Below are 134604 nucleotides of genomic sequence, written 5' to 3' on the forward strand. Positions count from 1 at the left end.
GACAGTAGAAGAGGCTGGTGCTGGTGTATGACTTCTTTTGTTTCATCTCCTCAGAGCCCCTAATCCTGATGCTAACCTTAACCATAACCCTCATCAAATATAGCCTTTGCCATGCCTTCTGAGCTCGCCTGAAACCATGTAAGGCATGATAAGCAATGTATGTTCTGCTGAAAGCTTCCCACTGCTAACAACAGCCCCTCTCTTCTCACCGTGATCCTACAGGACCAACAGAGTTGTCTCTATGGTAACAAGTGCCACCCTGCAGTGGTGGAGAGTTAATGCTAGCCGAGATAACCAGAGTGCACTGGGAGATGAACCATGGTGGGAAAGAGCCTTGGCCTCCTCATCTTCTAGGACTGGAGGAGCAGAGGCACCAATTAGCGTCTCAGAGGGTCCCTGTGCTGCAGGACTGAGCAGCAAGCTCATTAATGCACCTTTACCTCAGTTTAACTACTCCCTCTCTGTGCTTCTTGCCACACAAACAACTCCAGTCTGCTACTGGGAAAACCCAGGAAGTCAGAGCAAGTGTATTCACATACAGGGTTCTCTCACTGGCCCTACCAGCACCTGCAGTAACATACATGTTTAAGAAAGGCTCAGGTAGAAAAACCATAAATCAAAGATTGTAGCCATGAGTAAGACTGAACAAACACAAAAACAACACTAAAGAACTCCTCAAAACCCAAGTAAGTTGTATTATAAAAATAATAACAATATAATAATACTTGATGAAAAGCGAGCAAAAAAATTCAAAACTGTCAAAGACTATTCAGAATAGGCATCTGCATTATTATTATAAGGATCGATCTCATACTATCTGAATGTTGTACCTGTAAAAACCAATTAAGACTATCTTGACACTATCATTATTGACATGATGGTTATGTATTTTCGTGGTACTTTACTAACATACTTAATATTTTATTATAGAGTACATACAGATTAACACATGCATCTGTCAATGATTTATCAATCTGTCATGTAAAGGTTTCCTTAGTAGTAAGACTTTAAAATCTTTATGGCAGAGGCTGAAGAGATGGCTCAGAGGTTAAGAGCACGGGATGATCTTCCATAGGTCCTGAGTTCAATTCCCAGCAACCACATGGTGGCTTATAGCCATCTGTAATGAGATCTGGTGCCCTCTTTGGGCCTACAGGCATACCCACAGGCAGAAAACTGTAAATAAATAAATATTTTAAAACTCTTACAGACAGTCCGGAGGATACTTCAATGAGTAACATGCCTACTGAATAAACACAGGACCTGAGTTTTGATCCTTGGAACCCACATAAGAATTATGTGTAGCAGTACTCATTCAAAACTCTAGTGCTGAGGATGGAGACAGCATTTCTCAGGGGCTTGTTAGTCAGCCTCTTGAAACAAAATGATGAGCTCCAGGTTCAGTAAGAAATCCTTTCTCAAAAAAGTGAGATGGAGAATTGTTTTTAAAATGAGATTCTAGCATCAACCTCTGGCTTCCACATGCACCCACATGGACAGGCATGCCTGAACACACATGTGCATACACAGGCATATAATGTGTGCTCACATGTACAGACACACACAGACACATGTGTTTGTGCACACAAAACACATGCGCGCACACACACACACACACACACACACACACACCTTTCAGATACTTCGGAAAGAGAGTAGGCTTTGTAAGTTAATGACTATATATTTTGAAATCTATAATTTTATACAGGAGAAAACTGAACTCCAGACAGGTTGAATTACTTTTCCAGGATCACACTTCTGACTGATGTTAGAACCAACTTATAACACAGGTGTTATTTTGACACCCACTTCAAAAACCTTTCCACTCTACCATGGAGTGGAAGACGTTTGATTGACATTGCAGTGACTTGGAACAGTTTGTCTCTGCCGTTTTGTCTCTGATTCTGTCCACTCTCATGACACATTTCAACATTCTACTTCTTAACAGTTTAAATTTCTTTATATTCCCTACTTCAATGTGTTCCTCAGTGACCTATCTTTTGACCTTCAGTCATTGGTCCAGACCATCCACTCACCTTACTGTCTGCTCCAGGTTGTATCTGATTTTGCCTTTCAGCCTTTCCCTTCATTCAAATGCTGCTTATGACCCAAAGTGACAGAGCTGACACTCACAGTGGTTGCAGACCCTGATTTGAGATCTGATTTAGCTTTGAGCTACTAGAGCCCTGCTGTTCGTCTCTCAAGTGTGTCCAGTGGACACAATTTCCCTTCAATTTTTTTTGCCTAGTTTTGGTTTTAAAACTTTGTAGATTTAGAAGAAAGGTTGGATAAAGCTGAGAATGTGAGTTTAGTCTCAGATGCACATTTCTAACTTCATAAACTTAGTTACTATTAAGTCAGTGTTATAATGAACAAAATAATTAAACTGAGCATAATTCATAAAGGCAGAGGTCACAACAGCAGAAGGAAGAGTCATGTTAAGACTGTGGACTTAAAGGAAAGGTTCTGAAATGTAATTCTTAATCTATCATTTATTAGCTGTATAACCTCACGGAAGGCAGTCTACTTCTCCACGTCAGTGTCTCCAAATATTCATAGCTGCTTCAAAAAAAAAAAAAAGATTGAGGAGTAAGTACTGTATAATGTCTAATTCATTGAGAATCACCTCCAGTCAACAGGAAGCACAATGTAAACCTTAGAAAATGAATAGTCATTACGGAATGTGCCTAGTGGACAGGTGTTCTTCTGCTCGTTTAATAAATGTCTGATGGTTTCTTTCTTTTTCTGTCTAAATATATTGTAACTGTTATTTGGCAACCATGAGTGATAATGGATTTGGGGTCCTGCTGCAACAAAGACACTGTGTACTAATCAAATCCAACCTCCCTTTACCAGTGCCCCTCCTTCTCATCCTTCCCAGCCTCTCTCTGGTCATTGCCTTTTGACAATCAGGTCAAACGTTTCTAGCTCCCAACTAGGAAAAAGAAGACATTACCACTCTGTGTATTGGATTTATTTCACTTAACACAAGATCTTCCAGTTGCTGCAAAACAAGATTTTATTCTTTTTATAGATAAATCATGGTTGTTGTGTATGTTACCACAGTTTGCTTATTCTTTCTCTGCTGGTCCATTTGTGCATACATGAAGCACAATATATAATATTAGACATCAAAAGGAAGAGATGGGACTCAGGACTAGGATAAAGAAATGCAAAAATGTTAGAAGTGAACTGAATATGTCTACAAACACAAAAACTAGAATACACAGTCTACAGTAAATTTCTACATTCATATAGAAATGAAAGAAAGGGAGACAGAAAAATAGGACCATTTTTTTGGTCCTTTCTGTTCATAGAAAATGGATTTTTAATGAGAAAGGAAACAGAGGTAGAAGAATAGCCTTTGAATGAAAGAACATGGTGCAGATTCGGAAGTGTCTCATTTGTGGTGTCTGTATGTAGAGAAGAACCTAGGGCTCAAGACAAAGGGGATGCTCTGGTTACAGAGTTTGACTAGGAAGGACATGCATTTAGAAGGAAAAAAAATCCCAAATTACATCCTGACTTTTGACAGAATTTAAAAGGATAAATCAGTAAGGCCAAAGAGAATATTTACAGTGCAGAAGCAGTAGAGTATTGCCATGAAAATGAAGGCTGGAAAAGATACCACATGCTTCACAGTGGCAGCTGATGTTGGGCGGTTTAATAAAATAAAGACAAACAAACCTTGCATATTATGGTAATATAACAACTGGTTATGGGGAGCTGGCAGAGAGAGTGTGAAGTATGGGTGATAGTAACAACTTAGATACCCCCTGTAGGGTAAAAATGAAGCCTTTCCTGACTTGCCATGTACTCTAACTCCTGGGAAACATACTGATACTCTCTACACCCCACTGTTTGATGCTGTCTTTCTACACAGGGGTCCTAATTCAACCTGCCTCATTAGACTACATGGAGTATTGATTAGAAACACTGAACTGACCAACTTTTGTAGCCAGGCAAGGCTTCCAGTGGTGGGACTAGGTTGCATTTGATCGAGTTGTTGGCTTAGGAGATCCCATGGAGATCCCTAAACAACCCAGGCTGATGTTAAGACAGAGAGGGTCACTCTCTGAAAACTGGCAGTGGGGCCCCATTACCAAGGACAACATCCACACAGCTTACTGAATGTAAAGAGGTAGAGCTGGTTCCTGCATGGAACTTACGTTCTAGACCCTTTGGTACAGGAAGGTACTCTGCAGGCTACAGGAAGAGAAACATGAACGCTAATCCAACCACAAATCCCTTGCTCTACAATCTCTCTCCGGCAAGAAGTGCTGGATCAGTGATGGTATAGAACTTGTAAGAGTGAAAAACCAATATCTGGTTTAACTTGGGGCCATGTCTTAAGATGGAGTCCATGCCCTGTACTGACTGGATAGTCAGTCACTGGATAGCCCAGAGACCTAGGGTAGAACCAAACAGGACTGTCCTCCCAAAGCCAATGAAATGATTTCTGAGGATATTCTGCTATCCTTATAGATTGGTGCCTTGTTCAGTCATCATCAGAGAGGCTTCCTCTGGTGGCAGGTGGGAGCAGATGCTGAGAAACCCATAGCTAAACATTATGCAGAGAGTCTAAACTGGAGGTATCTTCAGAGCCCTCCCCTTGGAGATGAGAAGAAGGGGAGGAAAAAAAACTGGAATCCAAAGGAGATGGAAGACATGAGGTGGATCTGGTCCACTAAATCAACTAAGCAGGGCTCATATGGGCTCGCAGATACTGAAGCAGCAAGCATGGGGCCTGCAAGGATTTATACCAGTTCCTCTGAGTGTATGTTATGGCTGTTATGGCTATGAGTGTATGTTATGGTTGGTATTTTTGTGGGACTTCTAATAGCTGGACTCTTACCTGTTCTTGGGACTCTTTTCCTTCTATCAGGTTGCTTGGTCCAGCCTCAAAATGAGGGCTTTTACCTTGTCTTACTGTATCCTATTTTGCCATGTTTGGTTGCTGTCTCTTGGATGCCTACCCTTCTGAAGGAAAATGGAAGGGGAGTGGATCTGGGAGAGAGGGGGTGGGGGAAACTGGCAGGAGTGGGGGGAGGAGAAATGTATTCTATGAGAGAAGACTGTACTTTCAAGAAAGAAAGAGAGAGAGGGAGGAAGGAAGGAAGGAAGGAAGGAAGGAAGGAAGGAAGGAAGGAAGGAAAGAAGGAAAGAAGGGAGGAAGGAAGGAAGGAAGGAAGGAAGGAAGGAAGGAAGGAAGGAAGGAAAGAAAGAAAAGATTCAGGGTACCCTGAACAAATTATTCACTCAACAAATACGTTGCCAGGAGAAAGAAAATTGTCACAGGAAATTGAAGATAAATTGGTAGGTTAGGAGAGATAAACATCTCTTGGGAAGATGACTCAGTCAGTAAAATATAAAAATCTGAGCTCAGTCCACTGCATCTACAGAAAAGCCAGGTGTAGTAGCTTATGCCTACAGTCTGAATGCTGGGAGGATGTCTTAAGTTTATCTGATCCTACTCCACAAGCTCAGTGTCCCAGTGAAAAACAATGTCTCACAAAACTGGAAGTGTGCCCAGTGTGGTGGCACATGCCTTTCTTCTCAGCACATATGTACTGGCTGGCTTTGTGTGTCAACTTGACACAAGCTGGAGTTATCACAGAGAAAGGAGCCTCCCTTGAGGAAACGCCTCCATGAGATATAGCTGTAAGGCATTTTCTCAATTAGTGATCAAGGGTGGGAGGCCCCGTTGTGGGTGGTGCCATCCCTGGGATAGGTTCTATAAGGAAGAAAGCTGGTTCCATAAGAAAGCAAACTGAGCAAGCCAGAGGAAGCAAACCAGTAAAGAAACATCGTTCCATGGCCTCTGCATCAGCTCCCACTCCCTGATCTGCTTGAGTTCCCGTCCTGACTTCCTTTGGTGATGAACAGCAATGTGGAAGTGTAAGCCAAATAATTCCTTTCCACCCCAACTTGCTTCTTGGTCATGATGTTAGTACAGGAATAGTAACTCTGACTAAGACAACATAAGGCAGATAAATTTCTATGAGTTTGAGGCCAGCCTGGTCTACATTCAAGTTCCAGGCCAGACAAGGCTACATAGTAATATACTGTCTAAAAGGAAACCAGCAAACAAACAAAGCAATACACACACACACACACACACACACACACACACACACACCAATCTTAAAGGAATGGAAGGAAAGACATAAAGAATTTGCTTTGTGGGAAACATAAGAGAATTTCTTTCTTCTTTCCCAACCCCCCCCCCCCCCCCCAGAACAGAGAAAGACTTCCATATGTTTTTAGGCAGAAGCAAAGGACCCGGTAATTGAATAAAAATAATACTATTATATGAAGTGGAAACTTCTTTATTTAGAGAAGATTTTTCTCATAAAGGATAAATTTCACAGAGAGATAATATGACAAGTTCAATAAATCAATAACAGAAAGTAATATGTGGATCGAAACATCTCTAGGTGAATCTAATTTATGAAACCACATACAATTTGTTGGAAAGTGAGTGTTTCCTCCATGGGGTACTTTCAATTCACAGTTCTTCCCTCCTTCTAAAATGAATGAGAATTCTTGAAAGGAATGAGCAGGAGCCTAGGCAGGTTAAGGAGAGACAGACAGATCAAGAGACAGAGAGAAACCCAGGGAGAGACTATAAGTTCAGTCTCTAGATGCTCTCAGGCAACAGTGCAGTACCATGGAAAAGCCAGATTACCTGTGAGTATAAATTTAAAAAGCCTCTTCTAAAATGGATGGAGTTTAGTGGCCACCCAGGAGACAAAAAATGGGAAGCCAGGGAGTAGAGGATGTTTTATCTTCGTAATTTATTCAGAGCACAGCCACTCCCAGTCCTAACAGAGATTTAAAGGAGTAGTTAGGAGATTCTGATGTCAGATATGAGCTTGGCCAATCCTTCTTCTACTTCTAAGCTGGAAGCTTGGAAAAATTTAAAGCTACCTTCTTGTGATTTGGACCACAGCTCACTCTGCAGACAGGTGAAGGCTGGCTGTTTAGCTGGTTCTCTGGTGTCTCCAGTGCTCCTTGCTTTCTCAGAGGAACTGTGGACCTCAGGTTTTGGAAAGGAAGAAACAGCTGAGGGAAATATGGACAGTGTTGGGGCAGAGCACAGTTATACATCAGGGAAAACCTCTCTGTTGAAGTCTCACTTTCTTCCTTGGTCTACTACTGTCATCAGGAAAGAATCCTATAGCTCAGTTTCCACTGTTTGACTTATGACTGGTAACTTGTGATGACTGGTAACTTTGACTGATGACTGGTTCTTGTGATATCCCTTCAGGCTATTTACATTAGAGGCAGAGAACTCACTAAAGCATGAATTCTGAAACTAAGGATTCTAAGTACCTTGGAATTTTCTAGAAATGTGCAAAACCTCAGAACTCCTAACACCTAACCAGTTATATCATATAAACAGCAGCCTACACTAGTGTTGACAATCCTTGGCAGGCTCCACAGCTGAGGACACTAAGAATAATAATCATGTGATCAAAGTCTCAATCCTAAACTCTGCATCATGGGAAAGTCTTCATGACCTTGGGAAAGCAGATGATATTGGCTCCTTCCTTTGGGTGGCCCCTGTCATGAATTATCTTTGACAATTAAATGTATCATGTATGGATCTCCTTTGACACCCATGAGCTAAACTATACCTCCCCATGAAGTGTTTTTGACAAGAGAAAGCAAGAAAGAGATTGGGTATACTTTGTACTCTTGGAAGGTAAATCCTCAGGCTGCCTTCAGGAAATAAAGGAATTAGTGAGAAATTTAGCATGTAAGAGCACTAAACAAATATGTGTTTGCCAGTTGCTACTCTCACTATTCTCACTACTGTGTGATAAGACCAGAGATAATAGCCATTACCAATGAAAGCACACAGGAGATGCATTGTTGTGTGTGTCAGAAGTAAGATGTGGACTTGGCAGTCATACCTTGCTTTAAGGCAAAGGCAGTAGCAAGCTCTCCCCCCCTCCCCCCCCTGTCTTTGGATAGCACAAATGCCTTCATCAACATGGCAAGGTTTTGTTGTTTTTCATTTGCTTCATGCAGTCACTTCATGGTGTTAAGAATTTCAGGGTAGCAGAGCTTCAGAGGAAAGAGACTCAAAGGTTATGTAGCAGATGGACGGTTAGGATGAGGGAGGGAGAAGAGCCCGGACATCATCCCTGTTGGCAGCACAATTGGCTTAAGCACATTCCATGACACCCTCTGTTTGTCGATACTCAGGTTATCCAAGTCACAGGAACTTCTTACTTTCTTTGTGTGAAAAGCATCTTCAACTTAAGTGCTTACCACACTTAACTATCTCACACATGTGAAAATGACACATGGGTGTTATTAATTTCTACATTATTCTTAGTGACAAAGGATCAAAAACAAATGTCCTCCAGAGAAGACTGAGTAAGTGGTTTGTGCCCCAGCTATACAAAAGAGTACCCTGCAGAGGATAGGGGAAGTTCTTGTCTGCTGATGTGGGCAGATCTGTGTATACATGTCCTAAGACTCTGGAAACAAAGAATCACAAACTCTGTACCTGAGAATAAAATGCATTCATCATCAGTTTTAAAAGGCTAGCAGTCAAAAATCAAGATGTTGGCAGGGCTATGCTCCCACCAAAACCTGGAGCAAAGAATCCGTTTTAGTCCCTTCCTTGCTTCTGGCAGTTTGTCAGCAAGCCTCAACATTTGTGTGCCTCTGTCACGTCAGCTGTTTCCAGGTGCCATTCTCTCTGTGCATCTCTGTATCCTTTGCTTACAAGGACACCACTAACATCGGACAGAAAAGCCCATTGTTCAGTATAAATTAATGTTAACTAATTGTATTTACAGTTGACAGATTTCCACATGATGCCACTTTCTGAAGTCCTAGCAGTCAGGACTTAAATGTGCCTTTAAGGAGATACAATTCGGCCTATACCAAGCTAAAGTAGATGAAGTTTCAAACCCACAAGACAGAAAATGTAACACACACACACACACACACACACACACACACACACATATATATATACGTATATATGTGTGTGTGTGTGTGTGTGTATGAAGAAATACATACAGTCAGATAACACACATGTAGAAGCCCATTAGAGTGTATCTACTGACGAATTATCGGAATGTTAGTGGCTTCCAAGCAAGGAAACTTCACAGTTGCTAGAGACTATACGGAAGAATCAGGCTTTTTCAATTACTGCTCTTCCGTGCTATTTGAATTCTGTGTGTAAATTTATTTTTTTCAAGATGCTCTTTGTATAGCTATTCTTTAGTTAAATCTATTTAGCATGCATTTCTATCAAATATTGGGAGAAGACTTTCAGCCATCTTTTTTCTTCTGAGCTGTTCTGACAAGATGAATAGGAGAATTTACTCAGTTGAATGGTATACCAAAATAGCAAGCAGAGAGAATCCAGAATGAGGATGAGGCTGGACTCAGGTATTGCATGCTCAGCACCTGAAACTAAGCACAGGGAGGAGACAAAACGGAGTTAGGATTTTCCTGTAGAACCAACGTCAGGCCAAGTAGAGGTCAGGGTCAGGAGTGAGCATCAAGCCTGTAGCTGTGACTTATACACTGCATTTTCTAAACTGGTCAGTCCTGAGAATCAACCATCTTTTCAGCAACAGGTGCCTAGGCCCTGGGGATTCAGGCTCAGTAAGCATCATGCTTTTGGGTGAGGTCTGCTTCTTTAATACATGTAAATAAATTTTGGTAAACATAAAAGATTAGAAAAAGAACATCAGGAAAGGAGAGGACACTTAATATTTGCCTTTGGAACTGTCACTTTTCCTATGGGAGTCTGTCTTACAGCTATCCCTCATCCTAAGGTGTGGGCAGCTAAGAATGCTGGGATGGCCCCAAGGCCAGGGTGTCCCATAGGAATTCTGTCCACATTCCTGCTTCTCTTCCTGATACAAAAACTATTCTGATACAGGTTTACTTTTCGCCCTGAATCATTTAGATCATGTTGGGAGATGGTTAATTTGATATTCTGAGGGGTTTTAAAAAGTAATCATCAAATACCAGGTCTAGGATGAAGTTGGCAATGGAAAAGAACTCTGCAGAATTAGGAAGCATGCTGCTGATAAGAAAAATCCCAAGCTATATTTTAATGTATTTTGTTTTATGATTCCTTGTTAATATGCTATCTAAATAGAATTGGTAATGAAAATGAATGTATAAAATACTAATAATTATTTTCTTCTTAAGAATTTAAAGTTTGTCATAGCTAAGTCTCTAAGAACTTTTATCATTTTCAAATAGAATTTAGTTTTTCAACATAATAATTGTATTGCTTCTTTTGGAAATTTCACATTATACAACCTGATCAAATTCATTTCCGCTTACTTCTATGTCTACCCCCAACCAAGAACTCTTGATATGGAGAGATTTACTCAATTCATACAGTCCACAGTTCATAAAATACTTTACTTCATTTATCTTTCTTATATTTTAATTATTGAAGTATTCTTACATTGCCAGGGTTCCAAGGAACTTTGGTCTGTCTTCCTCACGAGAAAAAGGCATTTCTGGATTCATTTATTTATTTAACAAACATTTTTTGAGCACTCAGTGTAAGACCATACTTGACATTTTTTTCCACAATACATAACATTAAGGAAATTCATTTAGTCATAAAGATTTTACAAACATAGTATCAAAAGCTATAAGGGAAGAAATTATTAAGAAATAGTACAGGCAGGTTTTTCATCTGTGAAAATCCAAGCTTCTAAGTTGAAATACCCACTACAATGAGTAATTAGTAACCTGTAATGATATTATTATATATAATAATAGTAATTAGTAATATATTTATAGTAACAGTAGCTCATATTAATGGAGGGTTTGCTTTGTGTCAGGCACTAGCTGCCACACCTGATTACCTGTGTTTTATCCCTAGTTCCCAAAAGCTGAAGAAGAGAACTGACTTCCACCAATTTTCTTCTAACCTTTATAATATGTGCCATAGCATATAAGTTCCTATACATATACATACACCTGCACATATAAATAAATGTAATATAATGTTTATCAGTTAATGAGGTCACATGCATACATATAAAATGCTCAATAAATATTTATTAGGTTGACTTGACTATTCACAATTGTACATGTGTATGGTAATTTAATTACTTACTTTCAAGAGAAAAGTTTCTTTTCCCAGAATAAGACATTAAATTCAATCAATTGTTCTCAACTGTGGCAGCACATTAGAAATATGGGGGATTTTTAAAAATTCTGATGTCAGATACAATAAAGTATTTAAGAGCACAGGCTAAATTTTAAAAAATCTGTCTTGATTTCAACATGTACAAAAGAATAGGAACCATTACTTTAGAATGTGGATAGCTTTACTTCCTAAGGCTGAGACTAGAAGTAGCTTGGGATCTCCCTAAAACTGTATCCCTTCCAAACCCAAGTTCAGTGATGTCTGCATGGTACTTACACCACTACTGCTGATTGGTTTCATGCAATGGATTAAACTTAACAAGTTCATATCTTGTAGTGGGCGATCCTGCTGGATGTAGTCTTATATTTAAATGGAACTGATATGCCACCCTTCCACTCTGTTCCTGTTCCTTTCCCTGCAACGTCTCTTTCCTCCTGCCATGAACCATAATTCCTTCCTGGAATGAAGATTTGAAAGTTTTAACAAGATGATGCCAATCACCTGGGACCTGGGGATTCGAACTGATAAACCCTCCTGAGACGCCCGAGGGAAAGCTATAGTTGCCAACGCTTGTGTTGCTCTCTAACCACAAATAGTTAATATTAAAAGGTAGCTTGAACCAGTACTTTAAACACTGTTTTCACCACAAATAAACATATCAGTTACTAAATAGAATTATAAGCTCACAAAAGCTTTGCTGGCAGTGTTTCAGATTGGGATATAATTCCAATTTCACACATCAGCAGATAGAAGTTAAAACTTGTTCAGAGCAGTCAACAAAAGCCTCTGTCACCTGATTTCCATACCTGTGCTTTTCAAACTCAAATGTGTACAATTTTTTATGAAAAAAACTTTCTTCTTTTTTCACAACAATAAAAATAAATCTTTATTAAAAAGTCATATTTAGATATAGTTACTAATTAATTTTAACTTTTCCAGAATGTTTTAGCTAGGATTTGCATTGCTGTGAAGAGACACTATGACCAAGGCAACTCTTATAAGGACAGCATTTAATTGGGGTGGCTTACAGGTTCAGAGGTTAGGTCCATTAATCATTAAGGTGGGAGCATGGCAGCATCCAGGCAGGCATGGTGCAAGAGTAACTGAGAGTTCTATATCTTTATCTGAAGGCTGCTAGGAGAAGACTGACCTCTAGGCAACTAGGATGAGGGTCTTAAAGCCCATGCCTACAATTACACACTTTGTCCAACAAGGCCACACCTACTCCAACAAGGCCACACCTCCTAATAGTGCCACTCCCTGGGCCAAGCATATTCAAACCACCACAGAGAACTGTTTAAAAGCAAAATTTAGAAATTTTTGAAAATTGTGAAAGAAGTTGACATCTGTGTTTAAAGCATTTTGTGTCATGACTTCTGCAAAAGAAAAAATAAGAAAAATATGTAATAAATAAATAAATCTCCTATTCTAATGGTTCTGCTTCATTTTGAAGAAAATATCAGACTTCACAGTCTAAATGTGCAATTTATTTTCCAATGACTATTTCTCTTGCAGAACAAGAACATCTGGAGTAGTGGTTATTCTAAGAAATCAGGCCAGTATAATTTGTGTAATAATTCTATGTGTTACTCTTGTTTGTAATTTTTCCACATAGAAATAATTGGCCGTGTTTAAAAATCTATAAATTCCCCAAAAATCTGCCATCAGTTCAACTTTGTAACAGTTACTTCCTAATCTTATAAAAATGCAGAGGAATTGTGCAGAAGAAGCAGCTAGAGGCCATGTTTCCACTGTAGGTATTTATCATATACGTCTTAAATCAACGAATTCAGTGTTGGCATTCATGGTACACAGCCCTTGCTCATCACAATGACATAATAAGATCCAACAGAACCTTGCTGAGCAGAAAGGAACATTTTATGCAGATTATCAAAAGACCAGGATGGCTCTATGAAGGTCTAATTGCAGGTAGTTAAAAGCATAAAAAAAGATCATTGTTTAGACAAATGAATCTCAAACTGTGGGTCATGACTTCTGGGTGGGAGGTGTCAAGTGACCCTTTCACAGGGGTTGTATATCTGATATTTACATTAAAACTCATAACAGTAGCAAAATTTCCATTATGAAGTAACAATGAAAATGATTTTATGGATGGGGCTCACCATGCGTGAGGCACTGTATTAAAGAGTCACAGCGTTAGGAAGATTGAGAACCACTGGTCTTAGATTCTGCCAAAAAGAAACCTTACCTTTCTCCAGCTCTTCCCTTTTCATTTTCTTCTTGGTACTATGGATTTGAAATGTAATTTGAACACTTTAAGTGGGGCTTAATGAGCCATTCTAGTAGGACATGAAAGAAAGCGGTGCTGAGGGTGATTCGAACTGTGGGAACCTGATACAAGAGGTTTCAGAAGAGAAGCATGTTAGTATGTAGCCCTTGTTGGAAAAGGCTTGAAAACAATTGAGAATATGAAAATAAGTCTTTGAAAAGGAAAGGAGATAAAGAGAATGGAATAGTTGAATAATTTTGTTTTCTTCTCTGTTGCTGTGATAAAATCCTCTGAACAAAAGCAACTATGGGGATGAAAGACTTATTTCCTGGTCACAGTCCATCACTGAAGGAAAGGCAGGGCAAGACCTCACAAAGGGACCAGCAGGCACACCCGCTTGCCATTCCATATAACATGTCCTCTTACCAAGAAACTCATAGCCAAGGAAGTACAACGGAAACCATTGAGAAACACTGCTTACTGGTTCACTCACAGACACCTGCTTGACTAGCTTTGACCACCTACCTGGAAATAGTGCTGCCCACCGAAGTCAGAACCCTCCCCTTTCCATCAGCAATCAAAATAAATCCATGCAGTTGTGCGTATGAATCTCCTTTCTCAGGGACTCTAAGCTGTGTTGTTGACAAGTAACCAGAACTTCACGCTCTTGTATCAAATGAAGAAGCAAGTGGCTGGAAACTTAAGTCAGAAAGGAAAAAGTTCTGGCGAATGTCCTTCATCACCAGCATCGCCCAGCTAGGCTGCACAGTGCTTACAGACTCCACACTCTATGGTCTCTATGGCAACGAGGACTGCTTATGCTAACATCCCTTGCAGTCGCTGCATCGCCAGATACGCTGTTTTTCTAGCTTGGGTTTTCTGTGATGTTCAATATCAGAAAAGAAGTTGAGGTTATGTCTCATGAATGGGAAAACAGTATTCCTAGAGAGGCAGAGGAAAAAACTGAAGAACATGAGGTAAATTTAGGATTTCTGAAGATTTTTCAGAAGCATAGACATAAACCTGTTGGTGAATTCAAATAAGTTCCTGCTATGGTTGGTGTTTTGCTCAAATTTGCTTTGTTTTGCTTTGCATGCATCTACTCTTCTGGAATGTTTAGGCTAGATCACTTCCTGAAAAAACACGCATTTTTTTGGTCACCATGACTGTATGGGCATTTTATGTTTCTATAATGATGATCTTGGAAACTTCATGCAGCATCATTGTGCTTTCTACACAAACACACATACAAGATAGAAAAGGGTAAAATTCCTTATCATTTGGTATCTTAGCTTGTAACAGTTTTGTGATCAGCCATTAGGTCTACATTTTCAAAGGATTTTGAAAGCAACAACTACAAAAAGTGTTGGCACTTACATGATCAAATATGTAATTCTGTATAAGGTTTTAGAATGGAACCAGGCACAAAATAATTATGTACACATAGTGTTTTACTGTCCAAACAGAAACCTCCATTAATAACTCAGTTCTCAGAATGGGGAGATGGCTCAGTGAGCATACCCCTTTTGTGACCTGAGTTCCAATCGTCAGTGTACACATAAGAAGTCAGACATGCTGGTTCTGATTAACCCCAGCACTTGGGAGAGGGAGACAGGCAGATGCTAAGGGCTCACAGCCATCAGCCTGCCCAAACTGCTGAGCTCTAGTTTCAGTGAGACCTTCATTCTCAAAAAATTGGAGAATGGTGGTGGAGAATATTGGGTATTGATTCTGCCCCCTTCTTCATACATAAAGATGAGTGAACCCCCACAAATACACAGACATGTGTACAACATGTATACATATACACACTACACACACAAATACACACACACACACACACACACATCTATGCACACATTAACTTCTTAATAGATAAAATTATGCAATTTTGGTAGGATGGATGGATAGATAGATCTTTCCAGATTGTTTGACGTGGTCTTGGTGGTAGGTCATGGTGAAACTTAAGTTGAGGTTTTAATATAAACCATAACATTAGTTTTTAAAACCATACTTCATTTTGGGTTTACAATGCAATGCAGTTTACATATCAAATAACACTATAAAAAATGATTTGATAGAGGCTTTTGAAGAAAGAAGAGGAAAATTGCAAGTAAAAACAAAAACAAAACTTGTCTCTCCCAGGAAGAATCAGTTTTGTTTAGGAACAAGGCTCCTGCTGGATTATCCAGTCTCAAACCTTCCTCCAAACAGAGGCACTCACAAGCAATACCATCATTTTTATTTGCCTCGTGTCCTCCAGGCCTGTGGTCCTTATAATTAAATTTAGGTTATTGTAGACTCTTTTCCTTTTATCACATCACTTTTTAACAATCAGATTTAGAATAAAATAAAGGAGTATTTTTTTTATTTGTCCTATAAGACAGGTCAATGGCGAAAGGCTGTTGCTGCTGGCTGGCAAGCCTGATGACCTGAGTTCAGTCCTCATGGTAGAGAATTGACCCTTGGAAGTTGTCTGCTGTTCTCCTATAGGCACCATGACATGTGTCCACCTTCTCAGAATAAATGATAAATCAATGTAACATATAACATATATGCATACACACACACATATATATGTGATTCTGTCCCCTTCCTCATACACATAGGTGAGTAAACCCCCCAAAATACACATACATGTGTACAAATCTATGCATATGCACACTACATACGCATATACAAATACCACATACATATCCATGCACACACTAACTTTTTAATAGATAAAGTCATGCAATTTGGTATGATTTATATGTAGGCATGATATGTTTTTATGTATGTATGTGTGTATGTATGTATGTATGTATGCATGCATGCATGTACATATATATGTATGTATAACATCATTGAATATACCTGCTTTCCAATTCTTTGTTTCACATTCTTGGTGTCCAGGGACACCTGTAGAAGAAATATTAAAAGGATTTATGAACCATATTTATCTAGATCCTAAATATCCATTAAGGACTAAGCTAAATGCCTTATATGACTCATCTCAAAACAAATCTAAAGATGTAAACTACAGTAACCCCATTTTACAGTGAAGATGTGTCTGGAGAACAGTGCAGCTTGGAATGACACAGCCTGTACTTGGCAGAGTTAATAGTACAAGTCAGTCTAGTCTGACGCCAAAGCCTGTGCTCCTAACAACCACCTTAGCCTGAGAAAGTATGAGGAGGTGTCAGAATAAGGGCAGAGATATGGGAGATCCTGAAATGTGTTCCCACCATTAGGAATTCACATATGACAAAGGATTTAACTAGGCAGGAATGTTAAATTGTAACAAAAACTGAAATTAAACTGGATTAAGCCATGCAGGAAAATATAATAATTTATTGGCTTATTTACTATAAAAGTTGGTGTTTTATTTATGTAGGCTGGCTGTGTCCATAATGAAGATGATAATTCCTGACCTCTTACAATTAATATTATGGTCTTTGTAGTTTAGGACTCCAGCTAGGTAACCTTCTTCACACAGATTCTTTTTGATTTTTGTGTGTTTGTTTGTTCTTTTGGTTTAGTGTTGGCTATTCTGAAACTCACTTTGAAGATGAGGCTGGCCTTGAACTCAGAGAGATCCACCTGCCTTTGCCTCCTCAGTGCTGGGATTAAAGTGCACTACCACTGCCTGACATCACACCAGTTCTTAAAAGAGAGTTTGGTTATCTTGGATCACATCCTCGTTTTTTGAATTAGTTACTGTTGAGGGAAAGTACAGTCCTTTTGTTGGCTAGCCCAAGAAAAGCATAATGTTATTAAAATCAACCCTGTCAAGAGGGTCACACTACTTGGACAAAGAAACAGTTAGTTTATTTTTTTCTTTTTTTATTGGATGTTTTATTTACATTTCATATATTGTCCCCTTACCCCATCCCACACCCACCCAGGAACCCCCTATCCCCTCACCCCTCCTCCTTCTTTACAGATATAATCCCTACCTATCCCCTACTCCCACCTCCTCACCCTCAAATTCCCACCCCCTGGGGTGTCCAGCCTTTATGAGGTCAAGGATCTCTCCTTCCACCTATGCCCAGCAGGGCCCTCCACTCTTACTTATTCAGCTGAAGCCCTGGATCCCTCCCTAAGTGCTCCCAGGCTGGTGGTTTAGACCCTGGGAGCTGTGGTTGGTTGGTATTGTTGCTCTCTTCATGGGGCCACAAACCCAGCACTACAAGGAGAATTGATGGAAAAGGCCAACACAAGGAGGGAAACTACAACCTAGAAAAAGCAAGGAAGTAATCTTCCAAGAACCCCAAAAGAAGATAACTATACAAACAGAATTCTACCTCTAATAACAAAAATAACAAGAAGCCACAATCATTTTTCCTTAGTATCTCTTAACATCAATGGTCTCAATTCCCCAATAAAAAGACACAGACTATCAGACTGGATACACAAACAAGACCCAGAATTTTGCTGCATACAAGAAACACACCTCAGTGACAAAGACAGACACTACCTCAGAATAAAAGGGTGGAAAACAATTTTCCAAGCCAGTGGTCCCAAGAAACAAGCTGGAGTAGCCATTCTAATATCAAATAAAATCAACTTTCATCCAAAATTAATCAAAAAAGATAAGGAAGGACACTTCATACTCATCAAAGGAAAAATCTACCAAGGTGAACTCTCAGTTCTGAACATCTATGCCCCAAATGCAAGGGCACCTACATACATAAAAGAAACTTTACTAAAGCTCAAAACACACATTACACCTCACACAATAATAGTGGGGGATTTCAACACCCCACTCTCAGCATTGGACAGATCATGGAAACAGAAACTAAACCGAGACACTTTGACATTAACAGAAGTTATGAACCAAATGGACTTAACAGTTAGTTTATTCTTAAACTGTAGATCAATACTACTGAAATAATAACCTCTTTCTCTAAAGCTTTTTTTTCCTCTTCTTTTTAGCAAGGAAAGCATGAATGTACAGAACCATTGCTTCACTCTGAAAATAAAAATGACCTTAAGCATAAGAGCCATTCTTATAGCGGGAAATGGAGAAGAACTATTCTTATCTGAAATAGGGCTGATGGATTGAAAGCTATCTTTAACTTGGAATCTCTCCTGACAAACTATCTACTGACATGCCTACCAAGAGGATCACCTTTGTTCTCCTCATCCAGAGTCTTTGTCTCTTATCTGCAGCCTCCTCCCTCTAACTAGTGATGAGCAGGTGACTTGTACTAAGAACTTGAAGTTAAGGCTATTGACGAACTAGTGGGGGGGGGGGGCTTTTCCTTTTCCATTCTCCTTTCCTTCTTCCTCTAATCACCTAGAAAACCAAGCTTTTCATTCTCCCCAGACTTCTTTGTACTTTTTTCCTAGTGGAGAACTTTTCTTACATTGTTTCTAATGTATTGAGTGTGTTTCCTCATTTCTTTCTGTCCTTCTATCAGGAGCAATGTGCTTAAGTTTCCATTTACTGTATTAGTGTCTTAATGGGAGCTATTATCTGTTTAACTTATATTGGCAGTCAATAAATATTGATTGAGTGAATGAAAATTATTATTATTATTATTATTATATTTGTAAGATGCTAATTCTGTGATTTGGTAAGAGTCAAGACAATGAAATCCAGAAAATCATTTGTAAAAGTCAAAGCACCATGCACACACCAAAGTTAATATCTCAATGTATAATCATATACTCAAATGATTCTCTTATTCATTTATTTATTTATTTATTTATTTATTTATTTATTTAGTGTATATGAGCATACTGTAGCTGTCTTCAGACACACCAGAAGAGGGCATCGTATCCCATTACAGATGGTTGTGAGCCACCATGTGGTTGCTGGGAATTGAACTCAGGAACCTCTGGAAGAGCAGTCAGTGCTCTTAACCACTGAGCTATCTTTCCAGCCCGCTCAAATGATTCTTATACTAGATTTTGTTATGACATAATGGAATCAAATGTCTAAGGGGGCATAAAATGCATGAGTTTTGAAGTCCAGCAGAACTAGTTTCTACAGCTAGCAATTCTAGTTGTTCTTACTACACAGTGAATGCCTGTAACACTTGGTGGTGTGACACAGCAACCAAGTAGCACTCACTGAAATCCTTCATGCACTTTTTGTGTGCAGAAATCAAACTGGAACTGGACTGGAAGCTTCCTCCGATGCTAGTTTTCACAGTGCTGGAAAGTGCTGAAGTAACTGCTGATGGAGAAAACTCACCCATAATAGCAACCTAACAGAACAGATTTGCCTACTAGTGCAACAATGACAACTTATGTGGAGGGAACAGCCACTTTCTGATTAGATTTGAGGCCCACTATGCAGAAGGAATGAATACCTGGTACTGTAAACCTAGTCAAAGACCATGGCTTTGAATGCCATAGGCCCTCAGGGGCAACTTACTACTATTGTTTTGTTAATTGGAATGGTGTCAGATTTTCCTCTAAGTATTTATATTTATAAACATAAATTAGTGCTATTCTCCGCCCTGATCAGGGAAACTTCTGTTTCCCATAGGCAATAGGTGGTGCATAGACCCAATAACTGATCAAAGTGCTAAGAATAAGTGACCTTTAATTACTTGTCCCTTAATAGGTCTCTGAAAGCCCCTCCCTCACCAACAAGGCTCAGGAAAGATCACAAAAGGGAGAGCACGAAGAGTGTAAGATTTGAAGGATGGGAACATTGGATCTGAACACTGACCAGCAGGCTGTTCCAAGACACAGTGAACCCTGAAGTTCTGTAGCTCCTGCTGCCCCTACAACCCTGGCAGCCCTGCTGAACAGCTGGATGAAAGGGGACTACTGAGTCAGTCCCCTTGCAGGCTAGACTGTGGGCCAAATCTCCCGGGGTTCTAGCAGGGCGACCTTTGATGCCGTCTTCACTCAACTCAATTGCCTAGTGTCCTGGTGCCTCCCTGAGGGAGATACCTGTGGTCAAGGTAGCAGAGGTCAAGGGACCTGCCCACCACCTGCTGGGGGAACGGGTGGCCCTTAACACCCTGGCCCGCTGCAGTGGGATTGCCAGCGCAGCAGCTTGACAGTTGTGGAAGTATCCAGGAGCACCTGTTGAACTGGGTGCGTGGCAGGCACGAGGAAGACCATGCCAGGGTTCTGACTTGTAGAGAAGTATGGGCTCCTAGCAGGTGGGGCTGCATGCCACCAGTAAGACCAGGAAATGTTGGTGATGGTCAAAGACAACCACCGCGTACATGGTGGAGCTGGCAGCATTAAAAAAGGCCATGCTGAAGGCCCCGCAGGCAGTTATCTCCCTGAAGGTAGAGGTGGAATGTAGCAGCCTTTCAGGCAGCAGAGGCTGCAGCTGACCTGGTAGTGCTGGACAACTTCAAGCCTGAGGAGCTGCACCCCATAGTAGCTGTACTTAAAGCCAATTTCTCCAGGGTGACTATGGAAGCCAGTAGGGGCGTCACACTGGGAAACCTCTACCAGTTCGGATGCACATTGGCATCATCTCATTAGGGATGCTGACCCAAGCTGCTCCAGGCATGGATTGTCCCCTCAAATTGTTTTCTAAAGAAGACATTCCAGTGCCTCATGCCCACCGGCCCTAAGGCTGAAGAAGTTTCTACCAGAATAGATTACTGTGGCTTATCGGGCCCCTCGAGATCACACATCTTTAGGTTCAGAGGCCAACAGGACAAACCTGGCATTAACCTAGGCTTACCACTTGCTCTGCCATCTCCAGTTTCTGTGACATGCCATGGCTGAGTTTGATTTTGCTTGCCTCAGTTTTCTCATCTGTTAAATAGGTATAATAAATGTTTAGCCTTACTGGCCTATTGATGAATGATAGCAACAACAAAAACAGCAGCAACAACAACAACAAAAAAGATTTGGAAGATGTAAAAGAATGCCATAAAACTCTCTTAACATGCAGGGCAGCAGAGTCTACCTGGACAAGGCTAGTTCTATCAACATTTCATCATGGATAGGGGAGGGGCTTATTAGGCCCCACCCTCCCTGAGGAGCTATAGGCACCTAACGGTGGTTGAAAGAGGGGAAGCCATATTCCTCATTAGTGTAGCTGCTGGTACATTGCCTTTCTTTATGTAAATAATCCCTGACTCATGCTTAAATACTGTGGGCTATACATACACACACAAAATAGATATGAAAATAAGACGTGGATTGGGAAAGAAGAAGGGATTTGGTGGTAGGAAGAAAGAAATGAGAGCTTTGAGTAAAGAACATTGTGTGTGTGTGTGTGTGTGTGTGTGTGTGTGTGTGTGTGTGTGTGTGTGGTGTTTACCAGGAAAGAATAACTTTTTGCAAAAAAAAAAAATCAAAAACAAAAGAAAGAACAGACCCTGATGGCGCCGTAGTGTTAGTCATGTAACTGCCTCACTCCCGTGACTGATCACTGATGCTAACTCTTGACCAGTGCGCCTACATGCGGCTTCCCTTGAATAAAAGTCTAAAGTAGATACGGTTTATCACCCGCCCATTGGTTTCTACTAGAAAAAGCACCACAAAGAGCAAGGTGGAAACTGCGTGACCGTCTCTGACCAGGTCTCGGGAGTTACGCCCAGTGCGTTCTGTTAGCTATAGGTGAGTCTCTCCGGTCAGCTCACTTCCAAGAGAAAGGAGCGTGCTTTAAATTCACCACACAGGCTCTACCACCTAGCATTTTAGTAGGCAGAGGAAAAATTATTCTTCTGACTTTTTCTATCTATAAAATGTGATCCTTTGAGGATTAAAAGAGATGATGAATGCATTTATCTCAGTAAGCTTTCAAATATTCTTCTGCTACTTAGAAAAGATACATGGGGGAAATTCTTACAACTGGAAAAAAAAAAGGCATCCATGAATTCTATCACCCTGACTATCAGAGAAGAACATTACGCTCTTGTATTTTCCTCCAATTATTCCATGCTAACCTCCTGTGTTTTGCAGGAATATATTTGTAAAATAACAAATTCTAAAATATTTTTAGACATATTCATTCTGAGTTCCGAGTAGTTAACTCAAATATGAGTTTGTTGAGCTCAGTTCATGTGTTTATCGCCATTAGGCTCTCTCCTGTATCTCTCTGAATAGCGCTATTTACTTATTATTACATAGTTATTTGCCACTTTGTAATTCTCTCAGGAATAAAAGAAAATACCTTACCAGAAAAAATGTCTGTTATTTATTGCAGAAAATGTTTTATGAGGGCTAAAAGAGACCAGGGGAGACTGAGAGCTGGTCTTCATTTAACATAAAAGTGAAACCTCTAGAGATGATCAGATCCTGGGCTAAAATGCCACACTGAGTCAATAACTAGACACATAATTAGTGAAGAACAGGAAGAACGTCAGGAACCTGGGTGGGAACAATCATCCTCATTGTCAATCTTTGATCAATTCCTTGCTGGCAATTAATTTCATCCAGCAGTAGTCAGAGCTGCACCCTTGTTCTTTTCCTCTCACAGACCAAGACAGATTTGATCTTAGCACAGGAACTTTTCTCATGGAAATATATTATATGTCATGTATAACTATAGCAATAGGAAACTCTGTATAGTGTATCTGTCCAATACAGAAATGATCTGCATGGAGATCTCAGAACCCCTAGAAGCCTCTGCCCTGGGAAACCCATTGCTGCAACCATTCTCTGACATATGTTCTCTCTTCCTGAGATGCTGGGACAGACCTGGGTTTGCCATAATGTTTATATTCATCATCTGTTGTTCTCTAGAACTTTTCTTTTATGTATGGATCTTGAAATTGATCAAAAAATTCCTATTAGCTCTGGAGGCCTTTGCTTTGTTTCTTGTAGCTCTGACTTACCCTCCAGAAGGCTTCTGCACAAGAGAAACAGGTTTCTGTGGAATGCAAGCATTAGGACTGATTCTCTCTCTCTCTCTCTCTCTCTCTCCCCTCCCCTTCCCCCTCCTTCTCCCCCTCCTTCTCCCCCTCCCTCTCCCTCTTCCTCTCTCTCTCCTACTGTTGCTAAGAAGGGAAGTTAGTCAATTCAGCAGTGATCACCATTATGTCTATATGACAATATTCTTATCTTGGGCACTGGGTCTTCCAGTGTCCTTTCTTCACTTTTCATCTTCCCAGTGGTTCATAATCACTGTTGGTTGGGGAGACTCTCCTAATCCACAAAACTTCCTTTTTGTTGCTTTCTCTTGACCCTGAGTCTTCCTTTGAAGGTAGATGATGAATAAAGACTTATGTTCAGAAAAGTAGGAAAGAAGGTTAAAAACTCGCTGTGGTTTCACAAAGTTGCTGTCCTGTATATATGCCATGAGCCCCAAACAGGCTGATTGAAAGCATGGGAGACTGTATCCCTTTTTTGTGATCTATTGTAAAGTGTCTGAGGTCAGGAGCGGACTTGAGGAGGGTTCTGGGAAAGAGGAGCTGTTTGCTACAATTTAGTTAGAGGTTGACAGGCAGCTCCCACAAAAATCTCCCTGGTTCTAAGAAAGGTGGTCTCTCTAGCCAATTTTCTCTTGGAAATTAAAAACAAATCAGTGTATTAATTATACCAGCAGCAGAATAAACCATCAACCAAAAAAAGTAAATAGAAAGGTACATAGGAAAGGTTTGAGTTAGCCTGTTTCATCCACTGTAGCTCAGTATCTCTGGAGCTAGCCAGGTCTCTGTACATTTAGTCCTTTTATAATTAATGATCTCTGTAGAACTTTGAATTATCTTACTTTTTCATATTAAATGGCTTCTGGGGAACCACAAGTATAAATATATATGAGTTTTTCTAATATTAATGAAGATTAAACATATATGCCCAAAATATCAGTGCCCAACTAATCTCAGTAGTTAATAAAAATCAGTCGCATTATAGTTTAACTAAATTGATAGCCATGTTTACTTCACAGTAATTCATTTCAGAATAGACAAAATATAAAAGTAGATATTAAGCATTGCTATACTGATTAGCTGTATATCACTATGCAATCATCAAATGTGCAAGGCTATTTTTTTTTTAATCCCTGAAGCGGTGATTTCATTGTCAGAGACGCTTTTGTTGAAAGTGTTAAAGGCAACAACTCTACATGTAATTGAGCATTGTTTGTTGAAACATGTAAAACTTTCAAAATTATTCTAAAGTCTATCAAAGTAAGCTGTCTTTTTCATCTTTCAAAGTTTTTCTATAGAAATGAAACCCATGCATTCTATGGTAGTGAATCACAGTCTATGGACTAATTACAGGCTCTCATTCTTTTTCTACTTTTCAAAAAAATCACTAGATAAGTCATGTTATTTCAAATAAAATTATGTGTATGTGTGTGTGTGTGCACATTATGAATGTATGTTTATATGTATGACATTATAACCCATATTGGGGTTTTCCTCTCTTTCCTAAATACAATTCTCAGGTAGACATTGACCAAGAAATATATAACAACCACATGGAAAGGACACACACACATTTTATTCATATGTATATATATATACATATATATATGTATGTATAATATATATGTATATATGTGTTTATATAATACACGCATACACACACATAATATAATAATAAACAGAAAATTAAGGCTGTGTAGTACTGTGTCCTTTCTATGCATCTCAAACCTAGTATGTCTGAGAAAGTGAGCGTTTGGGGAAATCATTCTGCTGAGTTTAGTAATAAGCAGTCCTTGGTCACTGCCTTGCCATCTCAATACAGACTTACAGATAGGTCTCTAAGCCACTGTTTTCCCCCCTTGAAGGGTTCCCACTGTCCAAGTTATAAAATCCAGAGATTTGGCTGCACCAAAGGAAAGAGGATGTTCGAAAGAACTAGTCAACATCACATTCGAAAAATGTGACCTTGAGCAATATCTCATATTTCTGACCTTTAATTTTTTGATTCATGAAATGGAGATAATCAAAACTTGAAGAAGATTGCTGGGAGGATTAAGTAAAATACTGAAGCTAGGGTGGTGACTCAGTGCCTCAGAGGTGCTGTAATAAGCAAGAACTTCTTAGATCCAACCCCTCACAGGTCTGCATGTGGCTTGTGGGACGCTTGGGAGTACATTTCAACAGGTTCTTTTATTCCCTTATTAATCACCTGCAATAGACTGACAAGAAATGAATTCATCCAGAAATGAATGAAATAGGAAGTGCTCAAACTGCCCTTGGAGCAACTGAGAAAGCAAAGTAAGAGTAAATGAAAGAAGCCGTCTAAAAAAAGAAAAGAAGGAAGGAAGGAAGGGAGGGAGGGAGGGAGGGAGGGAGGGAGAAAAAAGACTTGTATTATAGAAAATAATACTAGCCACCAGGAACACAGAGAAACAAGACATTCTATAGCAGTGGTTCTCAACCTTCTTAATGCTACAGCCCTTTAACACAGTTTCTCATGTTGTGACCCCCAACCATAAAATTATTTCATTGCTACTTCATCATTATAATTTTGCCACATGAATCATAATGTAAAGGTCTGGTATGCAGGATATCTGATATGTGATCCCCAAGGGGGTCATGACCCACAGGTTGAGAACCACTGCGCCACTGAGCGAGATAAAGAAGAAAATTGAAGAGCACATTGCGCCTAGGAGAACTCTGACAGCGGTGTATGCATGGAGAGTGGGAGAGAAAGGTTGGATTGACCAATGAACTTAGTTTACATGCTGCGTGGTTCTGGATATTCTTCCTTGGAACTTGTCATTTCTATAAAAACAGGACAATTGATCACCCTAGCTCTGGGACACAGAGTGGGGTAGCTAATGCAACCTGGGATGGCATAAACTTAATGAGATCCTAGGTGAAGGAAGACATTGGCAACACTCGTTAAGTGGGGCCTTGGTTTCACAGAAAGATTAGGAAGCTCCGTGGTGCATATAAAACATGGCTCCTAGGGCTGTATCGAGGTGAAATGCTGCATCTATCTGAGCATTTGTTGTATGGAGAGAGAAGGGTGACAAGGTTACTCCCTAGGAGGATCTTCCATTTCAATTAGAATTATGGCTGAATATACAAATCTCTGTAAAGTAAACCATAGAACAACCTGAGAGCAGTCAGGTAATGGAGAGGGGATGCAGAGGAGGATGTTATGGGGCTGGCCTGAAGGAAGGTGTTCTTGAGGACATTGGGATGATTTTATGGGGTAAATAACCTGGGAGAAAAAGTGAAGGAGAATCTCAGGAGGTTGCAGAGAGAGATTCTGTTAGAATGCCAACCCTGCTCTGCAGGAGGCAAGCAGAAAATACACCTGGCACCTCACGCTCTGGCAGAAGAGTTGAAGCTATGATGCAGAGTGAATCATTCCTCCAGTTTGACTCTTTCTCCCTCAAAATTTCACTTTCACCAAATATTTTCCTGGAATTCTATACAAACTTCTCCTCAGCTGGAGTCAGCTCAACTGTGGCTCTGCTCCTCTTCCTTTGTAATTAGAACTGAGTAGCTCTTTCTTTAGTTGCCCTGGGTCTTTACAGTGCTAGCACTAGCTGAGCTGTTCATAACCATGTTAGTAACCATCTTCAGAGGGTTCACTCTCCATCCACAACATTGGTTTTTCAGGCATAAGTGTGGTGGTCTGAATGAGAATGGCCCCCATAAGCTCATATGCTTGAAAATTGGCCCCCAGTTGGTGGAACTGTTTGGGAAAGATAGGAGGTATAGCATTGTTAGAGAAGGATATTGTACTGGCTGGTTTTGTGTGTCAACTTGACACAAGCTGAAGTTATCACAGAGAAAGGAGCCTCCCTTGAGGAAACCCATGAGGTCCAGCTGTAAGGCATTTTCTCAATTAGTGATCAAGGGTGGGAGGCTCCATTGTGGGTGGTGCCATCCCTGGGCTGGTAGTCTTGGGTTCTATAAGAAAGCAAGCTGAGCGAGCCAGGGGAAGCAAGCCAGTAAGTAACATCCCTCCATGGTCTCTGCATCAGTTCTTGCCCTGTATGAGTTCCTGTCCTCACTTCCTTTGGTGATGAACAGCAATGTGGAAGTGTAAGCTGAATAAACCCTTTCCTCCCCAACTTGCTTCTTGGTGATGCTGTTTTGTGCAGGAATAGAAATCCTGACTAAGACAGATGTCTCACTGAAGGAGGGCGTTGACATTTCCAAAGATTCTCATTGTCCCCAGCATTCCCCCCTCTGCCTCCTGCTTACTGTCCAGTGTGAGCCCAGGTTATTCCTGTGGCAATGCCTTGGCTCTACTCATCATGGACTGTGGCCCACTGAAACCATAAGCCCAATCAAACACTTTCCTTTGCAAGTTGCCCTGATCCTGGTATTTTGTCTCAGCAATGAAGGGTGGGTAGGATAATGAACTGAAGGGGAAATCGGTAGCAGAGTTGAAATTGTGTGTGTTTCTACTGATCCACCCCCTGTGTGTCACTCAGAACTCCCATAAATTGAGTCACACCGCTCAGCCACGTTCTCTCCCCCACACCCAGCTCACCCTACCATAAAACACATTATTCACGTCTCATTTCTCAGCGAAATTATGAGACATGTTGAGTGCATTTTCACACTAATAATATTTTAGCTAACAACACTTTCAAGAATCTACAGACCATTTCCCAAGGAAACTAAATTATTTTAAATACTTGTGTCAAAATTAATGAGCCAAAGCCCTTCTAAAGTAGTAATCTAACACTGTGGGTAAAAATACAATTCCCCAATCTCTGGAATTCAGCTTTCCTTATTAGAGTCCTTCTTAATTAGTGAGAGAAAAAACAAACATCATGCTCTGTATTTTTCCATAGTTTTAATGGCTGCCATGTTTTCTCTAAAGTAATTCAAATGACTATGAAGCCCTTTTCTAATGTAAATGTATCTTCCAAACCGCACTGAATTGTTTCAAATGGGAAGTAAAATTTATGTTCTTGTCATCAAAAATAAATGTGGAGGTTAATCCATCTTTTGTTTTTGGTTTTCTTTCTGCATCTCTTAATAGGTATTCTTGGTACCCAAGGTGTTCCCAGCTGCTAAGAGGCACACATTCTGTCTGAATAGTGGGATGACTTTTTCAGAAAGGAGGCAGTGTTGTAGGCTAAAACACAAAGGAAGAGGAAAGAGTTTACTGGGTGACTGTGTGCAGGAGAAAAGCTCATTAAACCAGCAGCCCTGAGTGTTCTTCACATTTCTCCATTCCTCCCTGGCATTACTAGACTGGTCGTACTGGCTGCTGCAGGAATGGAGATGTTCTTCTCCACTTCTTTGACATCCTAAAATTGTGTGTGTGTGTGTTTGCTCACTTTCTGGGGAAGTGGTGCAAAGAGGAAGCAGTAGGTGGCACACCAGCTATGTGGTTACAGCCCCAGTGCTCCTGGGAAATGGAATGCACACAGTCAGCCTTTTTCAGGAAGGCAGGTGGCCTGGATTAACCCTTCCCACCACCAAGTCTCAACCATACTATTATTCTATGTGACTATAACCAGATGTTCTCAATTTCCCAGGCTCCAAATACACTTGACCTTTCTTTCTAAACTGTTCTAAATTCCTTACTTTTCTCTTAACTTAAAAAGGAAACGATGCAGACTCTGTAGTTATCCATAGTCTGACTTTTCCTCACAGCTTTGCATGCCTCTTTCAAATACCTTTCTCTGTGCTTTTTAATCTTATAATGTTGCTTTTTAATAGCAACCCACCAAAGCTTTCTGTGTGTGACTTAAAAGAAATATTACAAGACGAACCCCGTCTCCTTTAGTCCAAGAGCTATGGGATTATTTGCATATGCAATTCCTTCCTGCGTTTTCTGCCAGCCTAGCCTTTTCATCTCCAATCCCCCTGATGTAACAAAAGAATGAGTTATGCTATTACTGATCGAACACTAAGCCCACGATCTTCTGAGGCTCCAGAAGCTCTAATGAGAACCAAAGAAAATTCAAATTATACATTCTCTCATGAATCTGTTTCTCTTTCCTGTCTCCCCTCTCCTATATTATCAGCTTTCTTACCTTTTAAAAATTGAGTTTCCTGTCTGTCACATAGCAACTCTAAAGCTGCGTTTGAACCATTCTCAAAACCAGTCAGCATTCATTGATAGAGACGTAAAGTATTGATGTGTTGCTTTGTAAGATAGTTAGGTTTATCGTTAAAGATTTATTTATATTAATAAACCACTAATTTCAAGGAGATGAAATGGAGTGCTTTAACTAGTGATTTGTGTTTATACAGCGCCATCTAGTGACAGATGCTTAAAAAACATGTCACTGGATCTGGTTTAGAGTCTCCAGATGTTAATTCCAAGTCATTGGAATTCCAGGGATTTTGTTTATGTGGCTGGTTTGGTTTGGTTTGGTTTGGTTTGGTTTGGTTTGGTTTGGTTTGGTTTGGTTTGCTTTGGTTTGGTTTGGTTTGGTTTGGTTTGGTTTGGTTTGGTTTGTCCATTTGTTTTGGTGGAGATTGATTCTCACTTTTCTTTCCCATCCTGGGGTCTCTTGTTGTCAGGAGTTTGAAAATCTAATTTGCTTTGTGGAGCACAGAAAAAGCTACAGTCTATTTTAATATTTAGAGGGATTATTGCATTTTTAACTTTGGACTTTTCTATACTCTTTTTACCCCTGTCTGTAACAAGAAAATAAAAGACATACTTCTCTGAGATTAGGTTCTGTGCCAGAAAACGTTCGTGAACTCCAAAAGACCACCATGGAGCTGTTTCTGATGTAATAGCATTGGGGTCTCTTTATTACAAGTTCTGGCTCTCCCCCAACCCAACCCTGATGCAGCAGGACGGGAAGGGAAGGTGAAGCAGCCTCAAACCCTCAGTAAGACAAGGTTTTATCGGAAATGGAAGTGTGTGTGTGTGTGGGGGGGGTGTCGTCTATCCTGGTAAGTGTCTAACTGAATGCCTATTGTAAGCTAATAGGTGAGTGTTCTGAAGCAAGACCACATACAATCACAAACGGTCTGAAAGTACATCTGAAACAATCGGACTAATCTTTGATTAACTATTGCTAGGAACTAGCTAGGAAGTAACTCTGGCTAAGGATAAGCGGTAGGGTCCTTCCTGGTACGTGGGTGCAGCTTGGGTTTAGCTGCGGGCCAAGTTCTCAGGCTTTTTTTTTTTTTTTTTTCCTTTTAAGATGGAGGCTGGTCCCAAGATGGAGTAGGTTTGGCCTCTCATAGGGAAGTGTTAGTAATCCAACAAAACAAACACCGTAGGAACTCTGCTCTCCTTTTTAAACCCTCTGACTTAAATCTGTCTTTAATTTTTGCATGCATGGGAGTCTTTTAAAAGTGTCTCAATTATACTCATTAAAGAGATATATCTATGAGACTGATAACCAGGTTTTAGGTGCTAGCTCGCTTTTAGGAAGATTGAAAAATAGTAACAACCTTCCTTCTGTCCACACCGAAAGAAAACTTCAAAGATACTACTCAAATTAGAAACTTCTAATTTATATGATTTGCGCTTCTCAGAATCCATTTGCTCTTTCAGAGACATCTGGCTTGTCCTTGGAAGTGGCTTTGCTTCCAAATATGATGTATTTCTAGGATGGGGTCTCTCTCTCCTGTTCCCACCTCCCAGCTGAGGGGTTTCCAATGCCCTTCCACATTTCCCAGGGCTTTTATTCACTGGGTTCTCACCAGCCCTCCAAATCTGCAAGTGTCTATCACCACCTCCAGCTCCTCTGCTGATGGGGCCCCTTTGCCTCTGGAGGGCCAGACTTTCTCGGGATCACTTTCATCCTGTCTTCTTACACTGTGTGGCCATCTTGAGGATAAGCAGATAGACATGAAAGCAAATTAAAGCATAAAACATGCTGCGAAAGGTCTCAAATGTTTTGACTGATTGGAGAAAATTAAAGATATGACTTTTAGACTTCGCATGATATCTGCTGAATTTCCTAGTATAATCCATCAGCTGCATTCCTCCTCAATCGGTTTAATAGTCTTCTCAGGGTTTCTTGACACTCAGAAAAAGGATTCTTAGTCTTTTCATCACTAAGATACAAACATGATTATTCTCTTTCATACGTTTAAATGGGTTCATTGTGTTGAGTAAACCGGTGGATGAGGTCCAGAGATGTTTCTGTTTTAAAGGACTCCCACACCTTGTTCTTCATTTCAACTAAACCACTACAGCATTCTCCTTTCAGAAGTGGCATGGTGAGCTCTTGATCTCTTCCACCACCACCCCCAGACTCTTAACTCAAAGGCTCTTGTTCTGTATATGGTATTAGCGGTGATTTCGTAATTAGTGGTTAGAACTGACAAGCAGCACAGTTTAAGTGGTTGTTGGAATTCTTGTTGATTAAAGATTTTTAAATTAAACACCAGTTCAGTACTCAATGTTATTTGAAAGGACCAATCTTTCACAGCAGGAAGTTTGGTGGAAGAATGCCAGGCGGTGTTCACTTCCAACCTTCTCTGGTGATGCCAAGTTTATTTTATGTTAGAAATGGAACAGCATTAAGCAGCAGATTTCTAGAATGTAATCATTTAATTTTCACATCAAGTTCTGAAGGCAGTTTAATTATTTTTAATTGCATAACCAGATCCTTCCTGTTATGATACAAGATCATGATGAATACATTCTCTTACAACCTTAACTATGGCAAGAGCTCGTTCTTCTCCTTCTCTCCCTCTCTCCCTCTCCCTCTCATACTCACACACGTGTATACACACACACACTTTACATAAAGAAATTTATTTATTTAAGTAATATATAATCTATAATTCTTTGTTGGTATCTCTCCTGTTTGAGTGGTCATTCAGTTAAATTTTTCCTAGGGATATATTTTTTTAAGAGAAAGGGACTTTCTCCTATGTTGTTTCAGGTTGTCTAGTTCGGAGCCTTTACAGGACCTGTAAAATATTGTGCTGGTTAGTTTTTGTCAATTCTATACAAGCCAGAAATATTTGGGAAAATCACATATTCACTCCCCATTCCCACTCCCAGCTCCTCTCAAACCTCTCCCAAAATGTCCCACTCTCAACTGTCTGCTTCTTGCCATGAAGATCATGGATTAACCCTCCAGAACTGTAAGCAAGCCCACAATTAATGTCTTTTATGAGAGTTGTCTTGGTCATGATGTCTCTTAGCACAATATAACAGTGACTAAGACAGAAACCTAACTCCCAATACAACAGTATCCAGAGCATTGAGAGGTAAAACCTCAAGGATGGTCAGGTTACTAGGCTTCTGCCATTATTGACAGATTTATGTCATTATTTCACGATTGCGTTATCAGGAGACTAGATTAGTGGATTTGTTATCAAGGCAAATTTCTGTCTCTCCCCCCTCTCTCTCCATCTCCCCTCTCCTCTCCTTCTCCCTCTTTCCTTATCAGATGACACAATACAACCCCTTACCCCATGAAGATTCCCTTGACTCAGGGCTTGTCAGCTTCTAGACTTATAAGAAATACATTCATTTTATTTTAGTATAGTTTTGGCTGTCCTGGAACTAGCTCTACTGAGCAGACTGGCCTTAGACTCACAGAGATCCACCTGCCTCTGCCTCCCATGTGTTGGGGTTAAAGACATGAAGTATCTCCCCCTGGCCACAAGAAATTAATTCTTTTTTTTTGGGGGGGGGGTTGAGACAGGGTTTCTCTGTGTAGCCCTGGCTGTCCTGGAACTCACTCTGTAGACCAGGCTGGCCTCGAACTCAGAAATCTGCCTGCCTCTGCCTCCCAAGTGCTGGGACTAAAGGCGTGTGCCACCACCACCTGGCTAAGAAATTAATTCTTAACTTTTATAAGTTAGTTACTATCAGGTATTCTGCTATGACAGAATCACAAAACAGACTATGATATTAGGTTAGGAAAGATAGGTAGAGAAACTTATCTTCCAGCTGAAATGTGAAAACTTCCGCATCCATCAGCTAGAGTTGCTAACCATCAGAACTACTCAGTCATCTGCAGCATCTGCAATTTGTAGGGCTGTAAAGTAGCTTCAAGATAATGAAAGACCAGTGACCTCAAAGAATCAGGCAAACCACCTGGTTTTCCTCTGTAGCTATTTAGTCATCATTTTGGTCCAGTTCAAGGTTGAATTATTAAAAATGTAAGTCTTTTAAATCTTTTTCTCTGTGTTGAAGATATTAAAATTACAGATTGGTTTCAGATGCTCAAAAAATCCTTTCAAGCCCCAGTTATTCACAAATGACCCCAATTAGAAACTTTTCCCAAACCCCCTCAGCTGACTATGACAACTCCATTGTCATCTATGGAAATGTTTTACTTTGCTTTCAGTGATATATTTATGCATCAGTCTTATTCTATATTTAGAAAATAAAGTGGCTTTGTGGTGCTTTTCACTGGTTGTCAGAGTTCCTATGTATGTGCTCAATAGATACGTTTCATTAAATTTATTGTCAGCCATATTAATTCAGTTAGTTAGCTTGAGTTTTGTTCGAAGGTAAAACTTCCCACCAAGGAGATCTTGGAATCCCTTCCTCCACATTCATATAAATTTCAACAATGTGCAATATTTGTTTGAGATCTAGTGTGTTCTCTAAGCATTCTACACTTCTCCTTTTCCCCCCCGAATCTCCACACACTGGAACAATTCTACCCCCAAATTACAAGTCAGTTTTGAGAATCAAAACATCATTAGAAAGGGGCTAGATGAAAGCATTAGTTAACCATTAGCCACTGTTAATTTCAGCATTCAGAAATGGAGCAGCTTGATAGGTCCAAGAGAATGATAGTGAAGGAAAATAAGGAGAATCCTCTTTCAAAGAGGGAACAAAGAAGCAGAACACTTTGGACTTGAGTGTGTGCTGTATCAGTAGCAAGCAAGATGAACAGGACTCCTTGTGGTCCTTGGTAAGCTAGATGTCTTTTAGTACTAGTCGCTCCATGGAGTTAAGTTTAGAATAAAATAATCATTGTTAACCATATATTAAATTTCTTAAAGAGAGAACATATAGTGTTTGTTATTCTGTGTCTGGGTTACCTAACCTAATATCCATCCATTTACCTACACGTTTCATGATTTCATTTTTCTTTATAACTGACTAGTATTCCATTATCAATTTGTACTACACTTTCATTATTCATTCATCTGTTGAAAGACATTGAGGTTGTTTTCATTTCCAAGCTATTGTGAATGGAACACCAATGGAACATGGCTGAGCAAATATTGGGGAGTGGGATATTGAATCTTTTGGGCATATACCAAGGAGAGATATAGCTGGGGCATGTGGGAGATGAATTTTTAGTTGTCTGAGAATTCTCCATGGTGATTTTCCAAAGTGGCTACACTCTCTTTGTTCTCTTTTATCTCCTGTTTATAGCTCCACATACCCAGATATGAGGACACAACATGGAGTAACCACAAAAACCAGTACATTATAGAGGGGAGAGGTAAAGGGCAATCATAGGATACTGGTGACATGAAGCTGGAAATGGAAATAGGGGGAGGAGGAATCCAATTGGGGAATAGGAGGAGACATCAATATTGAAGGGAAAAGAGGGGGAGGGGCAAATAACACCTAGGCTGTTTGATGAAGACTCGAAGAATCTTATTACCTAAAAATATTTAGGTAATTATATTTACCTAAAAATCATCTGAATTCATGTAAGTGTATGAATATATATGTACATATGCATACAAATGCATATACATATAGCGTAAAAGGGTTTGTTCCACTAGGGCTAACAATTCTCCAAGAAGTGTAGACTAACAAAAAATACTCTAGTACTAGGTATAAGAAATCTCCTTGCTGGGCAGTGGTGGTGCTCGCCTTTAGTCCCAGCACTTGGGAGGCAGAGGCAGGCGGATTTTTGAGTTCGAGGCCAGCCTGGTCTACAGAGTGAGTTCTAGGACAGCCAGGGCTACAAAGAGAAACCCTGTCTCAAAAAACCAAAAAAATAAATCTCCTTTATGAAAATTGGTTTGAGTAGTTCAGGTGACTCACTATGGTTGCTGCCTTTGGTTGCCTCTTAGTGACTGAAGACACTGCCAGAATACCAGGAAGTCTGCTGTGAAACATTTTCTCACAGAAAGAGCTACACAATGAGATCTAAACAATGGCAATATCACTAGACATGATGACTTGGCAGGAGTAATAACCTCACAGGGTCACACCTCAGGACAAGGAAACATAGGCAACTGCTGACTGTTGAGAGAGGGAAGAAGTCCCCTAGTTGGTTATCCAATAAATTGTGGTCAGTCCTGAAACCATATACACACAAAACCAAAACAAAGTTACATATATATATACATATATATATATATATATATGTATATATATGTATATATATATATGTGTGTGTGTGTGTGTGTGTGTGTGTGTCATGATAACTGGGAAAGAAGAGGCTACGAAATTGACAGTGATGGAGATCATGTAAAAAGATGGAGGTAGGGTACTTGGGAGGAGAAGGAGAAAAATGATGTAATTATATTTTGAGTATACATACATATATATGTGTATATATATGTATATATATTTAAAAACCAGTAAAAATAAATTTATCTTTGTTTTTATTATTTATTTTTATTTACGTGTGTGTGTGAGCGTGAGCACATGCCTATGTGTTTTCTGAGGCCAGGGGAGAATGCTGAGTGTCCTCTTCTATTGCTTTCCATCTTACTCCCTTGAGACAAGGTCTCCTACTGAACCCGAAGCTTGCTGTTTTGGCTTGACCCACTGGCCAGTAACCTTCTTCTCTTTAATAGGGGTTAATGTTGCCATTTAGTCTAGGTTCCACCCCACAGTTACTTGATAACAACCAGGTGTGCCTGAGTCACCATAAAAGGTTCTGTTTGCACCCTCCTCTCTCTCTTGCTCTTTCTTTCTTGCTCATGCTCCTCTACTCTCTCCCCGCTCCCCTCCCCCTTCATGTGGTCATGGCCAGCCTCTCCTTCTCCTCGTCTCCTCCTCTTCTCTTCTCTTCTCTTCTCTTCTCTTCTCTTCTCTTCTCTTCTCTTCTCTTCTCTTCTCTTCTCTCTCTCTCTCTCTCTCTCTCTCTTTCTCTCTCTCTTCCTCTTTCTCATTCTCTGTCTCTACTACCCTCTCAACTCCTCTCCCCATGCCCTGAATAAACTCTATTCTATACTATATTGTCCTGTGGCTGGTACCTGGTGGGGGGTAAGAGATGCCTTAGCATGGGCCCACAGAAGTACCCCTTCTCCCACACCTTACTGCGCCTCCAACAAACACATTCCTTTTTTTCCATCTTTTTAAAACCACAACAATTACAGGCCAGAGATTTTACACGGGTGCTGGGGATCGAACTCGGGTCTTTAGACTTGAAAAGCAAGCGCTGTTACCCACTGAGCCACCTCCCTACTCTTACACTGATGTTTTCTTGATATCATTAGCAACAAAAATAGACAGGAGAAATTTATTTTCTTGAAAACTAGAAATAAGCGCATAGGAACTCAGAATTACTTGGCACCTGTTCATAAAAGATTTGTGATGTCAATTATTTGTGCAGTAAATGGATCTAGAATCCCAGATTAAATTATTCACAGTTTGAGCCAATTAGCTTTTGATTCAATGGCTGGATCTTTAATGACAAAGTTATTCCAGGAAAAGTTGAACACCGGAAAAGTTTTTTCTATCTCCGATTTCCCTGAAGGGTAGATCTTCAGTGAGTCACTCTGTACTTACATCACCAATAAAACCACGATGCGGATCTGCTTCCTGCAGATTTTAATTTGCAACAACAATAAACTGCAAGTAATGGGCCTTAGGTTAAATGGTGGAACATAAAGATCAAGTCAGAACTGGGATAAAAGGTGCCTCGACAAAAGGTGAGGTAAATGTCACAGGCCACGTGGTGTGAGATGCCTTGTAGAAAGCCTTCTCCCATCAGGCAGCCTGATTAACAGCCCCCACCCCTGATGGCATCATGTATATTTGGACTGGAGTTCTTACAACTAAGATTTGGTGCTCACAGCAGCTCAGAGAGAGGACAGAAAGAGACATTTTGGCAATAACATGGCCTTCCCATTGATTGCTTCCCTTTAAGTTACACTTTGATTCTCCAAGTACAGTTGTACTGACTGGTTCTGTATGTCAACTTGATACAAGCTGGAGTGATCACAGAGAAAAGAGCCTCCCTTGAGAAAATGCCTCCATAAGGCATTTTCTCAATTCGTGATCAAGGGGTAGGGCCCAGCCCATTGAGGGTGTTGCCATCCCTGGGCTTGTGATCCTGGGTTCTATATGAAAGCAAGCTGAGTAACCCAGGGGAAGCAATTCAGTAAGCAGCACCCCTCCATGGCCTTTGCATCAGCTCCTGCCTCCAAGTTCCTCCCTGTGTGTGATCGTGTCCTGACTTCCTTTGATGATGAACAGCAATGTGGAAGTGTAAGCTGAATAAACCCTCTCCTCCCCAACTTGCTTCTTGGCCATGATGTTTTGTGCAGGAATAGAACCCCTAAGACAACAGTGTTTGGATGGACTGATTTCCCCCATTTACCTAGTCACAATTTTTAATGTTTTTCTTTGTTATACTTACTAATTTTTAGAATTTTATTCATTCTGAAACAAGCAACTATTGAGAACCCACTGGTTTTTGAATGGGTGTGATGCTGGTATTTTGTATATGAGAATCCTTGGTATTAGACAGTATGCTTCATTTCAAGATGATACACAATACAGGAGGAAGGTGAATCGAGGCTCTGTCTTGGGCTGTCTTCTTTCCTGGCCCCAGTTGAGACCGTGATCATCAACATGTCAGCTTCTGAGACAAAGCGCAGGATCATTGGCTAGTGATACACTGTAGATAGAAAATTTAAAAGTTTAAAAAGCAATCTGAGTTCAAATACTATAAAGGATGCTCTCCAAGCTGCTGGTAACTCCTCTCCATGCTCTGGCCTTCATCGCTGAGGAGAGCAGCCCTGGCTGTTTAGTGAGTGATGAAAATCCACAAGCTGCAAATAAGAAGCGGCAGCATGGAAAGGAAACAGGACCTTAAACCAAAGATAACATAACTAGAAGATAGGCTGGCAACAATGAACATAGAACTCGTTAGTTATTATCCTTGAATTATAGGAAGTACCTTCTAGCTAACAGTAAGACGAAACAATACTATGGTAAATCACGTCCCCCTTCATTGATCCAAAGGAATGGGGTGCTGCTCAAATGCCAGAAGAAGGGAAAAACAGTGCTCCTTCAATATGGACTACAAAGAACAATGTCCCTGGGTGTTCTTTGTTTTTCTTTCCCTCAGCTTGTTTCCACTTTTATCTGGTGCTTTCTGTGTCAGTTTCCCATCTCCTTCCTCCTAGAACCTGCAGGTCTCTCCAGCTTGTTTTGTATGCCTTGCTGGTTTTTTTCTCTCTAATAAATAGCTTTTGCGTTTCCTTCTTTGTCTCTTCTTATGCTCTTTTGTCATGGAGATAAAGACATGAAAGGGGACTCTGTGCCCCACTACCATGATTCAGACATGGATTATTCATGGGCTCCTCCACAAAATAATAATCAGTTCCCAAACAACCTGACCCCTTTGCCCTACTTTCTTCTCCAGAACTTGCAAAACAATTCACTCCACAATTTGCATTTCCCAGCATTGCAGAAGAGCACTGGGTAAGGTCCACTGTTATGGAATGAGGAAAACAAGATTCTGAACCTTGCAGGAACCTCACAGAAAAAGCAGGAAAGAACACTTTGCAGGGTGATGTAAGACAGTCCGCAGGAAAAACCACTGACTCACAAAGGTTTCAAAATGGCTTCTCAGAAGAAGAAATACTCGAGCAAGAAACTGAGTCAAGTCTTGAAGAACAATTAAAAGTTATCTAGTCAAAGATTTCCAGACTCAGAAAAGGCCAAAGAATAAACAGAGGTTCAGATAAATGGTTTGGAAGAGTACCAGGCAAACTCCTCAAAGTTAATCAGTGAAGCTGGAGTTAGGGAGTTGAGACCTCATGAACAGCTGGGGAACAAACCAGAAAATCTCACAAGCAAGAACATATTCCGAAGCAGTTAGGGCATGAGATGATGCCATCAGATCTGAGACCCAGAAATATAGTTCTGGCAAGGATTCTAAGACATGGCCTGGAGGAAATAAATCCGGGTAAAAGGAAAACCATTTTATAAATATTTGAGTAATTCAGAAAAGGAATGGAGAACACAGCTACAGATTTCAGAGAGTACATAGATACAGTAAGGACTAAGGTAACACTTTCTGCCCCCCCTCCAAAAAAATCCAAAAAACAAAAACCAAAGACAACACAAAAACCACAGCAAGAATATACCTTTAGTTGAACAAGTTGCTTTCATTGCTCATTGCAGCAGGGAGGCTTCTCATCATGAGGGGCTAGGGAGTTTTAAGGCGAGTTTTAAGGGAGTTTTAGCATAAGGAACCTCCTGTCAGAGATCATGGCTTCATAGGAGCACTCCACATACTGTTTGATGTCTTCCTTTAGTATGTACTGGCTAAGATACAAGGAAGCCAAGGGAATGTGCTACTTATCTATAGCATCATTTCTATCTGTCCAGTGGCTACTAATCTCCATTTGATTCCCAGGAATTCATTCCTTTTTAGTTCCTATGCTAACATAAGACTGAGCTCAGTTTACTTTCATGACCAGAAGAAAATACTTCAGTGGTGAACACATGACCTATGATCTTGACTTTGACTATTAGAACATACTGTTTGCATTTTTCTCTTCAGTGTGAATAAAGAATGATTTGCTAAGGGCATCTTGATACCATCAGGGGCTGATATGAAAGCAAGCCAACCCCAAGAGAGAAAGTCAAGTGGAAACTGTCTTGTTCACATTATTTGATCTGGAAGATTAAGACTCACTTGAAGCCAATTTTAACTTTGGGGTTTTTACTATGATTACATTTTACTAATTGAGAAGTCTAAGTTCACTATTCCACGGTTGTCTCTAAAGTAATCACTATATGGAGTGGGTAGAGGTGTCTGTGGCCAAGCCTGGTAACTTGAGTTCAATCCCTGGGACCTACTTGATGGAAGAAGAGGACAGTTGAAAGGTCACCTCTGGCCTCCATATGCATATGCTCATGCACACATGCGTGCATGCACCCTCGAAGACAAGATGAAATAAATGAAGTATAATAACAAGAATGGTTTAGATGATGGGTTCAGACTTAACAGACAGTAGATGTGGATTATGTCATTAAAGACAGAATCAAGCAAGGTGTCCATCAGCAGGGGACAGAGAAGATGTCTTGAATCTTCTGAGAGCCAAAGTCTTACTTACTTTGCTATCATATAACTTACTCAACTTAAAATTAAAAACACCAATCCATTCCAAAATACACTGTGCCAAATTTTATGAGACTGTATCTAGACTTTTACTTATGTAACTAGAAATTCAGTCTCTCTCTCTCTCTCCCTCCTTCCCTCTCTCCTTTCCTCTCTCCCTCCCTCCAGTCCCTCTCTGCCTCCTCTGTACTGTTTAAGAAAAGCCCAAGTGAACTTGTCAGATGGCAAATGCAATGGGGTTTGTGAGGTAGAAGGCAATTTGCCAGTCAGTTAATATGGATCAATTGTAGAAAATCCCCCAGGGCTCTTTCTTTTTCTCTGCTAATCTATTGTCATTAGAGAGGGCAATGGGCTTGCTCTGCTTCTCATGGGGGAGATAGGAGTATTTCTATCTCTGTGACCTATGAGCAAGTCATTTAACTTCTTGAAACTTCATCTTTCTCACTTAGTCTAAGATTTAAGTGATGCACAGTAATGTACCTTCACCATAATATAGTAAGTTATTGTTAGCTCGAGTCACTTCACTCTGCATTTGAACTTACTCTCTGTGTTTTGGTGTCTTTGATACAACCTTCCACTGTCCCCTTCCTTTCTCTATTTACTAGTGTCTAGAGATGTCTCTTCCATGAAATAGACTTTTTCTAGATTGCAGAGGGGAGGAAGAAGATGCAGTGTTTCTATTTGGACCCTGCTTTATTTCACTTACCACCATGGTCAGTTCTTCAGTCCATGTTGCTGCAAATTATTGAATTAGTCTTTCATGGCTAAATAAGATATATCAGTTTCTATCACCTTGGTTAGTTGTACTATTGTGAATAGGACTTCAATAAACATTAGATGAAGGTATCTTTGATTCAGTGATTTCTGTGCCTTCAGATGATTGTATAGCATTTCCGTTTTCAGTTGGAGCATCTGTATACTTACATATTGCCTGAATGTATTTATACTCCTACCAATGATCTATGAGAGTCTCCCTTTATCCACATTCCCACTAATGCCTATTGTTTTGTGTCTTTTTAAAAAATAGGTTATTAATTGGGGTGCTATCTCCTTAAAAGTTTGATTTGCCTTTTCCTAGAAATTACTAATGCTGAGAATGTTTTGCATATACCTGTTAGCTGCTTGTGTCTTCCTTGGGGGGGATGTCTATTTCAGTAATTTACTCAGTTTTAGTTAAGTTACTCTTTCCTGATGCTCAGTATTTTTTAATTCCTTATATATTCAGTAACAATTGATAACATGAATAGTTTGCAAATGCTTTCTCACATTCTGTAGATTGTCTTTTCACTCTGTGTTCTTTCATTTGTCATGCATGATATTGTTTAATGTAATTTGCCTGTTTGCCCTCCCTCCCCCCTCCCTCCTTCCCTTCCTTCTCCATTTTCTACTTTTTCCTCTTGAGTAATAACATTCCACTATATGGCCCAGGCAGGAACTCAGAATCCTGCTTTGGCCTCTTGAGAACATGATGATGATGATGATGATGATGATGGTAGTGGTGGTGGCGGTGGTGGTGGTGACAATTTTGCCTTTGTGATCTTATAAAATAAGGTTTACTTATAGTTATAATTGAAGTATTGTCTATGTTTTATCATAGTGGTTTCATAGTCTTATGTCTTACCCATAGTGCTTCAATCCAATTTGAGTTGTTTCTTTATGTGGTGAGAAATAGGAGTCTGGTTTTATATCCATTTCTCCTAATACTGTTTATTGACAACCCCATCCTTCTTCAATGCATGTTTTGTTGTTGTTGTTGTTGCTATTTTTGTGTGTGAAACTGTCACAGGTCAAGGAACTATAGCTGTTTGGGCTTATTTCCAGGTTCTCTATTCTATCCAGTTGATCCATATATTGATTTTTATTCCAGATGCATGCTTTTTTACTTATATGGCATTATAGTATGTTTTGAAAATGTCAATTCTACATAAAATGATTTATAGGTTCAATGCAATTCCCATCAAAAGACTAACAATTTTCTTCAATGAAAATTTTTAAAAATCATGTTTCATTAAAAAAAATCATGAATGCTGAATAGTCAAAGCAATTTCAGTGAAAAGAACAAAGCTGGAGTTTCAATGATGACTGACTGACATCGTTTAAATTCTTTTAAAAATATTTTAAAGTCAAATTTCTTTCTCATAGTTGTTATAGAAAACTATACCCATAAACAAGAAACATGAATTCAAGCAGCTCATAACTGGAAAGTACTCAAGAGAAACCTAGAATCATAGCAAATATTGGCCTTTGGCTGACATGGAGCTGCTTCAAATTCTCTGTCTTCTTCTCAAAAAAAATCTAAATACCCCCATGGTAGAAACTTTGAAAAGATAGAGACAAAATCAGTGTATTCACCCCTGACCTGATAGCCCCTTCCCCAATTTTGGGGCATCCCTGTTGAGGTTTGGTCTATTGTTCCGTGTTGTAATGCTAAATTTTATACCTAAAGGTTAGACCTACAAGTGACTTCTCATGTTTACAAGCTTTTCTTGTGCAAACCTTGTTTCTAGATTTAAAACTCTTGGTTAAATAAAATTGGCTACAATTAAAGGGATTAAAGGTAGGTGGGTTAGGGATGACTTGGTTGGAGGAAGAGAGATGGGGGAGGAGGAACAAGAGGAGGAAGAAGAGGACAAGGAGGGCTCTATGAGGGGAGGGAGCAATGAACACATAGCCAGGAGAAACAGCAAGTATCTGGGGAACACCACTGGGAAGGTAGCCAGGCCAGCAGTTAGAGGAGTAGATTAAGGGTGACCCCCAGTAATTGTCAAAGCCAAATAAAATAACTATAATCTGAGTCTAATTTGTTTGTAAACTAGTTGAGTTATCCCAACTTAAGTTGTTCTTACTACACAGCCCCTTTGAAGCAATTATCTATGGCTTTGGGAAGAGCATATCTAGACATGTTTTACAAACAAACACAAAACTAGGACCAAAAAAAGGGAAAATAAGATGGACCACTTTTATATGTATCAACATTAAGTTTTCTATTCAAGCTCTATGTGTCTTTTTATTTTTATAAAGTTTATTAATTTCTTCATAATTGTAATCTAAGTACATATGGTATAAAGTACCAACACCAACACAGATTCTGTGCTGGATAGTTTTAATTTTTACAGCTTGACACGCTGTAGAAAGACTTGGAAAGAGATTCTTAGTGAGGCATTATCTAGATCAGGTCGGTCTGTAAGCAAGTCTGAGGGGAACTGTCTTGATTGTTAGTGGATGAAGGAATTGATTCAGCCCATTGTGAGTGGCATCATGCTCTACACAGGGCATCTTGAATATGAGAGGGGAAAACTAGCTGAGAGTAAGTAAGCAAGCATGTGTTTCTTCTCATTCTGTTGTTGACTGTGGATGTGATTTGACTCAATGCTTGCAATAACCTCTCCAAAATGATAGTCTTACTTAAAATTGTAAGCTAAGTAAACACTGTCTTCCCAATGTTTCTTGTGTCTAGAGTATTTTGTCATAACAACAGAACTGTATCTAGGACAGAGTCCTACCTCCATAAACATTTAGTACAAAGTAGTAATAAAGGAAATCAGTAAAATCTAGATTGGGAGCCCTCTAAGATACTGCTCTGACTTTCTTTTTTAACTTACTCCAAAATATTTCTTATAAATCCTATTCCCTTTCTGAATTAAGTGTTTGATCTTTTTCTATTGCTTTCTCTCCCAGTACTTTGCCTGTTCTGAGGATCACTTTTCACCACCATACTGCCAAGGGCAAGTGTAATGCTGTGCTCAGAATTTCCCTGTCCATAGAGTCTTCATCTATTACCAAATGTGAGAATGAGGTTAGGACACTGTTGTTTATCATCACATTAGTGAAAATAAAAAGACAAAAAATTACTGACCTGGGCACAGATATACACATAAACATTCCAATTTCCTAAGGATTTCAGAATAACACAAAAGACTGACAGAATAAGGACCATTAATAACCAGAAGACAATATTGACTCCTGTCCATTTGGCTGCTAGTGTTAACAATTCTGCTATAATTAGGCTCATAGAAAAGATGTTCCCGAGCCATATTAACTATCCATTAATTAATTACTTCCTTGTATCAACTTCATCAGTGGCTTTAGTGTATGAAGATAAATTAGTTTTACTTATCACTGTCCCAAATCTCTTAGGAGATAACAACAGCTAATTGAATCGATCAGAATAAAAATTAGTCAGCATCCAAATCAGCAGACAAGACACATCATTGTTTAGCTTACTCGGATAAGTAACTAATTAAGATGTGAGACACTTATCAAATTTCCAAGAGAGCCTCTCAGAGGGTAGAAGGCCTATAAAAATGGCTAGAGGGCTTGGGGTGGAACTCTCCACCCGTGCTTTAGAGAGGGAAAGGGAGGATTTCACCCTCACACTTGCAACACAACCCTGGGTTCATGCAGTTAAATTCAGAAGCCTTTAAAAAAAATCACATGCATGGCTTTACTGTGTAGTTTGAAATTAATGCAGAGTCCCAGGAAGTTGCAAAAATAGCTCAGAGACATCCCTTCAACCTGTCCACTAGTGGTTCCATCTTACACAAACATGGTACAGATATAAAAGAAGAAAAGTTGTGTTGGTATGTATATGTGTGTAGAGTTCTGTGTAATTGCATAGGTTCAAAAAGCCAGAACACAATCAGGATCCCACAGTGCTCCATTACTGTAATGATCCCCTCTATCCTCCTCCTTTATAGACATGCCTTCCTTCTTCCCTCCCTCCCTACTAGCAAGCATTAATCCTGCATCATTTTACTCTGTGTTCAAGGCCACATAGGTGGAATCGTGTGATCATTGGGCGCTGGACTTTGGACTTGGCTTGTTACCCATGGAACCCTTTCAGTGACCCAGTGTATCAACAGAGTTTCTTTCTATGGCTGAATAGCATCTCATGGAACTGATGACACATGTGTATTCATTTATCCATGTTTTCATGTGTATGTGGTTTTTTATCCATCAAGTGACAGGATGTTGTTTCAAATTTTGGACTATTACAAGTAAAATGTTGGGAATATATCTGGGCAGATTCTCTGCCCAGCTTTTAATGTTGTTCCAGTCTGGGAGATTTTCTTCTCTTAAGAGACAATGATGCCTTACATGGCCTCAGCTGGCTTTGAATTCTCTATGTAGGTCAGACTGGCTTTGGTCTCCTGATGCTCCTGCCTCAGTCTCCTGAGTGCTGGAATTATAGAAAGGTTGTAACACAGCCTTGTAGAGGTTTTAAAAATCAGTGTCTTCCTTGACTGAGTTGCTCAGCAGAGCCCAGACAGCAATGGCTTGTGCTAATGAATCTTTTGTCATCTTTGGTGCCTAAGTCATTTTGAGTAGCTCTTCTCATACATAAAGAGTGGACAGACGTACATAATGAGTCCCCATGTCTAACACTGAGCTTGGTGAGTCTCACTATCTGTGGCTGTTTTTCTATATACCTCCACCCACTTTTCCTAACAACTCTTGTATTTTGAGGCAAATAGCCAGATCGTACAATTTTATTTGTAAACATTTCAGTGTATAACTCCAAAAACTAAAGTCTTAAAAAAATAACTAAATATATATCAACACCTCACTTTGTCTTCCTTTAGACATGGAAAGGAGGCAAAAGCTTGAATGCCAACAGTCATAAGAAAGAAGTCAACATCCTTAGTCATCAGGGAAATGGAAATCTAAAGGACCCTGAGATTCCACCTCATACCAGCCAGAATCAAAAGATCAGAAACCAAGGAGATCAAAAACTCAGGTGACAGTAGATGTTGGAGAGGAATCCATTGCTAGTGGAATAGTAAGCTGGTAGAACCACTCTGGAAATCAATCTGGCAGTTCCTTTGAAAACTGGAAGTATTTCTACCTGAAGACCCAGCTATATACTACTACTGGGGATATATCCAAAAGATGCTCCAACATATAACATGGTCTCATGTTCTACTATGTTCATAACAGCCTTATTTATAATAGCCAGAAGCTGGAAAGAACCCAGATGTCCTTCAACAGAGGATTGGATACAGAAAATTTACACAGTGGAGTACTGCTCAGCTATTAAAAACAATGACTTCATGAAATTCTTAGCTAAATGGATAGAACTAGGAAATATCATCCTGAGTGAGGTAACCCAGTCACAAAAGAACACACATGGTATGTATTCATTGATAAGTAGTTATTAGCTCAAAAGCTCAGAATACTCACAATGCAACTCACAGACCATATGAAGCTCAAGAAGAAGGAAGACCAAAGTGTGGATGCTTCAGTCCTACTTAGAAGGGGGAACAAAATAATCTTGGGAGGTAGAGGGAAGAAGGGGGAGGGGAAAGGGGAACAGGATCAGGTATGGGAGGAGACTGGGGAGAAGTACAGAGAGTTAGGAAATTGAAAAGTGTGTTGCAGTGGAGGATGGGGAACTGGGGGTAGCCACTAGAAAGTTTCAGATGCTAGAGAAGCAAGAGGTTCCCAGGACCCAACAGAGATGACAGTAGCCAAAATACCTAACAAAGGGGAGACAGAACCTTTAGAGACCATATCCAGTGGATAGGCATGGCCCTGTGTTGAGGGATGGGGCCACCCATCTCTAAAATTTTAACCCAGAATTGTTCCTGTCTAAAGGAAATCCAGAGACAAAGAGTGAAGCAGAGACTGAGAGAAGGGCCATCCTCAGACTTTCTCAACTAGGGACCTATCCTATCAGCAGACACACCAAACCCAGATACTATTTCTGATGCCAAGAAGCGCTTGCTGACAGGAGCCTGGTGTAGCAGTCCCCTGAGAGGCTCTGCCAGGGCCTGACCAATAGATATGGAGGCTCACAGCCAACCGTCAGACTGAACACCGGGACCCCACTGGAAGAGTTGGGGTAAGCACTGAAGAGCTGAAGGGTATTGCAACTCCATAGGAAGAACAACAATAGCAACCAAACAGACCCCCCCAGAGCTCCCAGGGACTAAACCACCAACCAGAGAGTCCACATGGAGGGACCCATGACCCCAGCTGCATATGTAGCAGAGGATTGCCTTATCTGGCATCAATGGGAGGGGAGGCCCTTGGTCCTGTGGAGGCTTGATGCCCCAACATAGAGGGATGCTGGAGCAGTGGGGTGAGAGTGGGTGGGTGGGTGAATAGGGGAGCACCCTCATAGAGTCAGGGGGAGGGGGATGGAATAGGGGGTTCTCGGAGAAAAAACTGGGAAGGGGACATTTGAAATGTAAATAAATAAAGAAACCCACCAAAAAAGAAAGAAGGAAGGAACAAAGAAAGGAGGGAAAGGAAGGAAGGAAGAAAGTAAGAAATGAGTCAAAACAGTTATGGACAACGGGGGAGTAAGGCTTGAATGGAAAGGTCTAGGTCCTGGCGAACTCGTGGGCCCAGAGAATGCCTTTTGGGAAGGAAATGGATCTGGAGGTGACTGAGCTCAGAGTAGCCCATTCTCAAGTGTATGGTGAAGGCAGCAGTGCCTGGGGATTGACAGCATCTCCCATACAGGCTGAAAAGTAATGAGCTGGCAATCATGCTCACAGAATCCCATAAATTATAAAGAATTTACACTTGATGTGTCCAAATCAATTCAAAGGATATCCATACATTAAAAATTACTTCCATTTTTATTCTATGTTAAAATTTTGAAACACAGAGGAAATTTAGAATGCTACTATATACAACTGGTTACCCATCAAGATTACACCAACAGCATTAAAACCGACTTTGTCACTTATCCATTTACTTATTCTCTTATCCCTCTTGCTTTTCTAGCTGCATATCATAGAAAGAAAGTTGTAGGTATCCCCTTGTCCTTTAGCACGGTTGCCTTAAATAGATGCCATAAAATTTTGTACTCAATTCATACTGTTTACCAATTGAAAAAAATCATCCTTTAGTAGTTCAGTTTTAATTTTTAAAGTTAGTAATGTACATGAATATGCAAGTACCTCTGGAGTGTGTTGAATTAGAATCATTTGGGTACATATCCAAGAACTGTATAGGATAGAAGACTTATATGATAGTTCTGGTTTTAGTTTTTTGAGAAACTTCCCGAGAGCATGTGAGGTATCCATCTTCAGCTGTGTTTACTTTATTTTTGTAGAGTTGTTGTTGTTTTTTTTTTTTTTTCCTTTTCAAGACAGGGTTTCTCTGTATAGCCCTAGCTGTCCTGGAACTCACTCTGTAGACTAGGCTGGCCTCAAACTCAGGAATCCACCAGCCTCTGCTTCCCAAGTGCTGGGACTAAAGGTGTGTGCCACCACTGCCTGGCTTCTGTAGAGTTTTTTTAAACAAAGACTTATTTTATGTGTCAGAACAGTTTGCTTGAATATATGTATGTGTAACACATACATGCCTGATGCCCTCGGAAGCCAGATGGTTTTCAGTCACCATGTAGGCACTTGTCTTAGTCATTGTCCTATTCCTGTGAAGAGGCATCACGACCAAGGCAACTCTTATGGAAGAAAGTATTTAATTGGGACCTTGCTTATAGTTCTAGAAGTTTAATCCATTATAACCATGGAGGGGAGAACGGCAGCATGCAGGCAAGTCCTGAAGCAGTAAGAGAGAGCATGCGTCCTGATCCAGAAACAGAGAGAAACAACAGGCCTGTTGTGGGATTTTCAAACATCAAAGCCCACCCCCATGAAATGCTTCCTCCAACCAGGTCACACTTCCTAGTCCTCCTCAAATAGTGCCACCCTCTGCTGACTAACTAAGCATTCAAATATGTAAACCTATGGGGGCCATCCTTATTTAACCAACATAGTATTCAAAACCAACCAAGGGTCTTCTGCAAGAGCAGCAGGTGCTTTTAACCACTGGGGCATCTCTCTTCAGCTCCTCTTCAAAGTCTCAAAGTGACAAGTGTATAGATTTTTTTCCTCCTTGGCTAAGTTTATAGCAACATTAAAAAAAAAAAGCAAAACCTACTCACTGGTGTAACTTTTATTTTATATTAATGTTTGTAATATTTTGAAAGTATTGTAAATATGATGTTTCTTGATTTCTTTCTCTTGAAGTTGGTTATTGACATACAGAATATCTATTGATTTTTAAATGCTGATTTTATATCCTGCTACTTTGCTGAAAGTGTTTATTAGTTCTAAGAGTCTTCTAATGGAATCTTCTGGTCTTTTAAGCATAGGAGCGAATCACAGGGATGATTTGACTCCTTCCTCTCCTATGGGAATGCCTTCCATTTCTTCCTGTTTTATTTTTATTTTAGTTAATGCTTTGAGCAGTGTGTTGAATAAGAGCAAAGAGTGGGTGCCTCTTCTACTTTTATTTCTATTGCTGTGATAATGGATCTGGACAGAAAGGAATTCAGGGTAGAAAGGGTTTTGGTTTGGTTTAGTTTGGTTTGGCCTTACAGTCCATTTGTTTCAAGGTAGTCAAGTCTGAGGCTCCAAACTGCTAGTCCTGTCACAGTCAAAAGCAGAGCAGGCCAGATGCATACACAATCAGAGCCTTTCTCTACTTTTCTACAGTAAAGGGCCAAGTCCAGGAACAATGCTCGGCCCCCACCCAGACTTTTCTTCAGGGTTTTCTTATAGCTGCCAAGACATTCACCAGAATCCCTACACATATCTAAAAGCCAATCTGATTTACATAATTCCTCACTGAGATTCTCTTCCCAGGTGATTCTACACAGTGTGAAATTAAAAACAAAATGTAACTAGCCCAGCACCCCTGCCTCATTTCTGATTCTAAAGGAAATGCTCAAGTTTCTTCTCACCCAGTGTAAAGTTGGCCACACATTTGTCTAGTAGTCTTCATTACATAAGATGTTTCCTTTATTCTTAGTTTCTTAGAGATTTTATCATTAAAAGATGTTGAATTTTGTTAAGTCTTTTCTGCATCAGTTGAGATGCTCGTGTGATATTTGTGTTGTTAGTGCCTAAATTACATCGATTTTGCTGCTATGTTAAATTATCCTTGCATCTCTGGTATGAAAGCAACTTGATCATGGCATTGGGCCTTCTTATGTTCTTGAATTCAGTTTATAAGAATCTTCTTGGAATCTATGGTTTCTTTTCCTGGGTTTTAGGGCTGCTCATCAGATAGCAGATGGGATTCTCATGTGCTTGCTCTTGCAGGTGATTTAGAGTGTAGCTCTTAACTGCTGTTAATACTGTTCCTTTTATTTTTTTTGTATGTTTTCAATATAAATGACTATAACATGTCACTTATGCAGAAGTTCTACTCTGGTCACATCCATTCATGGTTGTACCTAATTCTTGTACTTGAGAGTCCTTTACTTTCTCTAGAATTGGGAGAATCTCTGGTGTAATTCAGTGAATAAATTTTCTAGATTTTTAGATTTTCTATCAGTTCCTTCTGTCAATAGAGTCTTAGAATTGGTTTCTTGATTTTATTTCAGAGACCTTGAATGTTGTGGTCATGCTTATTTATTTTTGTTTTATTGATGTTTGAATGTAGTATATCCTCTACCTTGTCCTCCATCTCTGATTTCTTTCTTCTTCTTGGTTTAGTCTATTGGTGAGAATTATTCTTCAACATTTCTTTTTTTTTTTCCAATCAAAGGTTTCTTTCTCATCCTTTTTCCTGACATTTCTCCCTCTTTGTGTTCCGTACTTTCCTCTTTATGCCCTAGGTTAAATTCATCTGCTTATTTGCATCCTCTTTAGGTTCACTGATAGGTTTTACTAGTAAACTTTAAAAACCTTCAGCTGACATTGTACCTATTTCAGTATCTTTGGATTCAATAGTTAAGGAATTGTAGTTTCACAGGAGGGTTCTTAAGAGATTTATGTTGCTATGCTTGAAAAATCAAGCATGTTTCTTTTCATGTTTCTTATTTTTTTGTGTTAAAGTTTTACATCTCTTCAGTGGGCTATCTCTCAAAGCATTTAGCTGTATTTGAGTATTTTCACATTGAGAATCATTTCCCAGTACCCAGAACCGCTCAGAGAGGAAAAGATGAACTATTTTAACAGCAACAACATCAAACTGTACAATATAAAAATACACCAAAGCCAATTAAGTCTCAGTGGTATATCACCAATGACGCAAAACAGAAAATGGCAAAGCTAATCTGGAGTCTGGTATGAAATAAACAGTCACTTATGGTTAATATTGTAATATATAAAGGAGTCAAGGTCTTAGAAAACTGGAGCAGAAGCAAGGTTAAGTCAAGAAAGGAAAAAGAAGAGGAGTGGAGAAGACTGTTATGGAAGGAAAGAAAAATGAATAAGCAGTTAGTAAGAAAGGGGAAAGAATTCCTCAATAATGAGAAAGCTCAAAAATAAAATTAGATGAATAGAAGGGAAGTAAAAACAGAAGACATAAGCTTTTTTACAATTAATAAGATAAAATCCAAAATATTACTAAAAGTGTACTAGGACGGAACACAGAAACAAGAAGAAAAAGTAAAAGATTGTCCAGAAATGAAACAAAATGCATACAAGTTTTAGACAAAGGTGTGAAGAGGAAAAAAAAACACTTAAAAATATAACAACTCACCAATATTCCTAAACCTGTAGTAAAAGGGGAGAGCAGAAGCAATGAGAGAAGAAAAGAGAAAAAGACTAGGAGGCAGAGCAAGTCTTTCTGTCTTATCCAAAGATAACCCAGAATTTTTACCTTCTGATATAACATCCTTAATTTTCACCTTGGGGTAAAAGCTGGGCAGTTTGCTTTCAGTCTACAGTAAAAGATTAAGTTTTTATCAGCTTGGAATTGTTTACCTGATGTGGCCACCTCAACTACTGCATCATTCATGATACCAATTAGTGCCACCAACTAGATTCTTTTTAAGCCCAACAGTACATAAAAATATAAAACGCATGCTGTTTGTGCCGTGGACAATAACACTATATCAAGAGTTTCTCTCACTTTGGTCAGCACCATGGCAACCGTGGCTGATAGTTTTACTTTGTAAGTGGCTTTCTAATAGTCTCTCCTCTGATACTTGCTGAAGCAGAACCAGTTCTGTTCCCCATCTCCAACTTCAGAGACATTCATTCCTTGGCACGATTCTGTTCTTTTTCTGCTTCACCTAGTTATCATTTACTTCTTCCCTAGCTTGCCTTTTTTTTTTTTTTTCGGGAAGTCAGATGAAATCTATATATATTCTTTCACAATTTTGTTTGTTTGTTTTCGAGACAAGGTTTCTCTGTATAGCCCTGGTTGTTCTCACTCTGTAGACCAGGCTGGCCTTGAACTCAGAAATCCACCTGCCTCTGCCTCCCACGTGCTGGGATTAAAGGCATGTGCCACCACTGCCCGGCTTCACAATTTCATATGATTATGGCTATATGAACATTTTGTACCCCCAATGTTTACAAGTGTTTGAGACATGGCAACTTCTAGATGGTGTTACTGTGTGCTTGGCACTCTGCTAAATGTTACATCTGTCTATCAATAAATTTTCACTACAGCAAAATGCATTTTGTTCCCACTTTGCAGATGAGGAAAGTAAGGCTTCAGAAAACCTAAATGACTTACCCAGATACAAGGAAGAGACAGATAAAAGATGTGAACTCAGGTCAACACATTTATTTACATTATTAGCTTCCAGATCACTGAGCTTCTTTGTTCATGAATGTGTTATTATCATACACAGCTTCCTTCCAAGTCATTGTTTCTACATTACAGAATGGGTTTTGTTCCACGTCAGAGTAGGAAGTAAGAAAGAAAAGAAAGTCCTTGTACTGGGCGGAGAGCTGGGGAGCTAGGTCTGTTTCCATTTCTCCATCACTTTGATCTAGCAACTTACTTTCCTACAAAGTCTACAAAACAGGCAATTGGGCTGAAGCAGTATAAGAAGGTATTGAGTTTCACTGTTTAATAGATTACAGTGTCAGTGGCTCAAACAGCAACACAAACAAGGCAGAGGTTCAAACAACTCTGGGCTCCTAGTGCTGTTTTTCTCTGAGTCATGCTACTCCTCCCTGAACACATGTTTACTAAGGCGCATCTGTATCAGACTTCAGCAGTAGGTTTCCCATTTTGAACTGATTATTGGCTTGCTTTCCTCCCTAACAGTTTGTAACCTTTAAAATGGCCTTTAGATTTAGAGTTCAACGAGAAAACCTATTGCAAGCCTGGCGTCAGGCACTTAGTGATGTGACCCAAATCAGCAGCAGGTCGCACTGTGGCGATCTGAAAAAGCTATGAACCTCCTGACCAAGAGAGTGACACTCAGACAATCCGGGTACAACAGGCGGGGCACAGAGCAGCAGGGCTGAGTCTTGGGGAGAGGACACCTCTGGTTTTCCAGTTATCCCACTACTAGTGATCCGAGAGGCAACTTTTCTAAGATGCCTACGTTTCTACGAAGTGGTGCTTGGGCATCCAGCCAGCTCCTTGTTTCCTCCATCCCGGTCTTAACTTCCCTTCCGAGTCTCGACCTGCGGGGAGACAGATCTCCTAGGGTGACATCTGGCCCCAAGAGGAGCAGTACTGGTTCTGAGTCTAGGGCGGCAGCCAGTGTCTGCACCAAGGCCGTGAGGGTCAAGATCCTCTGGGACTCTAGGGAAAGGCCACAGCTGAGGTACTGCCACGCTAGGCCTTGTGGGCAGGTCCCGACCAATCACTGTGGGGTATACACGAACTCGGGCCAATCAGCGCTCGTCTTATTCCCGAGTCCCGCCCGCTCTAGCACAGGTTCCCCGAACCCCGTCCCGGCGCCGACAGTCGTGGCTGTCGCTTTCGCTGCAGCCGCCTCCGGAGCTGACTCGGGCATCCCGGCTCCTGGCTCCCTTCGTTGCCCCTGTTAGCTTTCACTGAGGATGAGTCCCTGCGCGGCCGCGCGCCTGCCCCGCGGAGACCGCCGGCGCACCTTCATCTAGCGACTGGTGAGGGCGGGGGCGACGGCGTCCTGCCAACCCGGCGGGGGAGCGGGGCCCGGGGACGGGACTCGCGGAGGGGGGCGGCTGCGAGCTTCGCGCCGCGTGGCACGGGCGGGTGGCCTGGCAGCGCAGCTCCGCCGCCCTTGCCAGCTAATGAATGGCCTTGTCCCGTGAAGTGCTACGTCGCCAAGCTGCCCGACACGCCCTCCAGCGACGTTGCATTTCTAGTTCCTAGGGTTGACTGGTGTCACCTCCCTTGGATCCCTTCCTAGAGGCTCCCAAGTCTCTTAAACCTTTGGAGTTAACAAAGTTTGAGGTCACGCGGGCCTTTCTGAGTTTGCAGGAGCAGGTCTTCTTGAACATTTGCTCCTGGGTGGAAATGGACAGGGGTCTGTTCTGCAGAGTCAGGATTGAGGGGCCTTTTGTTCATAGCTATCAGATTGCAAAGGAATTTTGGTTCAGAGGGGAAATGGCCAATCCTGATTTAAGCCAGCTTTGACTCTGTTATCTGACATAGTCAGAAAACTTGTGTTAGCCAGAGGGAATATTTTTCAAGGAGTATTTTTCAAGTTGAGTAGCACCTGTTTCCATTTACCTCGGAGTAGGTAACATTTGAAATTATTTTTCTCCAATAGATAATGTGGCTACCTCCTTAATATGCAAATTCGCAACTTTTTTTTTGATCAGTTCATTTCTCTGTGGAGTTACTTTTATTTGTTTTTAGTTTTAGAGACCTACTTCACAGTACCTGAGAACAAAACTATTTTTTTAAAACATGTTTTGCAAAATTGAGTCACATCGCAGCTTTACAGTTTTTCAGTTGGATATGTTAATTTTCGTTTTTTTTTTCCCTGTTTAGTAAATTTTGTTTGAACAGCTTTCGGTGTGCTAATCTTTGTGTTATGATTTTGTTTCATTTTTAACTTTCAAGATGCTTGTGGATTATAAAATTCTATACTGAGTACACCCATTAAGGGGTGTCAGTATGATTTATTACTTCCATCGACACATACTAGTTTCTTATCACAGGGGAATAATTCTTTACCTCATCCAGAGAGTCGATAATTCATTCCCTCAATTTTGGACAAATTTCCTGTAATGAAAATGAGATAGGTATTGTACTGAAATTCTAGATCTTTTACACAGAATATTTGAGAAAAGCATTCAAATCCAATATTAGCAGTTCTAAATTATTGAGGGTCCTAACATTGTAAGTGCTTATTTTTAAAAATGTTTTTAGGGCTTATAAAAACATATCTTTGATTATGACTCATAATCTGTAGGTTGTAACATTTAAATTAGTACAGATATAAGTGTACAGGGGAGGTGTTTTGGTTTTAAAGAGCCCAGTAAACAACAACCTTGCTTTACTGATTGTGAAAATCATGACTTTACTGTACTGTACTGAGTTTAAACTTCTTATATGTGGGCAAGGCATGTATATCCAAGGGAGGTTTTCACCATTAGCTCACAAAGGAAGAAATGGAGAAATAAAGAGCTCAAGTCACGTGTCTGTGGTCTTAAGAGTAGCAATCCAATTCAATGACCTCAAATGACAGTTTTCTTGACTATTCTATATTACATCCTGTTGACATTGCTGTTTTGAGAGAGCCAGTTGTTTGAGAACTGATGTCCAGAGTACTCCTCTCATTGTATGATTTTAAAGTAAGCTACTTGTTTGCTCACAGTAAGGTGAAGGTAGTCGTATTTATAAGGGCAATAATGAAGTTGAAGTGAGGCATAGTTAACTTAGATAGTTCTGTATGTACAAGTCTGTATGGAAGTACGAAAGATGGTATTATGTTTGTAAGCACCGAGAAGTGCCTTTCTAAGGATTTGGATGAAAAGCATTTGAAGTAGAAAGGCCCTAATATAGTATTGATATTTTCTGACTTATTTACTAAGATGTCCTATTTTCAGCTTTAATTTTTGTTAAATCCTTGTGCTATATGAATGAAATGTCTCATTTAGAACAGGTCAAGAGATATATTTTAATCTCATTTTTACAAATGAAAATATTGAAGCTTTGAGAAAATTCAGAGGTATGCTCAGGGTCCTTAGGGAAGCTATGTACTTGGGTCATGGTACTGAGCAGTAGCTGAGGGAAAGCTCACAACTGATCTGAAAGAGAGACAGCGACTGAGACTGTCCAGGCCTGGTTTGAGCTTTTGAAACCTCAAAGCTCATCCCCAGGGACCACCTCCTCTAACAGGGTCACAGCAACACAGCCATACCTCCCAGTTCTTCCCAAACCGTTCAACTAACTGGGGACCAAGCATTCAAGCATAGGAACCTCTAAGAGCCCATTATTCTTTATACCACTACAAATATGTATGCCCATCTGGAACTCTTTTTTTTTTTTTAATAATGTGATTATTAAAAAGAGTATTTATTTATTTATTTAATGTATGTGAGTACACTAGCTGTCTTCAGACACACCAGAAGAAGGCATCAGGTCCCATTACAGATGGTTGTGAGCCACCATGTAGTTGCTGGGAATTGAACTCAGGAACTCTGGTACAGCAGTCAGTACTCTTAACCACCAAACCATCTTTCCAACTGCCCTTTTGGAATTCTTTCTGGGCTTTGAATAAATATAATTTTTTTTTTTTTTTTTTTGGTTTGAGAATTTCTTACATGCATATAGTGTGTTTGATTAAACCCACTCCACATTTCTTCCCCTCCAATTTCTTTCCTGTCCTTCCTACCACTATTCCTTTCACTTTAAATGTGTTCTTTTAAAAAAACAAAAAAAACCAAACCACTTAGATCACTTAATGTGGCCAGTATGTACTTGGGTTATCTGCTGGGGTGTGGGGTGTGGGTAGCCTCACAGGAGCCACACCCCTGATGAAAACTAACTTTCTCTCTCCCATTAGCCATCAGTTGTCAGTAGCTTTTCATCTAGGGAAGTGACTTCCTGACCACCTCCCTGTCCTATGCTAGGATTTTGTCTGGCTTTATCTGATTCAGCTCTTATACATTCTGTCAGAGTGGTTGTGAGTTTGTATGCCCAACCACCCTGCTGTGTTAAGAAAGACACTGTTTTGCTGTAGACTATCTCTGGCTCTTAAATTACTTTATCTCCTCTTCCACACTAAAACTGGAACCTTGGGAGGATGGGGTATGATTCAGATGTCCTGTTTAGGGGTGGGTACTCCACAGTCTCTTATTCTGCATGCTGACCAGTTGTGGGTCTCTATGTTAATCATATCTTCTACTAAAAGAAGCTTCTCTGCAGAGGGGTGAGTGATGCACTGATCTATGGACATTATCAAGTCCTTAGAAACTAGTTAAGTGCTGTGCTCATTTAGCGGAATAGTAGATTCTCAGACAGGGCCTGTGACCTACCCAGTCATAGGTTCTTAGTCCTCAGAATGGTGCTCAATGTGAGTTCTGTCTTATGGAGCAAGCCTTAAGTCCCATCAGAACATGTTTACTCTGTGACATTTGTGCAACTATTAGTTGTGTAACCTTGCCAGATTGTTGTTGTAATTCACAAAGTTAACAGTTGGGTAAGACTGTTGATTATTGTTTTTTATTTTTGTTGTTGTTGTTTTGGAGGGGGGCTTGGATATATTAGGGGAGTGGGTGGTTAGATTTGTTTTTAAAACAGAATTTGTAGCCACCTGTGGCCACGGATCACCTGGGTTCACCTGAAAGGGGGGCTGGGAATGAAAAGGAGACAGAGGGCGAGAAGAGATGAAGCCAAGACAAAGTTCTCTGATCAAGGCTCCAAGCTTTAATGTTCAGCTCTCAATTTAAAGGGAAAGACCCCACCAAAACTCTTTCTGGTTAAGTCAGAGATGGGTGGGATAATCCTTGGTCATGGCTGGAGATGTCTCAAGGCAAGCCCAGGGGCAGTTCTTCTAAATTCTGTGCATCCTATCACTTGTGGTAAACAGGGTCTTTCAGGCCTGCTCAAGGCTGGGGGGAAGGGCACAGAATTACATTCTTTTTTTTTTTTTTTAAGAATTATTTATTTTATGTATATGAGTACACTCTCTTCAGACACACCAGAAGAGGGCATTGGCTCCCATTACACATGGTTGTGAGCCACCATGTGGTTGCTGGGAATTGAACTCAGGACCTCTAGAAGGTCAGTCAGTGCTCTTAACCACCGAGCCATCTCTCCAGCCTTCAGAATTACATTCTTAACTATGGATGAATGTAAGGCCCTTGAACCATTGTTCAGGACTCAGTGTTGACTGGCTAAAACCTTTGTGGTGGAACAATAGTTGGGGTTGAACCATGGCCAGTAGCTAAGTTAGCTAGTTATACTTAGTTTTCTTCAACATTTCACATCTGTCATGTATTTTATTTATAACTTATTTGTTCCTTGGTTTAGACTTCTGTGCAGTTTCTTTTTTTACTGCTGTGATAAGACACAATGACTAACACAGCTTGTAAAAGAGTTTATTTGAGGCCATGGTTTCAGAAGGTTAGACTCCATGATCACGGCAGAGCTAAAGTATGGTGGTAAGATGAGCTGAGAGCTGTAGCCAGGAGGCAGTGAGAGCAATGGGAATGGCTAGTCTTAAACTTTAAAGCTGGCCTCCAGAGACATGTTTTATCCAGGGACATTCCTCATTATCTTTCCCAGAATAGAGCCAACGACTAGGCACCAAGTATTCAAAACTATGACCCTATGGGTCAGAAACAGGTCTAGAGTTAAAAATCAATGAGTTTATTGCTTCATTGCTCTCATTTCTAAAAGGTGAATCATAGTAGTCAGTATCAAAAAGCTAGTTAGATGCTAACCTATTATATATCTGTCTAATGTGTATGTGTACCAAACTTTCCCCTGTACACATAGTGCCTGTTTCTGAAAACCCTTGTAATTGCTTCCCCCTCCCCCTCCCCCCCAAAAAAGATTGGATAGTAAGGAAAAGTTTACACAGGGAAGGGCTTTATCAGGGAAGGACTTCCTTCTTTTGTCTTCAAAAGTTTATATAGCTTCAAGAGTTACATTGACTCCCATCATCATTTTACACTTTGAGCTTTCAGTTCATATTTTTGTATGCATTGATTATAAAATCCTCTTGTGTTTTCATAGCTTCCTTTGTTATCTTTGTCTCTGAGCTCTTCTGATGCCCTTAGTTTAATTATTTCCCTTGTAACAAGGGACCTTACAGGTCAGAAGACTCATTGCCCACCATCCGTTAAGAGATGAAATGTTGATTGTTTTGGTAATGGTTAAGGTGCAGTTATAGTTGGTGGCCATTTGGAAGAGGGTTCTCTTGAAGACAACAAGTTAGCTCTCGGGACATAGCATATAGGATGTAAAAATACAGGAAATAATGACTGAAGATATGTAGATTCTGGAAGAAAAGAGGCCTACATGAAAAATTGATGTGTATGTATGTTTGTTTTTGTTTTTTTTGCTTTTTTTTTTAGTGAATTAAGGGCATTTAGATGTGGAGTTCCTTATATTGTCAAGTACTTGAAGTACTACAAGTAAGATTTGTAACTTTGCTTTTACTTTGTCTCCCTGCAGGTCACCCTCGCAATTATGGCTATTTGAAAGGCTCAGACAGTGCGGAGGGGGAGTTCCCCTCCTCACTCCCCCTTGGTGCTTGACTCCAGGAATAATTTATAAACTGGGAATTTTTTTAAATGAAGAACTTGTATTTGATATGAACTTTATAGAATTATTTATAAATTTTTGATTTAAGTGCCAAAAGATTATACAGAGATATATAGTTTTATATAATTGTTGTGACTACTTAAATTATAATCCCCAAAGGGCCATCTCTTCTTGATAATTCTTCCTGAATAGTATCTTTGTGTCCTGGCTTTTTCACTTTTAAAATTTACTTTGGTGACTATTCTGAAGGAGTAAGCAATATAAAACAATTAGGATGGATTCAGCCACCCCCGACTGCACGTCAAAATGCCGATCCCCGAAGCATGCTCTGGATGTCCTTTCTGTGGTGACAAAGGGGAGTGAGAACCAGATCAAGACCTTCCTCTCCAGCTACTGCTACAATGCTGCAACTGTCAAGGATGCCTTTGGCAGGAATGCGCTCCACCTGGTTTCCTCCTGTGGGAAGAAAGGAGTATTAGATTGGCTTATTGAGAAAGGGGTGGATTTGCTGGTGAAAGACAAGGAGTCAGGCTGGACAGCGCTGCACAGAAGCATTTTTTATGGACATATTGATTGTGTTTGGTCTCTGTTGAAGGTTGGTATCATTAGCTTATTTAAAACTGTTATCTATTTAAACATGTGCTCTTCTTGTTTCTTTTTCCTTTTATTGAAGACAGATTTTTTTTTCTCACATTATAATATTCTGATTATGGTTTCTCCTCTCTTTACTCCTCCCATGTCTTCCTCACCTCCTCCCTCATCTACACCCTTCCCCTTTGTACTTCCCATCAGAAGACAAACAAGCCACACCTTTAATACCAGCAATTGAAGGGAGGCAGAGGCAAGTGGATCTCTGTTAGTTTGAGGCCAGCATGGTCTATATTGTGAGTTCCAGGATGGCCAAGGCTATATAGTGAGATTCTGTGTGAAAACATGCTTCTCTGAGATAACAATAAAATAAAATACAATAAGATAAAATAAAAACTAACCCATTGCAATTAGACAAGACAAACAGAAGGGAATGAGCCCAAGAAAGTGCATAAGAAATAGAGACCTACTCATTCACATACTCAGGAATCCTATGAGAATGCTAAACTGGAAGCCATAAAATACATAGAAGAAAATATATAAGTATAAATGAATAATAATAAAACATTGAGGTTAAAAAAAAAGCGCAGACGTGACACTCTGAGGCAGGGGACCTCCAGTTATGCTGCTGAGTTCAGTGTCTATTGGCTATCTACTGCTGAGCGTGTAGCCTGCCCTCAAGAGTATTTTCCCAAGTGAGACTCCCTTGGAGAAAACTAAATTGCCATTTTCAGGTGGTTATCAATTAGAGATAGCTTCTGGGTCAGAGATGGGGCTTGTGACCTTTCAGCTCTCAGACACCATCTTGTGCAAGCCTGTGCATGCTGCCCAAGACTCCGAGTTCACATATGCTTTGGTCTGCTGTGTTTAGAAGGCCTTGTTTCATGTGTGTCCTCCATCCCTTCTGGCTCTTTCAGTCTTTTTGCCTCCTCTTCCATGGAGTTCCCTGAACCCTGGGGATCTGATGGAGACATTCTGTTTAGGACTGAGTACTGTAAGGTGTCTCACTCTGCACATTGTCTGCTGTGGCTCTCTGCATCTGTTCTTCTCTACTGCAGGAGGAAGTGTCCAGTGACATTGGGGCAGGGCACTGGTCTGCTCCTTTGGCATGTGCTTTTCTTAATCTATTTCATGTTGTGTTTTCTAAGAGAGGTTTATATTTGCTTGATACTTTTACTGTTATAACTCATCTTTAGATTTAAAATCCATACATATTTATTTACATATTTTGTGTAAAACTTTAAATATACATCAAAAGTCACAATATATCATGAGCTATTGTGTAATTTTATATTATGGGCAGTACTGTATGCTACTGGGGGAAAAAAACCTTGAACAGAGTTTATTTGAACAAAGAATGATTTATAAATTGGACAGCACCTAAAACCAGAGAGGTTCAGTGTGAGGATGCAGCTCAGGGGCAGAGTACTCACCTCATCTTCTCAAGGCTCAGGTTTCCACCTCCAGTGCCCACTCCCCCTCCACCTCACCCCAGAGGGGCTTACAGAGTGGAAGGCCTAATTACAGGTTAATTAGTGTCTGTTACTGGTCAAGTCTTCGTCTGTGTTTCTGTTTATATTAGTTAGGCTTCTGCTTGCTTACACGAAAACTTAACTGTTAAAGTTACTCTAGTGTAATGTAATTCCATTGAAAACATTTGAATAATATCTTTGAGTATTTAAAAGACTTGTAAGTTACCATTGACTTCTTTACAAGGGTACTAGTTGTTGAACATCAGTTAGCGGTAGGAATTATAATATATCTACTTGTTTAACTGGAATAAAATGTTTTTGGCTTAAAAATTTAATAATTAAAATAAACTTAATTTATATGAAATCTTTTCACTCAGTAGAAAGTGTTTTGAGAAATAACCAGTGTCATTGGACTAATGAATACTAAGTCATGCATTCTAAATATGTAACTTTGCTTTATATGGGCATTTTTTTCAAGTTTGTGCAGCTCAGAAAACAAAAAACAAGTCTTTCTATCCTCAAGCAATGTGGAGCTAAATTAGGAAGCTTATCATTAGTATTTTTATCTGTTTCATTTTTTTAAAAAGACTTATTTTATGTCTAGAAGTACACTGTAGCTGTCTTCAGACACATCAGAAGAGGCATCAGATCCCATTACAGATGGTTGTGAGCTATCATGTGGTTGCTGGGAGTTGAATTCAGGAACTGTGGAAAAGTGGTCACTTCTCTTAACCTCTGAGCTGTCTATCCAGCCTCATTTATTTGATTTTTTAAAAAACTTATTTTTACAATTTTTTTGTACTATATGCTCATCAAAATAATTTCTAATGAATATTGGATTGTAAATGTTGCTTTTATTTCCTCAGAAGAAACAGAGTATTTCCTTCTCTGTTCTAACCACCCCTACCTAGGCCTAGGCCTGGAAACTTCTATTCTCTGAACAATCTAATCTTCCAAGACTGATTCAATCAGCTTTTCTTGGCTTCTGACTGAATTGCTTTGCCTGGCCTTGTCCTAACTCTGGCAATATATTCTAATCTCTGGTTTCTTCTCATTCTCTGGCTTATTCTGTCTTCACCTTTGTCTAACTTGTTCTCTCTGTGAAACTATCCTGATAAAACTGCCATACACACTCAACACATCCCCTCAATTAGATACCTCTTTCAAACATGGCTGCTTCCTTCTACAAACCAACCTTACCTTCATTCTTAGGGACTGAAGGTGTGTACTAAGGGTGTCTGTATTCCCGCCAGGTCATACTGTAATCCAGAGCATGTCTGCATTCCAGCTGGGTCACATAGACCTAGACGGTCTTTGGATGTGATCCCTTGCCAGAGCAGCCATGTTACTGGATTAAAGTTCCTTGACAATTGATAGTACAATATCTATTTTCTGTAGCTAAATCGTCTTAAGGGCCCTACTTAAGACATCTTGAATAAATTTCTAAACATAATTCCAAAAATTTCAGTTTTGTCTATAAAAGGGAGAGTAGTAGTGCTTCCCCATATCTGTTCCCACTTCTGTAAGGAGCCTCACTTAGCCCTTCTCTCCATGCAGGGAACGCTAAGGAGTCAAAGCATTAGTTGGCTCCATTCTTCTCCTGTCTTACCTCTGTAGCCTTGCCTGCAGTCATTTTAACTTGTTGAGCTTTAGAGGGGCCTTCATTTCTTCTATCTGAAAGTTTATTAGTCGTAGTCTGTATTTAGGGCTTCAATTTAAACAGTTTTGATGTGGCCTAGATTTTGGACTTTGCCTGCTTTAGATTTTCACGGTGGTGTGAGTGTGCATTGGCTATGAGAAGCTGGGAAACTGTGCTCTGGCCGTCTTACCCTTAGACTGTCTAAGGGACTTACTGACCACTGATAGAAAACTAATAGTGAGTGAAGTTCACTGCTAAAACTTTTCTGCCAAAAATCTTCCAAAACTGTTAAGTATTTTCCTGTTGTAAGAGACCTGCTCAGCATGTGCTTTCCTGTAGCCTTGCAATTCTGTCAGTGGAAAGGGGTGCAGGACAAGGCCTCATTGAGTGGCTTCATGTCAGCTCCCTCATGGACACCAGAGAACTTCAGGTTTCACATATTGGCAACAAGACACTATAATCATGAGTTCAGGCGCAGTAAATTCACATCTGATAGAACTTGAGCTACAGCATTTTTATATCAAACGCCAAAATAAGTTGCTCAGTAAATATATACCCACGCTGTCTATATTCTCGGTCCTTGATTGCTGAATACAGGACACCTTGGCAGAGACTCTGGCTACATAAAGCTACAGTAGGCATAGCAAGCTAAGTATCATGATTTTGACAGCTTTATTCCATGTGTGATGGAATGCCAAAAGCTTTATGTGTATAGGATTCTGCTGCGTCTGTTGCAGTGTATTTTAAATTGTTTGATTTATAATATTGAGGTGTGCCTTGGGCCTCACATATGGTAGGCCAGAACTCCATGGTGAACTATACTTAGTCGTTTTTACATTTGGAGACTGGATTTTGGCCAAGGTGAATTCAAACTTGTAATCCTGCTGGCTAGCTAGGATTGTAGTCAAGAGTCATGACCCCATGTGCCATTGTCTTATTATACTGCTGTTTACTCATGGGTCAGGAAGAACTTGCTTTGATTTTTCTTACTGCTATGGAAACCTAATAGAATCCCAAAGTCATATGGGTTGAATGACAACTAACTGCAAAGTATTTAGAACAAATATTGTTTGAGTGTATACTACAGGCCAAAGATCGATGCATTAGAGACATTATAGACATTACAGACAGTGCAGTGAACATGACTGGGTTCCTTTTTTTTTTTTTTGAGTTTTTATACTAATATAGAGAGATAGTCAAAAATAAATGTAAATAAGAAACAGCTTTAAAAAAATCATGTAGTGTTTGGATTTTGCAAATAACAGAGACCAATGGTAGTAACGTAGAGCAAAAAGATCTTAAGATGATGTCAGACACCCACAGAGGAGACAGCCAGGACTTCCAAGTGACCTTAGACCTAGAAACAAGAACTACTTTTCAAACCAATATAGACTAACTATAAATATAACACTTTATCTGTAATTTTATCTTCCTCTAAATCCCAGTAATGATAGTTTTTATCTTATAGTGTTTAGGGCTATATAGTTAAATTGAAAACAGATGTTAGTGTTTTCAGTACCATTAGTGCTCTGTAATGAAATGATGTATAAAGTCCATCTGTTTTACACTTAGAAGACTATCATAAAAGTCTCAAGCTCTTAAGGCTACTGTCAGCTTAAACACTATTTTGTAAATTACACATTTGGGGGATATATAAAGAGAGAATTATCTTAAGTGACATAGACTCTACTGAACATATGTACCTTTAGCGTTCAAGACAAATATATTAGAAAGTAAGGAAGTCCTGGGGGTTCTAGAGAACAAGAGTACAGTCTTGTATTCTGTTGAGAGGCCACTGCATTGGATCATGTAGATACATGTGGTCAGTAAGGCCTAGTAGAAATACATAGCAAGCTAAACTCCAGGGATCTGAATTACTGAGTTCTCATTTGACGTGTGTATAGTTTGGAATATTATGCTTGTCAGTCTGCCTTTCTTATTCTTGTAAGACCAGGATAGGTAAGATGAAGGAAACAAGGCACCGATGATCACATTACAGGAGACAAATGCTGACTACTGCTGCCTTTGCTGTGAAATCTTTCCTATCCTTACATTTATAGAGATGAAATAGAGTATAAAAAGTTAGTGGGTCTGTAAATGTGCCTTACTACATATATACAGATGTAGGTCCTTCCAGGCCATCAGATATACCGCTTCTGGTTTGTTTGAAGTCACTGTAACAAAATACTTGAGGTAAGTTGCCTTATGATAAAGAAATTGGATTTTGGTGTGTGTTTTTGGAGATTTCACACCATTTCTCATTGGTCCCATTGCCTGGGGTCTGTGATAGCACAGCACATCATGGCCAGGAGCCTGGGTGGAACACTCAACTCACCTTGTAGTGTTTGCAAACAAGAGGAAGAAGACAACACTGTAGCTCCTTCAGTAGTGCAGGACAGTGATGGAGACTTCCTGTCAGCCCTACCTGTCAGCAGTTCGCCACCTCCCAGCAGTGCTACAGGAGGAGACTCAGAGTCTCAGTGGAGAGGTGTTTACCGTGAAACCTGTCATCTCTACTGCTAACTTAAATGTCACCTTGGGGCTAGAGAAATGGCTCTGTATGCTGCACCTTAGGGGACTGGAGTTTATCTCCCAGCACCCACATTGGGTGGCTCACAAGGACCGGTAATTCTAGCTCTAGGGGATCTGATGTCCACTTCTGTGTCAATGGGCACACACACACACACACACATATACCCCAAAACCAAAATTTTTGAATGTTATTTCTTTCTTGGTCTACCAATAATTGAGCATTTGATATTTTTTAGTTCTTTTGTATATCGGAGAAAAATGTCTGTGGCTATGAGAGATAATGGTTATTTTCTGTTTTCAATGTGTTTATGGGGTTAATCATTTGATTTTGATATATAAGAGTAGATGTTACTGATTTGGAATAAATTGATAATATGTACTTTTTTCCTTAGCATGGTGTAAGTTTGTATATGCAAGATAAAGAAGGATTGTCACCGTTGGATCTTCTCATGAAGGACAGGCCAACTCACGTTGTGTTTAAGAACACTGGTAAGAACAGTACCACAAACACAGTTTAGCCAGGTGCAGCTTTGGAAACTCACTTCACTTTACTTTACTTTACTTTACTTTACTTTACTTTACTTTACTTTACTATCTGTCTGTCTATCTATCTATCTATCTATCTATCTATCTATCTATCTATCTATCTATATTCTTTAATCATTTTTTTCAGTTCAGACTTTATCCCCTTCCTGGTTCACCCTCTGACTATTCCACATCTCATATACCACCTTCCCGCCCCCTTCCCCTGTCTCCAAGAGAATGTCTCCACCCCATCAGACCTCCTCACTCTCTGGGGCCCCAAGTCTCTGGAGGGTTAGGTGCATCTTCTCTGTCTGAGTCCAAAACCAGCGGTCCTCTGCTATATATGTGTTGGGGCCTCATATCAGCTGATGTATGCTGCCTGGTTGGTGGCTCAGTGTCTGAGAGATCCTTGAGGTCCAAGTTAGTTGAGACTCCTGGTCTTCTTATGGCTTTGCCCTCCTCCTCAGCTTCTTCCAGCTTTTCCCTAGTTCAGCCACAGGGGTCAGCAGCCTCTGTCCATTGGTTAGGTGTAAATATCTACATCTGACTCTTTCAGCTGCTTGTTGGGCCTTTTGGAGGGCAGTCATTCTAGGCCCCTGTTGGTAAGCACACCATAGCATCAGTAATAGTGTTGGGCCTTGAGGCCTGCTCCTGAGCTGAATCTCAATTTGGGCTTGCTGCTGGATCTCCTTTTTCTCAGGCTCTTCTCCATTTTTGTTCCTGTAGTTCTTTTCAGACAGGAACAATTCTGGGTCAGAGTTTTTGACTGTGGTATGGCAACCCAAACCTCCACTTGATGCCCTGTGTTTTTACTGGAGGTAGACTCTACAAGTTCCCTCTCCCCACTGTTGGACATTTCATCTAAGGCCCCTCCCTTTGAGTCCTGAGAGTCTCTCATTTCCCCAGGTTTCTGGTACATTCTAGAGGATGCCCCCCACCCCCCGGAAACTCTTAGTAGAATTCAATTCTGATTAAAATATTGAGCATTTATTTGTTTGAATATGTACAAAGAACTTTTACTTTTATGTCTGTTGGTTTTTTTTTTAATTTGTGTACTCAGAAAGTTTGTTTTGTCTTTTTAAAATTGTATGTCTGTAAGAGTTAAAATACAACCCACAGGGTTGGCATTTTATAATTTTCACTAGTTTAAAATCATAATGTGTACTCAAAAGTACTATTTTACCCACACATTTAAAACTTAAAAAAAATTATTTAGTAAGTGTCTTTGTGTGAGTGTGTGTCTGAATTTGTGTATGAATATGGGCAAGCTTATGTAACACAGTGCATGTTGAGGTTAGAGGGTGGCCCTGGGTGTTGGTCCTGGCCTTTCACCTATAGCACCTCTTTTTTTCTGCTGCATCAGTCAGGTTAACTGTTCTGCAACCTTTGGAATTCTCTTGCCTTTGACTCCTATCGCCTTGTGGGCGTCCTTGGATTATAGATCCTGTCTCCATGTCTAGCTTTTCCATAGATTCTGGAGATTTGGACTTAGGTCCTTACACTTGTGTGACAAGCACTTTTGCCCACTGAACCATCTCCCCAGTCTTACTTGCACATATAGCGTCACTTCTTCCAGTTTCTTTGCCCTTTCTGTTTTGGAAATGTGAATTCACAGGAAAGGAGAAGAGAATTAAATGGGAGTACTGCATAGTTTGTATCTAAGCTAAGTCAGAACACAGTCATCACCCCCACATGCACACCACATTGTACATGACATTCAAAATTTCATTCTACAGTATTTTCAGTCTTCCAGAACAAAAGTGAAGACTTATCACAGACTTACATCTGATTAAATTTTATATCAGTTTATATTAGTCATTATGATTTTGTGTATCCAGAGTGAACTATGAAAGTTAATGCTAGGCTTATTGTGTTGATTCAGACCTGTAATCCCAGTACTTGTGAGGTGGTGTCGGATAAGGAGGTGGAGGCCATGCTCTGCTATGCAATTAATTCAGAGGCCGTCCTGCACTGTGAAAATCCTGTCTCAATCCCTCAAGTCCCCTAAAAAACATTAATGTTTGTATAGTAACGTATAGGACCAGTGATATTATGCTCACTTTTATAAACACAGATATAATAGAGTTTTTTGGAAACAGGGTAGACATGGCAGGTGGTGGTTCATTGAGGTTACATGTTAGCTCTCAGTGAGGACACAGGGTACCAAATGCTGTGATTGCGCACATCAGATTCAGGCTTTTAACTATGATTTGGTGTTTGAGCGATAGAATTTCCTAGAATTATATATTGTATTAATAGGTTCGTATTTATACAGTACTGCAATTGTTCTAAATATGGGAGCTAAATCAGTTTCTATCGAATCATGTTTCAGGTAAACTGATGATTATTGTATGTCTGTAATTCGGCTAAGTTGTAATTTGCTTAAACTATTAACAGTATAAAGAAATCTTAATTTTTATTTCAGATCCCACAGAAGTCTATACTTGGGGAGATAATACAAACTTCACTCTGGGTCATGGAAGCCAGAATAGCAAACATCATCCTGAGCTGCTGGACTTGTTCTCCAGGAGTGGGGTTTATATCAAGCAGGTATTTTCAAGGATCATCTGTGTACTTTGCGAGATAGCAAACTTTGTATTTTATAGTTTGGATTTTGCACAGTTTTACTTTTTTGAAGGTCTAATGATGCAATCCATTAGGAATTTCCTACTTCTGTCCCTTTTTTCTTAACTGTATTAATTTTAGTCATATCAGGACTATAAGGTACCCTGGACACATGGAATGTTTGAAAGGGGTGCTAGGACATTTTTTTTCTTAAGTGTGTGTGTTGCAGGTTGCTGTGATTTTGGTGCATGGTCCTGAATTCCTAAATGTGAGTGGGTGTGCACTTTGAGCTGGTAACTTGTAAGGCTTTGCTGAGTGCTCTTCGTCCCTCTGCTGAGTGATGTGTTTTACTTGCACAGATTGGCACTGACAGCATGTGCCTGCTCTCTAGTGTGCTGTATGTGTGTGTGTGTGCTTACTGTCTGCAATGTTACTCTTCTCTTCAGCTTCGTTTTCACTTTAGTATTTAAAGCTAACAAGTCTGAAGTCTTATTTTTGCTATGTACTCTGTCCTCATTTTAATGCTAAGTTATTTACAGATCACATTATTTGAGTTCATCTTTGTTTTATGAGCTGTGTTAATCTTTCTGTTACTATAAAAAAAAAAGCCTGGGATTTATTGGAAGGAGGAAAGATTTACTTTGGATCAAAGTTGTGAGCCAAACATGTCTAGTTGGCTCTGTGTTTTGGCTCTGATGAGCTAGTGTAGCCTGTTGGAGCCTGTGGTAGAAGACACTGCTCCCCTAATAGCAGCCAGCAAACAGCGAGTGAGAGGGAAGACTGCTCTCCCATAGTCCCCTTGGGCGGGGGGACATTCCCATAAGGATCTTTCACTTACTATCCCCCTTGTTAAGTTTCTACCACCTTCCAGTGACACCAGCCTGAGGACCAAACCTTTTACACAAGAGCCTTTGGGGGACATGCCAGATTCAGGCTGTAGCATAGAGCTCTCTGCCAAGCCTCTTTCCAGCTCTTTCTGGGATAGTGACTGTGGTGTCTAACTTGATTCCTTAGCACTGCTCTCTCCCTTGTTGGTATTTACTTCTGACCCTTGTTGTTACTCGTTATTATTCTGTTTAAAACTAAATAGTTTAGCTGATTGATCCTCGGGAAAATCCAGACTCAATAGGTTAGAATATGAGGGTTTTTCTACTCCATAATTTCATTTGCTTTCTGAGTGAGTGAGTGTGTGTGTGTGTGTGTGTGTGTGTGTGTGTGTTAATTATAGAGAATGTTCAATTTTAAAAGGTCAGGAATAGGAGGCTGTATAGGAATGGGAAGAGACTTAAGAATTTAAGAATGGTATGTTGATGTCATTAAAAAAAAAAAAGCTCTCTTTTAAACCTGAAGAAATTTACAATACTGAAAGGGTGGAAATCATAAACCTGATGTCAGAGTCGATAATAAACTGAGGGAGATGAGCCATCAGAACAGTAGTGGAATGTGTTCACTACGTAGTCCCCGGGGCAGGCAGTGCTGAGGACACATTCGCTTGAGTAGTTCCTCCAGCGTTTCATACAGGGGCAGTTCATTTGTCCTTAGTTTCCTGTCTAGGAGCTCAAAATGGTAATCCATCCACAGCTGATGATGACTGATTGTTTAAGACAATCCTTCTCAACCTTCGTAATGCTGTGACCCTTTAATATAGTTCCTTATGTTGTGGTGATCCCCAACCATAAAGTTATTTTGTTGCTACTTCATAACTGTAATTTTGCTACTGTTATGAAACATAGTTTAAATATCTGTAATTTAGGATCTTGGACATGTGACCCCAAAGGAGTTGAGACCCATAGGTTGAAAACTACTGATTTAGAGTATTGGAAAAATATCTTTCTTTTCTGAGTTTTTATGTGGTAGAGCTAGATTTTGTGGTCTTGAGTGGGGCACTTTCGCAAGCAGTGAGGGAATAGTGGGTCCGTTACGGGAGGACCTACAGTGTGAGTGTCCGATGGCCCTGTTGTATGTGCAGTATAAGAAATTGATTTTCTTCTACTTGATGATATTAAGTTAGAACAACACATTGAAAAACAAAATATTCACTAATGAAAGGAAATAGTATTTGTGAAGTAATTGAGGATCAAAGATGTTTTATGAGGATGACAAGCTCTGTGGACAGGTATGAGAAGGAGAATTTTAAGTTTCACTCTGGGAAGAAGCTGGATGACTTCTTACTGAGCATAGTTAAGCCACTGAAAAAGAACTGACTCTGTAGTGTAACACCTAATGAACTGAATGAATGTCATGGGGCAGAGATAAGACCGCTGTATGTCCTAGAGAACTGAAGGGAAAAACCATGTCTAATTGTTTAAAAATACAGTGTTAAGTTCTGCTGTCATGAATTGTTTAGTAGTGGAATAATAATGAAAATATAGTTGGCTCACATATATTTGTTTTGACTCATACAATAATTTTTTTGTTTTATAAATTTTAAGTTTAAAACCTTGGGATTAGATTTTAGATTTTCTTTTATTTGTGATATTTGTACAGCTAAATGAGTATTTTATATTACTCTTTTTGGACAGGCATGCTGTGTTTTAGATGTCTAAGTAGTCCGTGGATTTATGTAGCTCAGTTTATAATTTTCTTATTTTCCAAAGGATTAGGATTTTGTGGAGAAGGACTCTAGGATTTCTTTTTCTTCTTTCTGTGACTTAAGAAGGAAGGAGTTAGGTAGAGCCACATAACGCTACAGTGAGACCAGCAAAATGCGGCCTGTAGGCTAGCCTGTAAGTACAGGCGTGCTTGAAACTCCTGTGAATATACTGTCTCCACCTTCTGACGATGCAGTCTACTGCTTCCATATGCTTGCTTCTGGAGGATGTGAGTGCTCAGTGTGTGTCAGCAGCTGCTGGAGCCATGGGACCTGAGAAAGGAAGTGGGAAAGAGAAAGACTTGAAAACACATGAAATTCTTTAAGGCTGTCTAATGAAATTGAAGCTATATTTGATAAAAACTGAGATCAAAAAAGAACACACTACTCTCCCAACTGTGCATTAGTCAAATGGCTACTGCTTAAAAATACTCTTTCCATGTTACTACTGTTTTATTAATAGCATAGAGTCTATATGATAATCTTTGTTCTCCATTTTGCACTCTTGTTGTTTGATATATCATTAAATTGGAAAACAAAGGACAACTATGTTTTGTCATTGAGACCTGCAAGCTCACACTTAGTATTTAATCTCCTACTTAGCTGCTTTTTTTGTTCACCTCCCATGTGGATGTTGATAGTGAGGCATTTATATTTTTTTATTTTTATTTTAGAATACTTGTACAGAGAATAGTATAGTGAATACCCCTAAACCCACTACCAAAATTATACAGTTAACAATATTCCACTTTAAAGAATAAAATAAAAGGATTTTTTTTTCAGACCATTTTAATAACATAATTCTGTTTTTCCTTAGGTGGTGCTTTGCAAATTTCATTCAGTGTTTCTGTCCCAGAAAGGGCAGGTTTACACCTGTGGCCATGGTCGTGGAGGACGGTTAGGCCATGGAGATGAACAGACATGCTTGGTAATTGAGTCATTACATAATAGATGTAGTAAAGCCATGATAAATTAGAAACATCACTTAATTTTTAATCAACTGTAAGGCCAAAATAATCTACAAAATTATCAAAAGCTTTAAGAAATCTGTTTCCTAGTCTATAGCATACAAATTAAAAGACTTAGATATAAAGTGAAGTATCTTGAAAATATTTGACTTATAGAAAATACTGAGTTAGGAAATATATGTATTTATAATATGTCTGTATGTGTATATGTATGTATATATACACACATATATACATACACACATTTATGTATATGCATATATATAAATTATAGAGTTGAAATTAAAGGTCACACTAATTATAAAACCCTTTCTCTGGAGAAGTAGTTTTTATTTCCTTAGACTATTTTGTTAAGATATACATGATCTAAAAAAGTGAGCAATATTTTATATATAATTATATATAATTATAATGTAAGTTTTACTAGTGGTAATTGGAAAAAACTTAGTTTATTACATACCAGAAAAATCTGCTTTGTTTTTTTCTTTTTTATAAGAAGACATCTAGCGTGTTTATCCTCTATTAAAGGTTTGTCATCTATTAGAAGAAAGCTACATCATTAATAAGTTCCACTGCTTGAGAATTTGGTATACTGCTGTTTAGTAAGTCTCACAGTGGTCCTGTGAGCTGCAAGTGCCTCTCTGCATGTTGTGCATTACAGTAACACTAAGAAAGGAGTCATTTATTGACCGCTTAGCTCTCAGATAAGGAAAATGAGGAGGGAAAAGTTAAAATTTAATTGAAATCAGATAGCTAGTAAGTGGCTGAGGGGAGCTTTGAGTCTAGGGTAGGTAACTACAGAAAACAGGATAATGTATACTTGTTTATTCCTTCAAGGGAGACTATATTCATTCCTTTCCTCCCTAAAATGCCAAATAGTGAAAGGGCTCCTTTTTCTCCTTATTCATGCCTTCTAAATTTGTATTTGGTATATAGTACGGGTTTAAAAATCACTTTGGTAGGCCTGACATTATGAGATTGATTAGATTTACAGGAGATCCACAAGTTTTCCACTGACCTGCACATATATGCCATGCGATTCATACACACACACACACACACACACACACACACACACACACACACACACAGATAGAGAATAAAAATTTTAAAAATGTTTTAAAACTCACTTGAATTATTTTATTGAAGTTCCCTGCTGTCTTTTTTTCTATTTTGCTCCTGAGCCATGAACATAAGTTATTAGCTTACCTGCCCTTAGATGAAATGGAAACTTAAACTCTTGCAGGTACAATCATACCATTTTGGTTCTGTGTGCATTTTTATATAAATGGTCATTACAGACTATTGTATTATAATAAAGGTAACTTTGTTTCCTAGGTTCCTAGGCTTGTGGAAGGACTATCTGGTCACAATTGTTCCCAAGTAGCAGCTGCCAAGGATCATACTGTTGTGTTAACTGACGATGGATGTGTTTATACATTTGGTCTCAACATGTTTCACCAATTAGGAATTATTCCTCCACCGGCTAGTTGTAATGTACCCAGACAGGTAAGCTTCTGTTTATAACCAATTAGGTGTTTCTTTGCTATAAAACATGGACAAAAGACATAACTTACTGAGTAATTATTTACTTAGTTAATGTCATTGTCAGTGATACATACTTTTTTGATATGACCCATGCTCCTCTGGTCCTAGAACCCTGGCTTGCAGCAGTGAGAGAATGCAGAAAGTACAGCTAGACATAGATAAGGAAAGCTTGAATCAAGTGCTAGTGTGCTTACTCTGATGAGGGCACATATTGTCACCAGCATCCCAGAGCCGCAGCATGTTTGTTAGGCGCAGCAAAGGGAAGGAGTTAGCTGGTCTTGGTAGGAAGTCTTTGTAGGCTACAGTCTCAGGCTGTAAACATCCAGGAGGAGGAGGAAGAAGCTGTAATTGCTAATCTGTGTACACACTGCTCTGCTGTTCATGAACAGGCATACTCAAGCTCTTGAGGAAAGCTTTGGCTTTCCTGTTGAATCTCACTCAGGTAAGGCTCTGCTGCTCCCTTGGGGCCGAGGAGTTAGTCTCCTCTGCATGGCTGTGGAGTAAGTACAGTTAGCTGAAGATCTCACTCACTCAGGGCTTCCCATGTTCCCTACTTTTTTCTTTTTTCATAAGAAAATTACAGTACAAATTGGCATTCATTCAAAGTTAAAAAGAAAAGCATATCCGAGGTTGTGCATTTGTGGGATTACTTACTAAATTACCACAAAGCTCACTGTGCTCCTGAGGGCAGGTACTTTTGGATGTCAGAAGAGTCAGCTAGAGCTAGAGTTACAGGTGGTTGTGAGTTGCCTGACATGGTGTTGTGAACTGAACTCAGGGTCTCTACAAGAGCAAATGAGCTGTTAGCCCATGAGCCATTTCTCCAGCCGTTGGTTAAACTTTAGAATTTAGAAGCAGAAATGAACCTGGTTTGAGTTTTCATTTTTGTTTTGGTTCTAGGAATTGAAATCAAGATTCTTACAAAGGGTTTTACTACCTAAGTTTACCCTCAGCCCTGGATTTTTTTAGTTTGAAAATTAATGATTATGTTTTTGAAATCAATTTAATATATACCTGTACAAGCAAGGCACTACCAAAAAAAAAAAAAAAAAAAAAAAGCCTTTGCTTATTTAAATGTGTGTCTGCTCAAATGTCACACTTGCTTACCTGAGGGTATGTGGTTCAACATTCACCATTCCAGCACATGGCCACCATCAGAAGGTGCCCGTTTCCCAAATATAGAAACCTTGTCCATGGAGTCCTCCAAACTAAAGTGTTACTCGACTCATCACCTATGTCGGATATTCTCAGTGCCCCACACTTTAAGTCTTACATGTTAAATTCCTTTTAGTTCAGTCCTGTTTCTAGAATTGTTATTTAATTGACATTTTTAGTCAAGTATGGAAGTCTTCCTCTTTTCTCTTCTGGATTGCTAATGGATTAGTAGTATCACTCCAGGAGATTTGTGTGCAGTGTCTACTTGGATACCTTCAAAAAGATCTGCATTCTCTAACTTACTGTCAACTTGTGGGTATTTAGCTTTGTGGACTTATGGCCACCTTAAGATCCTGAGTTAATAAATAGCTTTGATTTCCTAGGCAAGGGTCACATGACAGTATTCAAGACAGTTTAAGCAGGAGGGGGGGATGGTGAGGCTAGTGACAGCTCTGCTGGGTAGAGAGTCCAGATGTGCGTAAGACATTCCCTCATGAACGAAAGTCATCTGAGCCAGAATGTCAAGCTTGCTACCATTGTGAGACCCTGCATATTTCAGATTTAAAAATCACTATATAGTTTTTAAGAATGGTTGTTTTGTATATTGCTTATTATTGCTAAAATTTTAATGATTTTGGTTTTATACAATGTTATTTTGGTTTACTAACGCTGATGACTGAACATGGCTGCATCACTGTGTTCTGAGGATTTGGGTCTTGTCATGAGTGAAGAGATGTGTTAGCAGTTGCTAAGGCAGTAGCAGTGAGGAGGGTGGACTTGTATCTTAGAGAAACTTGCACTAGACTTTAGATATGTAGTAACTGCAGTCTTACATGTCATTTTAAATAGATACAGGCAAAATATCTGAAAGGAAAGACTATCATTGGAGTAGCGGCAGGCAGGTTTCATACGGTGCTGTGGACTCGAGAAGCTGTGTACACACTGGGACTGAATGGTGGACAATTGGGTAAGAAATCTTTAATGGCAATATCCAAATGCCACAGTATGATTTTAGAATAGGTATTTGATGGTGTGCTTATTTGTGTAAATTTTTAGGTCACTTACTGGATCCCAATGGAGAAAAGTGTGTCACAACCCCTCGCCAAGTCTCTGCCCTTCATCATAAGGATATCGCTGTGTCTTTGGTAGCTGCAAGTGATGGCGCCACAGTCTGTGTCACCACAAGGGGAGATATTTACTTACTTGCAGACTATCAGTGCAAGAAGATGGCAACTAAGTATGTGCATTTCTGGAAAAGAAACCTGTTACTATGAGATATAAGAACTCAGCTCTCTAGCTGCTTACCAACTGATAGCTGCATGCTCTTTGTGAGAAGACAGAATGGAAAGGAAAACTGAGAATGGTTTTCTTTGATTTTTGGTTTTGGACAAGGGTCCAATGGACATATAAAAGTTTTGTTTGCAAATTGTAAAATAATATTTTTGAATCATATTTAACATAAGATATGTCCCACAAAGTTTAGTTTCCTTTTTAATGTATCTGGGTCACATAACTCGGCTAACCCTCACTCTAGGTTTATAACATGATCACTATTTCATCTGTAGGCTCTGATACCTTATATACTAGCTATTTAAAAAAAGATCATTACCATAAACACTCTATCCAGGCTCACTTGTTACATGTCACTGTTGCTGCTTATCCTTATCCAGTGTAGCGTGTTGTGCTGTGTTTAGCATGCCGTGGTAACATGTAGTAGACTAGCTATTACCTGGGATGGCAAAGAATACAGAATCAAATTTAGGCATGGGCACACATGTCAATTGTAGCTCTCTGTCTTGTGCTTACCTACAAACTCAGGATTTCACCTCTGATTTTATTTAGAGTGATAGCAGATACAGGTGTTTAAAAATAATCGGGAAGTAATCTTGTGTTTCTGATACATTCAGTCCCTAGTAGTTGATTAATTTGTATCTGGTTTGACAGTATTTTATTGTTTTAGGTCCTTCTAAAGTAATTACCTTTTGTAGTATTTTTCTTTTTAGACAGATATTTCAGAGTTTTGAGCAATGTTTCTTTCTGTTATATTTCATTAGCGTAGGCAGTACAAACATGGAAATAACATGGCACAACTGTAACTGATTCCTTGAAAAGGATAACTTAGCTCTTAGAAACACTGCCTCATTTACAAGGCAGTTAGGGATTTAAATGTGGATGCAGCAGACTTCTTCTTGCTTGTGTGTGAAGGCGATGGTGAGATAGTGATGTCATCACATTAGTAACTGTGAGGCTAACTGAGCTGAACGCACCAACGTCAGCTTACCACATCCTGTTTTCCCTAGTGACGTTGTTTGCAGGTTGCATTTTAGTTTCAAAATCATGAAAATGTGATCACACATGTTTGTTAGATCCAATTAAATAGTTGAGAGCTGACTTGTTGAATGTTAAATTGTAGTTTTTATTAGTATTTGTAAAACATTTTAAAGTTCCCCTTAAACACATTAAATTGTGTAAATCCTTCCTTCCAAAGTTTCAGTAAGAAATTGTTTTGATACAGATGAAAGTACTACATGGTAACTTTGAAAAAACCTTTGGAAACTTGTTTTTTCAAAGCAAATACAGTTTATGAGAGAGAAGACAGTTGGAGAGTAGCAGTTGGCAGGTTCTCCAGTGTCGAGACACAGGTAGACAAGTGTGTGGCCAATGGGTGAGTGATTAGCAGTGGCCGTGACTTTCATGGCATGTGTGCCTGTTTAGGTATGGCCAGATTTAAGCATTTCTATTTATTTTATTTTATTTTATTTTATTTTATTTTATTTTATTTTATTTTTATTTTTTTCTGTTAACATACAGTTATCCCTAGGAGCTGAAAGCCTTCCAGAGAATGAAACTCTAAGTGAATGTGTATCTTAGCAAGTAGGGTTTGGGTACTCATGAAATGAGTTGAGGCTTTGAAAGGAGAGCCTTGCCACAGGAAAAAAAGAGCAGCCTGGGAGGGACTGCAGTGACTGCAGATGGAACCTTTCTATTTTCCCTAGCTGTCATTGAATAGTCATTTCTATAAAAATAAGCATGTGTGCCTTAGAGAATATTAATTTACGATTTTTCTTTTTCACTCAGACAACTAAACTTGAAAAAGGTTCTTGTCTCTGGAGGTTGTATGGAATACAAGGTTGATCCTGAACATTTGACAGAAAATGGGGGTCAAAAAATATGCGTCCTTGCTCTGGATGGAGCTGGAAGGGTGAGTAGAGTTTTATGTTTACATAGACCATGGTAACATGAAGTGTATGCCCAGCTTTTGATGGTTGCTACTGGTGCTCCTACCCTTCTATGACATCTAGTGGAGAACTAGGGTTGCAGAGACACACAGGACTGTCTCTTACCCAGTGGTGCACAGTACTGCAGCCTGAAGATTCATTTATTCATAAATGAAAACAAAAAGTTTGAATTACTTGTTATGTAAGCTGAATATTGATCAATAGTGTTGAGAGGCATAGATAGAAGAAAACATTATTTAGTTATTTTTCTAACAGTAAATAGGCAATATAATACAGATTTGGGCCGTAATTGAAAGGCTTGTTCCCAATTATGGTTTTCTATAAGTGTATATACAATGTATATGTGTGTGCAGAGACTATGATGCCCTTTATTCTATTACATGTGTAAACAATGGTGTGCTTCTAGGTCTTAGCTCTTAAATGTCATTTTTATTCCTTGTGCAAGTTTATCAATGCATTTCTCTAATAAAATTGCTAGTTTTAAATATCTTTAATTTTTTAAATTATATGTTTGTGTGAGCACATGCATGTACAAGCACACATACTCACAAATGCTGGAGTGTACTTATGTGGAAGCCAGAGGAAAAGTTAGGTGAGCTCTTTCTCTCTTTATACCATGGAAGCCCTGAGAATTGAACCCAGGCTTGGCAGCAAGCAGCTTTACCTGGGAACCCTTTTCACCAGTCCTAAAATATATTTTTACATAAAGATATGCTTAATGCAGGCTCAAAATTATATTATAAATTATAGATATCTTTTATATTTAAATAGTATTGTAAAGCTTAAATATATTTAAGTTTAACGTTATATCTGTCTATTATATGTTAGTATCACTGATAAAATTACACACTGTGACTAGGAAAACAGTTTTCTTATAAGATAATGATATAAAGTATTTTGTGAGGTATAAGTAGTGATATGACTCTTCAGATTTTAAAAACTGATCACTTCTGGGCATATTTGTCGGTATTACAGAGTGCCTCTTCCCTCATGACACAGCATAGCCTTTACAGAGTGGTGCTTTCCTATAGTCCTCGCTGGAGGCTGAGGCTGTGCTGTCTGCATAGTATACTACAGTGCATCTTGGGCTGTTTAGAAGACCCTATTTCAACCCCACCCCTCAAAGATAAACAGATACAACAAGATGTAATTGAAAAACTCTACCTGCTGGTGTGTTCCTAGGTACAAGTTGTAGCCATTATTCTCATAGCGAGAGCATGACCTTCTGTGTGAATGACTTTGGCAGGTACTATTTTGTGCTTTACTTAAAAAAAAATATGATTATGAGGAGTCATACTTTTGGAAATCATCAGTTTTAACTGGGAATGGTGGAACACTCCTTTAATCCCATTGTACAGGACAATGAAGCTGGTTCTCATGAATTCTCAGACTAGCCTGGACTGTATAAGTACCTGTCTTAAAACAAGTAAACAACCACAAGCAGTTTTAAGTTTAGAATATGACAGGTATCCAGGCAAAGGCGCTGTTGCTGTAGATGGAGCTGCACAGGGCAGCCCAGTACTCTCCCCTTACATCCTCTCCATACCTTAGCAATCCAGTTCCCAGGATGACTGGGAATCATTAAACTGGGTTCTTTAAGATTTTGTTTTAGTTATAATTAAGTATATCTTCTTTTTATTCTTGAGAGTGGGTTGGATTGAGTTTGGTAATTATCTGACATTAAAATATTGACTCTAACATTTTAGTGTGCTACACTATTCCAGCAAGACTGTTTATTCCAAGCAAGTCATGTGGGAAACAGCACCTCCTTCAGAGGAGTGCCACTGAAACAAAGTTTAATACATGATGTGGCATAATCTACTTTCTAAGAGATGTACGTCCAACATCGTCTTGATTTTTGTAGTATCTCTCTTCTCTGTGGAAGAGTAATCATGGAAACACACAAGCTAGGGCTTTTATTCTGACAGTGCTGTTTTTAGTTCAGAGTGTGCTTGTTCTGATGCTGTGTGCTTTATGTTGTGCTGTGCTCTGGTTCCTCACAGGTATTTTGCTGGAGATCACTCAGCAGTTCTCTGAAGCAGTGCCGATGGGCCTATCCTCGCCAGGTGTCAATCTCCGATATTGCTTTAAATAGAAATGAAATTCTGTTTGTCACACAGGATGGGGAAGGATTTAAAGGGAAATGGTTTGAAGACAAAAGAAAGAATTCTGAAAAGAAAGGTCAGTTAGTATGACTGCACTAAGTACCCTAGTCGGCTGTTGATGTGTTGGGTACTGCTCGGCCGACCTCTAAGCTGTGTATTTGCCTTTGTGGTTAGTTCAGTGCCTGTTTGCTACAGACTGTAAAGTCACTCGTGCACAGGGCATGGGTATCCCTCTCTGTCATTAGTATTTAGTGTATTCTTTGGCATTGTAGTCCTTCATTATGTCCTCTTGAGTCGCCGAGTTACTTGTTACTTGCTTCAATATATCGTAAGAACATTTATTATTGCTTAGAGTTATAAACGCTTCGGAATTATAAAACATAAAATGAAGAGTTTGCATAATGTCGATTTGTTGTGTTGTATTTTTTTTTTTATAGATGACTCAAGTCTGTAAACATGCAGTGTATATTGACTATGTACAAAAATGTGGGACTCACAGCTTATAGAGCCAAAAGATACTTTTTACTTAAAGTTCCCTGAGACAGATAACTAATACAAGTGCACATGAGTTTCTTAAGAGCATACAGATGGGAATAACTGAGTGTTAGAGGAAGCATAGTGAAGTCCAAGAGCCTGAAATAGACTACATTTGAGAGTGTAGCCAGAGCACAGAGCACAGAGCACTTGTAAGAAGACATGCAAATCTTCAAAGTTTTGCATCATTTTCTTAGTGATCTGACACAGAGTTTGTGATCTGCTCACTGAGCTGATTCTCAGTGTTTTCTGTACTAGCAACTGGCTGTCCTTGCGACCCCATACCTTCTTAGCACGTTGTGCTACTCCTAATTTATTTTAAAAGATTTATTAACTTAATTTTTGTATATGAGTACACAGTCACTGTCCTCAGACACACCAGAAGAGGGCATTGAATCCCACTACAGATGGTTGTGAGCCACCATGTGGTTGTTGGGAATTGAACTCAGGACCTCTGGAAGAACAGTCAGTGCTCTTAACCAAAGAGCCATCTCTCCAGCCCCACTTTAATTGGTTTTTAGTCATTCCTTTTCCCCTCTCCTGGTTGGTTGCAACAGTCCCAATCTATACCATTTTTATTATTTCTGTTGACTTAATAGTCTTTGTGTTTATTTTCTCATTTAAATTTTTTCTGCTGTAGCCAGAATAACTTTTTATAGATGCTGTGTCTACATGGAAACATTTTATACTTTGTTTTATAGACTTAGTTTGACTAGTTGGTAGTCATATTTTTGTTGCATATTCTCATTACTCTTCTTGAGGATAGGGACATTTTGCCTTGACTCAGTAGTAGCACACTGTGGTCATTTGGGCTCAGTGCCTGTGAGAGAATGGAGGGAGTGTGTGATGACACTTAGGTTCATACAGAATTAATATAGGTAGGCATGCCATTCTGAAAGTTAACTTCGGCTGCAGTGGAAAAGGGGTGTTTGTTGGAAGAAGAAATTATGGCTAATACTGAAAATTCCCTGTATGTAGTAAGCACACAGATTGTAATGCTGTGTTGAAGATGGAGAGGTTCTAACTTCATGTGTATGAAAGATACTTTTATGTTTTCAAATCATTTGTTATTCCAGTTACTCTAATTTCATTGCAGCCTTGATTAATGATAGTTCATTTATTTTCTTTTTAGCAGACATTTTACCAAACCTCCATCATTCCTCATCAGATGTGTCTTGTGTCTCTGATACAAATAGTGTGTATGAAAGAATTCGACTTGAGAAACTTCCTTTTGCCCATAGAGCTGTTAGTGTCAGCACAGATCCAAGTGGGTGCAACTTTGCAATCCTACAGTCAGACCCTAAAACAAGGTATAATTGTCTTTAATATATTCTATTTTTAGAAGGAATAATCATTAGACCTTCTTTTGTTTTCAGTAGCTCCTGATGCATATTTAATTGAGGAGCTGTTACCAAGATCTGTAGAGACCTTCAGCAAATGAGTATGTTACAAGGGCAATCACTGGGGATAGTGTGTCTTCCCCCTAGTTTATACCTGATTTTGAAAACATTGAAGACAAATGTATATGCCCACATAGGGTCTGTCTTTAGTCCATGTTATACTTGAGGGTCTCAGGTTCTGAAGACTGTATTATAATGCTTCTTAGGTAGTGTGTAAAAGTTTCTGACTTTTGAATATAATAATTGACAAAAAAGAGGTGGTATGGTCACATATTGGGTAGAACCCCAGCAAAATATATTAGGAGAGAGAGAGAGAAGAGAAACATCAGTGGGATTGTTGAAGAGGAAGGAGGACCTGGAAGTTGGGTGACCATCCATTTTGGTTTGCCCAGGTCCCCAATTTAGCACTGAAAGTATGAAAAGCTGGGGAAGCTCCCAGCCGGAGGAGGCAGAGCAAGAGCATTAATCATTTCCCGCAGTAGGCTGTCATGTAGATGGGCAGGGTGCGATTACAGGCATACAGCACTCAGGGTTGTAGACTGGTTGTATGTATCTTTTTTCACTTGCGTGAGTAACTGTGACCTTAGTTTTATTTTCTTAGTTCCTGTTTTTTTTTTTTTCTACTTCTAAAATAAGTTATGTGAGAAAGGAAAAACTTGGGAACTTTCTTATTTTTATTGTTTTCAATTTTGTTGTTTAACCTTATGCAAAACAAATAGAAAAACACTAAAGATTGACAGAATATTTAACATTTTTTGGGGTGATATTCTTATATTTTACAACATACCAGAATTGAATATTTCTAAGTTCAATTTAAGTAAACTGTTTCTTTTCAAGAGAATCAGCTTCTGATCCATTTCTTTGTTCTCTTCATAGTAGTAATTATCTTTGCTTCATTTCTAGCCTTTATGAAATTCCAGTTGTGTCTTCATCATCTTTTTTTGAAGAATTTGGCAAGCTCCTGAGGGAGACAGATGAAATGGACAGCTTCCACGATGTGACCTTTCAAGTTGGCAATAGACACTTTCCTGCACATAAGTACATTTTGGCAGTGCGCTCTGACTTCTTCCAGAAGTTATTTCTTTCAGATGGCTCTCCTTTAGAACTGACGGATGTTTACCGGAAAGATGAAGATGCTGCTGGCTGCCATCTCTTTGTGGTGGAGAAAGTTCATCCTGACTTGTTCGAATACCTGTTACAGTTCATGTACACAGATACCTGTGACTTCCTAACTCATGGCTTCAAACCAAGAATGCTCGTGAACAAAAAGGCAGACGACTGTAAGGGCTCCCCAGATTCTCATGTGCACACTGTGAATTGCCACGTGGATGATAAACAGAAGTCAGCATTTGAGGTGTACAGAAGCAACCAGGCTCACACACTCAGTGAACGGCAGAAGAGCAAACCCAAATCTTCTAAGAAGGGAAAAGGTGTTGGGGAAGATGATCCTGTAAGGATGTTGCAAAATGTTGCAAAGAAATTTGGCCTCAGTAATTTGAGTAGCAGGTACAGTTCCTCATCCTGTGCTCCTGAGCTTGCCTCTCTCATCTCTCCTTTAAAGCACTGTTGTCTCTTGTGTTTCCATTCACTCTCCTGGCCTTCCTTTTCCTCTGCTTCTGGTGTGGTGGTACATGGATGCGGACCTTTCACTCACTGCTGTTTTCTGGCAGTTATCACTTAGGGACTTCCTCATTTAAATGAAAGAACAGATAGGTTGCTGACAGGTTTCAGTGCTGTGCAGGGAGTGTGTAATGGAAAGAGTGGCAAGTCCTGTGTGTGTTGGAAAGATCTCTGGTCTCAGACCTGCACAGTGCATGCTTTGCTGCTCTACTCACACTGGCCAGGGCAGGTTTCTGTGGACTCAGTTTCTCAGTATGGAGAGTGTTTGTGTTGGTGATGAAGGCCTGCCATGGAGTTACGTAAGTGTCTTATGGCCCTGTCGTCATGGATCAGTATTGATATCCCTTTCCCTCACAAGGCTGCCGTGTGAAGCTGCTGTGCTAGTATAACCTCTCCTAGCTTGACCAGGAAGAGTGTGTGCAGTGATTCCTATTGGAAAATCAAAAAAATTCATACGTGGCTTCTCAATAATGCTATTAAGCATGTTTTCAGTTCTTATTAAAACTATGATTTATTGTGGCTTAGAATGAGGTTTCTTGTTCCTTTCTAGGAGATGATGTAGCTGTGTTTAACTGTAAGCTGTCAGATTTTGTTGTGTGTTGGTCTTAGGAGACCACTGTATTTACCTTTTGTTAATTTGTATTTTTCCTCGATAGGTTAGATGGAGTCAGATTTGAAAATGAAAAAATTAATGTTATTGCGAAGAAAACTGGCAATAAACTGAAGCTAAGTCAGAAAAAATGGTAAGTTACTAAATGCGGGTCAGCATTGCGTAGTTAGATTTTTGGTTCCTAAGTAGAGCTAGCTATTAGCAGCTCTCATGAGAAGGAAGCCACCCAACACCCGGTTACCTCTGATGCTCTTAGAGGGGACGGGAGCCATTGAGCGAAGAGCAGTCACTGCTCAAGTCATTGAAGGAGGCCCTTCTTTCTGTTTTATTCAGATGAAGAAAGGGATTGTAACTGTTGCTTTTTCTTCGGTTTTGAATCTTGCAAGTGGGAGTTTATGCTGACCTCCTCCCCCATCAGACTGTATTTTCATCATGATGATGAAGGTTTTGCTTAGTATACTTTCCCCAAGAATAAATACTCTACATACATTATTAAAATATTGTGTTAGATACCTTATAGGTGATAAGTCTTGGAGGAGGAGAAACTGAAATTTTTTTTTGTGGATTACTTGGCATGTAGTAGTTTGTTTAAATAAGAGAATTAAAGAGTTTTGAGTATACTACTGACTGTCACTAGTACCTTGCCTGCAAAACAAAATAAAATCAAGTGGAAGGTTTTACAGCTTAGATTCAGTTTCCTTTTCAATAAAAATTTAAAAATGATTTGGCTAGTATTGTTCTCATGGGATAGTGAGAGATGAGGTAATGCATATCCATATTTTTATTTTTGCCCAGCATTTGACTCAGATTAAAGTTGAGCTAAATACTTAGGCTTTCCCACCTTCTCTGCAAATATGCAAGAAATTGATCTTTGTTTGATTGAATTCTTTTTTCAGTTCCTTTCTATATGATGTTACCATGAAGTCTGTGGATGGAAAGGAATTCCCCTGTCATAAGTGTGTGCTCTGTGCAAGACTTGGTAGGTGGCGTCTGTGAGCTGCTGCTGAGTACTTTGTTGGATTCTGCTTCCCTGTTCTGACTGCACTGTTTCTCTTCCAGAGTATTTCCACAGCATGCTTAGCAGATCGTGGATTGAGGTGAGCTGGGAGACAAAGTGTGTAGGCCCCACTGCATAGAACGGGGCTGTACACTCAGATACTCAGAACTAGAATGTTTTATTTTGGATTAGCTCTTTAATTCATTTGTGTTAAAGTATGTGTGTTCAAGTTTGCTGGAAAGCACCAGCATTTGGAAGGTAAAATAGCTGCTGTAAAGTTGATTAAAATTCACAGTACCATTATCTAGACACTCAGTAGTACTGTCTTGTGTGCCTTGTTTTCTGAAATTTTCTGTGTCCCTTTTTTATGTTGTATTTTAAATTAAAAGTCTCATTTCAGATTTGTGTTTTATAAATTCTTTTAAGTGTCTTTGGTGTATTTCCTGTCTGAAGTTTTCATAGTAGTAACCCAACTTAGAATATGGTAATATTTTATTGCTTCAGGTTAATGAGTTTATTCTGTCTTGTGTGCTCATAGGCCTCCAGTTGTGCAGCTCTGGAAATGCCAATCCAGTCTGAGATTTTGAAAGTTATTCTGGACTACCTCTACACAGATGAAGCTGTGGTGATCAAAGGTACGGAAAGGATGCTTAGCTGTTCAGTTATAATAGAGTGATATCATTTCCTCTTGAAATGAACTGTCACTGGAGGCTTAACTTCAAATAAGTAACAGGTTATTATGAAGAATAATCAAGCAGAAAAGTTACATTTTTATCACACTGAATTATTCCTTTTAGAATTATATGTCATGGTTAAAATTAGTGTTAGAAATTTCATCTCTCTAGCTATTCTGATTAATATCAGTGAGTACAAGGTGTGTAGGTTCAGACAAATTCTCTATGGAATTTCCTGTTTCCAATAATGTATCAGCAGTGAACCTGTTGCATCTGGGGGAAGTTCATGAAGGAACTGATTTGTGCATGCCTCTAAGCAGAGCTCATGCTTGTCTGTCCTGTTTGATTGGCTGCAGTCCTCAGTTACCCAGGGTTATGCTGTTAGCTTCAAGACTCGGGTTACACTGAGGATTTTGTTTTTAAAGATTTACTTATTTCATGTATATGAGTACACTGTTGCTGTCTTCAGACACACCAGAAGAGGGCATCAGATCCTATTACAGATGGTTTTGAGCCACCATGTGGTTGCTGGGAATTGAACTCAGGACCTCTGGAAGAGCAGTCAGTGCTCTTAACCTCCAGCCCACACTGAGGATATTTTAAAGTGAAAAGACCTTGTCTGCTTGCAAGAAATTACAGTCTCGTGGACAATCAAACTGTAAGAAGACAAGTGTAGTTAAGCAGGGCAAGTCTCTGAAAGTAGTTGCATACCAGTCTACATGAGGAAACCTGGGTGGTCTTTGTTAATGAGAAGGTGTTCAACTGAGAGCAAAACTGAAGATTTGTCCATTTGAGTGTGTAATTGAAACTTTAAAATATATTTACTGTATACATTTAATATACATGTATATATGTAAATAATATGTATACTTTAAAAGAAATATATTTACATGTATATTTCTTTTTCAAGATTGAGATATTCATACCTAATATTTGTACATTTCAAAAGAACATATTTGTTATTTTTTAAAATTTAAAATTGTGCCCTTGTCACCATTTTCAAATTGCACAATATTTTCACCTGTAAATTACTATGAAAAATCTACTATTTTAACCATAACAATGAGTACAGGGCATGGGATGTGCTTGTACAGTTTTTATATTTTTTTGTGTACAGGTTTTGCGATCACTTCTTTTGTCAAAACAATTTTCAAAATTCTTTTTGTCACTATTTTAAATGATATTTCTTTAAATTTGTGTGTGTGTGTGTGTGTGTGTGTTGTACACTTGTGTAGGTCAGAGATAAAAATCAGGTGTCTTCCCTTGTTTTTCACTTAATTTTTTTTTTTGTTAAGTTTTTTTTGTATATCTCTGTGTGTGTGTGTCTGTGTGTCGGTGTATATTGTATGTATGCAGGTACCCATAGAGGCCAAATTAGGGCATTGTATACCCTGATGCTGGAGGTCAGGAAGAGTTAGTGGAGTTGGTTTTCTTCCTTCTTGTGGGTCTTGAGGATTGAACACAGGAGACCATGCTTGATGGCAAGCGCTGTTGCCATCTGAGCCACTTTGCCAGCACTTGTTTGCTATGTTTTTAAAAAGTGATTTTTTTTTATTGTTTTTTTTGGGGGGAGGATTTTGCTGTCTTAGGACAATCTTGTTTAATTAATTCTAAGTCAGTATTATTCAAAAGTATAGTTTATAGCCCCCTTCTACATACTTCTTTGTGCTATTGTCACTATATTTTTATATAATATTCTGTGCCCATCATCACAGATCTATTATTACTATACACATTTTTGAAAAAAAAAATGTGTCACCAAGGAGAAATACATTTCTGCTGTTGTTGGTGCGTGTGTAGTTATGTTTATGGTATTCTGCTTTTTATTTTTACTTTAACTTAGGATGTGTTATTTTTGAGACTTTTGTGCCTGTGTACAGTGACATGATCACATACAGCTTCATTCAGCCTTGCTTCTCTCCTCCAGCTCCTCCCCTCCCACGTTTTCTTTTTGAAAGACCATAAAGTATAGTTAGTGCTTCCCATAGATGTTGTGTGAGCTTCACTGGAGCATGGGCGACTTGACTGTTTATTAGTTTTAGGAATATTTCTCAATGAAATGGGAAATTACAAACAATTCAGACATTATAGTAGGCTTCCACACTGAAGTATTCACTTCAGGTTGATCATTTCTTGGTCCCATTGTGAGAATGTCTGAGCCAGTTTGGTGAGTGGTTAGTGGCAGTTGTCGATCCGACAGAAACTAGAGTTAGCTGGGAGGGAGATGGGCCTCTGGACACATATGGCTATGGGGATTATCCTAATTATGTTCATGGAGATAGAAAGACGTGGAAGAGCCATCTGCTATGGATGGAGCTGTCCCCTGCCTTGGGTCCTGGATTGTGTGGAGAGTAAGGGTGGGGACTGAGCAGCATCCACTGCTGTCTGCTCACTGTGGTTGTCATGTTTCCAGTTGTTCATGCTTCTGCTGCCCAGACCACTGCTATGATAGCCTCTGTATCGATCTCTGAGCCAGAATCCACCCTTTTTTTGCCAAATTGATTTAGTTTTTTGTTTTTTGTTTTTTTTTTTAACCCCATAGTAATAGGAAGAGAAGTTTAAACACCAATGGATTTGGTGGTGGATTTTTCCAATTTGTCCACCTAAGAGGTAGGGTTATTTTGATGTGTTCAGAATTTGTTGTAGTCATTCTGACAGGTAGAGAAGAATCATAAACCTCTTTACCTTGATGTCTTAACTGATTTTGCTTTTACTACTTATAATGGTTACATTACCAGAGTAATTTTCTTTTTCTTTTTTTAGAGTCTCAAAATGTGGATTTTGTTTGTAGTGTTCTTGTCGTGGCTGATCAGCTTCTCATAACTAGGTTAAAGGAGATTTGTGAAGTAGCATTGACTGAAAACCGTGAGTACTTTAAGAGTATTGCTGTGTTTCCAGATTGACCTAATGCTATTATAGTATATTGACCTTGGTGTATCGGCTTTATTATTCCATTTAAAGTAAAACACCATTATTTTGTGTGTGTGCCTTTAAAAAAAAAGTCAGTTGGGCATGGTGGCGCATGCCTTCAGTCCCAGCACTTGGAAGGCAGAGGCAGGTGGATTTTTGTGAGTTGGAGGCTAGCCTGGTCTACATAGTGTTCTAGAGCTGCATAGTGAGACTGTGCATCAAAAACAAACAACAAACAAAAACCTAAAAAGAGCAAGAGATTTAGACTATTATATGCTGTCATTTCTAAACACATTCTTTCCTAGAAATAACTGAAAATGTATACACCTTAGATTTAACAAGTATTTTTGTTAATATACCATGAAGCCCTAAATAACAAAGGTGATTCTAGTCTGTCCATGTATTTCAATATTGGAGCTTTGGGCTTTTACCCTTACCCTGGTTTTGGTTGCATTTCTTCTTTCTTTCTTTCTCTTTCTTTTTTTTTAACCAACTTTTTTCCACTTGCTGGAAATTTTATGAAGTTCTTCCCTTAGTTTAATTCAACAAAATCCATGGACTCTTCTTTTAAATGTTTTCCTTTTTTTTTTTTTAAAGTCAATTGCTTGGTTGTTTTCCTAAACATTCATCTTAGAAATCAAATATTAATTTTTATTTGTGGTTGCCTGTTACATCCTGATTCTTCAAGCTGTGGTAATGGCCACGTGTTTTTCATTTTTCCACTAGTTGGTTCTTGCTGTCAATGTTCACATTGAGCGCTCTGTAACTAATCCTTTCAGTGCCAAGTGATTTTTAAGCGAGTGCCCTTTTTTACTTTCTTCATTTGGATAACTTTGTATATTCTAACATGAAAGTTGCAGTTTTTATAACCTGATATGTAAGCATATGCAATAGTTTTGTATTTTCATTTCATGGCTGCTTTGGAAAATATGGAAAAAGTTCTGTCAGTTTTTTGTTTTTTGTTTTTTTTTTTGTTTTTTGAGTACTGTGAGCTGTCTACTCCTTGGTTAGAATAGGAAAACAACCCAGATTTTCTTTCCACAAGCAAGAAAAGATGCTGCAGCAAAGGGCTTGCCATGGCATGGATATTTCCATTGGCTCAAGGGCCTCTGCTGACCTCCTGGGTATTTTTTCCTTGCTGTACCATTGTTTACTAGTGAATGCATTCCTAGCAGAAGGGTTCCATGGAAGCCTATTCACTTAGGCATTGCATACATCATTCCCAACTCAGCAGTTCAAGAAAAGCTTCTGTGTGTGCTTTCGATCTGTTAGATGATTTTATTATCATTTCCAGTCTTAGCTTAGAGGCAGAGACTTATTGACTGTGATTGTAACTTTTGACAGAGTTTAGGGGAGAAAGAAAAAAAAAGAAATGGGAAAGTTTTGTTCGTCTGTTGGCTGGAACTCTGTTTAAGGCAGCGAGAGCTTTAGGTAGCTGCAGCTATGAACAGGTAGATTGTTCTTTGAGGGTTTCTAGCAAAACAGCACTTCGTGTAGAACATTTACTTGACATTTCTAGACCTGGGCTCTTGTATAATCTTATGCACTGCCATGGACAATACCACAGTAAGATGTAGATGTATTTTTGTATTAACAGACTAGTCAGCATTTAGAATTAATTTATCAGTTTCTCCTAGACTTAATGGCTGGTTTAGTTTGTTCTTCTTGTTGGTCCCAAAACAAGATCTTTGTGTGCATTCTAGACTGGGAGATGTACTGAAGTCCTGGCTCAGCTCTGGCATGCTGGGATTGTAGGGTGTACACCACCCTGTCCACCTTTATTCTTCAGTGTTAGAGAAAGATGAACTACTCTACTATCTGAATGAAAAGGAAAGTCGTTCACTGATGAAAGTGAAAACTCTTCAGGGCTGTTGGAAAGAAGAACAGTAGCTCTTACATAATAGCTTTCAGATAACACTAATGCTGCTTCTGTAGTTTGTTTTCTCCAAAATTTTTGTGTGTGCAAGCTCATTTTGTCCCCTCAAAACGAGTCAGTTAAAGTTACTTTGGCATACTGTAAAGAAACTCATTTCTATATTTACCCCAGCATTCATCTTTTTGTTTTCTTGTTTTAAATGTTGACATCTTATGACTTCAGAAATGCATGTATTTCACTTATTGAAGTAATTCACGTTCATCTAATTTTGCAAATCTCTTTTTTTGTGTAGTTACCCTTAAGAATGCTGCTATGCTGCTGGAGTTTGCAGCAATGTACAATGCTGAGCAGTTGAAACTCTCATGTTTACAGTTCATAGGACTGAATATGGCAGCTTTACTTGAAGCAAGGTTGGTTGGGTTCCTATGCTGTATGACTTGAACAAGCAGATCTTTATATTAAATAAACGATGCACTTGGACTTTAAAAGTGAGTCATGTGTTTACCTGGATGGAAGAAATTTGCTAAGGAATCAGCACTTTCAGGATTAGAGGAACCAAAGAAACTTCAGTGTTTCTAACAGTGATTTAAAAATTGATTTTGTTGACAGTTTTATATGAGTAGACAAACATGACTTTGCATGTAATTCTTCATGAGGTATATGTTTTCTAAGAGTAAAAACAGCATGTACGTAAATATTATGAAAAGGAGGCCATCACAAAATATACATAGCATTACAAGCTAATGCAATTAATTATGCTACAGTTGCTGAAAACTGATGTGATACAAATTTGAATATGAAAGTTGCTTTCTACTAGTTGTATAAATAGCTTCAAAACCAACAATTTATATGTGCATTTATACACACACACTTCATATGTATAAAACAACTATATAGATAAATATGTACGCATACATAAAAATGGATGTAAACTTTGTCTTAAATGTCCGTTGATGGCTCAAGTACCTGTTGGAATCTGTGACATCCTGAATATAGTTGATATAATCCAAACATCATTTTATACTTGAAGATGGTAAGACTCGGGAGCAGAGGGAGCTACTCACAGTCAGGAGGTGATTAACAGCAGTGATAAGGCTAGGCGGGTCCTGGATGCTCTGGTGCCTAAGCCAGTGTGCTGTTATTATAGTGCTCCTTACACAGACACCCATTATAGTGTAGAAAATGAAGGCTGAAAAATGAGCGCTTGTTTCAGTTTTATCAAGATATTTGTGGAATATGTTTTCTGGTTACCTGAAATACATAACACAACTACACCTATTCTCAAAAGGAATTTTAATAGCAAATATATGTAAACTTGAGAAAGAACTTTGTTCCTTACATGACAGCCTGAAATAAACATGCCTCAGAATCTTGATAGCTGCTAAATCATTTGAGCCTTAAGCAAGATTTTTTTCCTGTTTTTCAGGTCTCTTGATGTTTTAAGCGAGGATGTCTTGAAGGATCTTTCCATATTTTACCGAAAACTGGTAGGATTTTCATTTTCTCAGTGCAGATTCCTAGTACAGAGTATTCGACCTGACTGACAATGTAATAATTTCATAATGAATGCAAATATATTACCTTTTAACAATTAGAACATAAAGTCCCACAGAAAAGTGCAAATATCAGAATTGAAGACATAGTAAAATTAATACATCTCAAAATTTCTATATAATAGAAGTTACTGTTTCAGAGTTTAGTCAGTCACAAAGATCAGGACAGTTCAGAGCATTGACTCACATGACTCCTGAGAGATGGGTCAGTCAGCACGTTGTAAGAAAGCAGAGCTACTTTTAAACCCTCCATCCCCAGCAGTTTTATGTAGCAATGCTTTCTTGTTAATCTATTTGAAATTTTCTTTTCCCATTTGTATTTTATGACTCATTAGGTATCCTATATGGTTTCTAGTTAATGTTACCACCTGACATCATAAGTGGTATTGTCAGTTTTTGAAAATCATTACAAATTCCATATTTACAAAGTACTATCGTTATACTCTAGATTCCAGCAATGGAGAGAAGAGTCATTACACCATATCAAGATGGACCAGATATTAGCTATATGCAAGTAGAAGACGGAGAGGTCTTTTTTAAAGAAGATATAAACATGGAACCAAATTACTCGTAAGCTTTGTTGTCTTTTTCTTTTCCCCTTTCTTTGTTTTTCTTACACTGTTGGACACCTAATACTTTTATATTAACATTGGGATTATAAATTGAGAATGTATAAATTATAAATTATTAATAATAAATTATAATATAATTTAAGTAATTATATTATAATATAAATAATAAATTATAAATTGAGGAAGTATGAATGTGCAGTTTTAGTTTTGATAGAATGCAAAGTAATCATACATAATTGATATTTTAAATCTAAAACATTCAACATGTAAGTATAAGAATACTGTAGCCTTCAGAGAGACATACAGGTTAGTTAAATGCATTTGTCTTAATGATGTCCAAACCTCCTTAAATTACTTCTAATAAAGACATTTAAAACAGCGAGCAGCTGCACTACAGCCTGCAGAACAGGAAAGTGCCAGCGGTGGTCAGGAAGTGAGGCTGGTGTTGGGAGCTGGAACGTTGCCTCTCTGTAGTAATGACAGCACAAATAGAAACAGTTCTGCAAGTGCTTGGCAGGGATAGCAGCCAGGCTCATGAAGATTAGGACAAGTGGATTCCATCCCTTTTCAAATCCTGTTCAGCCAAATAATTGTCTCTTCTCCATCTTGGTTGAAGACTACAGGTTAGTACTTGGGTGGTTGGACTAGAGAGGGTCTAGACAGTAATGCAGTAGCCATAGATGGGGTGGTATTTCCTTAGCATCCTCTCTGTAGACACTGACTGCTTTAGTCAATGGTGACTGCACTAGCTTTTTGGTATTGTAAAAAAAATGCTGGAGAAAACCAAGTTAAAGGTGAAGGGTTTATCTTAATGTCCCCTTCTGTAGTTTTGTTCCATATCTGGCTGGTTCTTTTGCAGAGTATCCAGAAGAGTTGGTAAAGTAGGGCTGCTCACCTCATTAGGCCCAGGAGAGAGAGAACAATGGGCATAAATGTTATTTTTAACATTCTAAAGCTTCACCTCAATATCTGGGCAGTCTGTCTTAATTCCCTAATCTGGCTACCTCCCAGCCATGATGTCAGTTATACTTGCAATTAGGCTTCCATGTTTCTGCTGAACTCTTTGCTCCTTACTCCTCATGGCAGATCTAAATCTTTCTCCCTCCCCCACCCCCTTCCCCTTGTTAGTGGAAGTCCTACCCTATTCTCTCTTCTGCCCAGCCATTGGGTTATCAGTATTTATTGACAAAACAGAGAGTAAATGTTAAGAATAGTTTGCATAAATTTGAGAGAAGAGATTCTTGGCATAAGCATTGAAATACTGTGTCTGAATTGAAATAAGATATTGGGGCAGAAAAATCAGCATTGGAGTAACACAAGGATATCCTTTACACAGAGCATAAAAACATCATGCCTACAGGTGGGCTATATGTGATATACTCTTCCAAGAAGTGCCCCAGTGATCTCATTTCTCCAGTTAGGACCCTACTTCTGAATAGCTCATTACAATGTAAATTCATAAATTTGTTAATTTATTGGAGAAATTGGACTCCGTATTATCCAGGGTTTTCCTGCGACCCTACTTTTGAGCAGTATTCCATCTGGGGTCACTTTGAATATGTGAGTTTGTGGGACGACAGATCCCCATTTCGTATTTAGACCCCAAAAGTGATATTTGAGAGTCGCTCAGCAAAATGTTTTGTCTAACAATTTTGGCAAGCTCTACATAGAATTATGTAATATTATGTAATAATATACTATGATATGTCATAATATATTATATTATTATAATACTAATTACCGAATTAGTATTATAGGCTCACACCAGTTAGTTACACAATTATTTATTTCTAGGGCACAAGTAACTTGGTAGTGTGAAGTCTTTGGGCATGGATGTCATTTATTCTAGGCAAACAGCTATATACCTCAAAGAAAAATTATTCTTGAGTTCCAGAAGTATTCTTTTGATTACTTTCTAAACTCTTTTCCTGATGTGTGATATCATTTTGAACTATGTAATTTAGAGTTATTATCCTTAAATGTATAACACGTATGATACTGAAATTATAAAACCTATAAACATTGAGTTTAACTCATACAACTGCCACAAAATGGTGTGTTCAAAGCTAGCTTGTATGTAGTAGATAATGAGATGTTAGACATTTCGTTACATTAGAGACTTGCTGCCACTCACAGATATCTACTTTCCCTTTACTCATTCATTGTACTTAATTCAAGCAATGAAATAGTCACTCAAATGCTCTAAAAAAACGACCACAAGGGCTGGGAAGATGGCTCCATGGGAGCAAACACTACTGGACAGCATGAGGAGCTGAGTTGGGACCTCAGCTCATTGTTAAACCCAAATTTGTTCTTAAGCTTGTGAGTCCTGCAGCACTGGGAGATGAGACATAAGAGAATCTCGGGGGCTTGCTGGCCAGCCAGGCTGCAGGCTCAAGGCAGGGGGCTGGGGTGTTGGTGTGAAGTAATAAAAGCAAACATTGAGAGGTCTGGATGTAGTGAGCTTGTCTCCTGTGAATGAGTTAGAAGGATGGAGCAGGACCCCTGATGCCCTCATAAGCTTCTGCCTCTCTCTCTCTCCCTCCCTCCCTCCCTCCCGCCCTCCCCCTCCCTCCCTCCCTCCCGCCCTTTCTCGTTCACACACACAGATTGTGTTTCTGTTTGAAGGTTATAGTTCATGTAACTGTGCACTATTGTGCCATTTTGTTTTGTAAAGACTTTATTGTGAGGAGAGGCAGCTCAGCCCTTCTTTACAACAGTTTTCCTTATTGTAGTCAGGATGCTGTCAGCTCTTCTCATTTCCTCTTGGTACAGACGTATGTCCTCATTCTTGTCTTGGTGAACTTGATAGTCCTCCCTTGCCCTTGTAGCCTGCTGCATATACGTGACTAGGCCCACATCTCAGATTAAGTGTACTTGGTGTTCTTGGGGTAAGTGTCTGCGAAAGTGGGTGTGCCTCAGCCTGCTTGTGTTCTCCATCACTTGGTAGCCCTTTTAGTGACTCTTGGTAACATGATAGCCCAGAACTTTCAGTGGTGCACTTTGGTGGCTATTGTACCAGTACGAGGTTCTTTAACTTCCACAGCAGTGCTAGCACTAAAGCAGGAATAGATGACACTGATGTATCATCTAGTAAGGTTAGTGATTTGCTCAGATCTACCTGGGCATATAACTGGTGCCTGTATGTCCTTACGTGATTTCTGACTGTCCAAACTCTTTTCATCTGTTGATTTTTCCTTTGATTTCCTAGGGAAACTATGTTCAAGAAGGCAAAAACAAGAGCTAAAAAGAAGCCACGGAAGCGCTCAGACAGTTCAGGAGGCTATAACCTTTCCGATGTTATCCAGAGTCCACCATCTGCAGGTTAGTGTGTTTTAGCTGGTCTTTTTGTGGAGGTCAGAGAACAACTTTGAGGAATGATTTCTTTCCTTCACCACCATGTGGGTTCCAGAGATCAAGTTCAGGTTGTCGTGCTTGGTGGCAGCTGCTCCATGTACCAGCCTTGTTTTGAAAATCTTTACTTACTGAAACTGAAAGATACGTGAAGGCACACACATGCACACACACAAGTTATGAGCCCTTTTATACTCTGTTTAGAGTTACTGTTAATTGCCACACACCTTCTCCTTCTCTCCCACACACCCCTCTCTTTGTGCGGTTCTGAGGACTGACCCTGGGTCACATTCATGTTGTGAAGTATGAACAAAAAATAATGAGACTGCAGTGTGTCTTTTGAGGTGCTAGGTATGTTAGCATATGGCAGTCAGGCACAGTCTGATGTATTTTCTATCACAGCATTCACAGGCAATCTGCCCCTGGGAAAAGGTGGCTTTTATACAAGGCAAAGAAATAATTTTTTCTTTAATTTTTACAAATAAGGTTCTTGATATTTGCTACAAATGAAGGAAATAATATCAAGAATAATTGGTTTAAGTAACACAAAAGATACTTTAAAAGAGAAATTACTTGCCTAGGTTGACTTACAAAGCATTGAAGGTAGGTCTAGAAATGAGAATGACTTATCTTGGGGTCTTTTCAAGTATAAAAGTCGGTGATTTTTGTATTCTCTGTTCAGTACATTACCTCTAGCCTAAGGACTAAGCATTGGTGTTGATAAAAGCATGGCTAAATGGACAGTTGTGAAGCTGGGGATCTTTCACCTATCTATGACTTAAATAAGTAGATACTTGATTGAAGTAGTATGATTTACTTAAGTATGTGTGCATATGTATGTGCATGAGTGTATGTATGTGTGTATGAGTGTGTGTGTATGTATGTATAAGAATGTGAGAGTGTATTTGTGAGTATGAGTAAATGAGTGTGTGTGTGTGTGTGTGTACGTGTGTGTGTGTGTGTACACTTGAGTCTTAGAGTCTCATTGGCTAGGGAGTTGCTCAGTGGATAAAAGCATTAGCTGTGCAAATAAGGACCTGAGTTTTAATCCCCTCAGAACCATGTACCTGCTGGATGTATAGTGGGAACATCAGTAATCCCAGTGCACTTACTGGGAGATGGGAGACAGACAGGGAGAGCCATTGAATCACACAGGCCACCTAGCCTGGCCTGGTATACATAGCAGGAAAACAGTGAAGAGATTCTGATCTGATCTTAACACCTCTGCTATGTGTTGTCACCTCTCTCTTTTCTCTTACCCCCCTTTCTCTCTTTCCTCCCTCCCTCTCTGTCTCCCTCTCTGTCTCCCTCTCTGTCTCTCTCTATGTCTCTATGTCTCTCTGTCTCTCTCTCTGTCTCTCTGTCTCTCTCTCTCACACACACACAGAGACACACACACACACACATCTTGACATTTCAAAGTTGGAGGAGATTTGTAAAGAAATACATTATGCCCATTTAAAATTTTCATTTAAACTTCAAGAAATAAACCTGGAAAAGTTATGATATTTTAGAAAATGACAAAAGGAAAGGTATTTGCTCTCTCGAATCTGGTTCCATATATGTTCTGATACTGCATTATTTCTGTGGCCCATGCAGATACTGATGACAGGCTGAAACTTAATTGGAGACCAAAAGGAAAGCGGAGTAAAAAAAAACAAATAATTGCTTGCTGTGCTAATCATTCATTTGGTTCTCTTGATTTTAATGGGTTGAAAGCATACAGATTTAAGTATAATGTCTGAATGAAAATTTGTCTAAAATACATGATAGTGAGAAAAAGTTTGAATGTCATTGCCAAGTTGTTGTTCGTTTTTTTTAAAGATTTATTTATTTATGTACACTGTTGCTGTCTTCAGACACAGGAGAAGAGGGTATCGGATCCCGTTATAGATGGTTGTGAGCCACCAAGTGGTTGCTGGAATTGAACTCAGATCCTCTGGAAGAGCAGTCAGTGCTCTTAACCTCTGAGCCATCTCTCCAGCCTTGTCAAGTTCTTACTCATGGTGATTTCCTTAGAGGAACAGTACTTCTGACTGTAGAGGAGATAGCACCCTTGGTGTATTTTAGTCAGTCTTGTAGCTTTTACAGCTCATGTAAGGTCTACATCATCAGGGTTCTTTTGATACAACATTTAGGTTCTAATTAATTCAAAATGTGTGAATTATCACCTGAAATCAAGTAGCAGTTTAGTATATATTATGTTTGTGGTGAACCTGAATACTAGGGATTTTGGAGGCAAGCATTTAGGTCATCTCAGGGGGTAAGGGAATTAAAGTTTGCAAATGATAGAGTTTTTACAGAAAACAAACTAGCAAACCCTCCACTGGGGTCAGTAGGAGCCTGCTCATGGGCCTGAGATGCTTCCTCTTCATAATGGAGCCATTGCCTTTCTGCAGAGCACAGTGACTTCTGTGCAGGGAGATTTCTCAAAAGGGACAGGTAGAGCCTGTGTGGTTATGGAGCCAGTCATCTCTTCTCCCTTCTTACCTTTTCTGAGGAAGGAGGTTAACCTTGTCTTCAAAGCAGATCTTATGGAGCTCTGTGTCATTGATCTTATTGATTAGTTATTAGGTACTTAGGATGAATAAACAGTTATGTTACAATCTCTTTCATGTTGATCTTTCACTTAGTCGATGTCTTCGTCACCTTAGTTTAAATAGCGCATGCTGATGTGGTATATATAATTTAAATTTTTACCATCTGGATCAATAAGCTTCTTGCTTTCCCTTTGGCTCATTGAGTGTAACACATATGGTTAATATGTCTATGGCTAAAGTTTATTTATTTTATATTTTAGGATTATTAAAGTCTGCAAAAACAAATTCTGTGGAGTCTCTTCCAGAATTATTGACCTCAGACTCTGAAGGAAGCTATGCAGGAGTGGGTAGTCCCAGAGACCTACAGTCACCTGACTTTACAGCAGGATTCCATTCGGATAAGGTTGAGGTTGGTCTGCAAGCCTGTTCCCTCACCTTCATGGTTGGAGGTGCTGACATTTTACCTTTCTTTTCATTATATTTTCTCAAACTTTGAAATACTCCCCTGGTGTTAACAAAAAATAATATGTATAAGGTTAGTTTTTCCCTGTGTTGTATAATTATTCTAATTGTAGAAATTTTAATGTAGTTTTGAATCCTTTATGAACTTCATTTCTAATCTTTTTGCAAGTAAAATATATTGATGCTAAATACATTGATATAATGTAGTATTATTGAGTAGACATTGAAAAGTATATTTGCAGCCAAATTCCAGAAATACTTTAGAACAAACCTATTAAAATGAGATGAAATTTATCAGAAAAAAATGATTTTGAAAGTAAAATTGCTTTCAGATTCTGGTATCTTTGTTTTAAGGTGTTCACTGGAGCACAAGCAGCCGGAAAGCTGTCCCGTTGGTCTGGCTGCATCGGTGCAGCGCTCATCTGCTTAGCTCTCGAGTCTTCCTTAGATGCCCTTGAATCCTGCTCCATAGTTGTTCTCCACAGACAGCTACAATTTTATAAACTGAATCATCCTTGCAACTTTTGCCGTATTCATAAAACATATTGGGACATCTAGAAATTTTTTGTTATTTGTTTATGGTTTTCAAGATGGGGTTTTTTCTGTATAGCCCTACTCACTCTGTAGACCAGGCTGGCCTTGAACTCAGAGATCAGAGTGCTGCCTCTGCCTCCCAAGTGCTGGGATTAAAGGCACACACCATGACCACCTGGCTACACCTACAATTTCTAAGACTATAAAATTACTCTTCTTACAGAAAGCTGAAGTTTAATATAGAAGTTTGAGCGAAATTATTGTTCTCATCAAGTTAATCTGAAGGACAGGTTAGGTGTAAGGAGGTGGAAGTTGTGTACTGAATGTCCGGACAGTGCCTGTGCCATTTCAGACCATTCCCAGCCTTTTGTACTAGCAGTGACATTAGGACCCCCCCAGAAGTATCAACAGTATTTTACTGCCACTTTATTTAACATACTATTTCACCGAGTGAATTATAAGAAATTTGCACAAAATTTTCAAATCTAAAGTTTATTTTCCTTCTAAAATATGGATTTTAATATTGCTGCTTCATATCTTATATGTACTACTTTTATTTTTATTTTGTCTGCTGTTTGTCTAAGTTGAAGTTTAATGTGTGCATTTCCTTTCCTGCGTCCACAGTAGCTAGCTAGTAATAACTGATGGGGGTGGGGCCTGCTTAGGCAGTGGGCTTGGAGACACACAAGTTGAAAGTGCTAGCTGGTTGAGCGTCACTGACCATCCTCTCTAAGCTACAAGCCAGGTGCCTGCTGTTAACTGCTACTTAGGTCTCCTTTTTTCTCACAGGGGAAAGCTAAGCCATATGTGAATGGTACACCTCCTCTATGTCCTAGGGAAGATTTAAAACCATGGGAAAAATCACCAACAACTAAGTCTGCTCCCCAGTTCATCCCCAGTAACAGAGCAGACACTACAGGCTCTTCCAGTTGGGGTGCTGGCTCTTGCAGGTAGGATATTATTTTCCTTTTTAAAAATTTATTTACATTGAAATATCTTTTTTCGTATACTATAATTTGGTCATGGTTTCCCTCCCGTATCTCCTCCCAGATCCTCTCCACCACTTCAGCCATCCAACTCCATGCCTGCCGTTTTTCTTTCTCTTTTTAGAAAACAAACAGGCAAAACCTAATGAAACAAAAATATCACCAGAATTAAAAAAAAACAAAAACAAAAAAACCCCACAGAAACTATACACAAAGACAGACAGACACACACACACACACACACACACACACACAAAATCAGGGAAAAAAAGCACAAACAAAGCAGTATGAGACAAAGCTATTGAGTTCATTTTGTGTCAGTCATCTATACCTGGGCCTGGGGTCTACCCTTAAGAGTGATTTGTTTCCCCAATGACACTTCATTGGAGAAAACTGATTTTTCTTTTGTAAGCAGTTGTAAATTGGAGACAGCATCCGGGTTAAGGATGGGAGCTCATGTCCACGTCCCTGTCTCAGTGCTGGGACCACATCCGGCTTAGACCTATGCAGGCCCTGTCCATGCTGCAGAGTCTCTGTGAGCTCATTTGTGTATCAGTCCTGCTGTATCTATTTTAATGTCTCCTAACCCCTGAGCTCTTAAAATATCTCTGCCTCCTCTCCCACATACTTCTCACAGCCTGAAGGGGACAGGGGTTTGATTAAAATATGCCATTTAAGAGTGTGTTCCAGAGTCTCCTCTCTGCACATTGTCCAGCTGTGGGTCTCTGTACTTGTTCCCATCCACTGCAGGAGAATGCCTCTCTGGTGATGGCTGAATGAGAGACTGATCTATGAGTGAGCAGAATGCCACTAGCAGTCATTGCTATGTTCGTTTAGCAGAACAGCAGCAGTTGATTTTCCCCTAGGCCTATGGCCTCTGTTGTCTGATGTTTTTGGCTTCTCAAGTAGTGTCAGACATGGATTCCATCCCATGGAGTGGGCCTTAAGTCCAATCAGGTGTTTGTAATGGAGGACAGGAAAGAAAGTGAAAATCAACCCGAGTCCCAACCTTGTCTGGCCAGTTTAGCAGGTAGCATTTTCATTCTATTCTCTGTGTCTCTGAAAGAGTACTATTCATTTTTATTCAAATGAATATTTATAATAAAGAATATTAATTTATCCTAATATACAGGAAATTATCTGCATGTGTAAAAATTGCTAACCAGCTATAATAACCCTTTCCTGTAGACATAATTCATTGTAATATCAACGGGGTTTCCAGTATTATTGAGTATGTATACTTTGTGGGGACCTCTAGAACCATCTTGTAATTGTTTTGGTAAACATGTAAAGACTAGCTGGTATAAAGTCAACAGTGAGGCTGGCTCTCTGCTTCAGCTCCACGTACATGTACTAAGTGCTTAGCTATCACAGTATTCTCAGGTTTAGTGTACGCACCAGAATGTCTATTTCCCTGTGAAGCATTGCCTAGTGAGAATAGTGCATAGATTTTTTTATTTTAGAGTTTTTAGTACTGATATCTTGTAATTATTTTTAATTTATATTGTTATTCTTTTGAGAATCACAGACATAATACATAATACATAATAATCTTAGTTATACCATAGATTTCAGTCATAACAGAAACTGTGTCCAGAGATTGTAGATTTTTTTTATCCTTATAGTACAGCCCCCCCTCCCCGGGGTCTCCTGTATTATTGAGCACCGGTATATTTTCTGAAAAGTGCCCATTTTTGTTAATAATAGATCTTAGTGAGGATTTTATTTGTTTTTGTAAAAATGAAATGATTGTCAGGCTTCATTTATCTGGAAGAATAAGAAGTTAATTAGAGTCTTAGTGAGTTCTTTTGCTTAATTTGCAACTCCTGTTGTCTGGCTTTTTGTTTTGTTAGTAGAATAATTTCAGATTATCACCCAACTTGAACAGCTTTAAAATAGCTTTTATATGCATCTATAGGGATAGCTGCCATTCAAAATGCTTCTTTTGAGGATGGCTGAAGCTAACAAAATGAATAATTATTACTGAGACTATAAATTAGTTCTCATTAACTGTACAAATAATTACAGGTTCAGTTAAGTTTGTTGATAGGCATTATACATAATGAATGCTGTATTACTTTCTTTTGTGTCTTTTAGTCCTGTGAGTCCTCCTGTTGTGGATCTTAGAACCATCATGGAAACAGAAGAAAACAGACAGAAATATGGCGCAGCACCAAAGTCAAACTTAGGGTTGGTTTAAAAAAAACCCTTCAGACAAAAGACCATGTTGTATTGTATTTCTGTCCTACAGAATTGGAATGATATATTGGATCTATTATTTTTGTGCATTTGATACAATAATTATAAGCCTTCTGATAGCTAACAGCCTCATTACTGTTTGCTAGCTATGTGCTGGTCAGGGAGATGCTCTAGAGCTTTAGTGTACAGTGTTACGTGCTGGAGTACAGTCATCACAGAAGTGGTTGTTGGGATGTCTTATTGCCGAGAAATGCACAAGCTTGATACAAGTTCTATTCTGAGGGCTCATGTTTAACCACTGTTGATCAACAGTATAAACTGACATTTTAACTATTAAAACTTAATAGGAAACATGTTAGAATAACTTTAAGCAGAGATTAATGCTTAGTGGTTTATTTTGTTTCTAGTATAATGATTTCTTAGGAAACTAAGATTTCTCAGAAAGAGTGAAGCCAAAAGAAGTAATTGGTTTACTCTAATTTAATTTTTAGAAAAATTATTTCTCATGGAATCAAGCTTTCTCAGAAGCAACGAAAAATGATTGCATTGACCACCAAAGAAAACAATTCAGGAACAAACAGCATGGAACCTGTTCTGACAGCTCCGTCAAAGTCTTCCAGGCCAGCGAATGCATGGTATGCTCCTGTTGTTAAAACTACAGAGGCTTTGCCTTGGCTTCAGTGGTGGTTCTTGGCCTCTGAGTTACCCCTGCATGTGTTTCTAAAGTCTTTTTAAATATTTCATTTCCCCTGTTGGCTTTAAACTTAAACGTTGGAACTTGTATAGTACAGCCTTTAAAAAACATTTTATTATTAATTTTAGATATACTGACAGACATCGTGGTTTTAAGTGTGTGTTGACTTTCTACTTGGATGTCATTCTTGCCATTCTATAGTTTCTGTTGAGAAGAATCTAGTGCTTCATTCTAAAATAAGAAATAACACAGTCAAATTTCACAAAAGCAAACTTGACATTTAGTGTTCTTCTGCATGCATGCTTGGTAGTCTTGCACAGCACAGCTGAGGCAGCGCTCAGTTGTCTGGGCAGTGCTGTCCTCTGTTTCATCGTGGGAGTTTGTGCCTTCACAGTCTTCCCATGGAGGCCACAGGAGGAGGAGTCATCTCCAAAGATGAGTGATGTAAAATGTTTTCTTGCTGCCTTTGTGGAAACTCATGCTTGGAACCCAGTTTCAGAGAAAGGTACTTGGATAGTGGAAAGGGCAAGGGAGCGACAGGAGAATCCTGTGTCACAGGGCTCTGGGGGTTCTGTCAGTGTTCATGCCTGTCACTCTGTTCCTGAAAGTGAAGGACTTGTTGCTGTTGTGTTGTGTTGTTTTGTTTTACCCACCTCAGAAAATGTAAATTATTTTGAAGAGACTAGTAGACTATTGATTTTGTTCTGAACATCACCTTGTGGAACTAAGTCACTGCTATCAAAGCACCAGTTGGTGCAAAACATGATCAGCAAGAAAGGAAGCAAAGGAACAGGAAATGGGAGAAGTCAGCAAAGGGCTGTTGAAGGTGGGACATGGGACTGTTAAAGCACTGAGGGGTTTTCTCTGAACACAGCATGAGTGACCGTGCTAGATGCTGTAGTCTGAGAGAATAAATTAAATACTTGAGGATCCTTTGAGCTTAATTATGTGGATTTCACTGTCATCAGTTGGCTTATTTTAAAAAGCCAGCAGTAAACAAGGAAAAGGAGTTTCAGGCTTTTTCCTGGCAATGTCTTTCTTGGCCCTTGTGTTCTGTGGTCTTTCTCATTTTCTTTGGTGCCTTTTTATAGTGTTCAAGATTCAGATACTATGATAGATCCATCTACTCTGTAAATAAATGTTCTCCCATTTGGTATGTATGTGACAGGGATCTATGTATACATACTGTAAGAATGTCCATATTGTCATTAATTCCAATAACTAAATCTTGATACAGTCTTATTATCTGTCATTAATGAATGCTAAATATGTTTTAAACATTTTTTTAAGTATAATGCTACAGAATAATGAAACCATGTAGATGTATCTTATATATTGATAAAGGAAGTCCAAAAAATTATAATGTATGGTGATTCATAAAACATGAAAACTAGCGTGATTGGTATTGCTGTTTGCTTCTGTAGTCTGTATTACAGTTCATCTTTATGTCTTGTTGTATTAGTCTGTTGGTTATTTTGCTTTTGTACTCTGGTTGGCAATACCATGTGCCTGTGTGTGTGTAACTGTATGATGCATGCCTTGCAGTCTCCCCTGGGGACCCCACATATGATGATGATCCCTTTGGTGTCTTTCTCCTCGTCTCCAGAGATCTTAGTTTTCTAATGAGCAACTTCTGCTTCCACTGACAAGGTCTGTGTGTTGAGGAGCTGGCATTCTAGAAACTGTTCAGGATCAGGAGCTTTCTGTTGGTACTTGGTTCACATTTGGTATAGATTTTCACATGTTTTACCATTTCAAATTTAGACTTGGTGTACCGCACACAGCTTATTCCTGTTTTCCATTGACTTATGACTTCAACTTTTCCTTGAGCTAAGGTAGGTGACATCTGGCACCCTAGCCGTACTATCGAAAGTTTGATCTCAAGCGTGTCTCCAGTAGACAGGACTCGAGGGGTTCTTCCTGTCCTGTCAATTTAATTTTGTCTTTCTGTGAGCTCACACCAGTCATCCCTGTAGCTGTCTACTGAAAGCTGTGCTGAACTATGCTGTCTCTTAATAGCTGTGGACTTAACATCTTTATTCTGATTATGTTCTGTTTACTTTATATGGGATTTTAGGGAAAAATAATTATTTGAACTCTCAGATTTTGATGCTCAAATTTAGTGAACTCTTTTCCCTAGTAATCATTAGCAGTGTGAACTAAGCTCCATGTGGATGGTGCTGTCTTCCTAAAATGCAGAGGGAATCTATTGTTGCTTGTTCAGGAGAATTCTAGGAATATGGGAAGAATGTCATTAAGTTTGACAGAAACATGATGATATTTTCTTTGAAAAATATTTATGCCATGATTAAATAGAGATGATATTTATTATACATTGTTTTTTTATAAAAACACAACTGAAAAGCTTATGAGTAAACAAATGAGGGATTAATTTTATATCTTAAGCTATCAAAAGACCATTTACATAACTGACCAAATACAGATTATTTTGACTTCTAAATGGAGGCATTATCTGAGTTAATTTATTAATAATTAAAAATGAGTTAATGTTTATGCATAATGTTCTTTTATCACTTTAGACTCAACTATGTTTTTATCTTAAAGATTTTTTTCTTTTGTGCTAGAGATTGAATTAGGGCCTTAGGTATGCAGTGCAAGAGTTCTACCACCGAGCTGTACTCCAGCACTGCTTCAGGATCTGCCTGTCTGTGAGATTCTTCAGGATACATATTTGCTTTTATTTATACTCACTAAATACTAAACTGAAATAACTTTTAAAGATGTACTTTCAAGTATACATATTTAGATACCTATGTAGAATAATATACATAGTATATGACTATAATAGGCAGTGAGGTTATATGCATTTTATCTTAACTTATTGGCACAGACCAGAACGTATTTCCTAGAAGCTTAAAGAATACATTATATAAAATAGTTAATGGTCAGCTTTTAGGAGGTTTGAGGCACATTGAATACAGTTAAAATAAATATTACTAGTTGTTGAGTGGTTTCCTTCATAAATTTCAAGCATAAATTGAACTTCAGACAAAAACCAGAGATAATATGCTGCTTTTTATATTATAATTGTTAGTTATGTACAGAATATATACTTACAATAGTACAATTACATTATTTAATGTAATACATAATTATATTTTTAAGTCAGAACATGTGCAGTGAAAATGCATGTAATGTACGGTGCCTACCCTGAGACACCATTCTGTATACACACTAATTGAAAAATAATTGCCAGAGTTTAAACTATATTCTAGTTTAGAAAAGTAGAAAATCCAAAATTAGCATTTTAATTTATAGGCTATCTTTACAGAATGTATTATGATGGTAGTTCTTTTTAACTACTTATATTTTATTATCTTTAGAATCATGTAATGAAAATTTACATTTGTGGATGTTTTCATACTTGTCTTTATATTAATGTTAAATGTGCAGTTAATTAAAGCACATTAGCCTGTGCTTAGACCATGGCTGTGGAAATGTCTTTACTAGTCTATTCACACACACATGCACTAACTCCATATACATTTCCAAGACAGAGTTGGACCCTTGCTGCCTACAATTAGGTGTGTCAATGGAAAATACTAAATATCCTGGGGCTTTGCATTAGAGTGAAGTTCCAGCCAATGAATTTTAACAGCGATGTGAAACACTAAATGTATGTGGGATCTGGGCACGTTTCATTTTTAAATGTTTTACTTGGAGAAATATATTTTTCACTTCTTGTGGAAAATGTATGGCCTTTGTGGTTTGGTTTTATGTCTGAATGTAAATTCCTTTGAGCTAGCTTATGTAAAATAATTGGAATTATTTAACCTTTTTCACCTAGAAAATTTTATTCATTAAATTTGCTGAGGCTAAGGAACAAAATCCTGACTAATTTTTGTATGGATATAAATGACTACAGATATTTCTCCATAAAGTTTCTGTGGCTTTTAAGATAGAAAAATAGTCAAAGCCCAAGTTTGGAAAGTAAGATTGTGGGAAACCAGACACTGTTTTCAATCTATGCATACCCAATGGAAAGGCAGGGCTTGCTTAGACTGCTATATTAGCTGCTTTATAGGTGGTTACTGTGCACAGCTAATGAGTGTGTGAGCCTAAGATATTCTGTAACTGTTATTATTTTTAAGGAGTTTTATCCTAGGCAAAGAACTATTTTTCTCTGGAAAGGACTTGGCAGGGTGTATGTTGTTTACTATGTATGAGAACCTCTAAGTTCACAAGAGCTTTCCTAGTCAGCCTTACAGTGTTCCTGTATTTAGAGAAGTGAGCTGCTTGTTTGACAGGAGATCCGCAGTGGTGTTCCCAGTCACCTGTGGTCTCTGTCCGTCATGCTATCCCTCTCTTCAGATAAGGGCCGCACAGAACCAAAGGTGGTTCTTCCAAACGGACTTTCAATTCTTGTATTCTTTTAACACAGGTACTTTCATAGTTAGTGGTTCTGATACAAATTCATAAAGAATTTGTTTGTTTGTTTTCTACTGCTTGAGATTTTACTTAGAATACTAAGTGACCTTAAATGTAGAGATGGTCTTCTAATGGAGGAGACCATGGTGCTGCTGGAGTGAGTGTGGGTCTGACTAGACTCGCTCCTGAGCTCAGGCCTGCGTGTCCTTGCCTCCGCTGCACCACCGTGAAGACTGCCTGACAGCATTGAAATCAGGAGCCATTGACTTCTCAGACTTTTTCCAAAAGTATATACTTTTATCTCTTCCATGTCTACAGGAATTGCTGGTAATTGTCTTAAATCTTTAGATAAATTTGAGGATTGACAGTTTAGTGTGTTCTGAATTGTAAGCATACTAAATCTTAGGTTTTCTTTCAACAGTGTTTATAATGTTCAGTGTACAAATCTTACATATGCTTAAGTATTTTGTTTGTGATCCCTCTGTTGACTCTGTTATATAGTTTTCCATGGAATTTTTATCATCCTTCCATCTTAATATGATGAGTTGTATTGATTGACTTTTTGGGGTGTTTTTACTATTCCTGGAATACATCCTTCTTTTTAATTGTATATTGTTGTTCTTATAAATATCTGGATATTACTGTCCTCTTAGAACAGTCTCACTGGAATAGTTGCTTTAATATCCCCTCTTGTCTCAGAGCCAGTGATTGGTAACTTCCTTTGTTGCTGGTAGATTAGGTTTAACTATTCTAGAATGCAACACAATTGGAACATATGTAATTAGAATATAATATGCAATTTCAGTAGAATTGAAAATTAGGTGCATTTTTTTGGCTTTTTGCACTTAGCTTGTTCTCTAGATTTATCTCTCTTCAGTATATGAGCACTTATTCTTTGGTTAAAATCATGTAAATTGTTACACTTTCTCTCTTGGGTTCCTCATTACCTTCGTAATTCCTGTGGTGCACTGTATCATCTATTTTTCTATGATGTATTTTCCATACAAGGCAGCTTCAGTGTTTCCTGTCTGGTTCAGCGTTCCTGGCTAGGTGCCTTTGGCTCCCATCTAACACAGTCAAGGCCTGTTAATGGTTTCAAAGCTTCACTTGAAGATGTAGGCTAGACTGACATGTTTCTTTTTCTTGGTGTGTTAATGATTTCTTTTTACTGCTTTCTAGTCTCTCTTGTTTCTTGGAAAAAAAAAAACTAGCCATATTCTGATATTGTGATATACTTCTCTTGTCTCCTTTCAAGCTCCCTCCCCCCGGGCCCCCGCCCCCCCCCACATTCATTCTCTGGTATCAAGCCTCTTGGATGCTAGGCAGGATACGCCACTGAGCTAAGTGTTCTGAGCTCCAACTTTTCTTTTTCTTTTATCTTTAAAGCACATTTTTAGTTTGCCTAGGTGTGTTTTTCTTTACATTTGTCTTTTGGGATTGCTAATGTTTTTTAATCTTAAATTTATGTCTCTTGTCAGTTGTAGAAAGATTCTGATCATTGTCTGATTTACACTTTTGTCTTCATCTCTCTGCTGCTTCTGGTTCTCTAGTTATGTGTGTTGGCCATTTACTGTCTTATAACTAACTGGGGCTGACTTAAATTAGTGTCCATCACCTGTCTCTTCTTCACACTCAGCAATTCCAGTTCATTTATCTCCTTTACTGACTTTCAGTCTGAAAGGCCATCCAAGAAAACTGCTTTTAAAACATTGTGTTTCACTTTTGAAATGCCTTGTTATTCTTCTCATTTCTTTTACTCTGGTGAGTTATTTATATGTCACTTAATTCATCCTAAGTTAAGGTTTCTTTTTTATTATTATTCTCTCAGACATTACACCCCCTTCCTCCTCCCCGGTCAGTCACGTCTACCCTGCTCCCAGCCACCCCTCTGTTTTCCTTTAGAGTTAGGGTTTCTGTTGCTATGGTGACCAAAAGCTATTTGGAGAAGAAAGGGTTTACTTCTTCTTAAAATTCCACATCACAGTCTTGCATTGAGGGACATCTGGGTAGGACCTCAAGACAGGAACTGAAGCAGAAGCCATGGAGGAATCCTGCTTGGTTGCCAAGGTTGGCACCACCCACAGTGGGCTGCACCCTTCCACATCAGTCATTAATCAGTGAAGTGGTTGAAAGACTCAACTATAGGCCAGTCTTACAGAGGCATTTTCTCAATTAAAAGTCCCTCTTTGCAAGGAACTCTAACTTGTGTTGAGTTGACAAAAAAGTTAACCAGCACACATCCCAAACATATTTTTTTCTTATTTGTTGTATAATTATAATAGCGATTTTAGTATTGTTGATAATTTTAACATCTAGAGATTATCTCCAGCCTTGGTATCTAGTAATTCCTTTTTCTTATGACAGACTTTTCATTGTTGATTCAAGATCAACAAGCTTCTACTACCACATTGAAAACTAATTAAATCATTGTAAACATTTTTATGTATTCCCCTGTGGTGGTTTGAATATGCTTGGCCCAGAGAGTGGCATTTTTTGGAGGTGTGGCCATATTGGAGTTAGGTGTGTTAACCGTGGGTGTGGGTTTTAAGACCCTTGTTCTAACTGCTTGGACGACAATCTTCTCCTAGCAGCCTTCAAATGAAGATGTAGAATTCCTAGCTCTTCCTATACCATGGCTTCCTGGATGCAGCCATGCTCCTGCCTTTAATGATAATGGACTTGTAAGCTAGCTCCAGTCAAATGTTGTCCTTATGTTGCCTTGGTCATGGTGTCTGTTCACAGCAGTAAACCCTAAGACACTTCCTTCCCAGTTTTTTGTATACACTTTGAATAGCCATTTAATGAGAGTGTTTTCGTTTGTCTTTATTTGTGTTTGCTTTTCATTTGCTGTGTTAAAGCAATGACCAGAACCAACTTAGGAAAGGGTTTGTTTGGCTTACATGTCCCAGGTCTCAGTCTGTCATTGAGTGAAGTCAAGGCAGGAACCTGGAGGCTAGATTTGAAGTAAAGGCCATGGAGGAGAGCTGCTTGTTGGCATAGTCTTATGATTTACGACCACCTGCCCAGGGTAGTCCAACAGTGGCCTGGACCCTGGTGTATCAATTATTAATCACGAAAACTCCTCACACATTTTCCTACAGGCTAGCCTGATGACATTTGTCATCTTTTTCAAGTTGACCTTAGCTTGTGTCAAGTTGACAAAAAAATAATTAGTATACCATGTTCTGTTCTACCATGCATACTGAAGCTCTGTTGGAATAGACAATTAATATGAAGAAGAAAACAAAACGTGTGAAGCTGCTCTGTTTTTAAATGCTTTTGTTTAAAAAATATGAGATCAGTTTTTTCATTCTTTGACAGTTTTATACTATATATTGTCTCCTTGTATGCTCCTTTACAAAATATTTTAATATGGTCTTTGCTTTCCTCTACAGGGCATCTCTACACTCACCTTCATCCAGGTCATTCCGGGATTTTTTACTAGAAGAAAAGAAACTTGTTACTGGCCATAGTTCAGGAGATCATGTCAAAAAAGTTTGTTTTAAAGGAACTGAAAACTCTCCAGCCCTAAATGTTGCAAGGTAATAAATTTAAAACTAATATAATGTTTTCTACTTTAAAATATTCTGTGGTGGTTTCATGTTCTAAAATGATATATCCAAGGCAGATATTACAGCTTCTTGTACATTTTAGCAAAAGTTAGCAAGTCTATTTCCTCTTTCTCTCTTTTCATTCTTCCTTTTGATAACAGTTTTAGAGATACCTGTGTATAATAAATTGTGTTAAAGTGACAGTTCGGAGCTTTGGCATATGTCTACACCCATGACATGGTCACATATCAGAGGAGTGAGCATAATCACTGCTCCCAGAGTCTCTTCCTCGTGCCCCTGTTCCCTCCTTACCAGTTACCCACTGGTTTTTGATAACATAGAGCTGGTATAATTTAGAATTCCGTGGTTGTGGAACCATGTAGGCTGCAGCCTTTTATAAAATCTGACCTTTCCTACTGTAATTATTTTGGAATTCATCCATGTTGTCATGTGTCAGCAGTTGATTCCACCTAACCCGTCGAAACATGTCTCTTGGGGTTGATCTACTGAAACCCACCTCTGTTATTGAACTTTGAGTGTTTCTGGTTTTAACTCAAGTTGTTTTATTTATTTAGTTCTTGTTTTTTGAGTAAAGATCTCATAATCCAGGCTAGGCTGGGACTTCTTTGGTGTTCTTAACCTTGGGGTCGTCCAGCCTTAACTTCCTATATGCTGGATTACAAGTAAGCACTACCTAACTCAGTTATTGTTGGTACTTTTTATACTGATTTTTAAAGACAATTTGTGTTTTAAATGCCTACATAATACATGAAAATTTATCCATACTTTAGTAGCAACATTTTAATTAAAATGCCTTTTCCAATTTCGTACGAAATTGTTTTTCTTTTGGAGACAGGGTCTTTTATACAAGCTGGCCAACCTTAAACTTAGGATGTGTATGGCTGAGGATGACTTGGGACTCCTCATCCTCCTGCCTTTCCCTCCTAAGCACAGGGACTATAGGCTGTGCTATCACACCTAGCTTCTTAATTGTAATTGCAGATGAACATTCTTGATTGGTAGAAGGCTAGTAATAGGAAAAAGTTTCAGATGCACACCCTCCCAGAATGTTGAGAAGGAGGGAGGAGGGAGGAAGGGAAGGAATGAGGAAGGGAAGAAGGAAGGGGTCAGTTGTGACCAGATTAATGTTTTATGTAATGACCAACACTTTATTTCCATTTTTTTTCCTCCCTAGAAATCCATTTTTAAGAAGTCCTAGTAGATGTAGTGACTCAGGCCTGCCATCCTGTTGTCTGAGAGGCTTGGGGTGGATTGTCATGAATGCCAACCTGGGCTTCGTAGTATGTCTGGGTGGATAATGAATCTCCCACTTCTCTTCCGTGTTTATTCTAATTATGGCCCCATCAGTCTCAAAGTGCTGCAGGGTCAGATGTCCTACAAGAGCTCCTGTTTGATTTCATCCTGGATTCTGCTCCATTGCTAAACTAAAGCAATCTGGCTAACATTAATGGTGCCCCGTGATGGGACTGCTTTACTAGAACTTCCAGTGTGCATCATTTTCTCTTTTTATTTTCTATACTTTCTACACTGTCTGTATCGTGAGCATATGTCTTGTTATCAGATAATATACCTTAGACTACTTTTATATGTTATCAGATAACATATGACAGATTACCTTCATATGTGATCCTGAGCTTCAGGCTACTGGTCCTCTTCATAGAACCAGTTGTCTTCATAATTTACTCATAAACCCAAAGTCAAACAAACTGTAGGTACTCCATAAACAACCCATTCTTCCTGCTCTTCTTTCCTTCAGAAGCAGTGCTTGCTAGTTTCTGTTTTTTCTCTGTAACAGACTGTCAATCAGAATACAGTTAGTTTTAGCTCTTAAATGTTTAATACATATACTAAACTTTGTAACCAAGGCTCTCATCCACTCTCATACCCTCTGGATTTCTACTTTAGTTATGAGAGTGGCTCCATGCTTAGTTGTCTTCTTGGCTTCACTACATCAAACTATTGTATTCTCTTTAAAAAAATACAGGACTTATGCCTTTAGAATAAAAGCTAGAATTCTTAATATGGCCTTTGAGATCTACACGGCCTAGCTTTTGTCAATTTCTCTTCCTTTGTCTTAGGAAATAATCCATGTATTATATTGTCTTTGACTTTTTGTTCAGAACCTTTCTTCTTTTTATTGCCTTAACCTTTGATTCCAACCTCTTATATAGTCTGTTCAGTTGCGTAGTTTAGAGTCATCGTTGGTTTCTGGTCACAACATATTTCTGCCATGCTTCTGTATCATGTGTATAGTTGTTGCCAGTGATTCCTCCTTTTTGGAGGGGGAGGGGTAGACAGGATTTTACTGTATAGTTCTGGCTGGCCTAGGATTTGCTATGTAAACCAGGCTGGTCTCAAATTCAGAGATACACCTGCCTCCCCCTTCTCTTCCCCCTCCCCCAGGGCTGGGATTAAAGGTATGAGAACCTCACCTGGCACTTGGTACATGTGCTGCATCTGTTTTTGTCTCAGATGAAAGAATGCAGCATCTCTGCAGCAAGAATGATATTTCTCTTAGCTAGGCATAGCATGCACATGCGTAAAATGGGCATTTAACAAATATTTAGTGATTGACTGAATAAAGAAAGAATCTACAACTGTAACTGCTTTTCAGGTAACATTTGTTTTGAATATAGTGGATTTTATTGGGTATCCCTGATGCATAAACTTGAAAGTATAAAAATTAATTTTATTTTTATAGTATTTTACATTTTAAATTCTAGCAGTATACATTGGGATTTTAATTTTTCACTGAGTAAGTTGCTATTGGTCATGGAACTAAGAAATACTTAAGGCTTTGTGGTTTGCTAGTTGGTCACTAGAGTGTGCTGTCACATTGTGACTGTTGAGAAGTATATGCTGTCCTATGACTTTGGAAGGCTGAGTTGAACAATTATGTATCAGTAGCTTGATGGTTAGAATGGGGGCTGATTTTCATATAGATGGCTCTCATTAATAAGGATATAGAAAAAAGCACTAGATTGTGTTTCATGCTTTATTTATTCATAGAAAATTTGTTTTTAAAACAAGTAAATTTGTTTTTTAAAAGGACATATAAAACACTGTAGGCAAACAAAATATGCACCAAATTAGTGGAACACTGGTAGGAACACAACATTGTATTGACTTCTGTTGGGCATATGGAAAATACAATGTACAGGTCCAGCCTGGAATGGATTTGGAGACTCGTTAATAAATGGAAACCTGCATACAGACATTAAATGGCTATGCCAGAGTGAAATGGCAAGTCAGTGCAGTTGGACGTCACTGTGAAGGAAATCATCTGCTGGATGCGTAGAAGAGCAGGAGCGATACTGCTGCAGCCGTGACACTCCAGTTCTAATGTGTGACCGTGGAACAGAAGAGAAACAGGCCATGTCACTATTGATCCTCCTTGTCGGCACATACTTTGGAATGTGAACTAAGAATTTTAAAGAAGAAATGAAAAACTAGGAGAAAGGGAAGCATAAACAGGAAGTAGTGGGTGAAAAGCAGGAAAACAGGAATGCTGGTAGTCCTTGGGGGTTAGAGTGTACGAGTCAGGTCACAGCTGAGGAACATCTACACAACACACACTTTTGTCTTGATTGTAGAAAATGTGACTGAAAAAATTATTACTATTATTCTTTTGCCCCCAAGGCAACAGCAGCAAAGAAAGACAGTGTCATTGGGGGATGCTACAGTACAGAAGGGAAGGACTTGTACTCCTTCTTTTAGCCCTTTGTTCCTTGCTTGTTTTTTTCATTTTCCTTTTACCTAAATAGCTCTGTAGCTCTGAACTGGGAAATGTGAGCCGTGTTTCTAATCACCATGAAAAACTATTTCTGGGAAAAAAATTACTATTATGATTATATTAATTCTAATATCATGTAAAAAAATTTACAGCTAGTATAAAAATCTTACAAATTAAAAGATATTGTCTAGGCAAAAATAGCTTAGTTCTTTTTTTTTTTTGGTTTTTCGAGTCAGGGTTTCTCTGTGTAGTTCTGGCTGTCCTGGAACTCACTCTGTAGACCAGGCTGGCCTCGAACTCAGAAATTCGTCTGCCTCTGCCTCCCAAGTGCTGGGACTAAAGGCGTGCACCACCACCGCCTGGCGCTTAGTTCTTTTATCATCTAAATTTGACAGTACTTTTCAACTTAAAATTCTTTAAAAATATTTTATATAACATTTTAGTATATTTTTCTTTTTTAGAAGGTTAATTGTATACAAGCTGTATATTAGAATGTCTGGTTTTAGTTTTAGAATCTGAAGCTTAATAAGCTTATATTATTTGAAAGTTTAGAACTCTTAAAAAAATTTCTAGCTATTTTATTTAGTAGCTTTCCAGTACTTTTATGATGAAATTTTGACGACTCCCGGTTCTTTGGATAAAGAAATGATTAATATAATTATCCATTAAAGATTATTAGTGGAAAGAGTTGTGGGATTATAATCTTACAAAACAGATTTTTGTATTTTTTGTTATTTAAAAAGTTTTTTGGGACTTGTTAGCCAGCTCTCCATTGTGTTAAGCCTAGACTCTCCAGATGGATGTTTCGGTGTAGCACTAAAGCCCTTCTTCAGAGTCATCATATATGAAGTAAGGGTCACACAAACCCAGTGAGGCTTGTTTGTGATCTCATATATCACAGTCCTTCCTAAAATAGAATGGTTATTTTTAAAGCTTTAGTTTGCATTGATCCAGTAGACTCTGGATTTAGTTTTGTTAGTCTGTGACATACCATTTTTCACTCTTTTATTAGCTAATATTAATTGTGGAAAATAACAAGTTTCTTTGTGACATTTCTATATATAGCTGTATATGGTGTAGTTTGATTATACCTCTGCTTTATTCCTCTTTAATAATTTGTAGCTACTGACTTAACTGCACTTATATAACAACTAATTAGTTAACAGTTCTATAGTATTTGCATATTGTTGGAAGTACTGATGCATTTTAGTTGGTTCTCACTTTAGTTGGTTGACTGGATAATTGTCAGCATCTGAAGTGTGGTTGTTGATGAGCTGTCCACAGTAGACTTGGCATTTGAATACTTGGTGCCTTCATGGTGATACTGTTTGTGGAGGCTTATGAAGTTTGTCCTTGCTGGAGGAAGTATGTCACTGGAGGCAAACTTTGAGAGAGATACGGGCCATTTCCAGTGCACTCTTTCTGCTTTCTGTTTCTGATAGAAGATGTGAGCTCTCAGCTTGCTGTTCCAGCCGATGAGCATACTGCCCCTGCTCTGCCATCATGGACTCTTAAACCTTTAAATCCAGACAAAAAATTTTATCATAAATTAAAATATTCTATATTCTGATGGATTTAACTTGGATGGAGACCAAATGCAACTTCCCTTGGTGAAGTCCTTTGGGAAAGTCTTGCAAACCAGGTCTAGAGACCAGAGGCATGGTATGGTGTTAAAACACAATAAAAGGACAAACTACCATGTTTGTTACTTTTATATTGCTGTGACAAAATGCCACAAGCATGGCAGTTTACAGAAGGAAGGGTTTATTTGGACTTATGGTCCCAGATCAGAAACTCTTAACAAATCCCATATTCTCTATTCTATTCTATTCTATTCTATTCTATTCTATTCTATTCTATTCTATTCTATTCTATTCTATTCTATTCTATTGTAGTCATCTGGATCATATCACAGTATGTTAGTTTCCCACAAACTATGAGTGCTGATTATTCACACAAGCCTCTGTACTTCTCATATATGCCTGACTCCCATACATAATGATACATGAACACCATTAGAAAAGGACTGCTTCCTATGCTTGCTTTCCCTGTGAGGTTCAAGTCTCTGTAGAATTCTTTGTTTGGTTGTAGTTCTTAAGCTAGGCCTGACTACACACAGTAATTTGTCTCCTGAGTCAAGAGCTCACTGTTCTGCTGTATCTATTAGTAAGAAGTTTTACTAATATTGCTGAAATCCTTAACCCCGATGTTTGGAATTTGTTTTACAGATGTTCAACTCATGGAACTCCAGGACTAGAAAGCAATCATGTTTCTGATTTTCCACTTCTAGACAGTCCCAAGTAAGCTTAATTGGTTACTCATGGGCCTCAAATCCTAAGCTGGTGCTTCACATCAACACAATGTGTATTAAGAAATGGATAATTATGTAGTTGAAGTTAACAGAACGTATTGCTTTAGTATTCTCTTTCCTAAAGTAAGAGTTAATTATATCATCTGTTACACCTTTACTTTTTAGAATTTTCTAAAATTATACCTGCAACACAGAATTCTTTAATGAAATGATAACTCTCATTCTTGGTGTTCTCACCTCACCATTCTCTAATCTCTGCAGAGCTTCCCTCTCGAATGTGGTACTCCCTGGGCAGGAGAAGCAGCATTGCTAAGTCATATTTGTTAGGAAATTTTACATGTAAGACTTAGAGGACACGAATGAAAGTCATTATTGTTACTCTTACAGCCCCTGGCTGTCTTCCTCCCTGGCGGCTTCTCCCGCAGTTGCTCCAGTCACGTTTGCTTCCATCGTAGAAGAAGAGCGGCAACAAGAAGCTGCCCTCATCAGGAGCCGAGAGAAACCCTTGGCTCTCATTCAGGTGAGTGACCTACTTGCTTAGCTCGCAGAGAGAACTGTGTTACATTTCAACCCTAGGTCTTTGGGATTTGTTTTTATTTGGGTTTTTGAAGCAGTGTCTAACTCTGTAGTCCAGGCTAGCCTCCAACTCATGACACTCTTCCTCCCTCTGCCTTCCAAATGCATGTAGCTTTGCTACCCCACCTAAGCCCTGGGTACAGACCTCAATACCAGCTCCCACCCAGAGAATATTGGATCCATGGATGAAAACACACACACACACACACACACACACACACACACACACACACACTTGTTCAAATTCAGCTTGACTTTTGGCACTGTTGCTGGACACTACTTATCTCCCACCTATAGGAACGGCCCTTATCAACATTCTTTGCTCCACCCTCTCCGCCTGCCCTCACCTTGGGTTGCTCAGTTATATCTAGTTCCAGCTAAACACCTCTGCCACTGCGCCCAAGATGTCACATGACTCTTCTCCCTCAGAAGCATGGTGAACTCTGTGTCTCTTCTTGCATCTGTCTATTTGCCTCCAGTGACCTGGAAGTTCCGCCTATTCTTTCCACCCAGCAATTGGCCCATGGCTTCTTTACTGACAGATCAAGAACTAATTGGGGAACAGGACCTTAGTATCAGAACCACCCCTACATATTATTGGTGTGATTACCACACCCAGCTTATTCATAGGTCTGTAGAAAATTGTATTTTTTTAAATTTAATTTAATTGATTGGCATTGAGCAGCTGATTAGGTCTACTAGACTAAAACTTAAATACATGTAAAACTAGACTGAACCATTCATTAAGTAATCAATTGAAGACACTCAGGATAATTAATTTGAACTAGCACATTGTGATCAAGTTTCTATTTTTTGTATTGTCAATCCTTTGTGCTTTTTGATGTTTTAAAAATAGCCAAAGAGTTTGATGATGTTTCCTGCTTCTAAGCGTCTACTTCGGCTCCAAGATTATAGACAACAGAGTCCTTCTTTGTTTTAACTTATGGAAAAGTAGGCTTCTTTGAGAGGTAGAAGATTTCACAGACATATCTGAAAGAATACAGACTCAGAAAAGACAAGCCTCATAACACCGGAGAGTGCAAAAGTAAGATGTAAAGGATAGTGTGGTGGCAGGAACTACCTCCCAGGGTAAAACTGCTAGCAGGGATGGAGCCCAGCAATTCCATGCAGTTTCTGTTCCCTGAAATTTAAGATTCAAATCGAGGGCCTGGACAGCTCAGCAGCTTAGAGCATAGATTTCTTTTCCAGAGGACCTGGGTTTGGTTTTCAACACTAACATCAGTTACCTCACAACCACCTTTATCTTGAATGCTAGGAGTTTAGAAATTTTCTTCAGGCCTCCAAGAACATTGGACACATGTGGTGGGGCAGAGAGTCAGGTGCTCAGACACACACGTGCACATGAAAATTTTAAGAAGAGATTCAAATTAAAGTGAGAACAGGTATCTGATTATTCTAGCTCAGGCTTGACGTGTCTAACAAGGCCAAGGGTTTCTGATTCATTTCTGCAGTCTTCTGTCTATGTGACATTTCATTGCTCCAAAGGAAACCAGAAGACCACTACTGTATCCTGCTAATCTGTTCTACTTAAAGATGAGGCAAATGTTTTCTTTTCTCCCAGGTTGAGGAGCATGCAATACAAGACCTGCTGGTTTTCTATGAGGCATTTGGCAACCCCGATGAGTTTGTCGTCGTTGAAAGGACACCACAGGGGCCTCTGGCAGTGCCTATGTGGAACAAGCATGGGTGCTAGCTCACTGGAGAGAGGATACTACTCCCTAGTTGTGGCTGCTCCACCCACATGATGGAAACTGGAAACGCATGGGCAAGCGTTCTTACAGATTTGTTAGCATATTGTCTGGTCAGAGCAAGAATGAATATGATTTTTTCCCATAGTTTATAATGTTCGTATGACTAATGAGAAATTGTGAGTTTAGTAACTTTCATGTGAAAATGTGTCAGGGAAAATGTTAGGCTAAGGTTGGTTAGATTATTTCTTCTAAATTACCTAAGGAAAATATGGATGAAAGTAAAGCTTAGGAATAATTCATTAAAAATAATTTTTTTCACTTGAGAATATGGAGTGATTTAGAAGAGCTCACCACATATGTTTTTTAAAATAAGACATTGATAAGCTTAAGGCAGGAGCCTCAATCATTACTTCTGATTCACTGATGGCCAGAATGTTGTTTGCCTAAGTAGATGTGTCTCTGTTGTTGCTTTGTCACTGGACTGTTAATTTCTTAGGCTCTTTACAGTTGCTGGACAGTTTATGATCATAGCTTCTGTGGGAGATTTGGATTCATGGATTGTTTTTGGAGGGGGGTGGGAAAGTAGCAAGAGAGGACAGACATATAAATTACTAATTGTGAAAGAATCAGTTTCTTAAGGTGTTAAGTTTTTCTAAATAAGCGTAAGATTGCTGAATAGTTTACCAGAGTGGTTGTTTATAGTTACTTTTAGTCTGTGTAATCAGAATTTCTGTGAGCCTGGATTATATGTGTACATGGAAATTTTGATTATTTTCTTTATAGTATTCTTGTTTGGTTTGGTTTTAAATGTTTAAAATTAAAAATAATTTTAAAATGTGTGCTTTGGTTTGTAGACCAGATGAGAAAGTTAATACTTAGTTTCTGGGAAAGAATCCCTGGAGATAGGTTGGGAGATCGCCGCTTGACTTGAGCTGTTGGGAAATTGATTGAAAGTAACTAACTCAGTGTTTCAATTCAGTTCCACCCACAAGCAGAAGACATGTAAGCAAACGTGCAATAAAGAGTAATGTCGATCCACTTCTTCTCATGTGTGTCTGACTTCATGTATAGCACTAGATTGACACCTGGAGGAAAGAATGCCTAGCTATCCATAATTATTTCCCCTAATGGACCATGCTGATGGTCAATTGTATATTTTTACTCTGCTAAAAATTCCATTTATAGAATATAAAACCTTATATTCTATATATTTGAGTAATTTGAGAAAAAGATGAATTTTACAATGTCTTTGTGGTATTAGTAAAGAAGCTTTCCAAAGTCCTTGGCTTGTCAGAAGGGTTGATACTCTGAAGACATTATAAATGGTAGTTTTTTTCTTTTCCTCCATTCTGCTTGTGAAGTACCCTCAGGAGTCCCTGTGGCAGTTGTATGTCGGGAGCATAAGCTGAGGCTGAGAGCATGGGGCTCTTGTCCTTTTTTTATAAACCATAACCAGATAGCTTGTCCTGTATGGTTTGTGTAGTGAGCTACTGTACAAAATTTCATATGGGAAGAAATGCTTCGATGAGAAAAGTGAAAGATAAGCCCCATTGTGAACTATAGTTTTTCATGAATAAATCCATGAAGGTGACAGCTGTTATATCACCTTGAAAACCCAGGAGGATGATGGGAGTTTTCCCTAACAGTACCTTCTACCTGTAGTCACCCATCCATCTCTAGCTGCATAGCTTCAAGAAGACCAATAGAACTGAAGAACATCTGTGAGTCATCAGTTTGTGGGATCGTTAGGATAGAGAGGGCCCTTTTAAGGGTCACCTGGACAAGGCCAAAACGTGAGTCTAGAAGTGACGCTGTGAAGGAGAGCCAGCAGGAGAATGTGTTAAGATGTAAGATCAAGAAAACGTCAAGTCAAGTGAACTTGTTGACTAATTAGGTCTCGAAATTCTAAAAACATTTTTTTTGGAAAATCCTGCTTTATGTGGGAACAACAACCTGGTCTGAAGGCCAGCCATAAGTGGGCAGCTTGTCTGTAGCTCTTTTGAAGGACATGATGCATTTTTTAAAAAAAAAATATATGACCGAGGTTGATGACTATTTCTTAAAGTTGTAGATGTAAAGAAGCCCTATAGGTTTACCTTTTTATATTTCATATACAGAAGAAAGTGAAGTCCAGAAAGTGACCAATACGAATGTCATCTTCTCTCTTTGTAGTATGATTCCTCTTCAACTACAGCAGGCTGTGTCTTTGAAACTGTCATTTATAACAGTTTACCAAGAAAAAGAAATATAAAAGACTACCTTTATATGTAGGAATATAAAGCTCATCGTCCAGATACTTCAGATATGTTAATATAGAGATGGTTTCAGGACAAAGTAGAGCCATTTTCCAAGGAGACGTTGGACATGGTGGTTGAAGACGTGCTGAGGTCCAGGTGTCCTTTTCTAAGGGGATGCCAAGCTGTGCTGGATACCAAAGCCACTGTCTTGGTTCTGCATGTGTTACCACCTGTGCATTTTCCTTTAAAACAAACTCAAACTTTTGGTCCCAGGATCCATTTACCATCTTTTTTACGATGTTTACTTACTTGCAAATGTGTTTTGTCTGTACACTGTGTGTTCCCCACAAAGGCCAGGAGGGGGCATCAGAGCCCTGGAGCTAGAATTACAGATGTTTCTGAGCAGCCATTTGGGTGCTGGGACTCAAAGACAAGCAGATCTGGCTCCTGTTTTCCTTGTTCTCTTGTGGTTTTTTCAGCAAAAGTCTGAAGATTTTTTTTTTTTCCCTGATGTTCTGAACTGGAATTCCTACTGCATGCTAAGCAGTTCCTGCAAAGCATCTAATTGAAAAAACACATCTTCAGTCTTTTGTCTTCTCCATAGTCAACAGCTCCCCAAAATGCAACTCTTTCCTGGCACTAGACTTTTTATTTGTTAGCTTCTTGTGTCTAGAAGGAACATTCTTGAACTGTTACAGGATAACTCTATTTTACTACTTTACGTATGTGTTTTAGAAAGCTTCTACAGCAGTAGTAAGCTTCTTATGACTGTGGGAAAGTCTTTAGTGTTATTTATTCCTCCCAGTTTCCCTCTTCTACCTCCCATCCTCCACTTCAGTTTATCCCTTCCTCCTTTGTAATTCTTCCTTTAACCTCTTAGACCAGTATATTCTATCTCCCCTCCCCGATAGCCCCTGTTCACCACTTCTTAATAATGTCCTGACCTCTTGTGGGTATTGTGTTCCAAATGAAACAAATATATCTAGAGATTCAAAACTAAATTCCACAAATGAGAGAAAATATGTGATGCTTATCTTTTTGGATATGGGTTGCTTCTCTTAGAATGATTATTTCCAGGTCCATCTATTGTTGAATTTGATAATTTCACTTTTCTTAATAGCTGTATACTGTTCTGCTGTATAATATACCACGTTTCATTATGCATCCATATGTTGATGGCCATTGGGTAGGGTTTTCTGACAGTATGTAGGAAGCTTCTAGAGTTTTGCCGCTTCCCTTTGTATCTGCCTGCAGAGGCTCGGTCTGTAAAGAACAGCTCCCGAGGCTTCAGTTCCCAGCGCACCTGGACCTGTGATAGATCTGTGGGCCCCTTACCTGTTGTATGTGGCATGGGGATATCCTGTGAGGACACCAAGAGAGAAATGCCAACTTTTTCAGTTTCTTAATGAAATCCACTTGACTGGCCAGTTGCTTACTTTAAGGCAGTGGTTTTCAACCTTCCTAATGCTGCGGACTTTTAACATAGTTCCTCATTTTGTGGTGACCCCCAACCATAAAATTATTTCCATTGCTACCTCATAACTGATTTTGCTACTGTTATGAATCATAAGGTAACTTTCTGTGTTTTCTGATGGCCTTCCACCCCCATGAAGGGATTGTTCTGTTGAGACCCACAGGCTGAGAACAGATAGCGCCCCTGATCATCTCTCTGTAGCTAGATCTGCAACTTAGCTCTGTGGTCTCCAACTCACATGAAAGGACAGCCCAGGGACACAGACCTGCAACTTTCAAAGCACTACTTCTGAAAAGTAACAACAGCAAAAACAAAGTAAAAACAAAAATCAGGAGAAGAAAGCGTAATGTATAATACAAACAAAATGAGAAAAAATACGAAATAAAAAAGCACTTTGATAAAACCTCATATGCCTGACACTACTAAATGCTTCAGCTCAGTCCTTTGGGTTCTTGTTTAGACATGGTCTTTGTCCAGGTTGTATACTGTGTAGATTGATAAATCTAGAATTCTGCCTCCCCTGTGCTGGGATTACAGGCATTCACCTGCATGTCTGGCTCCTTTGAATGTGCTTTGTAAACTAAAAATAACAGTTCTGCTAAAAATATCACAGGATGCTCTTAGTAATTGAGTTTTGCTAATTTTACATTTTAGAAAAAAAAAAAACTGTCTCTAAAGTGTGTGTCCCTGTCCTTGAATAAGCTCTGTATGGATTTTGAAAATAAGTTTAAAACAAATTACTAATCACACGTATCAGTAAGAAACATTCAGTTTATGATTCTAGTATTCCTCTCATTTTCAGATTGGTAAAAATGGAAATATTAGTAAATTGGAAAGAAAACATGAATTTTTTCTTTTTTAATTTTTTATTTTTAAAGATTTATTTATTTTATTTATATGAGTACACTCCAGAAACATACATTGGATCCCATTACAGATGGTTGTGAGCTATCATGTGGTTGCTGGGAATTGAACTCAGGACCTCTGGAAGAGCAGTCAGTGCTCTTAACCTCTGAGCTATCTCTTCAGCCCTCCTTTTTCTTTAAAGAGAAATGTCCATGACACACTCAGGGTTTCTCAGTCCTTTGTGCTGTGCTATAAAACAGTCATGCCCTTGACTCATTGTCTAATTATACTAGAAATGGAGGACTTGTAGGGAACGAATGGCGTACCGTGTGGTTTCAGTGAGATGTGTGCCCGTGTCTGTACTCTTCAGCTAATTTTCATTATTACTGCCACTGACAAGTCTTTATTTAAATTGCACAGAGTGTGGGATTCAAGGACAGGGAAAGAGGGGTTGGGGTCTGATGCATTGGACTTAGGAGAAAGTACCAGAGCATCCTCTCAGGCAGTGCAGGCAGTAAACACTGGAGTTAAAGGAGGCCACTAGGACTTAAAGGAAACCAAAATCCTTAGGTAGGTGTTAAACATTCAATTTATATCATTCACTTTTCAGGTTAGTAAGCTGTACAAAGTGAAAGTCACAATTATTAAGATATTTTTGTTCCTTTTAATAATATTTGCCCTCAGACTCCGTGATCTTCAGAGTTCAAAGGCAAAGGCAAATATATATATATATATATATATATATATATATATATATATATATATATGTAAGTAATTACATATAAATGCATGTATGTACCTGGATTGCATGCATAATTTTACAAAATTCGGTTAGGGTTTCTTTCATTAGTAGCATGTTCTAGTGCCATGTAGTAAACCATTTATTACTGAATCCTCATGAATTCTCCTGTGGTGCCCTGCCTGTCAATTGAGAAATAGTTTACACAAATAGCAAGCATTTTAAAGCAGCAATTTCTGTGTATTGTAGGGCTCCTTCATGGACTGCTGATTGTGAGGAGTACTGATTTTATCTCATGGTTAAGTTGGAGATTATTATCTCTGTTTTCAGGGCTGCTTGGAACCTGTAAAATGCCAGTGCAATTTCTCCTCCCTTTTATTTGCATATTTTGGGGAGGAAACCTTCTGGGAGATTATTCTGCATCACTCTAACATTAGAATTATATATGGAAGCTATAAAACCAGTCAAACTAGTAATGTGCAGGCTTAGATTTTTAAAAACCTACTTTAATAAGAGTTTGCAAATGCTTTGGCCCTAACCCCTTTCTGGCCCACTGTCCAAAGGTAGTGGTGGGGAGATGGTAAGTAGGACAAGGAGAGGTGGACCTGTTTAGAAGTTCTTTGGAGACAATTCCAACCTCTGTTGTCAGGATACCAGCAGTCCAGTGTAGTAATGTCAGGATACCAAACACCAATCAGAAGCAGTGGCACAATCCAGCAGAAACAGCCCAGCCTCCTCCAAATCGTAGGAATGAGTCAGTGAGAGCAACCAGGAAACAAATCCAAGATCAGCAAATACTCAAAACCAATGAAGCCATTGCAGAGCTAGTGCTTATACAAGCATGCAGTCACTGTCCATTGAGTCCTATTTATACTCTTCAAACATCATGTGTCTGTCTGTCCGCTGGTCTTGTGTCGGCAAAATACCATGTGAGTCTGCATCACATGATGCTTACCAGAAACTTCCACTTCAGTAATACTTCTGCTTCTTAAAGATCGGGTTTCGTGTGACCAGTAGGCGCATTTTGAGTATTTTTCCTAGAGAAGGAAAAGTTTATACTCATACACAACTTGTACATGGATGTTCTTTGATTCCGTTGTAATAGAAAAATACCAGAAGTTACCCAGATCCCCCACAACCTAAATCCTTTGTGTTTTAGAGGATCCTTTTCAGTTTTTGCTACTATTTATTTACACAGCCAGAGGAGGAGTGTCACTTCTGAGACAGAAATAGGCCTTGGATTCCTACACTCTGCATACTTTGATGCACAATAGTAATTCCTACTTGGCCAGAGTATGAAATACTGCTGATTTGTATAAAGAACATGGTAGTTGGTGAAGCAGAGATCACAAATGCAGCTACTGTAATTCTTCTGCAGAGCAACCCTGGAACAGCTGCTGTGTAAGAGAAAACAGTCTAGTCTCTTTTGTAATAAAATACAAATTTGCCTTGGTTCATGATTATCCTTTAATTTTCATAAGAGTCCTGTTGAACTCACATGTGCTTCATGTCTACCTGTTCCTCAGTGGCTTCAGAAGGGATTCTTCAGGTTCCCTTATCAAGCACTTGGAATTTCGTCCTTAGTTTCTTTGAAAGGAGAAACTGGCCATCAAAGAATTACCTAAAAACCAAAAGAAAGAAAACAATCAATAGAAAATGTGTGGCAGTGAAAGGCTTCATTCTAAGTATGAACAACAAGCCACAGGCCCTAAATACACACACACACACACACACATACACACACACACACACACACACACACACACACACACACACACCACTACCACCACCACCAGCAACAACAAAAAACAAATCTATAAAAACAACCTGGTTTCCAAATAGGGGAAAAACAACTGCTATCTCACCATATGAGGGAGTAGAGTTGGCAGGTAAGCTCATGAAAACATGTTCATTAGCTGGTAGAAAAATAACAATTAAAACTGCAATGGTGTATCATTGCATACCTACTGCTGTGGCTAAGCCAAGAAATAAAGAAAATGGGAGGTTGCAATGGCAGAAGGCAGATACGGAGGAACAAGAAGATGAATGGGTTTGGGGTGCATGAAGTGAATCAAAAAACAACAATGAAAAAAAAACAGTAAAAAGATCAAGTGTTGCAGTGTACCTGGAAGAACTGGGTTTCTTATTTGCTGGTGGGAATGAAAACTGATACAGCCATTCTGGAAAACTATCCCTGGAACCAGCAGTTCCACCTGAGTATTTTTCCTAGAGAAAAAAAGTTTATACATAACACAAAACATGTATATGGATGTTCTTAGATTAGCTGTGATAGGAAAATACTGGAAGCTGCCCACTCCCTCTACCTACATCCCTGGCATTGTGGGTGGATTGTTTTCAGCCCTTCTTACTGTTTACTTATGTAGCCAGAGGAAGAGAATGACGTCTGAGATGGAAACAGTCCCTGCATTGCTACAGCTTTGCTACAGCATTGCTACAGCTGCTCAGCAAACTTTGATGCATAAACAGTGAAAAGAAAGGACCTGTTGGCACATGACTCCAACCTTGATAGACCTCAAGTGCTCTAGGGCTGTTGAAAAAGAAAGTCAAAATATACAATAAAAATTGTGTGTGTGTATCTCAAAAATACAATATTATCAAAATAAAATTGTAGAGGATAACAGATTAGTGGTTGCCAGGGGACAGGTGTCAGTTACAGCAGGGGTCGAAATACAAAGTAACCATGGAAAAGAGGTGAAATGATTGTCTGTCTCTATTTCCTAGGTGGTTGCATTGGAAATACATATTACATAAAAGTGCTCTAAAATGAGTATAGGCTTAAAGATAAAAACAGTAAAGCAAGTAATAGACTGATAACACTTTCCTGGATTGATTTTTAAATGATATACACAAAATCTGTGATATGCTGTAGCTCTACTTAGGGTGTTACTGGTGGAGGAAGTTAGTTGATGGTTGTATGGAACTATAATATTTTTGCATCTTTCTGTGAGACTATAATTATTTCAAGCTTAAAAGGTTGTTTAATTTGTTTTTTTTTTTAAAATATATGTGAAGTAATAATGATTGTCGCTCCATCTTGTTTGTGTGCTATACGGTCCTGCAGGTTTTGAGAACATAGTACAGAGACGAAGAACTTGGACCCCTAGAGCCAGTGAATGACTTGTGTGTATATTTTGTTGAGAGCACCAGGGACTGGAATCAGTTCTCAATATTGGTTGGCAAGAACCATCAAGGCCCCATCTCCACTAGTGCCTGTTTTTGTAGACAAAGAAATTACTGTGCATGGGAACTAATGAAAATTATCAAAAGACAACCTACGCAGAGCCCCAGTGTTGAAAATAAGGCCACTCTGAAGGAACAAATGAATGAATTTGGGCTTAGGCAGTGTCTTCAATTTCTATTGCGGCCATAAAAGCCATGACCAAAAGCAATTTGAGGAGGAAAGGGTTTATTTCATCTTGCACATTTGCTGAGGTAAGTTAAGGCAGGAACACAAGGCAAGAACCTAGAGGCAGAAAGTGAAGCAGAGGCCATGGCAGAGTGCAACTTACTGGCTTACTTCTCAGACTTATGGTCAGCCACCTTTCTCAGACCTCCCAGGGCCACTTGCTCAGGGATGACACCATCCACAGTGGTTGGGCTCTCTCATATCATTAATTGCAAACATGCACTAGACCTGCATACTGGTCAATCTCATGGAGGCATTTTCTTAGTTGTGGTTCCCTCTTCTCAGGTAACTACTTGTGTCAAGTTGCTGTGGCATCTTTTCAGTTAAGACGCCACTGCGAAATTCTGTACTTCTTTATATGGCAAAGCTACTCATTTACTAAGAAATTTAAAGGTATATTTAGGTGAAATCAAACCATATCTGGTAAGTAAAGTATGTGTGTGTGTGTGTGTGTGTGTGTGTGTGTGTGTGTGGTATGGTTGCTGAATGTCAGTGTTCTTCATGGTCACTATGCATGCTTTTTCTTGCGAGAAGAAAGAGCTTTTGAAACAATCCCCAAGTAACCATCCTACCTCAAGCTATGCCAATGTATTTAATTGTGGGGCTTAAATTCTTTCTAACCAAGTATCTCTTTCCTTTCTTTCTTAGCCACTAAAAGCAGAGTGAATCATTTTTGTCTTCATTTCTTCCTGTATCCCAAAATTCAGGAGACTAGTGGCAGAGTAAGCATGTCTAGTGTGTCTAGTGAACCTTCACTCCCTGTTAAGTGTGAGCATGGAAGCAAATGTTGACTGCTGTATTCAGAGTCTCTTCCTTTCTACCTTGGACTCACACAGAAACAGCTCTGTGGCCCTGCTGTTGCCCACATCACACTCTATTACTCTACATAGCTGGAACTCAGACATCTATTCTGACTTCAGTAGTAGAATAGCTAGTACCCAGCCCCACTTCCTTGCACGGCACAAATGTAGATATTTTCACAGAAGGAAATATGTCCAAATACTCCTGTCTTTATCCTGTGACTAGGATGGAGAGAAAGGAGAGAATCCAGGAGCAGGACCTAGTGGGAACATTCTTGCTCTGTCTCAGTGACATGAGCCACATAGTAGTTATGACAGTTCTGTTCTGCAAACCTATCCTGATTCAACCGCATAATTCTCCAGCTGCCTCTTTTCCCTATGGTGAGACGACATCTGTAAAGTCCACCCCCAATTGAGGAAACACACATTCCCATTGCTTCTTCCAGAAAGTACCCATTGGAATAGTTTATAAATAGATGCAGGCTGTGCAAATACTGTGGGGCATTTAACTTTCTTCCTGGAGATAAAACTCTGATTAACAGTCATTTTCCTCACAGTATTCATTAGCTTCTGCATAAACAGTATCACATTATGTTAGGTTAGTGTGAGACACTGCCGTTCATGTTCTTCATTAAATTGGACACTAAGAATAAAAAAAAAGCCTAACTGTGAATGGATTTAAGAAGAAATTCACTTGGTGAATTTAGGCATCTTAAATTTGGCATTTACTTCATGAACATTTCCATTAGTGTATAATTCTGTGATCATACATATCACAGTGACTGTATCTATTTTAACAATGACACTAATGACTATAAACGCCAGGATCTTAATCAATATAAATTTTAGAGGAAGATTCTGATGAGTCACATAGTGAATCATGGTTGCTTTAGTCCATTTCTATTCTCATAATAGAATCCCCAAGAGTGGACACAAAGAACAGAAGATTAGCAACTTCTTGTTCCTGGAGGCAGAGAAGCCCAGGATCTTGGGAATCCCTCTGGTGAGGGTTTCCTGCTGGATCTTAAAATGATGGAGGGTATCACAAGGTAAGACAGAGACAGTGAGCCAGAAAAGAACTCACTCATATAAGAAAGCCACTCCTGCAGTAAGCCATTCATCCCACAGGATCCAGGTATCTCCCACAGCACCCCACCCTGACCCCTGCACAAGGAAGCAAGTTTAGTTTCTAACTAGTGATCCAGTATTGGATGTTGCTGTAAGAACAACTGAAATTTCCACACTGAGAAAAAAGATAATTGTTGTTTGTTTGCTTTTAACTTGGAAAAAATATATTTAAGAGTGGAGCCTAGTTTTCTGCTTGGCAGTGATGGGTATGCTTCATGACCTGTCTTCAAATCATCTAAAATAGCTCAGTGATTGAGTTTGCATGGTCAGGCATTGCTAACCACGGCATATTTTAACTAAAGACAACATATGAGTTCTGTTTGCACTCTGGAAATCAACAAGAAATTCCAACTAAGCTGTTCTGAACATTGAATAAAGGTTTTAAGGGTCTGGGAAAATTGCTCATTGGCTATGAGTGCTTGCTGCTTTTGAGGAAGCCTGGAGTCTGATTTCCAGTACCCATATGAGGTAGCTCACAACTGACTGCATGGTCTCTCCAGCCCCAGGGGATTTGATGCCCTTTTTTGGCTTCCAAAGACATCCACACACAAGCAGACCACATACATATGTGTAAGAATAAAGTAAATCTTTAAAAAAAATATCTAACAATCAGACGGGTGATGAACTGCTTTGTTAACATGTCTTCATTGAGATACCTTTACTTGATCAAACCCACCCAGCAGATTACTTACAATCAGCAGTTCAGTTCTTAGGACGGAAAAGTGTGGGACCCTTTGGTTTGGAGGTGATTGCATTCCATAGACAGTTTTGTGCAGTTGATCTTGTGCCCTGAATGCCTTTCATTGAAAGGTAATATAATACTTAATACCAAATTAGTTTGCCTTCATCAGAATGCATACACACTAGGTTTTAACAAATTCTCGACTTCTTAGGAAAGTGTCTTTAGATGGAAAGGCCTACATCACAAAGGGTCTGAGGAGGTGACATGTCTCAGCAATACTTAACATGGAGGAAAACATAGTAGAATCTTAGGAACACTCAAGTTCTTTGTTTTGGTAGTAAAAACTAGGTTTGTTATTTTGCTGTGTTAATTATGCCATAGCATTGATGCTGTGGTTTAAGAAGAGGGCATCTTGACACCTAAAGTGATCTCTGATGTAGGACTTCAGGACCTCCTACCAAGTACCACCAACTTCCTCCTCTATGACTTTATGCTTTGCTCCCTTCCATAAACTACCAAGTGGAAGCAATACTAGCTACTCACATACCATAGCTTACTGTGTGATAATTTTTTTCTTAAAGGAAATACCTTGCTTTCTCTCTCTTTCTCTTTTTCCCTTCCCACCCCCACTCCTGTAGAGGGAATTATAAAAATTGGTGATTCCATTTGGTAGGGTAACCATTTACTATTTCCAAGACTAAGACATCCTGTGAGAAACAGATTTCATTGAAGAGTTCATAGAAGATTTAGCAGTTTAACAAAAGACCATTCAAACTGAAGAGCCCATGTAGCCTGGTTCATTTGGAGTCTCAATGATTTAGAGGCTACTCTGCTTTGACATAAAAGAACCAAAGAGTTCTCAGTTCTTCCGAGGTACCACTGATGGGGGCTCCTGGGAACCTGCACACCGATTGTCTTATAGAAGGGCTGTAGGAACTTGAGCTTGGTCATCTGTGTTCTCTGAGCTCCATTGCAAAGCAAGAGGGGGTCATTTAGACCTAAAAAAAGGATGGCTAACCCCCTTGCACTTGTAGACTCTCGTGAGCACAGAATCCGAGGCGTCCTTCCTGGCATGCTAGAAATAGCATCCAACTTTGGCTATTTCTAGATGAAGTGAAAAATGGTAGTAAGCAGCAATAGTGTCACCATGCCAACCCGGGACATATGGGAAAAGTTAAAGATGTGGTTTGACTGTGGGTTATAATGAATGTGAGCAAGATGCTCATTTACCAATTGCAAAGAGTGCTAATGTTTGGCCTTCTAACTGCAACTCTTCCTGGGCCTTCTTTAACCTGCTTTCTAATTTCTTAAAATAGTTTTGGAGCCTATAGTTGAGATACGGATAATAATAGTCACAATATTGACTTTGCTTTTTAAAAACTGCATCAAGAAGTAAAGTTGACTAAGACTCAAGCAATAAATAGGACAGACTCACAGCCTGTCAATACATTCCCATTGGATTTGGACTTGTGTGTATGTGTGGGGTGGACTTTCAATGTTTTCTGTTAGTTTTCCTTAGGCAGGGGCTATCGCCTTATTTACACTCTTGCATGGTGAATCTCTAGAAAGGCAATTCTAGCCTCCCCAGAGGCCACTGAAGCTGTGATTCTGTGGGGACATTTATCATCCCATATTTTTCTGTCTCTCTTTCCTTAAAGGACAACTGTGGGAGCCAGTATCTGCGCGTCTTTCATGAATCAGTGAGCATTCACCTCTAGTGTGAGCTATTTGGAAGTGCTAGTTAACCCCACCCTAACCATCGTGGGTACACATGTTTATCCCTTGCATCATGAGATTTTATTTTCTTAAAGTGAATCTCTTTCTTTCTCTCCTCACTTCCATAGAAGGAGTTATAAAAATAGGTGAATGCAATTGGTAGGGGAATCACATACTATTTCCAAGACTGAGACATCCTGTGAGAAACAGATTTCATTAAAGAGCCTAAAATGACAGGGATGGTTTAGATTTCGCATTGGAGAGGGAATGCTGCCTCTAGGTATCATACAAGTAAAATGATCTCAAATGCTTTATCTGATGCCAGCTGTGCAGCCTTCTGGATAAATCAACCACTGCACACATTCAGAGGGTTTCTGCCTCAGAAGACAGGCAGCCATGGCAATACCACCATCCCAGAAGGAGTAGTTCCCTCACATCTTGTCCATCTCAGCACTTCCTGGAGCATCCCTTCAGCTGCAGGCTCAGTGTGATGCAGACCAATAAACTGCCCACTGGGACCATGATTCCCTGAGTGCTCTACCCATTCATTCCTACTTATTTTCCTTGGGACCTGGTGAGTCATCTTTTGTGCCATTGTATGTCAGTTGTGTGATTCATTTCAGGATTTTTCACTCCCCCAGTCTCAGAGCAATGGCTCATTTGGAGGAACAGCATGCTCATCTGTTAAATGTCATGGTTCACAACATTGCACTTCGTCAGAACCCCGCGCTTACTTGGCTGGGGATTAGTGTAGTTAAATAAGAAGATGACAAAAGAAATTGCTTTTGTGTGGGTGAGACTATCCAGGCCTCTCAGGCCTCCCAGGCACTTATTTTAAGACAATAACTTTCAGAATTCTTTATGGTGATGACATTGTCAGCCTTTATAATTTAGTTCCCTTTGCTTTTATCAAGAGACATATGTGCCTCAAATGCAGAGCGTGAAATTGGCATCCGCTTAGCATGTCCTCAGAACAAATGTGATTAGTGGATCTTCCCATTTCCTGATAGCTTCCCTTGCCTTGCCTCGCCTCCCCTTGCCTTGCCTTGCCTCCCCTCCCCTCC

The 134604-nt window shown here is 39.1% G+C and overlaps 1 protein-coding gene and 1 pseudogene across 2 annotated transcripts; both read left to right on the forward strand.

The window, feature by feature from the left end:
• Positions 1 to 20917, forward strand: part of LOC114611482 — a 21303-nt pseudogene extending 386 nt beyond the window's left edge.
• Positions 20918 to 53973: 33056 nt separating this feature from the next.
• Positions 53974 to 121532, forward strand: Ibtk (inhibitor of Bruton tyrosine kinase). Of its 2 annotated transcripts, none has more exons than XM_028756202.1 (29): positions 53974 to 54176; positions 59668 to 60352; positions 66381 to 66477; positions 68939 to 69063; positions 72486 to 72596; positions 73975 to 74145; positions 76189 to 76306; positions 76396 to 76576; positions 78418 to 78541; positions 80582 to 80759; positions 82350 to 82527; positions 83521 to 84123; positions 84894 to 84980; positions 85744 to 85826; positions 85907 to 85944; positions 86383 to 86479; positions 89282 to 89383; positions 91597 to 91714; positions 92731 to 92791; positions 93306 to 93427; positions 96641 to 96753; positions 99584 to 99732; positions 101109 to 101269; positions 103403 to 103495; positions 103996 to 104139; positions 111983 to 112129; positions 118121 to 118192; positions 118591 to 118723; positions 120362 to 121532. In XM_028756202.1, exons 2-29 carry the CDS (start codon positions 60032 to 60034, stop codon positions 120491 to 120493), a joined length of 4059 nt encoding a protein of 1352 aa, XP_028612035.1. In that variant the 5' UTR covers positions 53974 to 54176; positions 59668 to 60031; the 3' UTR covers positions 120494 to 121532. The 2 variants fall into 2 exon arrangements, with proteins under 2 accessions (XP_028612035.1, XP_028612036.1); XM_028756203.1 differs by having other exon boundaries at positions 54036 to 54176; positions 82353 to 82527.
• Positions 121533 to 134604: the final 13072 nt, after the last annotated feature.

The sequence above is a fragment of the Grammomys surdaster genome, unplaced genomic scaffold (assembly GCF_004785775.1).
Source record: "Grammomys surdaster isolate TR1022 unplaced genomic scaffold, NIH_TR_1.0 126113, whole genome shotgun sequence".
Classification (NCBI taxonomy): Eukaryota; Metazoa; Chordata; class Mammalia; order Rodentia; family Muridae; genus Grammomys; species Grammomys surdaster.

Bases quoted from the DNA above. Each gene is read 5' to 3' on its own strand.
- Ibtk (XM_028756202.1), top strand. From the start codon at position 60,032: ATGGATTCAGCCACCCCCGACTGCACGTCAAAATGCCGATCCCCGAAG. The intron at 74,146-76,188 runs GTAAGCTTCTGT...CATTTTAAATAG, and splicing joins GTTGTAATGTACCCAGACAG to ATACAGGCAAAATATCTGAA. The intron at 101,270-103,402 runs GTAGGATATTAT...TGTGTCTTTTAG, and splicing joins TGGGGTGCTGGCTCTTGCAG to TCCTGTGAGTCCTCCTGTTG.